Source organism: Phyllobates terribilis, unplaced genomic scaffold, assembly GCF_046119375.1.
Source record: "Phyllobates terribilis strain yellow unplaced genomic scaffold, ASM4611937v1 Scaffold_4__5_contigs__length_816908805, whole genome shotgun sequence".
NCBI classification, from domain to species: domain Eukaryota; kingdom Metazoa; phylum Chordata; class Amphibia; order Anura; family Dendrobatidae; genus Phyllobates; species Phyllobates terribilis.
This window is the reverse complement of record NW_027362764.1, coordinates 395,772,863-395,917,041: the sequence shown is the minus strand read 5'-3', so window position 1 is coordinate 395,917,041 and position 144,179 is coordinate 395,772,863.

Below are 144,179 nucleotides of genomic sequence, written 5' to 3'. Positions count from 1 at the left end.
ATTTTTCTTTTATTTCAGGAGATCGTTGGCTTCAGCTGGAATGGGCGTGATGGTAAGTATGGTTTAATTTAGAACAATAAAGAATTGTGTGTTTATTTCAATTAAAGGACTTTTTTCTGGGTGTTGTGTTTTTTTTAAATACTTTACTAGAAATTCATGGTGGTCATGTCTAATATTGGCGTGACCCCATGAATTTCGGGCTTAGGGCCAGCTGATAATGCCAAGCTGGCCCTAACCCCTTTATTACCCAGTGAGCCACCGCATCAGGGCCCTGGATGAGTTGGGTACAGCGCCAGAAGATGGCGCTTCTATGAACGCGCCATTTTCCGGGGTGGCTGCGGACTGCAATTTGCAGCGGGGGTGGCCCAGAAAGCTTGGGCCTCCCTGCGCTGCGGATTCCAGCCCCCAGCTGCCTAGTTGTACCTGGCTGGACACAAAAACAGGGCGAAGCCCCACGTCAATTTTCTTTAAATTATTTCATGAAATAATTAAGAAAAAAAGGGCTTCCCTATATTGTTGTGTCCGGCCAGGTACAAATAGGCAGCTGGTGGTTGGGGGCAGCCCGTTCCTGCCTGCTGTACCTGGCTGGACACAAATATAGTGCGAAGCCCCACGTCAATTTTTTTTAAATTATTTCATGAATTTCCTGAAATAATTTAAAAAAATTGAAGTGGGGCTTCGCACTATATTTGTGTCCAGCCAGGTACAGCAGGCAGGAACGGGCTGCCCCCATCCACCAGTTGCCTATTTGTACCTGGCCGGACACAACAATATAGGGAAGCCCTTTTTTTCTTAATTATTTCATGAATTTCATGAAATATTTAAAAAAAATTGAAGTGGGGCTTCGCACTATATTTGTGTCCAGCCAGGTACAGCAGGCAGGAACGGGCTGCCCCCAACCACCAGCTGCCTATTTGTACCTGGCCGGACACAACAATATAGGGAAGGCCTTTTTTTCTTAATTATTTCATGAATTTCATGAAATAATTAAAAAAAAAGTACGTGGGGCTTCGCCCTATTTTTGTGTCCAGCCAGGTACAACTAGGCAGCTGGGGGCTGGAATCTGCAGCGCAGGGAGGCCCAAGCTTTCTGGGCCCCCCCCCGCTACAAATTGCAGTCCGCAGCCACCCCGGAAAATGGCGCGTTCATAGAAGCGCCATCTTCTGGCGCTGTACCCAACTCATCCAGGGCCCTGGTGCGGTGGCTCACTGGGTAATAAAGGGGTTAGGGCCAGCTTGGTATTATCAGCTGGCCCCAAGCCCAAAATTCATGGGGTCACGCCAGTATTAGACATGACCGCCATGAATTTCTAGTAAAGTATTTAAAAAAAACACAACACCCAGAATAAAGTCCTTTAATTGAAAAAAAGACACAATTCTTTATTGTTCTAAATTAAACCATACTTACCATCACACCCATTCCAGCTGAAGCCAACGATCTCCTGCAATAAAAGAAAAATAATAAACCAACCTCATCCTTACCTTTCCATGGTTCCCACGACAGCTTCAGCTCTGCTACATCGAGATGACAGGCTGGACCGCAGCAGAACGCTGCCATCCAGTCTGTCATCCCGCAGACACTGAGAAGCGCAGGCATGCTTGCGCTCCTCACTGTCTCGCTGTGACGGCATCCAGATGAGCCGAGGTCATGTCCAATGAACTCGGCTCACCTCATGCACGTCACTGACAGCGTGGGAAAATTCTCACGCTGAAGTGCTGAGTGCAGGAGAATTCTCCCACGCTGTCAGTGATGTGCATGAGGTGAGCTCATGTCCAATGAACTCAGCTCACCTCCTGCACGTCACTGACAGCGTGGGAAAATTCTCCTGCAATCAGCGCTTCAGCGTGAGAATTTTCCCACGCTGTCAGTGACGTGCATGAGGTGAGCCGAGTTCATTGGACATGAACTCGGCTCATCTGGATGTCGTCACAGAGAGACGCTGAGCAGCGCAAGCAAGCCTGCGCTTCTCAGTGTCTGCGGGATGAGAGGCTGGATGGCAGCGTTCTGCTGCGGTCCAGCCTGTCATCTCGATGTAGCAGAGCTGAAGCTGTCGTGGGAACCATGGAAAGGTAAGGATGAGGTTGCTTTATTATTTTTCTTTTATTGCAGGAGATCGTTGGCTTCAGCTGGAATGGGCGTGATGGTAAGTATGGTTTAATTTAGAACAATAAAGGATTGTGTCTTTATTTCAATTAAAGGACTTTATTCTGGGTGTTTGTGTTTTTTTTAACTTTTACTATGGGGTTAGTAATGGGGGTGTCTTATAGACGCCTCTCCATTACTAACCTGGGCTTGATGTCAGCTGGCATTATAAGCTGACATCAACCCCAACCCTATTACCCCCTGCCACCGCACCAGGGCAGCGTGGAAGAGCGAGGCTAAGTGCCAGAATTGGCGCATCCTATGAATGCGCCATTTCTGGGGCGGCTGACGGCTGGTGTTTCTAGCCTGGGAGGGGGCCAATATTCATGGCTCCCTTCCTGGGCTATTAATATCAGCCCCCAGCTGTCTGCCTAGCCTTTGCTAGCTATTAAATTAGAGGGGACCCCACGTCATTTTTTTGGGGGGGTCCCCCATTTTAATAGCTAGTAAAGGCTATGTATTCAGCTGGGGGCTGATATTAGTAGCCTGGGAAGCTCCGTGGGTATTACCCCCTTCCCAGGCTTCAAACATCTGCCCCAGCCGTCTGCTTAACCTCCGCTAGAGACTAAAATTAAGGGGAACCCCACGCCAATTTTTTTAATAATAAATCCTTTATTTTAATACTAAATGACAAGTACAGTAACCAACACTATCACTGTACTTCATATATATGTGACTGACATGTTTCTATCTATCTAATCTATGTGTGATGCTCTATCTTTCTGTTCTAAATTGTCGGGTACCGCTGCTGAATTGCCGGCCGGCTTTTTTAAAGAGACAGTGCATGAAAACACTATTATTTTTTTAAATAAATCCTTTACACTAAATGACAAGTACAGTAAGCAACACTATCACTGTACTTATTATATATGTGACTGACATGTTTCTATCTATCTAATCTATGTGTGAAGCTCTATTCTTTCTGTTCTAAATTGTCGGGTACAGATGCTGAATTGCCGGCCGGCTTTTTTAAAGAGACGGTGCATGAAAACACTAATATTTTTTTTAATAAATCCTTTACACTAAATGACAAGTGCAGTAACCAACACTGTCACTGTGCTTCTTATATGTGTGACTGACATGTTTCTATGTATCTAATCTATGTGTGATGCTCTATTCCTTCTTGTCTAAATTGTCGGGTACCGGTGTATGCCGCTGATGAATTTGCCGGCCGGCTTTTTTAAAGAGAGTGTCTTCTGAGCAGTTTGTCAGCTTTTGGACACCTTTGCAGGTGTTTTCTATGTGTTACTATGTGTTTTTGTTTGCCTGCCATTGGTTTTAACGGTGTTCGACGGTGTTCTAAGGTGTTCGACGAACAGTTCGACGAACAGTTCCTCGAACATCCCGGTGTTCGACGAACCGAACCGAACCCGAACACTACGGGGGTGGCTCAACACTACTCTTCACCACCGTTCAGAAGTCCTGTTAGCACTTACATCCATACCCCTCGCAAATCGGGATTTGGGCGCATGTGCCGACGGGGCCATTGGCCATAATGGTGCAGACGGAGTAACTGTGTGCTCTATCGTGCATCATATTCTGGCGTATATGCCTACTGGAGATGGACACCTAGACCCAGTCTACTACTTCTGAGTTATCACCTCCAGTAGTCAGAGACAGAGCACAGGGTGACTCCATCTGTGCCATTATAGTCAATGGCCCTGTCGGCACATACACCTGAATCCCATTTTACGGGAAGTTGGGACATAAACCCCAACGGGACCACTGACGTGGTTAAGAGCACAGTGTGAAAGCACCCTAACTCTGATATCACAGGTCTTTCATGTTTACATTAAGTTAGTTTTAACATCCTTTATATAGAAAGCCTGATGAAGAACCTGAAAGGCTAGCTGTCATCAGTTTGACATTAAAATTATATACTGCATGTATTTTTCAATATATATTTAAGACCTGATGAGGGCAGTGTACTTGCTTTGTCAATCAATGTCAGACTGACTATACAATAATTTAAGAAAGTTCCCATACCTAATGTTAAAATGAACATTTATAAGTCCAGTCAGTGATGGACTCATTAAATGTTTAAATGTAGATTAAGCTTATACAGCCATTCTGACATGGATTTTCAAAGTTAGTGCACAAGCATCAGGTCTATGGAATCTATGTAATAATGCATGTAGTTTGCATTATGAAATCTGGTGACAGATCCGCTTTAACTAAAGTTGAGCGGATCTTTTGAAATTTCCCGGCTTTGCCGAACTTCCCTAATAAATTTGATTTGCTGTGGACAAAGTACTGTGAATCTTAATCTCTTCTTTAAAAAAACATCAATTATTCCATTGCTTTTTTACATTTTAAATTCTTACACTATCAATTGTGCTGCAAAAATGAAGTGTTATCTTCATTCTATAGGTAAGTACAATTAAAGCTATATCAAATTTATATAATTTTATTTAGGATTTATAACTTTTGTGAATTAAATACACTACTACATCTGAGTGTCTGCCTCCAGTAGGCGTACATGCCCGAAAATGATGCACGGCAAAGCACACATTCGCTCTGTCAGCACCATTATAGCCTATGTCCCTGTCGGTGCACACATCCGAATCCCATTTTGCGGGGTGTTTGGGCGTAAGCCCGACGTGGGCCACTGAACGGGTGCCTAAACGCAATATGAAAGCACCCTAATACATTTTTTTTACAATATTCCGGACTTGAGCATGTGATCTTTTGATCACTTTTATGATATAGTACACTATTTATGAAGTGGTTCATTATCCCATCCTATCAGTGTTTGACTGTCAGGTAGCCTATCAGACCTCAGTACTGTAGGATAAGATAGGGTGAGGTGTATGGCAGATATGAAGGCCATTCTAAAGCCTTCAGCTTCCATGGTAACAAATCAGCACCCTGCGACTGCGCTGTGGTGGTGCTGATGGACTTACAGAAGGACTGCTCTCTCTGTCAAACTCTTTACTTGTGCAGTCAGCGGTGACTATGGCATGTAAAAAGTTAAATGACTGCAGCTGTGGCTGTTGCATTGGGAGCCCAGCTGTACTTAGCCGGATTCCACCCTGGATGGCCCAGATACAGTTCCTGTGTCCACTCCATCCTTGTGCTGCACATACACGGCATAATACTGCAAATAACACTTCACCGTGACATAAATGTATGACAAGGAACGTGACAGGACTAATATGTCCAAAATGTGGACTATCAGCTAGATACGGATTTCATCATCTGCATTGCATTCACTGTTCTTTTTTGAATATTAAAAATATCTGTGAAGACTTTTCACATTATGTTAGACAGTGGATCCATGAATGTTCCCCACAAAAATGTGCAATGGGTGAGTGCTGTGTTCAGTTTATTGTTGTTCTTTATGATATAAGTGTTCTGAAAAGTTGTGAAAGTCATCTTTTAAATTCTTGTAAATAAGTCAAACTACATCAATTGTTTTCTCTCCATCCTTTTTAGTTGCTTCAGCAGAAAAATTGTGAAGGTGCCTTGAGCTTTAAGGACAGTATGTTTTCCCTGGTGCTTTAAAGAAAACAAAGGCAAGACGCATTGTATATGTGTATTTTTCCAGCAAGATGACTGCCACTGTTTATCAAGACAAAGTAAATCAAATTAGCCTGTGGCCTGTCTCCCAACCCTATTAACCTGCTCAGCTGTGAGAAACTGAATGGCCCCTGCCAATATCTCATTTCTCTACCAGCTGATAAGATCACTTCAAGATATTCAATGGGTTTCACTTCAGTTTCATCATAGTTTCTGGCATCTTAACTGCAGTGGTCGGATCCTATTTTCCTCTCATTTGCTGAGAAAAATAGGATGGCAACTCCAGGACCCATACAGCTCGTCGCAGCAAACACTGATCAGGGCTTCACAGTGTTTGACAGGGTGGACTGATTTTTCTTATCACGGCCTATCCACAAAGGCCTAGGCCAGGCCTGGATTATTAGCATTCCTCGGAGAGATGCGTCAGGGCTATTTCTGTCACACAGGCAGATTGAGCCTTTCACTCAGCCTAGCGAATGAGTGACACATGGTCTGACTGGGAGGACAACATTGTTATTTGAGTTAAGAAATCAATTTGTATCAAATGTACACTGTAATTTATTTGTTGGCTTTGAAGGGAACCTGGCTGAGATAAATAGGAATGGGCTTCTTTTTTTCCTTTTACACTTAGCTGATAAAGTTCTTGTGAAGCTCCAGATAGTTCCAGTCAGAGCCAAAGTGACAAACATGTTTAAAGTTGCACAGTGATCTTTAAATCTCAAAAAGAACACCTTGTCGGACATGATAGAACATATTTTACCTTTTCCATCTATCTGTCAGAAAGCTGCTGTGACACATTGCTTTAGTATTTTTGCTGACATTTTCTTTATCAAGCACATCTGTTTGTGGTCGAAAGATGCTTATTCCCATTTTCTTCATTGCATAGCAGGCTATGTAACTCAGGAAGGGAAATATGGGATAAAGGCTTTATAGGCTTGATAGCAAGTTATTTGTTTGAATTAGACATACTATTAGCTACTTACAAATAAATATTTAGAATTAATAAACAGGTATATGTATACATATGTCTATAGATATAGACATATCTATAGACATGTATATATAGACATATATATGTGTGTATACATGTGTATATACATATATATATATATATATATATATGTGTGTGTGTATGTGTATATATATTAAGTTATGATTCTAGTTCAATACAAATTAGAAATATGAATCCATTAATCCAAATTGAATTATATATTGTTAATTTATATGTAAAAATATATTCTATAAATGTCCATAAGTACCTTAACAGGTAACACATCACAAGCTGAGGATTCCTTGCTTTGTTAACATTTTACTTATTTCATTTTTTTTTGCAGTCAAAATATATTTATACAAAAACTGGAGGAAACTGAGTACATGGCATCAAATAGAAAAAACTTTATTAAGAATAGAAGAGTCACATTAAAAGGATACATGTCTCAAGTACATGTGAGTTGCAGAACATGTCAAGGTAGAAAGGCATATGAAAAAATGGCCATAGTCATGCTTAAGCCAGAAGAAAGTACCTATACAAATAAGTGCTCATGAAAAAATCCTGATACAAACATCAAGTAAAAAGGTTTTCCCAAAGCACAAGGCTAGCCAAGTCTCTATAAATAGTAAGACATTGGGGTGGGAGCAAAGAGTATATTACTCTAAGAGTCAATAGCAATCTGGAAATACAATGTGGATATATATATATAAACAGCTACAAGCATCAAGCATTAGGAGCGATATCCCAGATATGTATTGCCTCAGAAATGAGTAACTCACCAGTATAGATATCAATAATTGTTCAAGAAGAGGGGAAGAGAGAGATGAGGGAGTGGACCAATGGAGCAGGAGCAAGCAGGTGTGGGGCCCGCAAGCCTCGACGCGCGTTTCACGTGATATCCTTTCTCTAGAGGCGTCTCACATGCAACTCACATGTACTTGAAACATGTATCCTTTTAATGTGACTCTTCTATTCTTAATAAAGTTTTTTCTATTTGATGCCATGTACTCAGTTTCCTCCAGTTTTTGTATTTACTTTTGAGTAGGCAACTTTCCATGGTTTTGGAGTATAAGCTGTATCTCTTCTATACCTCCTATCCATGATGTTATGTATGTTGGTCGATGTGTGTTTAAAAATATATTTATAGTATTGTACAAAAGTTTTATGCAGGTGTGGAAAACATGTTTTCTAAAATAGAAGTGTTAATAGTTTACTTTTAGAAATCAACAAACTGGAAAGTGAATAAGCAAAAGAGAAAGAGAAATCTTAATCAAATCAATATTTTGTGTGTCAATCCTTTGCCTTCAAAATTCAACTTTCTATGTACACTTGCACATAGATTTTACAGAAAAATCGGCAGGGAGGTACTTACATATATCTTGTAGAACTAACCAAAGATCTTTTGTGGATGTAGGTTTGTGCAAATCATTTTGTCTCTTCATGTACTCCTAGACAAACTCAATGATGTCGGTATCAGGGCTCTGTGGGGCCACTTCCAAAACTCCTTTTTCTTCTTTATGCTAATGGTAGTTCTTATTGATATTGACTATATGTTTATGGTGGTTGTCCTGTTCGTGAAAGAATTTGGAGCTAATTGTGTGCTGAAATACAGCCCCAAACTGGCAAGCAACCTCCACCATGCTTCACTGTAGCCTGCAGACATTTGTACTGTACCACTCTCAAGCACTTCAATGAACAAACTGTCTTCTCTTTCAGTCAAATATTTCAAATTTTGACTCATCAGTCCAGAGCATCTGCTGCCATATTTCCGAACCCCTTTTCTTTTGTTTTTGTGAATAGTTAAGTCGCTTGGCCTTTTTTCCATGCTGAAGGTTTGAATCTTTAGCCGCAGTTCTTGAATGAAGACAACTTATGGCCAGACTTCTTCAAACAGTATTTTAGTGTAGCTGTTTTCCACTGGATGCTGTGAGTTCTGAGCTGATGGCACTGCTGGACATATTCATTTCTTGAAGGCAAGCAAGAACGATGAATCATTTATTTTCTACACTAAGTTTCCTTGGCCAACCATTACATCAGTGGTCCTAAACTTTGTCCATTTCTTGGTGTTTGCCTGGGTGAGACATTCCTGATGCAGTATAACTATTTTGTATCTTGTTGATGTGCTCTGTCTTGCCATGGTGTATGTCATGTGAAATGAAACTGTCTACTACAATGTCACCTTTGTAGCAGACTTTGGCTATTCTTTGACATTTTTAAGCCTCCTATACAGCTGTTTGTATTTCAATTACTAATTGTGTTTCAACCTACATATGAAAATTATGATCATTTTCACCTGTTGGTATAATTGGTTATTCATACGCCTGACTGTAACTCTACAAAATTCCTACCTTTGTGCAAGTGCACCTAGAAGAACTGAAGCTGTTTTAAACACAAATGGTGGTCTTCCAAATATTATTTTGATTTCTTTGATTTAGATTCCTCTTTTGTTCATCACTTTGGGGTTTGTTCATTAAAAAAAATAAACAAAATAAACTATTAACACTTACATTCTTGAAAACATTGTTACCATATTTTGCAGATTATAAGACTCACTACATTATAAAAAGCACCCCAAATTGTGGGGATAAAAATAGGAAAACATATTTTTAAATTAAATCATGGTGCATCTTATAATCTGCTTTCACAATAGCTTACCTGGCTGTGGAGGAGTGGGGTCCCAGGTAGCAGGGTTGCCGCTACAGGAAGCTGACAGTGGTGGAGATGCTGCAGACTAGAGATGAGCGGTGTTCGACTAGAACTGTTCGCCAATCTCAAATTCGAGCTGTTTTGGGCGGTGTTCGAGTTGTTCGACGAACCCGAACGATTTGCAAAAAATTCGGCTGTTCGAGGTTATGTTCGATAACTGTTCGTAAACCAAAAGCGTGTCCTGCATGTCTGGCGCTATTTTGAGCACCAATCATGCAGGGATTGCCTGCCACTCACTGTAATGCCACAGCCATGGTGGTTGTGGCATTACAGTGATTGCCCAAATCGATGGGAACAGTGCTAACAGTGAAACATGAAAAGCGGCAATTCAGCAGCGGCATAGACCGGTACCCGACAATTTAGAACAGAAAGAATAGAGCATCACACATAGATTAGATAGATAGAAACAAGTCAGCCACATATATACGAAGTACAGTGACAGTGTTGCTTACTGTACTTGTCATTTAGTGTAAAGGATTTATCAAAAAAAATAATAGTGTTTTCATGCACCGTCTCTTTAAAAAAGCCGGCCGGCAATTCAGCAGCGGTACCCGACAATTTAGAATAGAAAGAATAGAGAATCACACATAGATTAGATAGATAGAAACATGTCAGTCACATATATGAAGTACAGTGACAGTGTTGCTTACTGTACTTGTCATTTAGTGTAAAGGATTTATTAAAAAAAATAATAGAGTTTTCATGCACTGTCTCTTTAAAAAAGCCGGCCGGCAATTCAGCAGCGGTACCCGACAATTTAGAATAGAAGGAATAGAGAATCACACATAGATTAGATAGATAGAAACATGTCAGTCACATATATATGAAGTACAGTGACAGTGTTGCTTACTGTACTTGTCATTTAGTGTTAAAATAAAGGATTTATTTAAAAAAAAATTGGCGTGGGGGTCCCCATAATTTTAGGCTCTAGCAGAGGTTAAGCAGACGACTGGGGCAGATGTTTGAAGCCTGGGAGGGGGGTAATACCCATGGAGCTTCCCAGGCTACTAATATGAGCCCCCAGCTGAATACCTAGCCTTTACTAGCTATTAAAATGGGGGACCCCCCCAAAAAAAATGACGTGGGGTCCCCCCTATTTTAATAGCTAGCAAAGGCTAGGCAGACAGCTGGGGGCTGATATTAATAGCCCAGGAAGGGTGCCATGAATATTGGGCCCCTCCCAGGCTAGAAACACCAGCCGTCAGCCGCCCCAGAACTGGCGCATCCATAGGATGCGCCAATTCTGGCACTTAGCCTCGCTCTTCCCACTGCCCTGTAGCGGTGGCAGTGGGGTAATAGGGCTGGGGTTGATGTCAGCTTATAATGCCAGCTGACATCAAGCCCAGGTTAGTAATGGAGAGGCGTCTATAAGACATCCCCATTACTAACCCCATAGTCAAAGTTAAAAGAAAACACAAACACCCAGAATAAACTCCTTTAATTGAAATAAAGACACATTCCTTTATTGTTCTAAATTAAACCATACTTACCACCACGCCCATTCCAGCTGAAGCCAACGATCTGCTGTAATAAAAGTAAAATAATAAAGCAACATCATCCTTACCTTTCCATGGTTCCCACGACAGCTTCAGCTCTGCTACATCGAGATGACAGGCTGGACCGCAGCAGAACGCTGCCATCCAGCTTGCCATGCCGCGGACACTGAGAAGCGCAGGCATGCTTGCGCTCCTCAGTGTCTCGCTGTGACGGCATAAAGATGAGGCGAGTTCATGTCCAATGAACTCAGCTCACCTCATGCACGTCACTGACAGCGTGGGAGAATTCTCCTGCACTCAGCGCTACAGCAGGAGAATTTTCTCACGCTGTCAGTGACGTGCATGAGGTGAGCTGAGATCATTGGACATGAACTCGTCTCATCTTTATGCCGTCACAGCAAGACACTGAGGAGCGCAAGCATGCCTGCCCTTCTCAGTGTCTGCGGGATGACAGGCTGGATGGCAGTGTTCTGCTGCGGTCCAGCCTGTCATCTCGATGTAGCAGAGCTGAAGCTGTCGTGGGAACCATGGAAAGGTAAGGATGAGGTTGCTTTATTATTTTACTTTTATTGCAGAAGACATTGGCTTCAGATGGAATGGGCGTGACTGTAAGTATGGTTTAATTTAGAACAATAAAGAATTGTGTGTTTATTTCAATTAAAGGACTTTATTCTGGGTGTTGTGTTTTTTTTAAATACTTTACTAGAAATTCATGGCGGTCATGTCTAATATTGGCGTGACCCCATGAATTTCGGGCTTAGGGCCAGCTGATAATGCCAAGCTGGCCCTAACCCCTTTATTACCCAGTGAGCCACCGCACCAGGGCCCTGGATGAGTTGGGTACAGCGCCAGAAGATGGCGCTTCTATGAACGCGCCATTTTCCGGGGTGGCTGCGGACTGCATTTTGCAGCGGGGGGGACCCAGAAAGCTTGGGCCTCCCTGCGCTGCAGATTCCAGCCCCCAGCTGCCTAGTTGTACCTGGCTGGACACAAAAATAGGGCGAAGCCCCACGTATTTTTTTTTTTAATTATTTCATGAAATTCATGAAATAATTAAGAAAAAAAGGGCTTCCCTATATTGTTGTGTCCAACCAGGTACAAATAGGCAGCTGGTGGTTGGGGGCAGCCCGTTCCTGCCTGCTGTACCTGGCTGGACACAAATATAGTGCGAAGCCCCACATCAATTTTTTTTTTAATTATTTCATGAAACTAGATGGTGGCCCGATTCTAACGCATCGGGTATTCTAGAATATGTATGCGGCAGACCCGGCGCAATCAGCAGAGCGGTGTTTAAATTTGGCGCCAAAGTCGCTGACTGTTCGCGGCCAGCAACCGCGACCAATTAGCAAAGCGGTGTTGAAATTTGGCGACTATATCGCTGATTGGTCACGGCCGGCGGTTGCGACTAATCAGCAGAGCGGGGTTTAAATTTTGCGCCAATAATGCTAATTGGTCGCGGTCGCGACAAATCAGCAAAGCGGTGTTTAAATTTTGCGCCAATAATGCTGATTGGTTGCGGTTGCGACCAATCAGCAAAGCGGTGTTTAAATTTGGCGCCAATAACGGTGATTGGTCACGACCGCGACCATTCAGCAGGGTGGTGTTTATATTTGGCGGCAACAATGTTGATTAGTCGCGGCCGGCGGTCGCGACCAATCAGCAGAGCGGGGTTTAAATTTGGCGCCAATAATGCTGATTGGTCGCAATCGCCGGCCGCGACCAATCAGCAGATCGGTGTTTCAATTTGGCGCCAAAATCGCTGATTGGTCGCGGCCGGCAACCGTGACCCATCAGCAGAGCGGGGTTTAAATTTGGCGCCAATACTGCTGATTGGTCGCGGCCGGCAACCGTGACCAATCAGCCGAGCAGGGTTTAAATTTGGCGCCAATACTGCTGATTGGTTGCGGACGGCGACCGCGATCAATCAGCAGAGCGGTGTTTAAATTTGGCGCCAATAATGCTGATTAGTCGCGGCCGGCATCCGCGACCAATTAGCAGAGCGGGGTTTAAATTTGGCGCCAATCTCGCTGATTGGTCGCGTGCGGAGAGCGCGACCAATCAGCGAATCGTATTGGTGAGGACCGGGGAGCGCCGCTGCCTGGTCGGATACTTCCGCTGCGAGAAGCCGGGAGATGAGTGACTGCTCGCAGCAGATGTATCCGACCCGCAGCTCCGCTCCCCGGTCCTCCCTTGACACCCTAGCCGCTGATCTCCCCACAGTATCCGCATGGTGTTACAAAGATCTGGACATTTGTGTTAAAAATCGCTGATTGGTCGCAGGCGCTGCCCGCGACCAATCACCGATTTGGGCGCCAAATTTAAATATCGGCCGCAACCAATCACCGATCTTGGCTCCACATTTAAACACCGCTGTGCTGATTGGTCGCCGACGCTGGACGCGACCAATCACCGATTTTGGCGCCACATTTAAATAGCGTCCGCGACCAATCAGTACAGCGGTGTTTAAATGTGGAGCCAAGATGGGTGATTGGTCGCGGCCGATATTTAAATTTGGCGCCCAAATCAGTGATTGGTCGCGGGCAGCGCCAGCGACCAATCAGCGATTTTTAACACAAATGTCCGGACCTTTGTAACACCATGCGGATACTGTGGGGACATCAGCGGCTAGGGTGTGAAGGGAGGACCGGGGAGCGGCGCTGCGGGTCGGGATACTTCTGCTCCGAGCGCCCGCTCATGTCCCGGGTTCTCGCAGCGAAAGTATCCGCACAGGCAGCGCCGCTGACATCCATGCGGCTAGGGCGTGAAGGGAGGACCGGGGAGCGGCGTTGACATCCAATTGGTCGCGGCCGCTATTTAAATGTGCCGCACAAATCGGTGATTGGTCACCGTCTTGACCGCGACCAATCACTGATCTTGCCGCCAAAGTTAAACACTACTGTGCTGATTGGTCGCGGACGCTGCCCGCGACCAATCACCGATTTGTGCGCCAAATTTAAATATCAGCCTCATGCACGTCACTGACAGCGTGGGAAAATTCTCCTGCACTCAGAGCTTCAGCGTGAGAATTCTCCCACGCTGTCAGTGACGTGCATGAGGTGAGCCGAGCTCATTGGACATGACCTCGGCTCATCTTTATGCCGTCACAGCCAGACACTGAGGAGCGCAAGCAAGCCTGCGCTTCTCAGTGTCTGCGGGATGACAGGCTGGATGGCAGCGTTCTGCTGTGGTCCAGCCTGTCTTGTCAATGTAGCAGAGCTGAAGCCGTCATGGGAACCATGGAAAGGTAAGGATGATGTTGGTTTATTATTTTACTTTTATTGCAGGAGATCGTTGGCTTCAGCTGGAATGGGCGTGATGGTAAGTATGGTTTAATTTAGAACAATAAAGAATTGTGTGTTTATTTCAATTAAAGGACTTTATTCTGGGTGTTTGTGTTTTCTTTTAACTTTGACTATCGGGTTAGTAATGGGGGTGTCTTATAGATGCCTCTCCATTACTAACCTGGGCTTGATGTCAGCTGTCATTATAAGCTGACATCAACCCCAGCCCTATTACCCCACTGCCACCGCTACAGGGCAGTGGGAAGAGCGAGGCTAAGTGCCAGAATTGGCGCATCCTATGGATGCGCCATTTCTGGGGCGGGTGACGGCTGGTGTTTCTAGCCTGGGAGGGGGCCAATATTCATGGCACCCTTCCTGGGCTATTAATATCAGCCCCCAGCTGTCTGCTTAGCCTTTGCTAGCTATTTAAATAGGGGGGACCCCACGTCATTTTTTTTGGGGGGTCCCCCATTTTAATAGCTAGTAAAGGCTAGGTATTCAGCTGGGGGCTGATATTAGTAGCCTGGGGAGCTCCGTGGGTATTACCCCCTTCCCAGGCTTCAAACATCTGCCCCAGCCGTCTGCTTAACCTCCGCTAGAGACTAAAATTACGGGGAACCCCACGCCAATTTTTTTTTTAATAAATCCATTATTTTAACACTAAATGACAAGTACAGTGATCAACACTATCACTGTACTTCTTATATATCTGACTGACATGTTTCTATCTATCTAATCTATGTGTGATGCTCTATCTTTCTGTTCTAAATTGTCGGGTACCGAAGCTGAATTGCCGGCCGGCTTTTTTAAAGAGACGGTGCATGAAAACACTATTGTTTTTTTAAATAAATCCTTTACACTAAATGACAAGTACAGTAACCAACACTGTCACTGTACTTATTATATATGTGATCGGCATGTTTATATCTATCTATGTGTGATGCTCTATTCTTTCTGTTATAAATTGTCGGGTACCGCTGCTGAATTGCCGGCCGGCTTTTTTAAAGAGACGGTGCACGAAAACACTATTATTTTTTTTAATAAATCCTTTACACTAAATGACAAGTACAGTAAGCAACACTGTCACTGTGCTTCTTATATGTGTGACTGACATGTTTCTATCTATCTAATCTATGTGTGATGCTCTATTCCTTCTTGTCTAAATTGTCGGGTACCGGTGTATGCCGCTGCTGAATTGCCGGCCGGCTTTTTTAAAGAGAGCGTCTTCTGAGCAGTTTGTCAGCTTTTGGACACATTTGAAGGTGTTTTCTATGTGTTTCTATGTGTTTTTGTTTGCCTGCCATTGGTTTTAACGGTGTTCGACGGTGTTCTAAGGTGTTCGACGAACAGTTCGACGAACAGTTCCTTGAACATCCCGGTGTTCGACGAACCGAACCGAACCCGAACACTACGGGGGTGGCTCAACACTACTGCAGACCCCAGGCTGTTAGGAGGTTGTGTTCAGTGAAGGTAGGAATAGGGTGATGCTGTAGGCCTCAGGCTGGTGGAAGGTGGTGTTCGGCGGAGCGGGGGCTCCGGCAAAATATTGTGAAAGCCCGGAGCCCTTGCACTTTCCATGCTTTTCAATGTGGTGGACTCTGGGAAAATAGCCCTGGAGGCAGCACATGCACAATTGAGATCTCTGGAGCCAAGATCTTGGAAGACAAGACAAGATCTCAGTGCAGAGATCTCAATCTGCGCATGTTCCACCTCCTGCGGCCATTTTCCCAGAGTCCACAACATTGAAAGTGAAATGAAAAGTGTAGGATCTCAGGGTTTCACAAAATGTCGACGGGGGCCCCACACCACCGAACCAGCCTGGGACCAGCAGCATTGCCCCACTCTTGCTGCTGCCACCAGAAGCTTCCTGCAGCAGCGATGATAGGACCCCGCTACACCGTAGCCGGTAAACTACATTCGAATTTTAAGACGCACCTCCATTTTTCTCCCAAATTTGGGGGGAAAAAGTGTGTCTTATAATCCAAAAAATACAATACTTTGCATCATTTATTTCACAACTTATATTTAATAATAATGATATTAAATAATCCTTAGAAGTCACTGTACAGTCTAGATAATAATTTTATAAGTGTTATTCTTTTTATATGAACTTTATAACTTTTGAATAATATTATAATCTGTATTCAGTTACTGAAGAATTCTAGGAATATTTATAATACAAGGTTTCTTCATTAAGTACTGACTGATGATGTGATCCACTTTAACATGGCTTTGATTATGTACTTGAAGAAACATTAATTCTATAATTTATAATTAAAGCCTATGGGTTTTGTGCTCTTTACTAGCTCTTTTCACTTGTAGGCTGTCCTCTCCATTTTCATAAATAGAAGGATTTAATTACTGCAGTCCTTGTTTACTTCTGCTAAAACATAGAGGGGTAAGAGAAGTGCCCCCAATCCTGGTATGCATGGCCCCCTCATCACCAATCCTGGTATGCGTGGTCCTCTCATCCCCAATCCTGATATGAATGGCTCCTTCATCCCCAATTCTGGTTTGCATTGCCCCCATCACTGCACACATGAAAAAAAAAAAAAACACTTCTACTCACCTTCCTTCCCTCTGCTCCAGCGCTGCATCCTGTTCTGTCAGCAGCTGATCTCAGCATCTGAGCAGCGCATGACATCACTGCCATGCGCCCTCAGATTCTGAGGTGAGCTGTGTGGATATTCACTCCTCTCCATGCCGGGACTGGAGAGGAGTGAATATTCATTTTCTTTAATAGCACATACTGTCAGTCGCAGCCTCTGGCTTCCGGCTGCTGCTCGTCGATCCTGGGTGCCCACTACTAAAGAGAATGAATATTCACTCCTCTCCGTGCCCATAGGAGTGGGAAGGAGTGAATTACTAGCCCTCTCCGCCACAGGAAGAGAAATGGAAAGTTCTGCTTGTAGCGTGGGTCAAGAAGGGTGAACAACCAGTAATCAGTCTTGGCCAAAATGTGTATAACGCAAGGATCACAGGAAAGTCAGCGTGACATAAAGTCATCCATGTCTGCCAGACTCCTAACAGGCAAGACTTCCCTGTCCTCACCAGGAGGACGACTCTCCATCTCCTCTCTGCCTAATCCCTCTCCTCCTCCTCTTCAGTCAATCCATGCTGAACAAACAGGATGAAGCTTTTGTGGGTAGTGCCATATATAGCGCAGGCAACCATCTCTTCTTCCTCCTTATTATCACCCAATCTGCACTGAGAAGATGAGATGAGGCTGGGCTGGTAGTATTACCCTGTGTAATTGCTTTCCACATCTCAACCTGGTTCACATGCAAAACTTCCTCTTTAATTGTGAGAAGCAAGCATTTGAGTAAACACAGAAGCGGGATGAATACGCTGATTATGGAATCATCACCGCTCACCATCTGTTAGGCATCGGTCTGGTGCTGGATTCGAAATGGGTCCAGGACCTTATGTGGTCTCCCATTTCAGTCCAGCCAGGGATGATGCTGCTCAGCATCACCATCAGCCCCAAAGCCTAGCTGGTCCGCGAGCACTGTTTGTCTCCCAGGTAGTTGTGCCTAGCAGTGTTAAGCCTGGGTTGCAGAGGGAGACAGGGCTTGTGGAATCTAAGTCCAGGATTTGCCGCACTGAGCATGTCCGTGACTTGGGGAATCATGATTGGTGGGTTGGCACCCACCTGACCCGGTGACCTGGCACCACCTGATTGGTCCACGGGTAATGTCACCAATGGCGCGTCGGTGGGCAGAGCTTAGTCTTTAAAAGGCCCACCCACAAAGATGGCAACGCGCTCAGATCATTTGAGCTGGCTGTTTGTGGTGTGCACGCTTACTCTTGGGCTCCTCGTAGAGTCATAGCTTTTGTTAGGCAGGTCAGAAAAAATCTGTTCCACCTGTGATCTATATAGAGCGGGTTTGCTCAGTCCAGTAGCACGCCGGCTGAGAGCTCGAATACCCGGCGGGAATCACACCCGCATGCTAGCGCCTACTCCTATAGCATAGCGCCTGTATCAAAGACAGGGCTACTGCTTCTTCCACGGTCACATGTCTCCCTGCGGTTCTTGGAGATTGTGCGAACCGTCTTACCCTTCCGTGTACATTAACAGAAAGGGCTAAGATAGTTGATAGGTGCGTCGCCGGTCGCTCTCCCTCCATGCAGTTAATGGAGATAGAGCGTACCGCTTTACCCGTTCCTGTGTGAAGAAATAGGGAAGGGTTTAACATTTAAGTTGCCGCTTGCCTTTCCACCCGGAAAGTGTTCGGCAGCAGTCCTCCAGGCTGCATCTCGGACCCCGGGGTCGGTTGCGTTCCATTAAAATAAAGTTGTCGGGAACCGCCCTCCTAACACCATCTTAGTTGATTCCTCAAAGTCTTGGAGAACATCACAAATGTCAGACATCTATGCCCACTCATCAGTTTTTATGTGCAAAGGCTGACCGGATTACCAAGGGGCATGTTGTAGCTGTTATTCAACTACTGCCCTCTGCTGCTTAAAAAACCTTGCCATCATGTGTAATGTAGAGTTCCAGCGCATGGTCACGTTGCACATCAGTTGGCAAGCTGGCACTTGCAAGCGATGCTGCAGCACTACCAGGCTGCCGGCAGCTGTAGCTGTCTTGCGGAAAGGGGCGAACACGCGGCGTACCTTCACAAGTAACTCATGCAAATCTGGTTAGGTTTTCAGAAACTTCTGAACCACTAAGTTGAGCATGTGGGCCAGGCATGGCATGGGTGCAAACTTGCCAAGCCTTAAAGCCACCACCAGGTTAGGGCCATTATCACACACGACCATCCTGGTTGTATGTTCAGCAGCAAGAGCTACAGATCTGTCTGGTCTGTTATACCTTTCAACAACTCTGTGGCTTTGTGCTGTTTGTCACCTAAACAAATTTGTTTTAGCAGAGCCTGTTGCCGCTTCGCCGAGGCAGAGCTGCAGTGCTTCCAGCTTACAGCTGATATGGACGACTTGCTTCGAGATAACAATTTGGAGATGGAGGTTGTGGTGCAGGAGGTGGAGGAAACCCTGATGGGACTAGGGCCCGCAATCCTCTTCATCGGTAGCACGTGTGCCGTTCCAGGGCTCGACTCTGTCCTAGCCTCCACAAGGTTCACCCAGTGTGCCATCAGGGAAATGTAGCAACCCTGGCCATAAGCACTTGTCCACGTGTTGATCGTTAAGTGGACCTTCCCAATAACTATGTTAGTTAGGGCATGGGGGATGTTATGGTAATAGGGGTGAACTACTAATCAATTTTAAGTGAATAAAACAGGGTGCTACATCATTTAGACGTCAATATATGTAGAGAAAAAAAGCAAACTACTGTACACTACATAGATATGTGCACACAGACATATAAACAACATGAGACAATAATAAAAACATTTGAAAACCAACCAATGGTGCAAACAACATCCATGAGCAACAAAATGCCCATTCAATATTCAGCAGATTAAGTAGACCAATGTTAGAGGAATAATGTCCCCAAATAGTAAACGAGGTCTGAATATATAAGGACCTTAGAAAAGAGGAGAAGGCCTGGTAATGGAATCCAGAATAGGTTCCTCTGATGGAATACATAAAGTTTATATCTCATTAACAGTTCATAGTTTAACTGATGGTAGTCCTAATGATCACATATATACAAAAAGGTCTATTGATATTATGTGCATACCCTTTTGGTATAAACCATAGTGTGTAAAGCCAAATATTTACATTGTGCCAGTCCTAAAATTGCCATTCAGTAATCTCTACCCAGTGCATCAAAATAGATATCATGAGTTGTATCAAATATAGAATGGAACGAATGGGAAATATAAATATAATGGTAATAAAACAATGAAAAAAAGGTAATGATGGGAGCACAGAGAGCAACAAATGGTCAGGAAAAAAGGATAAGAGTATATCTGCTGGCACCTACACAGGATAGAGCAAGAGGGGTACTGTGAGGATGAGGGGATGCTGGGAGAACCCCACGCGTATCGCTGTGACACACAGTTTTGTCAGGGGAATATGGTCTCCAAGTGATACAACAAACATATACAGCTCTGGCAAAAATTAAGAGACCACTGCAAAATTTTCATTTTCTCTGATTTTTATCTTTATAGTTATATTTTTGGGTAAAATTTACATTGTTGTTTTATTCTATAAACTACTGACAACATGTCTCCGAAATTCAAAGCTAAAAATTTTGTATTTACTTGCAGCAAATGAGAAATCGTCAAAATAATAAAAAAGAAGCAGTGTTTTCAGACTTCAAATATGCAAAGAAAACAAGTTCTTATTCATTTAGAAACAACAATACTCATGTTTTAACTCAGAAAGAGTTCAGAAATCAATATTTGGTGGAATAACAATGATTTTTAATCACAGCTTTCATGCGTCTTGGCATGCTTCCCACCAGTCTTTCACACTGCTTTTGGGTGACAAAAATGTAAGCAGTTCTTCTTTGCTTGATGGCTTGTGACTATCCATCTTCTTCTTGATTACATTCCAGAGGTTTTCAATGGGGTTCAGGTCTGGAGATTGGGCTGGCCATGACAGGGTCTTGATGTGGTGCTCCTTCATCCACACATTGATTGACCTAGCTGTGTGGCATGGGGCATTGTCCTGATGGGAAAAACAGTCCTCAGAGTTGGGGAACATTACCTCAGCAGAAGGAAGCAAGTGTTTTTCAAGGATAACCTTTTATGCGGCTTGATTCATACGTCCTTCCCAAAGATTAACCTGCCCAATTCCAGCCTTGCTGAAGCATCCCCAGATCATCACCGATCCTCCACAAATTTTCACAGTGGGTGCAAGAAACTGTGGCTTCTATGCCTCTCCAGGTCTCCGTCTAACCATTAGACAACCAGGTGTTGGTCAAAGCTGAAAATTAGACTCATCAGAGAAGATTACCTTACTCCACTCCTCTATGGTCCAATCCTTATGGTGTTTGGCCAACTTCAGCCTGGCTCTCTTTTGCTTCTCATTGATGAAAGGCTTTTTTCTAGCTTTACATGACTTGAGGCCTGCCTCTAGGAGCTTGTTACGAACTGTTCTTGTCGTGCACTTCACCCCAGATGCCATTTGCCATTCCTTTTGTAGGTCACTTGATATCATCCTGCGGTTGCTGAGTGACATTCGAATAAGATGACGGTCATCCCGGTCAGTGGAGAGTCGCTTTCGCCCTCTGCTGGTCTGTAGCTTTGTTGTCCATAATGTCTTCTGCTTGACCATGTTGTAATGGACTACCGTATTTGAAATTTTAAGGATGGAGGCAACATGATGCTCACTGTATCCCTCTGCTAGTAAAGCCAGAATTGAGCCCTTCTTTTCCTCACTCAAGATTTTTCTTTTCAACTCCTTTGGCATGGTTAAAAGTTACTTTTTCATTCAAATTACTTTTGGGCTATTACTAGCACTTGTTTTGCCATCCAGCTTGTCCTATTGCAAGAGGATTGTGAAGACCACAGTAGTGTTTTTTATACTTTCCCTCGTTACATGACATTTGGTTCAGGTGATCACTAGTGTTGAGCATTCTGATACTGAAATATCGGGTATCGGCCGATATTCGCGGTATCGGAATTCCGATACTTAATTCCGATACTTTTACAATATCGAATACTGGAATCGGAAGTTCCCATAATGCCTGCGCTCTGCAGTGTCTCTGAAGGATGACAAGCTGGATGGCAGCGCTCAGCTGCGATCCAGCCTGTCATCAGAATGCCATCCCAGCTTGAAAGAATTCTCCTGATTGTTTAAAAGCCGGCGGGCGGTAAAAAGCCACCGGCTTTTAAACAATCACACAGCTCCATACTGCTTCCCCGCAGCCTCCCACCCCGATCCTCCGCTCCCCCCATCCTGATCATAAGTTAGGACCGGGCGGGGAGCACAGCACCAAGGAGCGGGGAGCACAGCACCAAGGAGCGGGGAGCGATGGACCCGGGCGGGGAAGCCGGCAGTGAAAAGACTTCACCGCCGGCCTTCCCGTTCTGTGCTGTGCTTTCCCGCCGGTTATTTCAAATGAACAGCTGAGGTATCAGGTGATGCCGATCAGCTGTTCATTTGAAGTAGCCGCGGTGCCCTCAGAGGGTTCATGTGAGTTCACGCTTGACTGCATGAACTCACATGAACTTTCCCACGGCCGCACAGGTCAGCCACACCTCCCAGACCATCAGACCCGTCATGATTAGTGTGTGCGCGGTGTCTGTGTGATGTCTGTGGGTGTGTGCGCGGTGTCTGTGCGATGTCTGCGAGTGTGTGCGGGTGTGCGCGGTGTCTGTGCGATGTCTGTGGGTGTGTGTGCGGTGTCTGTGCGATGTCTGTGGGTGTGTGCGCGGTGTCTGTGCGATGTCTGCGAGTGTGTGCGGGTGTGTGCGTGCAGGCAGACATAGGCCGATGTGACACTACTACTCCCATCGGCCTATGTCTGTCCCCCGTCCACTCGTGCCAGCAGGATCAGCTCGATGGGAGCAGTAGTTCCCTTCAGCCTGATCCTATTTAAATTGCCCTACTGGGTCCCCAATAAATTTTAAATACATTTCATTGGTGGCCAGTGGTTACCTAAAATAAATTAGTTTTTACATTACCTGTCCCCGCCGATCGCCACCTAAAATAAAGTAAAAAATAAAAAAGTACACCTATACTCACCTAGACACCTAATTCGCCGAAGCCATCGATCTACTGTAATAAAATGTAAAATAATAAACCACAACCTTATCCTTACCCCTCTGTAGTAGTCCACGAGTGTCCCACGATGATCTCCAGTTTAGAGCAGCCACATAGAATGTGACCGCTCTGAACCGCTGCCGCCGCTAGAATGACGGGGCCGTAAAGCAGCCCCGTCATTGCATAAGTGGGTTCGCCGGAGTTCAGGCAGCGCTGCTCCGGTTAGCTCCTTTACGGCCCTGCTGTACCGTGAGAAATTCCCACGGTACAGCAGTGCCGTAAAGGAGGTCTCCGGAGCAGCGCTGACTGAATGCACTCCAGTGACCTCAGTCAGTGGCTCCCGCTGCCGGGAGCGGACGTGTTCCCGGCAGCGTGAGCTTACAGCAGCCATGCACAGCTGTCACCATCTCCAGATGTGACAGCTGTGCATGGGAGATCAGCGCAGGAACGTGGACAGGTAACTACTTTTTTTTAGTAAACTAAGAATTAAATAAAATGGTGTGTTTTATTTCAAATAAATTATTTTTTTCTGGGTGTAGTGTGTGTTTTCTTTTTAACACTTTGTAGGTTAGTAATGGGGGTGTCTTATAGACGTCCATCATTACTAACCTGGGCTTCATGGCAGCTGGCGCTGACATGAACCCCACCACTATTACCCCCTGCCACCGCTACAGGGCAGCGTGGAAGAGCGAGGCTAAGTGCCAGAATTGGCGCATCCTATGGATGCGCCATTTCTGGGGCGACTGACGGCTTGTGTTTCTAGCCTGGGAGGGGGCCAATATTCATGGCACGCTTCCTGGGCTATTAATATCAGCCCCCAGCTGTCTGCCTAGCCTTTGCTAGCTATTAAAATAGGGGGGACCCCACGTCATTTCTTTGGGGGGATCCCCCATTTTAATAGCTGGTAAAGGCTAGGTATTCAGCTGGGGGCTGATATTAGTAGCCTGGGAAGCTCCTGTGGGTATTACCCCCTTCCCAGGCTTCAAACATCTGCCCCAGCCGTCTGCTTAACCTCTGCTAGAGACTAAAATTATGGGGGATCCCACGCCAATTTTTTTTTTTAATAAATCGTTTATTTTAACACTAAATTACACTTGAGGAGTTAATAAAGATGCAGTCCCTAAATTATTATTTATTTTTTAATTAATTTTTCCCAAAAATTTTGACGTGGGCTTTGCCATATTTTTGTATGCCAGCCAGGTACAGCATCCAGGAATGGGCTGCCCCCAACTCCCAGCTGCCTAATTGTACCTTGCCGGACACAACAATATAGGGAAGCCCTTTTTTTATTATTATTTCATGAATTTCATGAAATCAGTAAAAAAAAAAAACTACGTGGGGCTTCGCCCTATTTTTGTGTCCAGCCAGGTACAACTAAGCAGCTGGGGGCTGGAATCCACAGCGCAGGGAGGCCCAAGCTTTGTGGGCCCCCCCTGCTGCGAACTGCAGTCCGTAGCTACCCCAGAAAATGGCGCGTTCATAGAAGCGCCATCTTCTGGCGCTGTATCCAACTCATCCAGGGCCCTGGTGCGGTGGCTCACTGGGTAATAAAAGGGTTAGGGCCAGCTTTGCATTATCCGCTGGCCCTAAGCCCGAAATTCATAGGGTCACGCCAATATTAGACATGACCGCCATGAATTTCTAAATTAAACCATACTTACCATCAAGCCCATACCAGCTGAAGCCAACGATCTCCTGCAATAAACGTAAAATAATAAAGCAACATCATCCTTACCTTTCCATGGTTCCCAGAACAGTTTCAGCTCTGCTACATCGACATGACAGGCTGGACCGCTGCAGAACGCTGCCATCCAGCCTGTCATCCCGCAGACACTGAGAAGCACAGGCATGCTTGCGCTCCTCACTGTCAGGCTGTGAGGGCATCCAGATGAGCCGAGTCTCTAACGCTCACCGCATGCGCAGGAGAATTCTCCCACGCTGTCAGTGACGTGCATGAGGTGAGCTGAGTTCATTGTCGGCTCATCTGGATGCCGTCACAGCTAGACACTGAGGAGCGCAAGCATGCCTGCGCTTCTCAGTGTCTGCGGGATGACAGGCTGGATGGCAGCTTTCTGCTGTGGTCCAGCCTGTCATCTCGATTTAGCAGAGCTGAAGCTGTCCTGGGAACCATGGGAAGGTAAGGATGATATTGCTTTATTATTTTTCTTTTATTGCAGGAGATCGTTGGCTTCAGCTGGAATGGGCGTGATGGTAAGTATGGTTTAATTTAGAACAATAAAGAATTGTGTGTTTATTTCAATTAAAGGACTTTATTCTGGGTGTTTTTGTTTTTTTTTAACTTTGACTATGGGGTTAGTAATGGGGGTGTCTTATAGACGCCTCTCCATTACTAACCTGGGCTTGATGTCAGCTGGCATTATAAGCTGACATCAACCCCAACCCTTTTACCCCACTGCCACCGCTACAGGGCAGTGGGAAGAGCGAGGCTAAGTGCCAGAATTGGCTCATCCTATGGATGCGCCATTTCTGGGGCGGCTGACGGCTGGTTTTTCTAGCCTGGGAAGGGGCCAATATTCATGGCGCCAATCCTGGGCTTTTAATTTCAGCCCCAGCTGGCTGCCTAGCCTTTGCTAGCTATTAAAATAGGGGGGACCCCACGTCATTTTTTGGGGGGGTCCCCCATTTTAATAGCTAGTAAAGGCTAGGTATTCAGATGGGGGCTGATATTAGTAGCCTGGGGAGCTCTGTGGGTATTACCCCCTTCCCAGGCTTCAAACATCTGCCCCAGCCGTCTGCTTAACCTCCGCTAGAGACTAAAATTACGGGGAACCCCACGACAATTTTTTTTTAAATAAATCCTTTATTTTAACACTAAATGACAAGTACAGTAATCAACACTATCACTGTACTTAATATATATGTGACTGACAGGTTTCTATCTATCTAATCTATTTGTGATTCTCTATTCTTTCTGTTATAAATTGTCGGGTATCGATGCTGAATTGCCGGCCGGCTTTTTTAAAGAGACGGTGCATGAAAACACTAATATTTTTTTAATAAATCCTTTACACTAAATGACAAGTACAGTAAGCACACTGTCACTGTACTTCATATATATGTGACTGACATGTTTCTATCTATCTAATCTATGTGTGAAGCTCTATTCCTTCTGTTATAAATTGTCGGGTACCGGTGTATGCCGCTGCTGAATTGCTGGCTTTTCATGTTTCACTGTGAGCACTGTTCCCATCGATTTGGGCAACCACCTCCCCCAATACATTCTACATTATTGTTAGTTGTTTTCCTTCATGTAGAATTAACCTACAAGGAAAGAAAGGGTTTATTTTCATTCCGATATTTGTGTCCCATTGACTTGCATTGGTTTCCGGTATCGGAATCGGCGATATCCGATACTTTTTGGGTATCGGCACGATCCAATCCGATCCGATATTTCCTGATATCGGAAGGTATCGCTCAACACTAGTGATCACATAATCAGAAGCACATTAAGTAGTATGAGGTGAGTTGTACTTTGATTGGAATTCAACTGACCCTGGAATGCAATGCAATGGCTGTCAGACATGTAGAGATGGTGATTTTTAGAAAACTGTGAAGTGGTCTCTTAATTTTTGCCAGAGCTGTATACAGTTGAAACCAGAAGTTTACATACACTATATAAAATGACATATATACATGTTTTTCACAATATCTGGCATGAAATCAGAATAAACCTTTCCCATTTTAGGTCAAATAGAATTGCCATAATTTTTAATATTTGTCAAATGCCAGAATAATGAGAGAGAGAGAGAGAGAGAGAGAGAATGTTTTAAGGCATTTTTGTTTCTTACTGCACAGTCAAAAGTTTACATACATTTCATTAGTATTTGGTACCATTGCCCTTAAACTGAATGACTTGGGTCAAACGTTTGGGATATCCTTCCACAAGCTTCTCACAATAGTTGGTCGGAATTTGGGCCCATTGCTCCTGACAAAACTGGTGTAACTGATCCAGGCTTGTAGGTCACCTTGCTCGCACCTTCCTTTTCAGTTTTGCCCATAAATTTTCAATAGGATTGAGATCAGGGCTTTGTGATGGCCACTCCAAAACATTGACTTTGTTATCCTTAAGCCACTTTATTACCATTTTGGCAGTATGCTTCGGGTCATTGTCCATTTGCAAGACCCATTTCTGCCCAAGCTTTAACTTCCTGGCTGATGTCTTGAGTAGAGATGAGCGGTGTTCGACTAGAACTGTTCGCCAATCTCAAATTCGAGCTGTTTTGGGCGGTGTTCGAGTTGTTCGACGAACCCGAACGATTTGCAAAAAATTCGGCTGTTCGAGGTTATGTTCGATAACTGTTCGTGCACCAAAAGCGTGTCCTGCATGTCTGGCGCTATTTAGAGCACCAATCATGCAGGGATTGTCTGCCACTCACTGTAATGCCACAGCCATGGTGGTTGTGGCATTACAGTGATTGCCCAAATCGATGGGAACAGTGCCAACAGTGAAACATGAAAAGCCGGCAATTCAGCAGCGGCATACACCTGTACCCGACAATTTAGAACCGAAAGAATAGAGCTTCACACATAGATTAGATAGATAGAAACATGTCAGCCACATATATACGAAGTACAGTGAAAGTGCTGCTTACTGTACTTGTCATTTAGCGTAAAGGATTTATCAAAAAAAATAATAGTGTTTTCATGCACCGTCTCTTTAAAAAAGCCGGCCGGCAATTCAGCATCTGTACCCGACAATTTATAACAGACAGAATAGAGCTTCACACATAGATTAGATAGATAGAAACATGTCAGTCACATATATATGAAGTACAGTGACAGTGTTGCTTACTGTACTTGTCATTTAGCGTAAAGGATTTATCAAAAAAAATAATAGTGTTTTCATGCACTGTCTCTTTAAAAAAGCCGGCCGGCAATTCAGCAGCGGTACCCGACAATTTATAACAGACAGAATAGAGCTTCACACATAGATTAGATAGATAGAAACATGTCAGTCACATATATATGAAGTACAGTGATAGTGTTGGTTACTGTACTTGTCATTTAGTATTAAAATAAAGGATTTATTATTAAAAAAATTGTTGTGGGGTTCCCCTTAATTTTAGGCTCTAGCGGAGGTTAAGCAGACGGCTGGGGCAGATGTTTGAAGCCTGGGAAGGGGGTAAAACCCACGGAGCTTCCCAGGCTACTAATAACAGCCCCCAGCTGAATACATAGCCTTTACTAGCTATTAAAATGGGGGACCCCCCAAAAAAAATGACGTGGGGTCCCCCCTAATTTAATAGCTAGCAAAGGCTAGGCAGACAGCTGGGGGCTGATATTAATAGCCCAGGAAGGGAGCCATGAATATTGGCCCCCTCCCAGGCTAGAAACACCAGCCGTCAGCCGCCCCAGAAATGGCGCATTCATAGGATGCGCCAATTCTGGCACTTAGCCTCGCTCTTCCACGCTGCCCTGGTGCGGTGGCAGGGGGTAATAGGGTTGGGGTTGATGTCAGCTTATAATGCCAGCTGACATCAAGCCCAGGTTAGTAATGGAGAGGCGTCTATAAGACACCCCCATTACTAACCCCATAGTCAAAGTTAAAAAAAACACAAACACCCAGAATAAAGTCCTTTAATTGAAATAAAGACACAATCCTTTATTGTTCTAAATTAAACCATACTTACCGTCACGCCCATTCCAGCTGAAGCCAACGATCTCCTGCAATAAAAGAAAAATAACAAAGCAACCTCATCCTTACCTTTCCATGGTTCCCACGACAGCGTCAGCTCCGCTACATCGAGATGACAGGCTGGACCGCAGCAGAACGCTGCCATCCAGTCTGTCATCCCGCAGACACTGAGAAGCGCAGGCATGCTTGCGCTCCTCACTGTCTCGCTGTGACGGCATCCAGATGAGCCGAGGTCATGTCCAATGAACTCGGCTCACCTCATGCACGTCACTGACAGCGTGGGAAAATTCTCACGCTGAAGTGCTGAGTGCAGGAGAATTCTCCCACGCTGTCAGTGATGTGCATGAGGTGAGCTCATGTCCAATGAACTCAGCTCACCTCCTGCACGTCACTGACAGCGTGGGAAAATTCTCCTGCAATCAGCGCTTCAGCGTGAGAATTTTCCCACGCTGTCAGTGACGTGCATGAGGTGAGCCGAGTTCATTGGACATGAACTCGGCTCATCTGGATGTCGTCACAGAGAGACGCTGAGCAGCGCAAGCAAGCCTGCGCTTCTCAGTGTCTGCGGGATGACAGGCTGGATGGCAGCGTTCTGCTGCGGTCCAGCCTGTCATCTCGATGTAGCAGAGCTGAAGCTGTCGTGGGAACCATGGAAAGGTAAGGATGAGGTTGCATTATTATTTTTCTTTTATTGCAGGAGATCGTTGGCTTCAGCTGGAATGGGCGTGATGGTAAGTATGGTTTAATTTAGAACAATAAAGGATTGTGTCTTTATTTCAATTAAAGGACTTTATTCTGGGTGTTTGTGTTTTTTTTAACTTTGACTATGGGGTTAGTAATGGGGGTGTCTTATAGACGCCTCTCCATTACTAACCTGGGCTTGATGTCAGCTGTCATTATAAGCTGACATCAACCCCAACCCTATTACCCCCTGCCACCGCACCAGGGCAGCGTGGAAGAGCGAGGCTAAGTGCCAGAATTGGCGCATCCTATGAATGCGCCATTTCTGGGGCGGCTGACGGCTGGTGTTTCTAGCCTGGGAGGGGGCCAATATTCATGGCTCCCTTCCTGGGCTATTAATATCAGCCACCAGCTGTCTGCCTAGCCTTTGCTAGCTATTAAATTAGGGGGGACCCCACATCATTTTTTTTGGGGGGTCCCCCATTTTAATAGCTAGTAAAGGCTATGTATTCAGCTGGGGGCTGATATTAGTAGCCTGGGAAGCTCCGTGGGTATTACCCCCTTCCCAGGCTTCAAACATCTGCCCCAGCTGTCTGCTTAACCTCCGCTAGAGCCTAAAATTAAGGGGAACCCCACGCAAATTTTTTTAATAATAAATCCTTTATTTTAATACTAAATGACAAGTACAGTAACCAACACTATCACTGTACTTCATATATATGTGACTGACATGTTTCTATCTATCTAATCTATGTGTGATGCTCTATCTTTCTGTTCTAAATTGTCGGGTACCACTGCTGAATTGCCGGCCGGCTTTTTTAAAGAGACAGTGCATGAAAACACTATTATTTTTTTAAATAAATCCTTTACACTAAATGACAAGTACAGTAAGCAACACTCTCACTGTACTTATTATATATGTGACTGACATGTTTCTATCTATCTAATCTATGTGTGAAGCTCTATTCTTTCTGTTCTAAATTGTCGGGTACAGATGCTGAATTGCCGGCCGGCTTTTTTAAAGAGACGGTGCATGAAAACACTAATATTTTTTTTAATAAATCCTTTACACTAAATGACAAGTGCAGTAACCAACACTGTCACTGTGCTTCTTATATGTGTGACTGACATGTTTCTATCTATCTAATCTATGTGTGATGCTCTATTCCTTCTTGTCTAAATTTTCGGGTACCGGTGTATGCCGCTGCTGAATTTGCCGGCCGGCTTTTTTAAAGAGAGTGTCTTCTGAGCAGTTTGTCAGCTTTTGGACACCTTTGCAGGTGTTTTCTATGTGTTTCTGTGTGTTTTTGTTTGCCTGCCATTGGTTTTAACGGTGTTCGACGGTGTTCTAAGGTGTTCGACGAACAGTTCGACGAACAGTTCCTCGAACATCCCGGTGTTCGACGAACCGAACCGAACCCGAACACTACGGGGGTGGCTCAACACTAGTCTTGAGATGTTGCTTCAGTATTGCCACATAATCTTCTTTTCTCATGATGCCATCTAGTTTGTGAAGTGCACCAGTCCCTCCTGCAGCAAAACAACCCCAAAACATGATGCCGTCACCCCCATGTTTCACAGTTGGGATGGTGTTCTTAGGCTTCCAAGCTTCTCCCTTTTTCCTCTAAACTTAACAATGGTAATTATGTCCAAAAAGTTTAATTTTAGTTTCATCAGACCACAGGATATTTCTCCAAAAATTATGGTCTTTGTTTCTGTGTGCATTTGCAAACATTAATTTGGCTTTTTTATGTTTCTTTTGGAGTAATGGCTTCTTCCTGGCAGAGTGGCATCTCAGCCTATGTTGATACAGTACTCGTTTTACTGTGGATACACAATCTTACCAGCTTCCGCCATCATCTTCACAAGGTCTTTTGCTTTTGTCATTGAGTTGATATGCACATATCGGACCAAAGCACCTTCATCTCTGGGACACAGAGCCAGTCTCCTTCCTGAGCGGTATGATAGCTGGACATTCCTATCTTGTTTGTACTAGCGTATAATTGTTTGTACAGATGAACCAGATGAGCCAGACTTGTGCAAGTCCACAATTCTCTTCCTGATATCTTGGCTGATTTATTTAGATTTTCCTATAATGCTACACAAAGAAGCAGTGTGTTTCAGGTGTGTATTAAAATACATCCACAGGTGTGTTTCTAATTAACTCAGATGTTGCCAAAAAACTGTCAGAAGTTTTCAAACACATGACATCATTATATGGGCAGTCCAGAATTGTTTAAAGGCATAGTAATCTTAGTGTGTGTAAACTTTTGACTTTGTGTGGCGCCCTGCTGCGCACTGGTGCCACAGATCCCAGAGCGGTGCATGGATGGAATTCTCCCCAGTGGCCTCACTACATGCAGACATCTCCACCCAAGTCCACTAGATAGAGCCCTGTCAGGTATATAAATACTGGGGGGTGGAGTTCAGGAAGTCAGTCAGTGCGAAGCAGACAGTGTGACACCATGCTGCAGCTCCAGACAAGCTGAAGTCTGTGTGGCTGAAGGCAAGGCGAGGCCCAAGCTGTGGGCTAGTCTGGCCAGTGAGAGCCTGGAGCGAGCTAGAAGGCAAGTGAGAGTTCCTGTCAGGCACAGACAGGAACAGAACTCAGAGAGTCTGCTCAGGGAGTCTGCATGAGAGAGTCTGCAGACTGAGGAGAAGAAGGAGAAACACATAGGGGGCAGAGGAGCATAACAGGCTCACCCCAAACCATATACTGGACACCGGGTCCGCGCCTACAGGGATCTTTGTGACCAGTAGGAACAACCAGAATCCCTGGAGAACTACAAGTCCCAGGTTAACCAACCACTGACCACAGCAACAGGGTTAGGTACCACTAAGGCTCCAGCGACCAGGAATAGTGGGAACCAGGAGAAAACCCTACCACCAGGTCAGTAGGTACAAGAAGGAAGCAGTAAGCAAGCCAGGCCTAGCTCCAGGCAGGCCTGAAGCATAGAGAGTAAAAGACACAGATCAGGAGGCCTTACACCCGCTCACTGGGGAGAGTCCAGAAATGTACCCTTCGCCCTGAGTGCCCTGGACCGTACCTGCATCACCACCAGTAAAGGTATTGAAGTTTACCCTTGTGTGTGTGCCTGTACTTCCTCTGGAACCGTCCTGCCGTCTCCCTCCTGCTTCCACCATCTTTCTACACCTCTACACTGCCCTGAGGCCTGCTCCACCTGTGGGGAGCCATCCCATCATAGTTACCCCTAACATCAGCCTCAGTGGACTGTCGCAGCGCTGGTAACCTCTTACCAGAATCCACAGGTGGCGTCACGAATTATTCTAAAACCCCTATGAATATAATTATCCCCCATTTCGCTGACCGCCCTGGGTCACGGACCGGGCCAGCCACCGTGATATCCCCCGGCAACAAGAGGCCCGGCTGCCAAATACTCCCACGGCCCAGGGGGCGCGTCATTTGCAGTAAGTAATAAAAATTCTTTAAAACATTCTCTCTTTCAATATTCTGGCATTTGGAAAATATTAAAAATTATGGTAATCCTAATTGACCTAAAACGGGAAAGGTTTATTCTGGTTTCATGTCATATATTGAGAAAAACATGCATATGTGTCTTTTTATATAGTGTATGTAAACTTCTGGTTTCAACTGTATACATTTTCTAAATTAGCTGAATAGTGAGATATGTAGCAAAAAGCCCAGTGGACCGGAAAAAGTCATGATAAGTGTCTCATTAGGGCAATATTCACCTGTGCATATTGGATGTATCACGTGCACATAGTCATGTACGTGTAAGGGGCGGACCACTGAGTCACAGATCGTACCTCAAACAAGTAGGCAAAGCAGACTGCTTTGCCCACACTTTCAATTGCACTTGCACAGCATGGGGGATGACGATAACTCCCCATATAACCAGAGCATGCGTGCGTGGTGAGAGGTAAATTGTATAATATAAGCAAAATTCATTTGGCGCATGCGCTACTCAGAAGGAGAGCATAAACCCCTCCTGTTGTCATACTAGGTTAGAGCAGCCATTGCATTGAATGAAGGCGCATTTATCACTACCAGAAGGATACGCATTATGTGCTGTACCAAAAAAATATAATAATATGTGAATATGCTAAAAGATGAATCAGATGTATAAAAACATTATGGGGTCTATTGCCTGGTGTCTATGGACGTTATTATAGACACTAGGTATGTAGCAAAAACAAGTTTGTAAACATCAAGAATGATAGAGATAATGCTATCAACCACACAGATATATTGTGCGCGTACCCTGTATTCAATAAAGGCTAAAAAAAGAAGTCTCAGTATAAGTTCAGCAGGTAAAGCTAAGAAGTAGTAATGTTTGGTACATAGACTGGCACTTATGAGAAGGCAATGGATGATATATTGTGGTCAAGTAATTATCATCACTTAAGCGAGGGAGGCCCAAGGAAAGTTTCAATAATATTTGAAAATGAGGGCTAGGTGAAGAGTCCACCTAAAAACATATCTTAGCCGACCTATGAAGAGACCATATGGTGCGTTGTCAAACAGTCAAGAGTAGTTCAGATATTAATAAAGTAGGCAAGCCATGTCATACTCATTTTGCAAAAATCCTTAGACCATTTCCATACCAAATTGTCATAGATGCCTCACAGATAAAAAAGCCAATGAAATATGATCATAATATTCAAAAGCCAATTCTGTGCATCAAATAGGGGAGTTTATTGCTAAAGACCTAGATATTGTAAATGCTGTTATCATACATCTAGAAATACAATGTCCACTCAGGATGAGGATAAAGTATATGTGCCAGCAGGTAGACATTATGGGGGTAATGTGACTCGCCCCCTGGGCCGTGGGGCATTCGGATCCGGGCAATAGGCGGAACGATGGGAGTAGTAGCGGCGACCCGGTTCCGTGGCTCAGGGTGGTCAGGCCAGTGGTAGTCCGTTATGTGCTATTGATTATGTCCGACTACGCCACCCGTGGATTTGCGGTTATTAGGAACCGCCGCTGCATGCAGACCGCTGGGGCTGATGAAGTGTGCAGCTAGGGTAGTGTGACTCCCCACGGGAAGGGTGCGGCTCCAGGGCAGTATAAGTGGATGGTGGGAGTGATGGTAGTGAGAGTCCCAATGCTGATAGTGCTGGAGGAACAAGGAGCACACAGACAACAGGTTGCAGTCCAGGGTCTTTACTAAACAGGAAAACTGACCCACAAACAGTCCCAGCTAGGAGGGGACCTGGATGTCTGAGAGCAACGGGGAAATTGGCCCTGGTCAGGATGAGGGTGTAGGCCTACCGTGCTTTCTGCGCTCCTTCTGGCTATCTCCTCTTTATAGGGTAACAGCCCACGTTTCCAAGCTTTCCGTGTATTCTCGCCTGTATGGCCTGCGACGTGGGTTCCTTTCTGCTCCCAGCCTTGTATGGCTTTACTGGTCCCTTCGGTTGTGGCAGGGCCTCCAGGCTTCTTAGGCCAAGGAATGTACAGTCCCTTGCGAACTGGTTCTCTGCTGGGGGATGTAGAATCCTCCCAGCCTCAGACACCAAAGTCTGGTAAAGTAAGTCTTTTCTCTGCCAAGACAGGCTCTCTTCGCCTCTTGTCTCTGGCTTGTGGCTCTCCTCCTGCCACACTTCCTCTTAGGTGCAATCAACTTTCTGTCCCTGCTCCACTCTGGGACACGTCTCAGTGCTGAGACAGGCTTTCCAGTTCTCTCTAACCCTGCCCTCAGTACCAGCTTTTATAGGGGCAGCCAGCTCCCCCTACTGGCCTGAGACAGGAGGCATTGCATGCTAACGTTCCCCTGACTAGAGTACCTCCCCCTTGCTCTCAGACACAGCTTTAATTACACTTGTGGCATCCAGGCAGGGTGACACATTCCCCCCTAGTAAAATTTAGTACTCCGGGACTAAACGATAAACAAAGACAATATGCATGACAATAAAACATTAATGGACAAACGACGCACAAATTGAGTTCTTTAGGTCACAGTGTGGTCTGTGACCGGGTGTCCATATCACCAGCACAACGGGGAGCCTTAGCCAGGTGGGGGTCTGTCCTACCCCAAGTACTTTACAGTCTTAGTTCATTCCTGGGCTAGGCTCAGAATGCAGTCCATACCAGGTCCCGGTTATAAAAAGTCCATAACCTGTGAGTCTTTACGGTAGCTGCAAGAAACTGAAACACAGTATTACCAAACATGCATGTAACTTTGCAAACGATTCAACATTTGGCAACAGGGTCATTTACAATTTAGCACACTCTATATTCTCCAGCGAGCGGGTATGTGTCCCTTTGTGCTCCTGGTTGACCTCCTTATCCCACTGTCTGGTGGTGGACCAACCTGGTTTTCCCCACTAGCGTTAGGGGTACAGCTACCAGCTGGGTGTACAGGTAGGGCAGGCAGCTGTCTGCGGGTCCTTTGGCTTACCGCAGGCATGGCAGGCTCACTGTCAGCAGAGGGTTGACTCTCCTGGGCTGCTGGAACAGGCTCTTCTGCCTCTGGAACCGCTTGCTCCTCTTCACCTTCTGGCTCTGGTGTTGGTTGTTGCTGTGCCGGTTGCAGGAAATGCAGGACGGGTACCACTATGGCATCATTTATGCGAGTCCAGGACTGAGGGAACTCTCCGAGAACGGTGCTAATCATTTCTTCCTTGTCCTCTGCGGGTTCAAGGTCACTCTGATCCTCTTCTGCACTACGGAGTTGCTCGCGGCATCTTTTGAGGTGGTCTCTGGAGACGACACTAGTGGTTTCTCCTCCGTCCTTGGTGATTACGCACACCTTTGGGTTGTCGTGGTCAGACTGCAGTACGGTGTAGGGTTCCCTTTCCCACTGGTCGTCCAACTTATGTAGCCTTCTTTTTCGCTTTAGGACTTGCTCACCAGGTTCTAGGGGACCAGCAGGGGCGTGTTGGTTGAAGAGTCTTTCTTGCTTCTCTCTCACCTGGGCCAGGCTCTTCTCCACACTCTCCTGTACCTTCTTGTACTGCAGTTGCCTTTCCGTATCCCAGTCCGCATCCGGGGAGGTGTCCTCAGGTATTAGGACTCCCATCTCCAGGTCTACGGGCAGCTTATCCGGTCTGGCTCGCATCAGGTAAGCCGGGGTGAAGTTTGTAGCATTCACCGGGATATTGTTGTACATGTGTACCAGGTCCGGCAATTTTTCTGGCCACAGGCTGCGTTCCTCCAGGAGCAACGTCTTCAGGAGATCAATGACTATATTGTTCATCTTCTCACACATCCCGTTGGTTTGTGGATGGTAAGGCGTTGTACGAATCTTCTTACAGCCATAGAGGTTGCAGAACTCCTGGAAGATTTCAGCTTCGAACGCTGGACCCTGGTCTGTCAGGACCTGTTCCGGATACCCGTGTGGACGGCAGAAGTATTGCTGGAAGGCTCTGGCCGCTGTTTGGGCTGTCAAGTCCTTTACCGGGACCACCACTAGAAAACGGGAATAGTGGTCCATGATTGTCAGGGCATAAATGTATCCAGACCGGCTTGGAGCCAATTTGACGTGGTCCAGAGCTACCAGCTCAAGAGGCTGCGTGGTGACGATGGGCCTCAAGGGTGTCTTCTGGCTGGTACGGTCCTTCCTCCTTAGGTGACAAGGGCCACAGTCTCTGCACCATTTTTCCACAGCTCCTCTCATGCCGACCCAAAAGAACCTTCCTCTTAGTAGGAACTCCAGTTTCTTCCAACCGAAGTGTCCCGCTCTGTCATGGTAAGCCCCCAGGACCATAGCTGCATCTCGCCTTGGGACCACGACTTGCCAGGTCAGCTCGTGCGTCCGGTGGTTAACAATCCTTCTGCACAACTTGCCTTTGTAGAGAAACAGCTTGCTCTTCTCCTTCCACAGCTGCTTGGCTTCCTCTGGGGCATCTGGATCTAGACGGGCGTCTTCCCGGGGCAGCAGATCTTTCACCAGGCGGACTGCAGGGTCACTATCTTGGGTCTCGGCCCAGCTGTGGTGAGGTAGGGAATTCATCATCACAGTTGTTAGATCCTCCTCCTTCACGCGGTGAGAGTGTTGAGCGGCTCCATACCGGTGAAACGCGGGGAGTTCTACCTCCTCCAGCTCTTCTGGGTCTTCGTCACCTTCAGGTAAGTGAGGCATCCTTGATAGGGCGTCCGCATTGGCATTGCTTTTGCCGGCCCGGTACTTGATCACGAAGTCATAGTTGGAGAGACGGGCCATCCACCGCTGTTCTAGGGCACCCAGTCTTGCATTGTCCAGGTGTGTCGACGGGTTATTGTCCGTGTACACGGTGAACTTTGCGAAGGCCAGGTAATGCTTGAAGCGTTCCGTCACGGCCCACACCACTGCCAAGAATTCTAGCTTGAAGGAGCTGTAATTCTCCGGGTTCCTCTCAGTGGGCCTCAGCTTCCGGCTGGCGTATGCGATCACCCATTCTCTGCCCTGTTGGTTTTGGGACAGTACGGCTCCCAGTCCCACATTACTGGCATCTGTGTGGAGAATGAAAGGCTGGCCGTAATCAGGGTAGGCCAGGATCTCATCCCCCGTGAGGGCCATCTTTAGCTGGCGGAAGGACTCCTCTTCCGGTTTATCCCACTTGAAGGGCGGCTTTTGGCTCCTGGACTTAGACTGTCCGATCAGGAGGTCCTGCATAGGAGCTGCCATCTTGGTGAACCCGGGGATGAATCTTCGGTAGTAGCCTACCAACCCGAGAAACTGTCTCACCTCTTTGATGTTCGAGGGGCTTGGCCAGCTCTTGATTGCCGTGACCTTGTCAGGGTCGGGGGCCACTCCTTCCGCGCTTAAAACGTGCCCTAGGTACTGGACCTTTGGTTTCAGCAGGTGGCACTTCGATGGTTTCACCTTCAGGCCATAGCCTGCCAGGGCTTCGAACACCTCGGCCAGGTGCTTAAGATGGTCCTCATAGGTCTTCGAATAGACGATCACGTCGTCCAGGTAAAGGAGGACCGTCTCGAAGTTTCGGTGCCCTAGACAGCATTCCATCAGCCGCTGGAAGGTCCCTGGTGCGTTGCAGAGCCCGAAAGGCATACAGTTGAATTCGCTCAGTCCCATCGGGGTGGTGAAGATGGTCTTCTCCTTGTCAGCCTCTGCCACAGGAACCTGCCAGTACCCGCTAGTAAGGTCCAAAGTAGAAAAGAAGTTAGCAGATTTTAGTGCGGCTAAAGACTCTTCTATTCTAGGCAGCGGATATGCGTCTTTGTGGGTGATACGGTTGATTTGTCTATAGTCCACGCACATTCTCATGGTGCCGTCTTTCTTTTTGACCAGAACCAAGGGGGCTGCCCAGGGGCTACAGCTGTCTCTAATGACCCCAGCTTCCTTCATCTCTCTTAGCATGCCCTTTGCGTTCTGATAATGTGCAGGGGGTACAGGTCGGTGTCTTTCCTTTATCGGTGGGTGGCTCCCTGTGGGGATGTGGTGTTCTATCCCTTTTACTCTGCCGAAGTCTAGCGGGTGCTTACTAAAGACTCTCTCGTACTCCTGTACCACCCGGTAGACTCCTTGTTTTTGGTGCAAGGGAGTGGAGTCAGCACCCACATGGAGTTTCTGGCACCAGTCCTCCTTTTGTTTCTGGGAGCCATTACCCTCTGCCTGAGGAGATGGAGGCAAGGGTTCCACGGCCCTGATAGCTTGGTGTTCGACAACAAACAGTTTGGCGAGTGTAGCGTACCTGGGTAAGTGTACTTCCCTCTCCCCAATGTTGAGGATGCGGACGGGCACCCTCCCATGACGGACATCAACCACCCCCCGGGCTGTCAAAATGGTGGGCCTGCTGTCTGAGTACACGGGTTCTACCATGGCTTGGTAGTCTCTACCTCTCAACCCGATTGCAGTCCGACACCAGATCATCATTTCACTTTTGGGAGGCATGGAAATGGGGAATGGATCACTGAGTCTTACGCTACCGATCTCACCACCAGACAGTTCTACCTGCTGCCGTCTCATCAGGGCTTTTATCTCCTTGTTGAGGACTCTCTGTTGGCTGGAACTAGCATTCACCGCCACCTGTTGTAGAATTACAATTACCTCTGAAAGACAATTTTCAATTATGTTAGTACCCACAGTTATTTTAGGGTGACTTTCATGACGGTCAATGTCCATAATAATCACTCCCTGTGCCGGCAGTTCAACTTTACCAATTTTAATGGTCATCTCCTTGAACCCCATCTGCGGCACGGGTAAGCCATTACTGGCGATGATGCTCAAGTTACTGTCTGGATACCGTGTGATATCAGCATCAGTCCAATACTGCTTAAAAAGTACATAAGGGATTGTGGTTACTTGCGACCCAGTATCCAGCAAGGCGCTCATGGGGATACCGTCCAGCACCACGGGTAAAACCGGGCGACCCCCAATGTACTTATCACGCCAATTATAAGGGCCTGGTGATCTTATGCCTGGGGGTCGGCCCTCTGCCCCAGGTTGGACCCGTTTAAATTACAGTACCTGGAAATGTGTCCGGGCTGGTTGCAACGACGGCAAATGGGCTGTCCATCCTCTGCGCAGCGGTCTGTGGGCCTCCCTCGGAACGACGGGATCCTCCTCTGTCGACGCCACGGGACATCCTCCGGACTTGAAGCCAGCTCGATGGGTCTTGACGGGTCCACTTGCAACGCCTGGACGGTCCTGGTCAACGCCGCGACGCTCCTGGTCAGCTCTTGGACTTGGTGGTGCAGGCCTTTCGTCGGGGCTTGGTTCAGGGCCTGTGCATCAGCCTCCATGGAGTCCATAGAGGAGGGCGCCGCCTCCTGGTGGTAGGTGATAGCAGGGCGCCGGGGGTTTATAGCGCCACTGGTTGCAGATTCACGGAGCACCCTTATGGCCCTGTCCTTAAATTGGGCAAAGGTCAGGTCGGGGTTCTGAAAGAACATGAGGCGCAGTTGGGCCCTGTGGGCGCTAGACAGCAGACCCTCTATGAATTGTTCTGTTAGCAGTTTATCCGTTTCCTGCACACTGCCAGGGTCAGTTTGTTGAATAGCCCTCAAGGCTTCCTGCAGATTTAGGGCATAGTCTCTGATGCTGTCCTGTGCCCGCTGCCTACATCCATAGAACCTCATTTTAATCTCAGCGGAGGTACGTGTATCAAAGGTACCCCGCAGCCGGGCCAGAATACCCTTCACAGTCCTTTTCTCCTCAGTGGGCCATGACTTTACCTCCCTTTGGGCTGCGCCAGTTAACTGCCCTGTCAATATGCTGACCTTCTGCTCCTCTGTCAGGGGGTAAACCTGGAACAAACTGTACAGCCTTTCTTTAAAGTCAGTTAGGGCATGGGGCTCCCCTGAGTATTTGGGCAGCCAGGCCGCTCCAGGGATGTAGGGCAGGGAAAAGGGCATCACCGCTGCTGCAGCTGCGTTGGTGGTAGTGGGCGCCTCTGTGTCCGACATCTTCCTCCCCCCTAGTTAAGCGTGGCCTACCTTCCGGCGATCCTCTTCTGTAGGCTGCGGCTCCGCTGCTGCTGCTATGGACGAGGACCTGGCGTCGCGTCCTGATGACGTCAGCGTCGCTCTCTCACCCTTCCAGGACCTTGCGCAGCGTCGGAGCGTGGGGCGGAGCTTCGGATCTCGCGTGGTTTTGACGTCCACGCCCCTCTTCTTCCCGCGCGGTGTCCTGAAGATGGCGTCCGATGGCGGGAAGCAGCTGCGGATGGCGGGAAGAAGGCAGAAGACGGCGGGAATCGGCTCCGGATGGCGGGAAATTTTGCCACAGGTAAGTTACAAAAGTCTTTTTCAGGCACGCAGTACCCGGTGGTTGCGGGCACGAAATCCTGCCGACTATGCCAAAGCTGACTCGCCCCCTGGGCCGTGGGGCACTCGGATCCGGGCAATAGGGGGAACGATGGGAGTAGTAGTGGCGACCCGGTTCCGTGGCTCAGGGTGGTCAGGCCAGTGGTAGTCCATTATGTGCTATTGATTATGTCCGACTACGCCACCCGTGGATTTGCGGTTATTAGGAACCGCCGCTGCATGCAGACCGCTGGGGCTGATGAAGTGTGCAGCTAGGGTAGTGTGACTCCCAACGGGAAGAGTGCGGCCCCAGGGCAGTATAGTGGATGGTGGGAGTGATGGTAGTGAGAGTCCCAATGCTGATAGTGCTGGAGGAGCAAGGAGCACACAGACAACAGGTTGCAGTCCAGGGTCTTTACTAAACAGGAAAACTGACCCACAAAAAGTCCCAGCTAGGAGGGGACCTAGATGTCTGAGAGCAACGGGGAAATTGGCCCTGGTCAGGATGAGGGTGTAGGCCTACCGTGCTTTCTGCGCTCCTTCTGGCTATCTCCTCTTTATAGGGTAACAGCCCACGTTTCCAAGCTTTTCGTGTATTCTCGCCTGTATGGCCTGCGACGTGGGTTCCTTTCTGCTCCCAGCCTTGTATGGCTTTACTGGTCCCTTCGGTTGTGGCAGGGCCTCCAGGCTTCTTAGGCCAAGGAATGAACAGTCCCTTGCGAACTGGTTCTCTGCTGGGGGATGTACAATCTAGTGTTGAGCCACCCCCGTAGTGTTCGAGTTCGGTTCGGTTCGTCGAACACCCGTTTGTTCGCCGAACTGTTCGTCGAACTGTTCGTCGAACACCTTCGAACACCGTTAAAACCAATGGCAGGCAAACAAAAACACATAGAAACACATAGAAAACACCTTCAAAGGTGTCCAAAAGCTGACAAACTGCTCAGAAGACATAACTAACACATGGAAAAGTGACAAGTACATATAGTCATGCGAAAATAAAAGAGGTGGAGGAGTTAAAGGAGGGGGAGACACAGATATAGGCATGTCATGCCCTTCTAAAATCCAAAAAGTGAGAAGCCGACACGGCCAGTCCGCTCCTGCCCGTGCCACCTCCGTGTCGCCGGGTTTGTGCCAGAGCCGCAGTGAACCCTGACGGCCAGCCCCCCTCTCCCAATACTGGTGCCTGTCCGCTGGTGGGTCGAGCGAGCCCCCCTGTGGTGGAGGCAGCTCTAAGCTTTTTAATTTAAATTGTCTCTCTAATTTGAATGAATACACTTTAAATCCATTTACAAGGATCTATTGGAGGGCAAGTCTCATGCCAGCAGCCGCGGTAATTCCAGCTCCAGTAGCGTCCACTAAAGCTGCTGCAGTTAAAAAGCTTTTATAAGGATCGAGCTCGGCTGTCCACCGCAAGGCATCCTACTGCCAGTCCCAGCCCCTATGCCTTGGGGTGCCTCCTGATGCTCTTCACTAAATATCTCATGGTCCCGAAGCATTTCCTTTGAAAAAATTAAGTGTCTAAACTACAGGTGGTGTAGCTTGCTTAACAGCCGGGATAATCCGCTGACTAGCAGACACTGCTACTAGGCACAAAGTATTTCCTGGGCTAGATGCAGTTAAAAATTTGTAATTAGATACTCTCGTTGGATGCTGAGAAAGCATTCCATAGAGTCTCCTGGCACGCCATATATGATTCTCTTAAAAAGCTTGGGGTAGGGGTCTAGGGGACCCTTTTATAGCCAAAATCACGGCCCTGTATCGCAATACGTCACCTAGGCTGAAGATAAATGGAACTGTAGCACCCTGAGGGCTCGGTTGCTACAGACGTATTGCACCTCACCCAGAGGTGTGATATCTCACTCTCAGGTAAGGATGGAGTGTGGATCAGGACCCGACACCTGCATGCATTACACCACATTGTCGTGGGGCTGGGCGACCAATATGCCCCTGAGATGGGCACGACAGTCCCTGTCCCTGGCTGGAGTGGGGGGAGGGAACACTGAGGAAGGGGAACCCTGTAGTGCAGGAGAAGGGAGGAAGCAGTTCCTGGGTGCATTGAGAAGGGAGTATAAAAGGTGGGCACCATCTTAGTTCAGTGCAGAGAAGTCTGAGCAGAAATGGCAGGGAGCAGGGGCTCTGCATGAGCTCTGCTCCGGAGGCGGGCCTAGTAATAGAGGCCCAGGCCTGGAAGAGGGAGAAGGAAGGAAGAGGAGCGGAGAAGGCTCCAGGAACGAGGAATGAAGGGATCCCAGGGGTGCGGACGGGCGAGTCGCCACCGCACGCCCGAATCCACCTGCGTGGAGGGGTCAGGCCAAAGGGGGAGACCGGTCCCCGAACTAGTGGAGGCAGGAAACGACCCTCAGCTAGAAACCGGAGGCTCTGACATTTTATGTGGCGCAGCCCCTCGCTACACCCGCTAGGAAGGCACCACATAGGGTCAGGGAAACTGGCGCCAAGTTTACCAAGAGGAGGCCCGAGGCAGCAGGACAGAAGTGTTAGTAAGAAAGGCCAGACAAAGGACACACAAAGGGGGTCCTGTGAAGTGCTCCAAAGTTATCTGGGAGTTGTCTGAGCCCCTCACCTGGTGAGCACAGTACGACGTGGGCAGCCGTTACCTGCAGACGTGGTCTGGATAATAAGAACTGTGAGTAAAGGCCCTGGACTGCATCACTGACTCCGTGTCGTTACTGCTGCTGCCCTGCACCATCACCCCCATCCTCCGCATACACTGCCCTGAGGCTATACTCCTCCCGTGGGGAGTTATGCTACGCTCTGCTGCACCCACAACACCAGCCTCAGCGGTCTGCCCTGTAGCGGCGGTTCACTCTGACCGCAATCCACGGGTGGCGTAGTCGGACATTTAAACATCAAAGCCACATAAATAGTTCCGCCACTGGTTTGACCGCCCTGAGCCACGGAACCGGGTCGCCGCCACGAAGACTACAACCACCAGCATCCACCAAAAAGGGTCCGGCTCCGGGTGTCCCAAGGCCCAGGGGGTGCGTCAGAACATTTTCATCACCTTTCACAATCACCAATGGGACAAGGCAGGGATGTCCTCTGTCCCCTCTCTTATACATCCTAGTGACGGAGCACCTGCTCTCATCAATTTGCCATAACCCCAATATTAGGTGGATTGAGGTGGGAGGCACCGAGTACAAGTGCTCTCTATTTGCTGATGATGTCCTAGTATATATCACTCAATCACATATATCCATCCCTGCTGTTATGGCTGAAATAGATCACTTTGTTACATGGTAAAATTTTAAAATCAATGCAGCGAAGTCTGAGGCCCTCGATGTCTCCCTCCCCAAATCCATATAGGATTCCATCCAGTCCAACTTTCCCTTTGCCTGGCCCTCACAGGGTATCAAATACTTAGGAATTCCTATTCATAGAGACCTCTCCCATCTATGTTATCTTAATTTTGGGCCCTTTATTGAACAATTCCATACAGACCACGGTTGGCAAGTTAGAACTGTAAGATTCACTACGTGAACCACTGGTGTTTTGTGGAAAAGCACATGTACACTGCGTTCCAAATTATTATGCAAAAAGTGTTTAGGAGTGATAAGGGAAGAATTTGTTTGTTTGTCAGTTAAACTCATTGATGGTGATGTGTGTCAGGGCTCTTTATATCACTGTAAGCAATTGCAGACACCTGTGCTAATTAGTTTGGCAGGTGTGTCCAATGAAAGGCAAGACTACTTAAGAAGGCTCTCTCACATTATTAAGCAGCCTACATTTTCTGCCAAAATGGGAAAGAAAAAGGATGTGTCGGCTGCTGAGAAGCAACAAATTGTGGAGTGTTTAGGTCAAGGCATGACTACAATCAACATTGTGCGATGATCAGGATGAAGTGTCTTGGCAATCAAGAAGTATGTAGCTGATTCACAGTACACACGTGTGCGTGCTGATAAGCGCAAATTGAGGACTCTTTCCTACAGGCAATTACGTCAGGTTAAAAGAGCAGCGGCAAGAAAGCCTTGTCATAGCAGCAGACAAGTTTTTGAAGCTGCTGGTGCCTCCAACGTCCCCCGAACAACAAGATGCAGGGTCCTTCAGAGGTTTGCAGCTGTGCATACGCCATCCTGTCGACCTCCTCTATCCACTTCACACAAGCAGAAACGGCTCCAGTGGGCCAAACATTACATGAAGACTGATTTCAAAACTGTTTTGTTCACGGATGAGTGCCGTGCAGCGCTCGATGGTCCAGATGGATGGAGTGGAGGATGGCTGGTTGATGGACACCCCACGCAAACACGGCTACAGCGCCAACAAGGAGGAGGTGGAGTAATGTTTTGGGCTGGAATCATGGGGAGAGAGATTGTCGGCCCCTTTAGGATCCCTGAAGGCGCTAAAGATGAACTCCATAATGTATGTGGATTTTCTCAAACAGCACTTCCTGCCATGGTTCAAGAAGAAGAACCGTGTATTTCACAGCAAGATCATTTTTCTGCATGATAATGCACCATCTCATGCTGCACATAAAACATCTGCATCTCTGGCTGATATGGGCATAAAAGGGGAAAAACTTATGGTGTGACCCCCATGCTCCCCTGACCTCTACCCCATTCAGAACCTTTGGAGCATCATTAAAAGGAGTGTCTATGATGGCGGGAGGCAGTTCACATCTAAGCAACAGCTCTGGGAGGGTATTCTGTCCTCATGCAAAACAATTGAAGAAGAAACCATCCAAAACCTGACAAATTCAATGGACGAGAGAGTTCAGAAGCTCCTTTCGAACAAGGGGTCCTATGTGAAAATGTAACATCACCTAGAATAAAGTTTTGAGTTGAAAACTGTTTGATTTCAGTTTCTAACAAACTGCTAATGCTTATAATTTCAAAAATGACCATTTTTTTTGTCTTTATTAAAATGAAAAGGTTGATCGAAAAGTTTGGGGGATCTAAGAGTGTGGCAACCCAGTAGTCATGATTACTTCGAATTCTGACAATATGAGGGTCATGCTGCAGGTAGTGCAGCAAGAAGGCACTTATGTGTCTTGCGCATCTCGGAGCCCCAAAATTATTTTCCGGCCTAGATGCAGCTAAAAATTATTTTTAATTTTAAATCTGGTGGAGCTTATTATAGATGGCCTAATAGGATCAGTGCTGCACACTGCTACAAAGCCCAAATTATTTTCCAGTCAAGATACAGATAAACATGATTAGTAATTTGAAAGCTTAATGCGGTTGGTAGGGTGATTTTAACCAATCATCAAGCTTTTACTCTCCCCAGGATGACACAGGGGTAGAAAAGTCGTTTCGGATCCATGATTTGTTCATCTTTATGAACGTGAGTCTGTCTACATTATCAGTGGAGAGCCGCGTGCGCTTATCTGTCAGCACACCACCAGCAGCGCTGAACACACGTTCAGACAGAACGCTGGCTGCGGGGCATGACAAGATCTCCAAGGCGTAAGTGGCTAGCTCCGGCCATTTATCCAGATTGGAAGCCCAGAAAGAGCAAGTGTCCAGTGACACAGTCGTGGCTTCAATGTTTACTTGGAGATACTCCTGTACCATCGTCTCTAGGCGTTGACTATGTGTCAGACTTCTTGTCTCCTGTGGCCTTGCAAAGGATGGGCTAAAAAAGTGGTGAAATGATTCCGCAAAATTGATGTTACCAGCAGATACTGTGGTTCTGTTACGGTTTGAGTGCTGAACACTTGACGGTCCCACGGTTGGCAAGTTGGAACTGTGAGATTCACTACGTGCACCACTGGTATTTTGTGGAAAAGCACATGTAAGATTCTGCAACAGTCTCTGCTGATACTCCTGCATGCGTGCATCCCTTTCTATGGCAGGAATAATTTCTGCAAATTTACTTTTGTACCGGGGATCTAACAGTGTGGCAACCCAGTAGTCAGGATTATTTCTAATACTCACAATTCGAGGGTCATGTTGTAGGTAGTGCAGCAAGAAGGCACTCATGTGTGTTGCGCATCCAGGAGCACCAAGTCCCTGTTGTGTTGGTGGCGAGGTAACAATCATGCTTCCTTCCTCTGTCCTCTCCCCCCAACCACGCACAACAGAAATGTGATCAAGGTCTCCCTCATCTGATGAGTCTTCCATCAGTTCGTCCTCCACTTCTTCCTGGGCTCCTGCACCTTCCTCACTAGTTTGGCTGCTACCATGCGCCCTGGTAAAACCATCTCCCCCACCCTCACATGCCTGCCGCCTTGGTGCTGCCGACCGTCTGGTCCTTGCAGATGTTAGCCCTTCCGCATACAACTCCTCCTCCTCTACTTCCTCCACCTCCTCTTGTGCCACCACCTGACTTCGAATTCTGTTTAACATGTGCTCCAGCATGTAAATCACCGGAATAGTCATGCTGATAATGGCATCGTCAGCACTAAACATCTTCGTCGCCATTTCAAAACTGTGCAGAAGGGTGCCTAGGTCTCTGATCTGAGACCACTCCTCCAGCGTGATTTGCCCCACCTCTGAATCTCGTTGGCCCAGGCTATACGTCAGAACGTATTGCACCAGGGCTTGTCGGTGCTGCCACAGTCGCTGCAACATGTGCAGAGTTGAATTCCACCGGGTAGGCACATCGCATTTTAGCCGGTGAAGTGGCAGGCCCAACGACTTCTGTAGAGATGTAAGTCGCTGAGCTGCGGGATGCGAACGGCGGAAGTGAGCACACAGCGACCGTGCCCTCTGCAGAAGGCCATCTAGTCTGGGATAGTGGGCTAAAAATTGCTGGACAACCAGGTTCAACACGTGAGCCATACAAGGCACGTGTGTGACATTGCCCCGGCGAAGGGCCGCACCCAGGTTTGCAGCATTGTCGCACACGGCCTTCCCTGGTTTCAGGTCCAGTGGAGACAACCATTCATGAAATTGGTTCTCCAGAGCTGACCACAACTCCTCAGCTGTGTGACTCACATTTCCCAGACATTTCAAAGTAAAAACCGCCTGATGACGTTGAGCCCTACTGCCAGCATAGTAAGGAGGTGTGCAGGATCCCTTCTGCGCAGTTAGAAAGCTTGTGGCATGACAAGACAGGCTTTGGGTGCAGGTGGAAGACCGAGAGGAGGTTGAGGAGGCAGAAGCAGTGGAGGAACTTTGACATAAAGAGGATTGACGCACAACTCGTGGGGACGGCAAGACTTGGACAGCAGCCCCTTGTCCTGCTGTCACCATAGTTACCCAGTGCCCAGTCAGCGACATGTAATGCCCCTGTCCATGCTTACTCGTCCAAGTGTCTGTGGTGAAATGCACCCTGTCACACACAGAGTTTCTCAAAGAAGCGGTGATGTTGTGTGCGACATGCTGGTGGAGCGCAGGCACACCTTTCTTTGAGAAGTAGTGCCGACTGGGCATCTGGTACTGGGGCACTGCGACGGACATAAGGTCTCGAAAATCCTCTGTGTCCACCAGGCGGAAAGGCAGCATTTCTGTAGCCAAGAGCTTGCAGATGGTGAAATTCAACCTCTTAGCTTTCTCATGGCTAGGAGGAAATGGTCTTTTACTTGTCCACATCTGAGGGACCGAGGGCTGGCTATTGTGCTTAGACGGGGTTGATAAGGGTGTCCCCGGCAAACTGCCGGTCTGTGAGGAAGATGCAGGCGGACATGTTAGGTTGCCTTGATCCAAAGGTGGTGCTATCGATGTCGGACAGCGCTCAACACCAGCTGGTGTTACCACCTCCAAAGAAAATGATGACCTGCCAATCACGCTGGCTGTTGCGGGTAAAGAGGTGGCAGGTCTGCGCCCCAAAACAGGTGTGACTGCTGTCCCCCCAGTCACAGAGGATGAAGAGGCCGCGGATGCACAAGATATGGCAGACGGTGATGGCCCGGCCGGCTAGGCCGCATTGTAGCACACTGAGCTTCCCACTGCAACTTATGCTTCATGTCCATGTGCCGGTTCATGCATGAAGTACTCAAACTATGTATTTTTTGGCCTCTACTTAGCTTTTGCTGACAAATGTTACAGATAACACGAGTTGGGTCATCTTTATCGATTTGAAAAAATGCCCAGGCTATGCTAGGCTTAGCACCCATGCGACCTGAAGAGCCACCACGACTTGTGGTGAGAGGCAGAGTTGTGTTTGAGGATGCAGTTGTTGACTTGCTTCCAGTACTACGTCTCTGTCCAGGAAGGCGCAACCTGACCTCGTCGTCACTAGCATCTTCCTCCACCTCCTCTGCTGACCTCATCTCTTGGCTGACTGTGGGTTGACAGTAAGTGGGATCTCCAACCTCATCATCATCACCCTGTGTGTTATCACACCCGTCGTCCTCAGAGCCAACCTGTTCCTGCCCTGACAAAAAACTAAAGTTGTCGCTCCAATCAGGTATTTGAGTCTTATCATCATCTTCCTCATTGTCTCCACCAACAGGAGTTACAGTTTGGGAATGAGGGTCTACATTATGGTCAGAACCTTCTGCGTCTGGTCCTGGATCCGACTCATAAAGATTCTGGGCATCAGTGCAGATCATTTCCTCGTCTGGATTCACAGAAGCGCTGGAGTCGACCTCTGATTCCCAGGCTATAGTATGAGTAAACAGATCTGCAGACTCAACCATCTGTTCTACCTCATACTCAGACGGGCAGCTGGAGATTTGGGAGCTGTGAGGAAGCAAGTGCGATTTGGGTGACACCTTTGAGGACTGGAGTATTTGTGATGTTGAAGTTGATGTGGAGGAGAGCCCACTTAAAGGAGCACTTGATATCCGTTGAAGCACCTGCTGTTTTTGTGCCTCATCTGGAATTTGTAGCGATTGGCGTGGCCGTAAGAAAGGGATCTTATCACATTGTCCGCTAAAAGAAGTAGACATTTTAGTTTGGCTGGAAGATGGTCTTTCTTCTGCAGATGTTACTGTTGCTTTAACACCTACCCCACGGACACAACCTTTTTTCCCCTTCCCAACACGCCTATTCCCCTTTCCACCAGCAGCAGGCCTTTTTCCACTCATTTTGGTGGTTAACTAATTCACAACTCTGGAGTTGTTTGCACAAAAAAACAATGGATGGTAACCGAGCAGAGCAGAGTGGCCAAATTGTGGCATTAGGCCAAAACTATTGGCTGGGTTAGATGCAGAAAAAAATTATATTCAATTTGCAACCTGATGGAGGTCAGTATAGATGGACTAATACAAGTCCCACACACAGCTAGAAGCCCAATATTTTTTCAGAGGTAGATGCAGAAAAAAATATATTCAGTTTGCAACCTGATGGAGGTCAGTATAGATGGACTAATACAACAAGTCCCACACACAGCTAGAAGCCCAAATATTTTTTCAGAGGTACTGTAGATGCAGATAAAAATTATTTTTAATTTGCAACCTGATGGACGTCAGTATAGATGGACTAATAGAGAAAGTCCGACACACTGCTAGAAGGCCAAATATTTTTTCAGAGATAGATGCAGAAAAAAATTAGATTCAGTTTGCAACCTGATGGAGGTCAGTATAGATGGATTAATAGAACAAGACCCACACACAGCTAGAAGCCCAATATTTTTTCAGAGGTAGATGCAGAAAAAAATATATTCAGTTTGCAACCTGATGGAGGTCAGTATAGATGGACTAATACAACAAGTCCCACACACAGCTAGAAGCCCAATATTTTTTCAGAGGTAGATGCAGAAAAAAATATATTCAGTTTGCAACCTGATGGAGGTCAGTATAGATGGACTAATAGAGAAAGTCCCACACACTACTAGAAGGCCAAATATTTTTTCAGAGCTAGATGCAGAAAAAAATTATATTCAGTTTGCAACCTGATGGAGGTCAGTATAGATGGTTTAATAGAACAAGACCCACACACAGCTAGAAGCCCAATATTTTTTCAGAGGTAGATGCAGAAAAAAATATATTCAGTTTGCAACCTGATGGAGGTCAGTATAGATGGACTAATACAACAAGTCCCACACACAGCTAGAAGCCCAAATATTTTTCAGAGGTACTGTAGATGCAGATAAAAATTATTTTGAATTTGCAACCTGATGGAGGTCAGTATAGATGGACTAATAGAGAAAGTCCGACACACTGCTAGAAGGCCAAATATTTTTTCAGAGCTAGATACAGAAAAAAATTATATTCAGTTTGCAACCTGATAGAGGTCTGTTTAGATGGATTAATAGAACAAGACCCACACACAGCTAGAAGCCCAATATTTTTTCAGAGGTAGATGCAGAAAAAAATATATTCAGTTTGCAACCTGATGGAGGTCAGTATAGATGGACTAATACAACAAGTCCCACACACAGCTAGAAGCCCAAATATTTTTTCAGAGGTACTGTAGATGCAGATAAAAATTATTTTGAATTTGCAACCTGATGGAGGTCAGTATAGATGGACTAATAGAGAAAGTCCGACACACTGCTAGAAGGCCAAATATTTTTTCAGAGGTACTGTAGATGCAGATAAAAATTATTTTTAATTTGCAACCTGATGGAGGTCAGTATAGATGGACTAATAGAGAAAGTCCGACACACTACTAGAAGGCCAAATATTTTTTCAGAGCTAGATGCAGAAAAAAATTATCTTCAGTTTGCAACCTGATGGAGGTCAGTATAGATGGACTAATACAACAAGTCCCACACACAGCTAGAAGCCCAATATTTTTTCAGAGGTAGATGCAGAAAAAAATATATTCAGTTTGCAACCTGATGGAGGTCAGTATAGATGGACTAATACAACAAGTCCCACACACAGCTAGAAGCCCAATATTTTTTCAGAGGTAGATGCAGAAAAAAATATATTCAGTTTGCAACCTGATGGAGGTCAGTATAGATGGACTAATACAACAAGTCCCACACACAGCTTGAAGTCCAAATATTTTTTCAGAGGTACTGTAGATGCAGATAAAAATTATTTTGAATTTGCAACCTGATGGAGGTCAGTATAGATGGACTAATAGAGAAAGTCCGACACACTGCTAGAAGGCCAAATATTTTTTCAGAGCTAGATGCAGAAAAAAATTAGATTCAGTTTGCAACCTGATGGAGGTCAGTATAGATGGACTAATAGAATGATGCTATGCCCAAAAGATTTTACTTCACTAGGTGCAGTAAAAAAATTGGTATTCTATACACTGGTGGTATATCTTGCAACACAGATAGGCTACTCCACTGACTAACACACTCTGCAATAGGCCAAAAAGGATTAGCTTTGCTAGATTCAGCCAAATGCTGTGAAAAAAACTTGCACAGCACTGGCACAGACCTGCCTGGCAAAAACTGATAGAAACTGATGTAACCTAGTCCTGAAAAGGACTCCAATTACAATTAGTCTTTCCTCCCACAACCTATCTATTTAAGAGCACAGACCTGCCTGATAAAAGTCGTAGGAAATGCTGTAACCTAGTCCTTAAAAGGACTGCAATCACAACTATTCCCTACTCCCAAGCTATCTGTATATTTGTGCGAAAATTGGCTTGAAATTAACAAGGTATAGCGCACACAGCAACAGCGGTGCCGTCTAACACGCAGCTGCAGCAGTGAGAAAATTATGGCGACGGGGAAAATGGCTTGGTCTTATAGGGCAAGGACATGTGACATACACTGCCAATGACACATGCCCTTGCTTGTGTGAAAAAAAGCACTTCGCTCCGTGTGTGCGCTGCTGATAGGCTGACAGATTGCACCTCCCCACTGTAAATGCGGGAAAGAGAAAAAAAAATGGAGATCTTCATTGTTCCTGCAGAGATCCATCCCCTGCCCCTCCCCCCACCCCGCTGTACACTCAAACTGCGTATTAACATTAATTTTCATCATTACTGAGAAAAAATCCAGTTATGATTTTGGTGCACGAACAGTTATCGAACATAACCTCGAACAGCCGAATTTTTCTCAAATTGTTCGTGTTCGCCGAACGGCTCGAACACCGCCCAAAACAGCTCGAATTTGAGATTGGCGAACAGTTCAAGTAGAACAACGCTCATCTCTAGTAGAATCCTCCCAGCCTCAGACACCAAAGTCTGGTAAAGTTAGTCTTTTCTCTGCCAAGACAGGCCCTCTTCGCCTCTTGTCTCTGGCTTGTGGCTCTCCTCCTGCCACACTTCCTCTTAGGTGCAATCAACTTTCTGTCCCTGCTCCACTCTGGGACACGTCTCAGTGCTGAGACAGGCTTTCCAGTTCTCTCTAACCCTGCCCTCAGTACCAGCTTTTATAGGGGCAGCCAGCTCCCCCTACTGGCCTGAGACAGGAGGCATTGCATGCTAACGTTCCCCTGACTAGAGAACCTCCCCCTTGCTCTCAGACACAGCTTTAATTACACTTGAGGCATCCAGGCAGGGTGACACAAATGCATGCATAGATATAACTATATATTGCTAGATATGTGAATATACATCATAAGGTCCCAATAGGGAGTCCACAAACCGAATTTTGTATTTTGTCAGAAGTAAAGAGTAAGATCGTGTCCAGGAAAGCCAAAAATGTACAAGAGGGAAAAGAGAAGTAAATAGTCATACTATGTGATGACTAAGGTCATAGCATTGTCTGGACATCAATATGATGTATTGTCCCATCAAAGTGGGTATGTCTCATCAAGACATGCCATGGTAGTGTACTCCTAATGCTATATATTGGGACAGTAAAACTCGTAGTATAGTATAATAATGGTTTATATTGGTCTTTCTATGGAGATCCAGTACCACATAGACTGCAGGCTAATAGGCCATGTGAAACGTTAGAATATGCATAAGAGTCCATATAGAAAAAAGTCCATAAACTTCCCTCTGGAGGAACAATGTGCATCCAGATTCCTAGAAGGTAAGTATATATATTTCCAAATAGCAACATCAAATGTATTCCAGACAGAAATAGGGAGATTTCATCGGGTCTTTATGGTGCTCCTCCGGTGCGTAATTGATTTATAAAAAGGTTGGCTTCCAGGGGGTCTCTCTAAAGAAGGAAGCCATAAAGAGGCCGGGTAAATAGATGGAACTTATGCAAACGAAAGACATTAGCCCAACATTTCTGTAAATAGAAATTCCTCATTGGGGCCAAAGGGTGCAACCAAGTGGAGCTGGAATATCCATCTGGATTCAGTTTGTAGAAGTTTCTTATTGAGACTTCCGCACCTGCCTGCCCCCATGACTTTCTGTAGGTGAATTATCTGAGATGTTCCAGTGATTTTGTAAGATATCTATTACCTGACTCCACTGATCAACGTAGTTCGTAATGTACCGAAGTTTTGAGTTCTGATGTTTATGTCTTGGTGTAAGAAGGGATTACTGAGTTTGAGATTTGGCCCACTGATAGGCTGTAGAAATGACCCTTCTTAGATATCCTCTCATCCTGAGTCTGTCGGTAAGATTTGCAGTTTGTCGATGGAAGTCTTCACCCCGAGTACAATTACGTCTTGTTCTAAGGAACAGTCCTGTTGGGACGGACCCCTTTTCTTGTATGTAGCGGATGGGAGAGATGTTATGGTAATAGGGGGAGGGGAGCACTACTAATCAAGTGTAAATGATTATGGGCTTGGGTAAGATGAGGACAGCACACCGGAAAAATAGTGGCGGCTGGGGACCGAGTACCGAGGGAGGGCCACCTGTCAAGCAAGGTATGGGAAAGATGTAGTGCAACAGAAAGGGAAGAGGGAAAGGGAGGCCAGACTCTAGGGAAAGGGGGGGAGTGGAGACCTCCTAGGCTGATCTAATATCACCCTGTCTCCACTAACGTCCCTATATTGGTTCCTCACCAATCGCTGCACATGAACCTCGCAATGTCTTTCCCTGAAGTTTGACCCTGGCTAGGGAAGGGAGGGGGATGAGCGCTAGTCGATCCCCCTGACAACTAAACACAACAAGGGGGAACAAGTAAGGGAAGATAGCTTATCTTTTAGTCAACTTCAGAGAGATGAACACCCGTCCTCATAGCTCCAGAGAGGAAGAAGTAATGTACTTGCTCCGAGCCTTTACAAGGGGTAATGTGAGTATCGCTTGCCAAACGAAGAGATCTCCTGCAACCAACTTCACTTCGGACACAACCGTGACACCGCCGCCATAAAAGCCTCACTGTTCACAAGCCTGAATGGCAACATTTCCAGGTCAAGCAGTCTCTAGGCCTGTGGGTGGATGGATTGGTATTTTCATTTGCTTTCCAAGACCTGGGATAGGGACAGCTGAATGCCACGTTGGGACAAAGAATAGGACATGGTTGCTCATGGTGCTTGCGAATGTGCCATGACAGGTGCAGGGTAGGAGGCATCCATGCCTGAGTTCTGGACAAGGGATTGGCAAACACGTAGCACAGGGGAAAAGGCAGTGGTGTTACCCCCAGTCACTGATTGTGGATCCAGGCATTCAGCCCACCTAGTCGGGTGCTTTGAATACATGTGCCTGAGCATGCTTGTGGTGATCATGATCAGGCTATTAGTGGTCGGGCTCCTGCTGATCTTGGTAGTTCACAACTTGCAAAAGACCGTTCTTTTATTGTCCGCGCATTCTTTAAAAAAGTGACCTTGCAACTTGCTGCATGTGGGTGTTTGGGGAACAGTTGACTGCCTTCTCCCTCTGACCACCCGACTGCCTCTTCCTGCCAGTTTTGGTGCTGCGGATCTCTCCCCCTATGCGCTACTGTCCTTGCTCTGCATGGCACATTCTCAGGTAGGGTCAGTGACTTCATCTTCCACCACCTCGTCTTCCACTTCCACACTCTGGTCCTTTTGACTTTTTGACTTTACAACATCACTTGTTGGCAACTGTGTCACATCATCATCTACCTTTTTGTAGTAGTAGAGTGCACGGCACTCCTAACAGCAGGTGCACAAGTGGGAGCCCAATCCTTAGTATAATATCTATGTCGAAAAAAGATGATTTATTTGCAATCTACATTGAACATAAAGTCGGGTGCTTTGAATACGTGTGCCTGAGCATGCTTGTGGTGATCAGGCTGTTAGTGGTCGGGCCCCTGCTGATCTTGGTAGTTCACAACTTGCAAAAGACTGTTCTTTTATTGTCCGCGCATTCTTTAAAAAAGTGACCTTGCAACTTGCTGCATGTGGGTGTCTGGGGAACAGTTGACTGCCTTCTCTCTCTGACCACCCGACTGCCTCTTCCTGCCAGTTTTGGTGCTGCGGATCTCTCCCCCTATGCGTTACTGTCCTTGCTCTGCATGGCACATTCTCAGGTAGGGTCAGTGACTTCATCTTCCACCACCTCGTCTTCCACTTCCACACTCTGGTCCTTTTGACTTTTTGACTTTACAACATCACTTGTTGGCAACTGTGTCACATCATCATCTACCTTTTTGTAGTAGTAGCGTGCACGGCACTCCTAACAGCAGGTGCACAAGTGGGAGCCCAATCCTTAGTATAATATATATGTAGTATAAAGATGATTTATTTGCAATCTACATTGAACATATATGACTTTTCGGTCACAGTTTAGACCTTCTTCAGATACACGGATTGCCATAGAAGAATATAAGAATCCATGCTGAAACTATTCTGGAAACAGTGCATGAGGAAAGTGGGAATACCACTAAAGGTATGGCACCCATTGAAGTCAGCATCTAACTCTTGAGACACTAATTGCCACTCCCCACTGTCGTCTTCTTCTGACCGTGGCTGCTCAAATATTTGACATGATCTCCTCATGTCTCTCTTGAAGAGTGCTGGGTGAGAGGCCAGAATAAATTAATGGAAATGTAAAGAGCTCCTCGGTGTGTCCAAGTGTGGGATCACTTGTTTCCTTGGACTCGCCATAGTGGGAAGAAGGAGGATCAGGGTGAGGATTATGTGGTCCAGATTCTTGGCTATTGAGACTGCACCATGTGGATGTCAGGGTGGTGCTGAGAAGCATGCTGAAGTGTAGCACCCTGAGGATTCGGCTGCTACAGGGGTATTGCACCTCAACCCAGAGGTGTGATATTCCACTCCCGGGTAAGGATGGAGTGTGGAACTGAGCTCAGTTAGCTGCATGCACTACACACATCCCATTTCCGAGGAACAGACCAACGGTACTCCCACTTAGAAATGTGCAGGTACGACCAAGTCTGTTCCTGGCTGGAGTGGGAGGGGGTGGTACATCCCAGTAGTGTAGGGGCAGATAGGGGGAGCAGCCTGGGTAAAGATAGGAGCTCATTGGGTGCTGGTCACCTGAGCTCACACATAGAGGGAGTATTTAAGGTGGGCACCATCTAAGATCAGGGTCAGTCAGTCTGTGAGAAGTCAGAGGAGCAGAGCAGAAGAGCAGAGCAGCCCCAGAGCAAGAGTGAGAGAGGAGAGCCAGAAAGACCCAGAGGGGGAGACAGAAAGGAACTCTGAGAACCCAAATACAATCGCAGGGTGAAGAGTTGGCAAAAGGGTACCGGATCCCAAACTGGTGGGGGCTAAAGCATACCTCAGCCAGAGACCGGAGGCCGTGGGCAGGATCTGCCACGGCCACCCACCACATCCACCCTGAAGGCAAACCACGTGTAGGGTCAGGGAACCCAAGGCCAAGGGTCTCCCAACAGAAGGCCCGAGGGAGCTGGACCTAGGTGGATCCCTGGTGGGGACGGCCAGAAGAAAGGACAAGAAGGAGGGCTCAGGGACACGCTCCGGACTTGCTTGGGGGTTGGCTGAATCCAGGACCTGGTGGACGCAGCACGGCTCGGGTGGTCACTGAAGGCCGGAGTGACCGGAATATCTGCAGTAAGTAAACACCCTGAACTGCACAACCCGACTCTGTCTTTACTTATCATCAACGCTGCACCACCACAACCCCCATCCTCTGCACCTGACCCCCTGAGGCCATACCCCTCCCGTTGGGGGTTATACTATCTAAAGCTGCACCAACACCATCAGCCTCAGTGGACCCTGCTGCAGCGGCGGCCGTAGTGACCGCAATCCAACGGGTGGCGTAGTCGACATAACGAACTTTGTAACATCTGTAGGACTGCCACATACTCTGAGCTTGACACCCTGGGCACGGACCGGGTCACAGCCACTCGGAGACTACAACCCCCATCTGATCCGGCTCCGGGTATTCCCCTAAAGAATATGGCCCAGGGGGCGCGTCAACTTTGGCGTAGTCGGCAGGATTACGTGCCCGCAACACCCGGGTACTGCGTGCCTGAAGAAAAGAACAAGTTTACCTCAAAAAGAAGTCTCCTGCCGGTTCCGGAGGGTCCCCGCCATCGGACCTCATCACAGATCGATTCCCGCCGGTTGTCCGCCATTAACAGCTTTTTCCCGCCATCTGCAGAGTTTCCCGCCACTAGGAGACGATTCCCGCCATTTCCAAAGGTTTCCCGCCTTGTCAGGGCGGACGCCATTATGGGCGTGCCAGAGGATGGCAAGAGGCCGCCTCCCATCGTGGGCCAGGACCGAAAATGGCGCCAAAAGTGGAAACCGCCCCCACCAACAGAGACTGTGATGCTAGAGGTGTCTGTCAGCGTGAAAGAACTGCCCCTGGAGCTGACAATCACCAAGTGGCCCCGGGACCGCCCTCGAAGTGGGAGGACTGAGAAGAAGAGAGCAAAGATGGGTGTCGCCTGGAGCAGTCTGGAGAGAGCGCACCCGGAGACAAGAAGCCTAGAGCTGAGTCCAGAAGAAGCTTACCCGGAGATGGGAGAAGAGCAGAGCAGCACCGGCCCGCTGGCCAGGAGCCTGCTGGAGACAACGGAAGGAGAGCAGAGCAGCACCGACCCATTGGTCAGGAGCCTGCTAGAAGCAACGACCCCACTAGGCTTAGTGGAGGTCCTGGCACAGCTCCCCCGAGATCGGGAGTGTGCACAGACTGCGCTGGAGAGCCTCGCACGGAGGATGGCCCGGGTGCAGCGAGAGACGTTGGCGGAGTGGAGCCGTGAGATGGCCCAGCAGACAAGAACCCGTCCGCGGAGCACGCCACCCGAGACGAGGAGACAGACCGCCTCTGAGGATGGCGCAGGAGGACTCAAGGCCGGAGACGGCGCCGAGAAGGGAGCCGAACGAAGGGAGGCAGGTAAAGGGGACGTCTCTACCCCAAACCGGGAAACCGCGTACCTGCCCCAGCTCCCCGTCGCAGAGCCCGAAGTACCCCCTGCCGTGCCCGTAACCGCAACGTCACCGCCGCCGACTAGGCCTCAAACGGAAGCCGCGACCCCTGTGACGTCACACGCCTCGACCCCGAGCGTGACCAAGCAGGAAGTACCATCGGCCTGGTCGCAAGGCCTAGTACCCCCGGGCGCCGCAATACCAACAGCGCCCCCTACCTCCGCGGAGCCACCGGCCTGGTCGCAGGGCCAAGTAGCCCAGGGCGCCGCCGTCCTTACGGTGCCCTTCACTTTTCAGGTGCCCCAGGCCTGGCCGCAAGGCCTGGGCAACCCGGGCGCCACCACCACCGCGCCCATAAAACCAAGAGTGCCGCATCTGGGAGAAGATTTGTTCGCCCAACATACGTGCCCGGATGGGCAGCCCTTTATATGGCCACCGGAGTTTAACCATCCCCGACTCCGGAAAGAGAGACCCCTAGATGAACCCCTGATCCCGGCTCCAAAGCCCGTAAAGAGGATCTCGCCCCCGCTAGCAGAAGCGCAGTTTGAGTGGGACCCCACCGGAGAAGACCTCATGGGGTTCACTCAGGAGACTCGGGCAGCCGCAGCGGAGCGTGCAGAGTGCTGCCGCCAGCAGCTCGAGGTCTTCGAGAGGGAGCGGAGAGAGAGGCGGGTCCGAGAACAACAAGCCCAAATAAGGAGCGCGGAGCAGAAGAGCCGGGCCAGGAGGAGTCCCCGTGCAGCTCATGGTCCCCCTTCCACCGGGACTGTGATCAAGTTCAATATGCAGCACAGGTGGGGCTTCATCCGAGATCACCGCACCCCAGGCGACGTCTTCGTGACCAGGAGAGACGTTGAGTCCCACCTACCGGAGGGACACAGAGGACGTGACCTGTATATAGGGGACGAGGTCACCTTCACCCGGCACAAGTGTGCCAAAGGACCCTACGCCCTCCATGTGCATCGCCTGACGGAGGAGGAGCTGCGGTGTGAGGAGGAGCAAGAGGACCCGGACGGGTCTGAAGTTAAAGGTAACCACAAAGAAAGAGCAGGAGGACGTCGTCGTTGAGTACAGCGGAGTAGAAGCTGTATATAGTTGCCCGTCGGGGCACAGTGAACCGTTGCTGCTAATATAGTCCCCGTTGGGACCAGAGAACTAAACTGTTAACCCCGTGTGTCCCTATTCCCACTGACCGAGGACTGAGAGCGGTCATTCCTCCCTAATACCTGGCCGAGGACTGAGAGCGGCCACCTTCCCTTGTATATAGTTGCGCTTCCTAAAGCGCCCCCTTCCGGTTTTATAGGAAGACCATTTTTCTAGAGAAACTGTTGCACTTTTCCCGGGCACACGTTGCACAGTGTCCGGAGGAGGAGTTAGAAGCAAGAAACGACTACGAGAATGTTATTTATGAAAAAAAAAGTTTTTATTGCTGATATATATGTTTTATATGTTTTATTATGTTGTTTATGCAAAAATTGTATGTTTTGGTGTTGTTTTATAGCTTACAGCCCGAGGACGTGCTGTGATTTACCAGGGGGGAATGTAGCACCCTGAGGATTCGGCTGCTACAGGGGTATTGCACCTCAACCCAGAGGTGTGATATTCCACTCCCGGGTAAGGATGGAGTGTGGAACTGAGCTCAGTTAGCTGCATGCACTACACACATCCCATTTCCGAGGAACAGACCAACGGTACTCCCACTTAGAAATGTGCAGGTACGACCGAGTCTGTTCCTGGCTGGAGTGGGAGGGGGGTGGTACATCCCAGTAGTGTAGGGGCAGATAGGGGGAGCAGCCTGGGTAAAGATAGGAGCTCATTGGGTGCTGGTCACCTGAGCTCACACATAGAGGGAGTATTTAAGGTGGGCACCATCTAAGATCAGGGTCAGTCAGTCTGTGAGAAGTCAGAGGAGCAGAGCAGAAGAGCAGAGCAGCCCCAGAGCAAGAGTGAGAGAGGAGAGCCAGAAAGACCCAGAGGGGGAGACAGAAAGGAACTCTGAGAACCCAAATACAATCGCAGGGTGAAGAGTTGGCAAAAGGGTACCGGATCCCAAACTGGTGGGGGCTAAAGCATACCTCAGCCAGAGACCGGAGGCCGTGGGCAGGATCTGCCACGGCCACCCACCACATCCACCCTGAAGGCAAACCACGTGTAGGGTCAGGGAACCCAAGGCCAAGGGTCTCCCAACAGAAGGCCCGAGGGAGCTGGACCTAGGTGGATCCCTGGTGGGGACGGCCAGAAGAAAGGACAAGAAGGAGGGCTCAAGGACACGCTCCGGACTTGCTTGGGGGTTGGCTGAATCCAGGACCTGGTGGACGCAGCACGGCTCGGGTGGTCACTGAAGGCCGGAGTGACCGGAATATCTGCAGTAAGTAAACACCCTGAACTGCACAACCCGACTCTGTCTTTACTTATCATCAACGCTGCACCACCACAACCCCCATCCTCTGCACCTGACCCCCTGAGGCCATACCCCTCCCGTTGGGGGTTATACTATCTAAAGCTGCACCAACACCATCAGCCTCAGCGGACCCTGCTGCAGCGGCGGCCGTAGTGACCGCAATCCAACGGGTGGCGTAGTCGACATAACGAACTTTGTAACATCTGTAGGACTGCCACATACTCTGAGCTTGACACCCTGGGCACGGACCGGGTCACAGCCACTCGGAGACTACAACCCCCATCTGATCCGGCTCCGGGTATTCCCCTAAAGAATATGGCCCAGGGGGCACGTCAGAAGCATTATGTGCCATCCAACCGACCACCTGATCGCACTGTTCTGGTTTCAAGAGTGGTGCCCCTGCAAAGTGAGACAGGAAGCTAGGTCTCGTGGATGAGAGTGTTTGTTGTACTCCTGCAGCAGGCAGTTTCACCTGGCCCACGGCCTCGGCCTCTGCATGCACCATCAGCATCACGTCCACTTTCCCATCCCTTACCACATGCCTTGTGCATTTTAAATTATGTATAAAATATATACATGCAAATTTTATTGTATTTTATAGTATTAACAGGGAAAAGAAAATATGTAGCCATGAAAATGACTTTAGTTTTTAGGTTGCAGTAGCAGTATACCTATAGAAGGACTGTTAGGCAATAAACCCTGCCTATATGTCTCTAATACAAAACTATCCCTCCTCCACCAGCTATCCCTACACTGAATGCAGGAAGCAGCGGTTTTACTAGAAAAAGAACAGCATTTATCTCTTAAAAGGACTTTTGATTTTAGTTTGTGGCAGCAGTATACCTATAGAAGGATTATAAGGCAACAAACCCCGCCTATATGCCTCTAATCCAAAACAACCACTCCTCCACTAGTTATCCCTGCACTGAATGGAGGTAACAGTAATTTTACTAGAGAAAGGACAATATGTGGCCCTAAAAAGGACTTTTGTTTTCATGGTGTAGCAGCAGTATACAAGTATTGCAATAGCAATATTAAACACTGCCTATATTACTGCTCTAAAATACTTTCTCTCTGATAACAGCTCTCCCTAAACTGCTTCCATAGGAGAGAGTGCTGAACATCACGTCACCGGGTCTTATATAAGACCCGATGATGCTCTGCGGCAGGCCAATCACAGTAATGCCATGGCTACAGCATTACCATGTAAGAAAGGCAATCCCCCCATGTTTATTAGCTGTTTAACAGGCGCAAAACATACAGTACGTGGACTCTAGCATGGCGCTCGAGCACCTCCAATACTCGATCAAGTAACGAGCGTTTCCGAGCACCCCGAGCATTAAGTATTGGGCAGTGCTGAGCACGTTCATGACATTTTCTATTGATTCTATCAGTTACTGTGTGCTTACTTTTGAATTAGCTGAGCACTACAACATAAGAAAAGGTGTTTAACCCCTTGAAGCATATGGTTGTAACTGTACATCCATTGCAGGGTCCGCATGTATGGATACAGCTGTTTAACCATTTATATGCAGCTGCCATTCACTGACAGCAGCATTTAAATAGTGCAATCACCGTTGTGAGCAAGCATTGTCCTCTGTTGACCTCCCGTTACATGATTGCATGGGAACCTAATAAAGACCTCCTTAGCTGCCATCTTGGTACCCTTGTGAAGCTCAGCTTTTGTCTGGGCTTCATAGTACACCATCATTTATACTGTGTAATGTTGTACTTTAGTATCAGAGTATATAGAACAAGCAATCAAAGGATCGCAGGTTAAACTCTACTAAAAAGACTGAAAAACAAAGTAGCAAATAAAAATAAAGAAACATAAAAATATAACAATTTGAATCACCCCCTATTTTCCCAGTTTAAAATTACAGAAATAAAAGAAAAAGAAACTCATTTAATATCACCACGTTCCTAAAAGTCAAAATATCAAATTAATTTACCTATGTGCTAAATGCCATAAATAAAGGAAAAAAGTGTCCCATTCTGTGGAAGCTGCATCTTTGTGAAAAAATGAAATAAAAAGCTCTCAAAACTTCCTATTTACTCTAAAATGGTATTGATACAAACGTCAGCTCAACACGCAAAAAATGAGCTCTCACTTTATTCCATTGCCTGATAACTAAAAAAGTTATGCGAGATGTACTGTTCCTTTGTTCAGTAGATTAAGGGACTTGAGCCATTGTTTCATGTGAGACTATCCTTTGATCCTTGTTTCATTTTAATTTGTGGAATGCCTGCTGATTATGTATTGCATCAGCTTTCTGCAATGTATTAGTCTGCACAACTTGGAGGACAAATATGCCGTCTAATTGAACAATCGCACAATGAGGAATTATCTCCCCTCACCTTCCCCCAATCTTGTGGGATATAGAAGGTGCCTACCCCTGTCACTGGTGTGATTCTACAGAATGTCAGCCCAGGAACCATGGCTCCACCTTGTGGAATACAGATCTGCTCCACTGCCCATAACTGAACCCACAAAAATGTTTGTAGAACCCAGGTTGGGACAATCAGGTCACCTGGTCACATACCTTGTTGTGGTCTGTCAGCTTCCTAAGCTTGCCGCTACCTCTTCGCTGTGGGTGCCCATCAAAAGTGGGGTGCTACTGGTTGGGGCAGTTGGACCTTGATGCCCCGAAATTGAGGAGGACCTAATCCCCTGAGTGCCAGCGGAAGGGTGAGACTCTGTCATTTTCACCATTTTGTGCACTTGCTGGGAATGTACTATATGTTGTTGACTGTTGGTGATCCAATAAAGTCTTACCTGAGTGTGGTACCCTCACCCTGTGTTGTCTGACTTGTGTTTTGCCCGCGGGGAAGGAGTAAAGGCTTTCAGTGAGATACACCCTGGTCCATGTGTTCTTTCTAAAGACATCAAGGCCAGTGGTTTGCAGCACCCACTGATCCACACAATGGCCACAAATTTTTTTTGTAAACAATAAAATAAAACTATACAAGTTTGATATATCCAGAAATCAATGTATATTACTATTGAATGATATGTACAAAGCTACTATTTTTTTCAGCTATACTGACATGGTATTTGCCAATTAAATAGAATACTTGAATGCCAGGAACAGTAAGCTCTCAAACAACTTAAATAGAGCACTAAATGTCATACTGTTTAATTTATACAGTACAGACCAAAAGTTTGGACACACCTTCTCATTTAAAGATTTTTCTGTATTTTCATGACTATGAAAATTGTACATTTACACTGAAGGCATCAAAACTATGAATTAACACAGGTGGAATTATATACTTAACAAAAAAGTGTGAAAAAACTGAAAATATGTCTTATATTCTAGGTTCTTCAAAGTAGCCACCTTTTGCTTTGATGACTCCTTTGCAAATTCTGCTTTGCACACTCTTGGCATTCTCTTGATGAGCTTCAAGAGGTAGTCACCGGAAATGGTCTTCCAACAATCTTGAAGGAGTTACCAGAGATGCTTAGCACTTGTTGGCCCTTTTGCCTTCACTCTGCCGTCCAGCTCACCCCAAACCATCTCGATTGGGTTCAGGTCTGGTGACTGTGGAGGCCAGGTCATCTGGCGTAGCACCCCATCACTCTCCTTCTTGGTCAAATAGCCCTTACACAGCCTGGAGATGTGTTTGGGGTCATTGTCCTGTTGAAAAATAAATGATGGTCCAGCTAAACGCAAACCAGATGGAATAGCATGCCGCTGCAAGATGCTGTGTTAGCCATGCTGGTTCAGTATGCTTTCAATTTTGAATAAATCCCCAACAGTGTCACCAGCAAAGCACCCCCACACCATCACACCTCCTCCTCCATGCTTCACGGAGGGAACCAGGCATGTAGAGTCCATCCGTTCACCTTTTCTGTGTCGCACAAAGACACGGTGGTTGGAACCAAAGATCGCAAGTTTGGACTCATCAGACCAAAGCACAGATTTCCACTGGTCTAATGTCCATTCCTTGTGTTCTTTAGCCCAAACAAGTCTCTTCTGCTTGTTGCCTGTCCTTAGCAGTGGTTTCCTAGCAGCTATTTTACCATGAAGGCCTGCTGCACAAAGTCTCCTCTTAACAGTTGTTGAAGTGATGTGTCTGCTGCTAGAACTCTGTGTGGCATTGACCTGGTCTCTAATTTGAGCTGCTGTTAACCTGCGAATTCTGAGGCTGGTGACTCAGATAAACTTATCCTCAGAAGCAGAGGTGACTCTTGGTCTTCCTTTCCTGGGGCGGTGCTCATGTGAGCCAGTTTCTTTGTAGCGCTTGATGGTTTTTGCAACTGCACTTGGGGATACTTTCAAAGTTTTCCCAATTTTTCGGACTGACTGACCTTCATTTCTTAAAGTAATGATGGCCACTCGTTTTTCTTTACTTAGCTGCTTTTTTCTTGCCATAATACAAATTCTAACAGTCTATTCAGTAGGACTATCAGCTGTGTATCCACCAGACTTCTGCACAGCACAACTGATGGTCCCAACCCCATTTATAAGGCAAGAAACCCCACTTATTAAACCTGACAGGGCACACCTGTGAAGTGAAAACCATTTCCGGTGACTACCTCTTGAAGCTCATCAGGAGAATCCCAAGAGTGTGCAAAGCAGTCATCAAAGCAAAAGGTGGCTACTTTGAAGAACCTAGAATATAAGACATATTTTCAGTTGTTTCACACTTTTTTGCTAAGTATATAATTCCACATGTGTTAATTCATAGTTTTGATGCCTTCAGTGTGAATGTACAATTTTCATAGTCATGAAAATACAGAAAAATCTTTAAATGAGAAGGTGTGTCCAAACTTTTGGTCTGTACTGTATATATATATAAAAAAATCAGTATAGTATTGCAGAACTGGAACAGATTGAAGGGTCCCATATCCAAGAGATAGCTGTCAGCCTATATCAGCGGGTTCAGTTAACGTTAGACTAATTTAAGGGCCTTAAAGAAGCACTTCTTCTCCCATCAAATTTTTTATCCTGTTAATATATTGCAATCATCATATTATATGGCACTGTGTACTTACAATTGCTCATTTTGCCCTTCTACCCAGCTAATTCTTCTTTTTCATTAGGTCTATGACATCACATGATTAAACACTGACTAGCTGAATTCTTCTAAGCTCTATGTAGAAACAGGAGATCAATTTTCCTTGTATGAGTCATAAGTCACTGCAAAGGTCCCTGGTAGAGGGGAGGAGGAACATCTGGGTCAAGAGTTGAAGAGGGGAATGATACATGCAAGAACAAGAGACTTCTTGTATCTACATAGAGCAGAGAGAAGAATTAGCTGGATAGAAAGTCAAAATGAGCAATTGTAAGTACACAGTGCAATATAATATGATGACTGCAATATATTATGAGGATAAAAATTTTGATGGGAGTGCTTCTTTAAGTGTGTAAGAGGTGGGATTTCATGGTACTTATAATTCACCACCCTGAATATATGCATTATAAAGGTTTATTTTGCACTGATAATTACTATAATTATTATGCATTTATAATTACAATAATTACTATGCAAAAACGTAAGCTTTTATCACCTACATTTGTGCGTAAAAGTAAAAATCCAATGAAATCTGTAGTTTGTGACACAATAATCTTTAATGAAAAGATTGTTTTATTCTTTTTGACATTTTGTGGTAGCTCATCTTAGCTTAAAAAAGCTAATTAAAGATTTTACATTCTATCATACACAATAAAGAATTCCTAACAGGCATTGTTATATTAAGAAGTCATTCAATCTTCAGTAAGGTTTAATTTAAACCAACAACACAGCACAATAAAAGAAAGAGGAATAAAACAAATGAAATGTTGCAAGCATGCTGTTTGAACCTCATGGGACCTTTTCTTGATATACTTGGTGAAAGCAATGTGAGCTCTTTGTGTCTTGGGAACAATATTTTTGCTGAAACTGTTTAACGCTGAAATGTTTATAGAAGTTGCTAATATGGTCTGAAATGTGTGTATGGTGGTTATATAGCATCTCATGATAGAATGTGCTTAAAAGGTAAGATTGTTAAGGTTTTCTCCTTGGGCAAATAATCCAAGTATATTTTTCATTTGATATTAAATAATCTTGTGTTTATATACCTATTTTCTTCCCTTAAGAAATGTCTTTAAATAGATAGCTTCATGTCATTTTTCACCTGTCACGTGTTAGAAAAATATATGATTTTAATGGATTGCTTGCTTTTCACAATTTCCTTTTGATAGATCCCCTGGAAAGAAGGTGATCACAAGGTATCCAACTGCTACAATCCCCAGCTATCGGCTTAAGGTCTCGTTCAGATGAGTGTATAATACAGACATGTGCTGTTTGAGTACAAATCGGACAGCATAAGGACCAGTGTAACTCAATAATGCTCTTTAGATAACAGATTTTTTACACAGACCAAGTGTCTGTGTAAAAAAAATTGAAGCATGCACTCTTTTCTTCCAAGTTTCAGATGAGACTCACCCATTCCAGTCTATGGGTTCATAAAAAAAAAATTAGATCCTACACAAAACATCTATGTCGTATCTGATTTTTATGAACAGATTTCCATTATTAAACTAGGAAACTATTTGATCCTGTAGATTTTTGAATGTAGATGTGTGAAAACACTGAATTCCTCTTGGCAGCCTTCGGGATTCCGTCACGGAGGCAGAGCTGGCTTGGGTTTAGTCACCGCCCTGTGTATAGAGAGCAGCGGCTGTAATCACGCCCCTGGCACTGACTGACAGCTCGCTCATCATCAGGTCCTACTGTCAGTCAGTGTCGGTGGCACAGTTACAACCTATGCTCTCTTTTCACGGAGCTCAAACCATACCAGCACCACCCCCATGACTTAAACCCGAACGCTTCCAGGAGGAATAAAATTCATTTCCTACTGGCAGTGGGGCTCTAAGTGCGGGACAGGGTAGCATAATGCTCTTAACCTGCAAATTAACCCCATATCTGCAGTTAATAGTGTTTTTTCATGTGACAGGTTCCCTTTAAGGTTTTGCATACCAATCCAATTGTGTCACAACAATACTGGTGGTTGTTGCAGCAACCTCCTTTCTGTTCATGTATCTACCTAGCAACATATTTTTATATAATTTTTAATAATGGCGAAGCATTTAAACCAGAAAATATTTATAAAAAATCCCAAAAAAGGTCATTTATTTTGCATAACTATTTTATTAGTGAAATTTGACAAGATATTGCGCCACAACAATATTACTGTCTGTTGCAACAAGTTCCATTGAATGCGCATAAGTAACACAACATAGCATTCTAGGTTGTTACAAAAAAATAAGAAACATTTTGACACCAGCACTTTGTGTATGCTAAGATGTATGCAAACATTGAATGTATGAAATTAAGTGCATTATTGTTATATAGAACATACTTAGTGCATACATTGGCCAATTCATGCGTGCCCACCAACCATGACAAGGTGACCATTCTTTAAGGTGACCCTATTATTAGTATTTATCAAATGTGCCTCTCCTGGGCTAAAAGCCTACAAATTTAAAGGGCAAATAGGGTCCAGCGCTAATTATGAACACCCCTAGACTGATGGGGGGAGTGCTCAGTTAAATAAGGAGGCAGTCACCACCTCCAATAGTATATTACAAAAAATAAAAAACTGACTAGCACCTCCTTACAGAATAAAGCAAGTGTGAATCGGTGCAAGCTGCTAGGACTGCATAATTGTTTAAAAAAAATGCTACAGCACTGTGTAAGTGGTAATATATTAAATTTACACTGCATTACTGTCATATGAATTAACTTATGAATTGAAGGCATTAAGTGCACAAATTGGCCAATACATGTAAACAGCAGCATAGCTTTTAGCTACTTTTTATTAAGGTGGGGCCAGGGGGGGCATTTAAACCAAAATATACAGTGCCAAATAGTATTCAACCCCCTGCAGATTTAGCTGGCTTGATAAGATGCAAATAAGTTAGAGCCTTCAAACTGCAAACGAGAGTAGGATTTATGAACAGAAGCATAAATCTTACAAACCAAAAAGTTATGTTGCTCAGTTGAATTTTATTATATTTTAAACATAAAAGTGTGGGTCAATTATTATACAACCCCTATGTTTAATATTTTGTGGAATAACCCTTGTTTGCAATTACAGCTAATAATCGTCTTTTAAAAGACCTGATCAGGCCGGCACAGGTCTGTGGAGTTATCTTGGCCCACTCCTCCATGCAGATCTTCTCCAAGTTATCTAGGTTCTTTGGGTGTCTCATGTGGACTTTATTCTTGAGCTCCTTCCACAAGTTTTCAATTGGGTTAAGGTCAGGAGACTGACTAGGCCACTCCAACACCTTGACTTTTTCCCTCTTGAACCAGGCCTTGGTTTTCTTGGCTGTGTGCTTTGGGTCGTTGTCTTGTTGGAAGATGAAATTACGACCCATCTTAAGATCCTTGATGGAGGAGCGGAGATTCTTGGCCAAAATCTCCAGGTAGGCCGTGCTATCCATCTTCCCATGGATGCGGACCAGATGGCCAGGCCCCTTGGCTGAGAAACAGCCCCACAGCATGATGCTGCCACCACCATGCTTGACTGTAGGGATTGTATTCTTGGGGTCGTATGCAGTGCCATCCAGTCTCCAAACGTCACGTGTGTGGTTGGCACCAAAGATCTCGATCTTGGTCTCATCAGACCATAGAACCTTGAACCAGTCTGTTTCAGAGTCCTCCAAGTGATCATGAGCAAACTGTAGACGAGCCTTGACATGACGCTTTGAAAGTAAAGGTACCTTACGGGCTCGTCTGGAACGGAGACCATTGTGGTGGAGTACGTTACTTATGGTATTGACTGAAACCAATGTCCCCACTACCATGAGATCTTCCCGGAGCTCCTTCCTTGTAGTCCTTGGGTTAGCCTTGACTCTTCGGACAAGCCTGGCCTCGGCACGGGAGGACACTTTCAAAGGCTGTCCAGGCCGTGGAAGGCTAACAGTAGTTCCATAAGCCTTCCACTTACGGATGATGCTCCCAACAGTGGAGACAGGTAGGCCCAACTCTTTGGAAAGGGTTTTGTACCCCTTGCCAGCCTTGTGACCCTCCACGATCTTGTCTCTGATGGCCTTGGAATGCTCCTTTGTCTTTCCCATGTTGACCATGTCTGAGTGCTGTTCACAAGTTTGGGGAGGGTCTTAAATAGTCAGAAAAGGCTGGCAAAAGAGATCTTTAATCCACACATGTGAAGCTCATTATTCTTGGTGCCTGAACTACTTCTTAATACTTTAGGGGGACCAAACAGAATTCTTGTGGTTTGAGGGGTTGAATAATAAATGACACTCTGAATTAACTTTTAACGTTTTAAAAAAAAAAAAAAAAAAAATATTTGCTGCAGTGCATTTCCCACTTCCAGGCTGATCTACAGTACAAATGTCACAATGCCAAGTTAATTCCGCATGTGTCAACCAGCTAAATCTGCAGGGGGTTGAATACTACTTGTAGGCACTGTATATAAAAATATATTTATTTCATTTTGCTTAACTGTTTTTTCTAGTACAATTTAACAAGCATTCGCCCAAAAACAATATTTTCCACATATGTACCCACCAACTAACATAGCATTCTAGGTAATAATTTTTAGTCGGGGGGATAATAGTGTTTTAAAAATAAATTGAAAACATTATTCACTATTTTACTTTTTGCACACCTATTTTAATATTCCAATTCAGCAACCAAACACACAGCAACTATTTGCCAACCATATACCCTATAACCACTGGAATGTGTTGTTATATCGTCATTTTTGAGTAGAAAGAAAAAATCTGATTTAAGCAAAAATCTGAAACATTATTACACTAAATTGAGACATTTAACTGTGCAGGTCTGTTTTTACACACCTGTTTAATTGTCAAATTGGAAACACATACATGCCATACACCGATATCACAGGCAGGCTGATGTTGCATTAGCCCTTTTGGCTATCATGTGATGATTTGGCTAAGTGTGGTATATTTTTTTGTAAATGATATAAACATTATACTTGTGTTCAAAATGTATTTTAAACAAAATGGTGACTCTGGCAAGAGACATGATAGAAAGGAAAAAAAACATGCCACAACTAAAAATGTGGGAGCCACGAGCAGCAGCACCATTGTCACTGCTGACATCAACCATTCAAGCAGTAGTAGTACAAAATGCTGGTCACACTCAGCTAGCCGTGAGATTTGCAAAGGTTTGATAGTAATGGCAGAGTCCTGCACCACAGCTGGCCCTTTGGGCATGCGCAGTGCGCTGACGGTAGGCACACCACAAAAATTTGCTCCTGCAACAGTGTGGTGGGTAGTAAAATTTGACTAATAAAACAAGTGTGTAAAAAAAACAAGCAAAACACTGTAACACACACACTTTGTGAGGTAGACAGTTGCATTTATTTGTCTGGATTCTCTGGAACTTTCTTTTGTCTTTTTTAAAAAATTCACGGATCAAAGTAAGACGTCTCATTTTTTATTTGTGGACAATCATTCTGAAAAGGCACATTAATCCACAAAAATAACAAGGACAAGTACCAAAAAACTGATGTGTGAATTAGATTAAAAATGAATGTATTTTTTTTATTTTAGACATTGGATGACAGCCTCTCCCATAATTAAATTTGTATTATTTCCCCATAGAAACTTCAAGAACATAGATTGAGAAGCCTTTTCTTCAAATATTTAGTATTTTAGCAAAGCTTTCTGTAACCTACACCAACTGTTGAGACTTACAGAAAAATTAAGTAATGAAGTCCCCTATGCTAGTTCAGAGCTCTGTAATTCATCTGGAAGTGATAATTATGACTGCTTTCTGTAGTGAATTATTTCACTGTGTACATAATTAATTTAGAAATGTGATAAAATGTGTTTTGAAGTGGCACACTTTAGATCTTGTCTGTTCTTGTTCAATTGTTTTGACATTTTCCCTATGAATCTCTATTTCAGCTTGGCAGGGGATGACTTTGTATAAGAACTTTGTGACCTTCTAATACCAAACCTCATGGTGAAGCCATTGCCATGGCAACCTAATGTAATGATTTACTCTCTGAAGTTTAGGAACTGTGTCATTTTGTTTTTATTCTTGGGCTCCATTAGCAAGGTACATAACTAAAAGGCAAAAATATTCAAAAATATTTATATTGTGGGCAAAGTTGAGGTATATAGAGGATATTTGCTAAAATTTGTGGCTTAAAATTCTATTTACAAGAATCATGTTCAACTGTGGGGCCCACTTTTTGGTGTTGCCTCTCGCAAAAGAGAAAAAATTGGGGCTAAACCAACATTTTAGAGGTAAAACTTAATAATTTTTTTTTATTCCACATTGCATTAATTCCTGTTCAGCATGTGAAAGGTTAAAACATTTCCTGACAACAGTTTTGAACTATTTGAGGGGTATGGTTTTTAAAATGGCATCACTTTGGGGAACTTACCAATACATAGGCCCCTCAAAGTCCATTGAAATCTGAATAGGTCCCTAAATAAACAGGTTTTGTAAATTTGTTGAGAAAATTAGAAATTGCTATTAAAGTTTGAAAATTACGATTTGTTTTCAAAATTTTCTCCAAAATTGCGATATTTTCACAAATAAATGCAAGTCATATCAAACAAATTTTACCACTATCATGAAGTACAAGATGTCACGAAAAATCAGTCTCAGAATCACTGGGAACCGTTGAAGCGTTCCAGAGTAATTACCTCATAAAGTGACAGTGGTCAGAATTAAAAAATTTGGCCCGGCATTAAGGTTAAAATTAGCTCAGTCGCTAAGGGGCTAAATTCTCCAAGTTGTAAGAACTTTGGTAAGTTGGATCTCTGCATCATTTTCTTGGAATAGGTAGGATTTTAGACCAAAATTTAACTTAGATTGCTTTTAAATAAAGAATTGCTCTTTGGAGTACTAAATTATTCTATATTGTATATGAAATGAACTAAAACCCTTCTTTATGTATTACCCAACCACTTATAGTGACATATTGCCATTATTTGTCCACTCTCTTTGAATGGGTTTTTACTGGGACCTTAATGAAATATATACATCTCAACACAATCTAGTGCTGGCTCTCCCTACTATCTGCCACAATGAGTCTTTTGCTCGGTCAAGCAGAGATGTGCAAAATTCAAGGCTGCAAATCTCAAGGCTTCTGGACCAGGCAAAGTTATAGGCACTCAATTTAAAGGGAATCTGTCACCCTCTAAAACTCAATTTAAACTACTCAGATAGTCATATAGCCCTTTTAAAAATCATGGGTGCATGTTTAGTTTTCTTAGCCTTGATTATTCTGAAAAGGATGTGTAATCCCTATACAAATGTAGGTGATTGGTGCACCATTAGTATGGCCAAAACTCTGAGTGCACCATTTCTCTAACTTTGCTGATTGACAGCTCTATCTGAACTGAAAACAGCTGTGCACACAAACATTGAACCTGCAGGAGCAGAGTGTGCACATTATCAGTGCAGGAGCTGAGCAGGTTGAAATTATAATTATTCTACAGTTTCATATGTTTTTCCCCTGACAAAGCTATTGCATTACCTGTATTGAAAATTTGGCTCTGCCACACCACTGTGAATTAACTTGGGGATGTCTAATCAGAAGTTAAGAGGTTCCTCGAATTGTATTGCCCTACTGCGTGCACAAGTGACCCCTCACAGTGACCCCAACTAACAGCTATGTCAAATGGTCACTATTCCCTGCTGATTCTCATGGATCTCTCTGCAGCATACCCCACTGTGGATCACCAGCTTCTCCTAACTGTGTTCTGCTCTATCCGTCTCAAGGACACTGCTCTCTCCTGGTTCTCATTCTACTTCTCTGACTACTCCTTGACTGTATCTTTTAATGGATCCTCTTCCTCTCCTCTTTCCCTTACTGTTTGAGCTTCTTAGAGTTCAATCCTAGGCCCCCACACTTCTCATTATATACTGTCCCTAGTGGACAAATCATCAGTAGATTCGGTTTTCAGTACCATCTCTATGCTGATGACACCCAATTGTACACATTGTTTCCAGAGATCACCCCTGCATTACCACAAAATACCAGTGATCGTCTTTCCACTGTCCCCAACATTATGTCCTCTGTCTATCTAAAACTGAATCTTTCAAAAACTGATCTCCTTATGTTTCCTCCCTCCACTAACCTACAGGTGCATCTCACTAAATTAGAATATAATCAAAAAGTTAATTTACTTCAGTTCTTCAATACAAAAAAGTGAAACTTATATATTATATAGAGTCAATACAAACAGAGTGATCTATTTCAAGTGTTTATTTCTGTTAATGTTGATGATTATGGCTTACAGCCAATGAAAGCACAAAAGTCATTATCTCAGTAAATTAAAATAATTAACGAAAAACAACACCTGCAAAGGCTTCCTCAGCTTTTAAAAACGGTCCCTTAGTCTATTTCAGTAGGCTCCACAATCATGGGGAAGACTGCTGACTTGACAGATGTCCAGAAGGCAGTCATTGACACACTCCACAAGGTCCCAGAATTCCAATTTTCATTTGGAAATCAAGGTCCCAGAGTCTGGAGGAAGAGTGGAGAGGCACACAATCCAAGCTGCTTGAGGTCTAGTGTGAAGTTTCCACAATCAGTGATGGTTTGGGGAGCCATGTCATCTGTTGGTGTAGGTCTACTGTGTTTTATCAAGACCAAAGCCGTCTACCAGGACATTTTAGAGCACTTCATGCTTCCCTCTGCTGACAAGCTTTTTGGAGATGGAAATTTCATTCTCCAGCAGGACTTGGCATCTGTCCACACTGACAAAAGTACTAATACGTGGTTTAAAAAAAAATATCACTGTGCTTGATTGGCCAGCAAACTCGCCTGACCTTTACCCCATAGAGAATCTATGGAGTATTGTCAAGAGGAAGATGAGAGATACCAGACCCAACAATACAGATGAGCTGAAGGCTGCTATCAAAGCAACTTGGGCTTCCATAACACCTCAGCAGTGTCACAGGCTGATCGCCTCCATGCCACGCAGCAGTGATGCCGTAATTGATGCAAAAGGAACCCCGACCAAGTATTGAGTGCATTTACTGAACATACATTTCAGTAGGCTAACATTTTGGATTTTAAAAACATTTTTCAAGCTGTTGTTATAAAGTATTGTAATTTATTGAGATAATGACTTTTGTGTTTTTATTGGCTGTAAGCCATAATGATCAACATTAACAGATATAAACACTTGAAATAGATCACTCTGCAATGACTCTATATAATATACGAGTTTCACTTTTTGTATTGAAGAACTGAAATAAATTAACTTTTTAATGAAATTCTAATTTAGTGAGATGCACCTGTATGTCTGATATTGCCATTTATGTGGTTCTACCATAACTCCCCAGCAACATGCCCAATGTCTTGAAGTCATATTCGATTCAGATTTTTCATTCACCCCCTACATCCTTGCTCACTCATGTCACCTTCATCTTAAAAGCATCTCTAGAATTCGGCCTTTTCTTAACTTTGACTCTGCAAAAACTCTTAGTGTAGCTCTTATTCATACTCGTCTGGACTATTGCAACTCTCTACTAATCGGTCTCCCTCTTACTAAACTCTCCCCTCTCCAATCTGTCCTGGATGCAGCAGCCAGGATCATATTCCTTATCAACCGGTACAACGATGCCTCTACCCTGTGTCAGTCATTGCACTGGTTGCCCATCAGCTACAGAGACCTATATAAACTTTTCACTCTCACTCACAAAGTGCTCCATGTGTCAGCACCACCCTACAGCTCTTCCCTCGTCTTAGTTTACCACCCTACCCATGCCCTCCATTCTGCTAATGACCTAAGACTGACATCCTCAATATTCTGAACCTCCTGTCTCCAAGACTTCTCACTTGCTGCGCCAATTCTATGGAATATACTACTCAAGGACAAATTGATTAATTCCCAATACCCACAGTTTTAAGCATGGCCTAAAATTGTATTTCTTTACACTGGTCTAGCGCCTTACCTCACTCAACCACTCAACTAACTATTCCCATTTTTCCCTTACAAAATTTTCTTCTAAATCAGGACCTTCATAGCAACTGTTCACACATGCTCCATGCACTTAATAGCACTCTGTGCATGTACTTGTACACATACTGGCTGGTGACAGTATCATGTAGCGTTATTTGAATATCTTATTTATTATATTGATGGCTGGCCATACAATGCAAGCACTTTTCACCATTTACCTTTACTGTCTACCCTACTTCCTCATAGGCTATAAGGTTGCAAGCAGGGCCCTCAGTCATTTTGGTATCTGTTGAGTTATGAATTATTCTGTAATATCTTATTCTCTGTACCTTCTAAAATGTAAAGTGATGCAGAATATGTTGGTGCTATAGAAATAATTTATTTTTGTCATTATTATTATTATTCTCATTCTCAAGTTTACTATCAATATGGCATGCTAGCTCTGCTACCTCATCATTACAAATTCATGGATTACCAGTAGTGATGAGCGAGCATGCTCGCCACTGCTCGGTACTCGCCCGAGCATCTCAGTACTCGAGATGCTCGGAGCTCACTGAGTACTTTCGAGATGCTCGGGGGGAGCTCGGGTCCCCGTCCGGCATGTTTGGCGCACTTTAGAGCACCAATCATGCAGGGATTGTCTGCCATTCACTGTAATGTCACAGCCATGGTGGTTGTGGCATTACAGTGATTGCCCAAATCGATGGGAACAGTGCTCACAGTGAAACATGAAAATCTGGCAATCCAGCTGTGGCATAAAACGGTACCCGACAATTTAGAACAGAAAGAATAGAGCATCACACATAGATTAGATAGACAGAAACATGTCAGTCACATATATAATAAGTACAGTGACAGTGTTGGTTACTATACTTGTTATTTAGTGTTAAAATAAAGGATTTATTAAAAAAAAAAATAATAGTGTTTCATACCTTCGTCTCTTTAAAAAAGCCGGCCGGCAATTCGTCAGCGCCATACCTCGGTACCCGACTATTTAGAACAGAAAGAATGGAGCATCACACATAGATTAGATAGATATAAACATGTCAGTCACATATATAATAAGTACAGTGACAGTATTGGTTACTGTACTTGTCATTTAGTGTTAAAATAAAGGATTTATTAAGAAAAAAATTTGCGTGGGGTTCCCCCGTAATTTTAGTCTCTAGCGGAGGTTAAGCAGACGGCAGGGGCAGATGATTGAATCCTGGGAAGGGGGTAATACCCACGGAGCTTTCCAGGCTACTAATATCAGCCCCCAGCTGAATACCTAGCCTTTACTAGCTATTAAAATGGGGGACCAAAAAAAAAAATGAAGTGGGGTCCCCCCCTATTTTAATAGCTAGCAAAGGCTAGGCAGACAGCTGGGAGCTGATATTAATAGCCCAGGAAGGGTGCCATGAATATTGTCCCCCTACCAGGCTAGACACACCAGCCAGCCGCCCCAGAATGGATGGGCCATTTCTAGGGCGGCTGACGGCTGGTGTTTCTAGCCTGGGAGGGGGCCAATATTCATGGCACCCTTTCTGTGCTATTAATATCAGCCCCCAGCTGTCTGCCTAGCCTTTTCTAGCTATTAAAATAGGGGGGACTCTACGTCATTTTTTTGGGGGGTCCCCCATTTTAATAGCTAGTAAAGGCTAGGTATCCAGCTGGGGGCTGATATTAGTAGCATGGGAAGCTCCTTGGCTATTACCCCCTTCCCAGGCTTCAAACATCTGCCCCAGCTGTCTGCTTAACCTCCGCTAGAGACTAAAATTACGGGGGAACACCACGCCAATTTTTTTTTTAATAAATCCTTTATTTTAACACTAAATGACAAGTACATAACCAACACGGTCACTGTACTTATTATATATGTGGCTGACATGTTTCTATCTATCTAATCTATGTGTGATGCTCTATTCTTTCTGTTCTAACTTGTCGGGTACCGATTTATGCAGCTGATGAATTGCCGGCTGGCTTTTTTAAAGAGACAAAAACATTATATTTTTTTAAATAAATCCTTTATTTTAACACTAAATAACAAGTACAGTAACCAACACTGTCACTGTACTTAGAAACATGTCAGTCAGATATATAATATCTATCTAATCTATGTGTTATACTTTTTTCTTTCTGTTATAAATTGTCGGGTACCGGTGTATGCCGCTGAAGAATTGCCGGCCGGCTTTTTTAAGGAGATGGGTGCATGAAAATCGGAGGGCACTAGTGTGCTCCACGTGCCCTGCTATGTTTTTCATGCACCCTCCTATATACCTTGCCTGCCTGTCTGCCTATTTATTCTGCCTGCCTGACGTTTAATTGAGCACTGTTCCCATCGATTTGGGCAATTTTTTGACCTTTTGCAGACTGCTGGGGGTGACCGCCAGAAAAATGCTCAAGTTTCCCATAGACTTACATTAGGCTCGTTGCTCGGGTCGAGCATCAGAGTATTCCAACGTGCTCGACCCGAGTTTCGAGAACCCGATCATTTTAGTGCTCGCTCATCACTAATTACCAGTCAACTCTCCTTACCAAATTCCCAGCTCTATTCCTCCACCATCAGTAAACTGTGAACTTATTAAAGGGAATCTTTCAGCTCAATCTACTACCCCAAACTTTTTATATGGTCACGTTGCTCTCTGAAAGATTAATGCCTTTGTTTATGCAATCCTGGGCTCCTTCACTGAAAAAAATTACTGTTTTATATCATATGTAAATGATGCTAAAGTGCTTCCTGAGCCTCCGCCTCCCTGGCACTATTCCCTACCTAGCGTCACCTTGTTCTGCTTGACTCTGCTTGACAGCTCCCTGGCTGTGTAGTCAAGCCTTACAGTGTGGAGGCAGAGGCACTGCAAAGACTTTGGCTAATCGAAAGCACTTCAGCCTCATTTGAATATGAATTTTCTTGCATTATCTTCCAGAGACATAATCACATATACGGTTTGGTACAATGAATAATGCTGACAGATTCCTTTAATCTCTTCTACATAATTTTTATGCCGCTTGGTAACATCCCAGTTATTTTAGTGGTATTAGAATTATGTGGTCTTGAGATCCATATACCGCTGTTTAGAGAATCAATCACCAAGTTTTTTTTTTGTAGAATTAGTTTGCTGGTTCTCATTTTGCAACGTATTGAGTTGATTCCCTCCTTGGAGAATAAATAAAGCAGTATTTTTAAAAATTTGGTCATCTTTAGTTACTAGTATGCACTGCTTGTAACTACAGGAAAGCATGTAACAGCACAGTAGACACTCATTCTAACAAATGTAAATACACAGAAGAATATGGCTTACTTAGGAAATTCTTAGGTGTCCATGTTTTCTAAAGAATGTTAAGAAAAGTTAATCAAGAATAACCCATAAGTATAAATAGGATTTTCAGTCCATTTTCTGGAACTAACGGTATTTGCATTTTTCATTTAGAGGATTTAGAACTCTTTGCTTTTGAATATAAACATTATATACAGTAAGATCATTATGGTAACTAAACATGATAGGTGGTCTCGCAAGCCCCACTAATCTGCTCAAATCGCATAGCAGGAAATTACTAACCCTTGATGATTTGGGCTAAATTCTGTCTAATTCAATAATACTTGGAATCAAGCAACAACTGCAGTACAATAGAGCTAAAACTTATCTCCGCTTTATAATAATCCTGTAAATGCATATAATATGTTCTGCAGTCATTTCAGATAATCGTTTCTACAACAAAACTTTAAACATGTTAGTGTAGTCTGCATTTACCATAAATACAAGGTCATGTCCAAAAGTATATTCTAGGTTGTGTTTGCTGAATAATTCTTTCACACGACCTTCTTAGAACAACTATAAAATAATTTATATGTAATTAAATTGTAAGCAATACATGCAGTCTGAATTAGCAATGAAAGAAGAACATTTTTCAACATAGCAATTGTTTGTCACAGTCTATTACGCCTTTTAATTAGAGCAGCACCATTCCCAGTTGTGAGAGTATTTCTATTATAAACTTCTATTTGCGGAGGTTTATGTGATTCAACCATAACAATTCACAGCAGGGTAAAATGTGGAATAGAAAGTATCGACCTAAAGGTAATTTTTTAACCAATTCAGAGAGAGGATAAAGGTGAATTGGATGGCTTAGCTCTTTTTGTGATACTTTTTTTTTATTATTGACGTTAACAAAAGACGCTGAGAAAACACAATCCTATTGGGAAATCCCCTAGAGATACATATTTCAATAGAAGTACTGTTCAGAGATCCACGGACAACTGTACAATTCGCTTACTGCCTTGCAAAGCTGAAAATACAATGGTATATAGGGATGACAATATAAATCTATGTTTCAAGGGCAACTTATCCACAAAATATATTTGAACAAACCCAACAAAGTAGCATCTAAATTTAAACAATGCTGTGCCATCTTTGAGAAATTGAATAGCTACTTAAATGTGAAATTAATTTGACGGCATGTTGTGGTAATCAAAATCAAAGGCATATAGAAATTAGCTGGACCAAACAATTTTCAATGTTTTTTTTAAAGGTTACTCATGGGTATTGCAGCTATTGACTGAAACAGTGAAACTGACGGAGAGAGCCCTTAGGCTATGTGCCCACGTAGCATTTTTGTAGCGTTTTTTGCGGCGTTTTTACGACCGTGAAAAAAAAGCGAAAATGCTTGTAAAACCGTCTGCCATGCAAAAAGCAATGTGAATTCGGATGTGCTGTGCACATGATGCGCTAATTAGCACGCCAAATTCGCATTGCGTTGCAAAACGCAGCATGACCATTTCTACCGCGATTACGCTGCAAATTCGCAGCCATTGAGGAACAGCAAACCCGCAGGTATATGTCGATTTGCTGCGTTTCAATTAAATTCAATGGCCACGAATTTGCAGCGTAATCGCTGTGTGTGTGGTACCTGGGATGAAGAGGAGACTACAACTTCTCTTCATCCTGGCTACCACGCGGTGAAAAAAAGAAATAAAAAAGTTAAAAATAAAAAAAAACCTGTATACTCACCTCCCCGGTCTCCTCCCGGCCGCGTCCTCTCTCTTTGGCGTCCCGCGGTGTACTTGCAGGACCTGCGGTGACGTCATTCAGTCAGCTGATGGTCACGCGATCGCTGATGTCAGCGGTCAGGTGATGGTCGCGTGACCATCAGCTGACTAAATGACGTCACCACCGAGGCGAGAGGTTCGCAGTCGTCGGTAGGAGACCGGAGAGGTGAGTATACAGGTTTTTTTTATTTTTAACGTTTTAATTCTTTGTTTTACTATTGATGCTGCATTTAAAGCAGCATAAGTTGGTCACACAATATAAATCCATGCCAGTTGCATGGATTTATATTGTGTGACCAACTTGTCAAGCACTTTTCCAAGTGATGCTCAAAATCGCTTGGAAAAGTGCTTGAAAAAACGCATGCAAAAAGGCATGTAAAACGCTGAAAAAACGCTTCTCTCTGGCAGAAAAAACGCATGTAAATCTGCAAGCATTTTTATCTGCCAGAGAGAGGCAAAAACGCTCAGCATCAAATCTGCTACATGGGCACATAGCCTCAGTATTACCAGTTTTTCATGCTGAGTGAACTCAGTGGGCAGAAAGAGTGGAAAGCATGTGTGGTGCTGGGTCAGGCAAAAATGGCAGAGCAGGAAGTGATGTCAGAAGGACGAGCATCATTTGTACAACTTCTGATGTAGAAACCACAAACATACAGTTATACTTGTTAAGCACCTATAAGACAACTATGAACAAATTAATAGAAAATAAAGTCATATTGCTTGTCATATTTGAATAATCTTATAAGCTAATGTTAATCTGTTCTGTAAATATGTTCAATCAATGTTTAATGATTAGAGATGGCGGGCTCTTTTGAAATTGGAATATGCCGACTTTATAGAATTCTCTCCAAAAATTTGTATTAGCAGCAAACAGAGTTGCGCTAATCTCAATACTGGAAAGCTTGTAATTGCTGGGAACTTACACTTTACAGGAGAGAGAAAAATAGGACCTTGCTGATCATAAAAGTTTATTCTCTGCATCAGAGAAAGACTTGAACAGTAACTCTGTAAATGGAAAATGACTCTGCCATAAAAACTGTGCTCCTCTGGGAACTGCTGATCGATCCAGGTGATACAGCAGCTTGTGAAAGTACTCACCTACCTTGGCTTTTTACCTAATTTGTTATTTTACAACCTGTGCTTAAATATTTTGGTAATCCGATTTGTATGTGATGCATCAGCACTAAACGTCTAAGTTAGTGAAGTGAATTGAGAAAAATGTAAGCATAAATTAAATATATGGGATCAAATAACTAAAAATTGACATGTGCATATGTATTCACTCCTTTTGTTATGAAGCCCCAAAAAATTTCTGATGTAAGCAATTACTTTCATAAGTCACATGCTTAGTAAAAAGAAGTCCACCTGTGTGCAATCTAATTGTCACATGGCCTGTCAATATATACACACCTTTTTTGAAAGGCCACAGAGGCTGCAACACCATTAAGAAAGAGGTACCACTAACCAAAAAACACCATGAAGACCAAGGAGATCTCCAAACAAGTCAGGGATAAAGTTGTTGAGAAGTACAAGTCAGGGTTGGGTGATGACCCGGAGCACCATTAAATCCATTACCATCAAATGGAAAGGACATGGTACCACAACAAACCTGCCAAGAGAGGTCCGCCAACCAAAACTCTAAGCCCTGGCAAGGAGAACATTCATCAGAGAGGCAGCACAGAGACCAAAGGTAACCCTGAAGGAGCTGCAGAGTTTCCAAGCAGATTATGGAGTATCTGTCTATATGACCACAATAAGCCATGCACACCATAGAGGTGGTCTTTATGGAAGAGTCAGAAGAAAAAAGCCTTTACTTACACACAAAAATTGTAAGGCTCGTTTTCTGTTTGCCAAAACACATGTGAGACACTCTCCAAATGTGTAGAGGAAGGCAGATGAGACCAAAATTGTACTTTTTGGCCACCAAGATAAATGTCTGATACCAAACAATGCAGCTCATCACACCAAGAACACCATCCCCAAAGTGAAACATGGTGGTGGCAGCATCATGCTGTGAGGATGTTTTTCAGCAGAAGGGACTGGAAAAAAGGACCGGGTCAAGGGGAAGAAGGATTATGCGAAATACAGAGACATTCTTGAGCAAAACTTGTTTCAGTCTGTCAGTGATTTGAGACAGGAATGGAGGTTCACCTTCCAGCAAGACAATGACCCAAAGCATACTAATAAAACAACACTTGTGTGGTTTAAGGGCAAATGTGTAAATGTTTTGGAGTGGCCCACTCAAAGTCCAGACCTTAATCCAAATGAGAACATGTGGTCAGACTTCAAGTTTGTTGTTCACCAGAGGAAACCATCTAATTTGAAAGAGCTGGAGCAGTTTTGCATTGAGGAATGGGTAAAAATCCCAGTGGCAAAATGTGGAAAGCTCATAAAGTCTTATTCAAAGTGACTTACAACTGTAATTGTTAAAAGGAGGCTCTACAAAGTACTGACTTTAAGGGGGTGAATAGTTATACGCATTGAAATTTTCAGTTGTTTTGTCCTATTTGTTGTTTTCTTCTCAAAAAAAAGAAAACCAAATGTTCAGAGTTCTAGGCTTGTTCTTTACTTAAACTAATGCAGACCTTAAAAAAAACTGTGAAATTCAAGGATGTTAGGTAGCAAAACACAAAAAATGCCAAGGGGGTGAATATTTTAACAAGCCACTGTAGATTATATAATCAACATTATATTATCAATGGCTAAAATTACAATAAGTTATTGAATAATTTGGGCATCTGTTATTTATGTATTTATTGTTGGTCAATAAAGAAATGAACACAGGTTATATTGGCTTTCATTCATTCTAGAAAGTGAAGGAAGTTACTAGAGATGGGAGAATCGATTCACAGGACTCCGGTCCATTAGCCAGGTCAGTAGTCTGTGACCGCTGGATGGTAGGTCGGCAAATCTCCTTATCTCCTAGATCACCATCTTTTCCTTTGACTAGCAGGGTTGGTGTGATATCACACAACATGATGTGAGTCCAGCTAATCAAAAGACTAGCCAGGAATGCCAAGAGGTAAGGAGATCTATAAACCTCTCATTCAGTGAATTACAAATTACTAACAAAGCCAATGCTCCGGAGTCCTGTGAATCGATTCTCCCATCCATAGTAGTTACCTTAAATCTAGTATGAAGGTGAGGAGGAAAGGTAATGGTATGTCAGGACAGGTAGCTTGGTAGTTTATTGATGCTTATTAGGGCGGTGGTAGGCATTTATCTATGGTATCTAATGGGGTAGGTAAATATACTTTATGAATATTCGCAGTAGTAAGAATATCTAATTGTCACTGGTTAGGAATGGCTGGCTTCCTACAATACTAATGGTGAGGGAGGGTATTTAGTTTAGCCATTAAAAATGCTATAAACTAATTTCCTAACATTTAGTCAAATAAGTATTTTAAAAAGCTTTTTCTTTATTTGCTGGATCTAACTGATCAATATATCACTGGCAAGAAATAAAATAGGTCTATATACTTTGTGATATTGAATAGTCACAACTGACCGTGATGTTGCTGCTGACCTCTTGGTTGTGCTGTACTTTACAGATCATTTGCATTAGGGAGCTGTAAACATAACTTACTGTTCCTTTAGTCGGGTGCCTTTTGACACCATATTTTATTGTCTGGTTTTCTCTACTCCCTCCATTGTACCAGCAATCCATTTTGTTTTTATTCAAATCCCTTGATACAATCTGTGGCCCATAGTTTGCAATTATTTTCCATGGTATCCCAAAGTCTCAAACTTGTGGTGACTTTTAGGACTGTAGTGGAAATTTCAGTCTATTTTTTGAATCCAGAACATGTGTTATTAATAAGTAACTTAATTTTGTGGTGCAATTTCTCCTCACACATCCAATTGCATTGCATTCCATGGCTTTTGTGGCCAAAATGTAGCCCACATAGGAGCAGCTAATTTCTTTACACTTTGCCACAAAACAAATGTTGCTGACAATCCCCAAGTAAACTTCTGTTTGACTTACTATGCCGGGTCATCACATCCGCATCTTCTGCCGCTTCACTCTTTCTATCTGTGTATATTTTTTCTTTGGCCAAATTAACAACACATGCTGCCCTAGGCACTAAAGCTAAAATTGGGACTTTTGAAGAGAATCTCCTGTTTTAACATGTTCAGTGCTGTCACCTGAACTAATGAGACCTTCCACAGTCCATAGTAAGGCTGCGTGCCCACGATGCATTTTTCATGCGTTTCCGCTGTGGAATTTCCGCAGCAGAAACGCATCAAAAACGCTTGGCAATCCGCACCCCATGGTCCCCAATGGCATTCTGCAATGTCAATGCACATGCAGTGGATTTTTCCGCAGCGCTTCTGCAGCGCTCATAAATCCGCAGCATGTTCATTAATTTTGCAGAAGCGCTGCGGAATTGCTGCCATTGACTTGCGGATTATATGCGTTTCAATGTGCGGATGGTACCCAGTTCGGGAGGAGAGAAGACTCTCATCCAGACCTGGGTACCATTGTACCTGTAAAAAAAGAATAAAATAATAAATAAAGTTTATATTCACCTGTCCGGCGGCTTCTCTCTGCTTGCCGGCAGCGCTTCTGTTCCAGGACCTGAGATGATGTCGCGGTCATCTGACCGCAGGCTGTCTCGCGAGAGCCCGGCAACCAGGAAGAAGCCCGGACGAGCGCGACAGCACATGAGGCGGGGCATCGGAGGTAAGTATAGCTTTATTTTTTTTATTTTTTTGGTCACACTGTATATATCCATGCTGTTTGCATAGATTTATACAGTGTGACCTAGTTGTCAAGCACTTTCCAAGTGATGCTATCGCCTGGAAAGTGCTTGTCAGTCCGCATGCGGAAACACATGCGTTAACGCATGTGGATACGCATGTGAATCCGCATGTATTCCGCATGTATTCTGCAGGAAAAACGCATGCACAATCTGCATGCGCTTTTTCTGCCAGGGAGATGCAGAAATGCTGCAGAAATTTTCTGCTTCATTTCTGCATCGTGGGCACATAGCCTAAATGTGACTATGAAGTTATAATGCATAGCCACTATGCCTAATATGATTCTTACTGCTTCTGTATCTTCATCTGCAAAATGGTCATTACAGAGACATAGGGAGCTTTTTGGCAAGTTATAACTATATTTTCCCTGTCTGTTCTATGAAATGGCATGGAGGCATCACCATCCCTGTTCCAGCCCACACCTATAAAAAAGCAGATAAGGTATGGCTCAGACTAGAAACAGCATTACCCATGGCTCTAAAGCAGCCTTTATGGAGATGTAGTAGAGTGTAGAGGAAAAACAAGGAACCAGGAAAAGATGACAGCTCATAGGTAGAAGTATGGACACTTTATTGAGGCTATGCATTTCAGACCCGAATAGGAGCCTTCATCAGGCCAATAAAGTGACTGCGCTTCTGCCTATGGGACATCATTTTTTCCTGCAGCTACCAATGGTTCCTTGTTTTAACTCTGCACTCCATTGTTTATCACTGGCACAAGAAATGGCAGCAACTAGTCCACTTTGTACGAGCTTTTAGACACAGTTCTTCCAATTTTAAGTACAACTTGCTTAGGTGCGCAGTTCTGCTTACTCTCAATCACTTTATTTACACAAAATGAGTATAGTATGGAGCAGGGTCAGACAGGGGTGTCTTGGGCCCACAGTGGGAATGGACCCTGATGGCCCACACCTTACAGGCATATGCAAATGCTTGTTAGCCATTAACCCTGTTATAGTGGAGTATCGACTGTAAAACACAGGCGGATAACTGGGATGTACAATTATGGTAGTTTGCATTAAAGGGTTCATTGATGAAAACAAGTTATCACCAATCCACAGGTTAGAGAGGTGATAACTTATTGTTCGGTGAAATCCGAGCATTGGAAACTGCATCTATCAGAAGAATGGGGAAGTTTTATCCCTGACAGGGCACTTGTCCCCATTTTAAAATGGAGCAGCAGGTGGGATGTCTGACTGCAGCTCCATTCATCCTCTTTGGGGGCTTCCAGAAAAAAACAAGTGCAGCACTCACAGCCACTGAGGGAATGAATGGATCAGTGGTCGAGTTGTACATGCCGCTCCATACTAATGGGGATAAAAGTTGCACATTCTGCAGATTGGTGCAGGTCCCAGCAGTCGGACCCCCACCAATTAATATCTTATCACTTATCCTTTGGCCACGTTCACGCGTTCAGTATTTGGTCAGTACTTTACATTAGTATGTGTAAGCCATAACCAGGAGTGGAACAATCAGAGGAAAAGTATAATAGAAACACGTCACCAATTCTGCATTTATCACCCACTTCTGGTTTTGGCTTACAAATACTGATGTAAAATACTGACCACAAACTGAACGTGTGCATTATGATAGGTGATTACTAGTTTTCACCATAGAACACATGTAAGTGCATATTTGCTACTGTGTAATAGTCACAGGACAGGGAGGGGTTAAACAAGTATTTAATCTCTATTGGAAATCAAGAATCTTCCCCTTATTGATATCAGAGAGAACAAATGGCCACCATACACAACACAATCCACTATACCAAGATTAATAATACCACATACAAGGAACAAATACCGCCACACCGTGACTAGACTACATATTATCACCACACAGTGACCAGATAATACCACATACAAGGAACAAATACCGCAACACCATGACCAGACCACATATTACCACCATATAGTGTCCGGATAATACCACATACAGGCGATTAATGCTGTCACACCATGATCAGACTAGGTATTACCACCACATAGTAACCGAATAATACCACATACAAGGAACAAATACCACCATGCCATGATCAGATCATATATTATCACCTCATAGTGACCGAACAATACAATACTGATCATTAATAAAAAACACAATACTAATAACACTAATATTACCACTGGTGACATTATACACTGGAGCTTTGTATATAGTTTAAGTGTACAAGTAATACAGTGATCACCAGTGACAGTAAACACAGGAACTCTGTATATAGTGTCAGTGCACAGAAAATACAGTGATCACCGGTGACATTATACATAGGAGCTCTGTATATAGTGTCAGTGTACAGGTAATACAGTGATCACCAGTGACATTACAGCATATACAGAGCTCCAGTCTATATGGTATACAGGTAATACAGTGACCACCGGTGATATTATACACAGGAGCTCTGTATATAGTGTACAGACAATACAGTGATCACTGGTGACACTATACACAGGAGCTCTGTACATAGTGTACAGGTAATACAGTGACCACCAGTGACATTATACACAGCCGGCGGCAATTTAACTTAACTGCTATGTGACGTCAGAGCGTGGACTGTCACAGAGCAGATCGCCCTGTCACAGCTGCAGCCCAGCATTCATCTTGATGTGCATCGTCGCCAGGGCCAGCTCCAGGTTTTCCGGTTCCCTGGACGAAAGTGTCTCAGTGGACCCCTTTAACACATACCACGATTCATGATGCACAGATAAGACAGAGAAATTTGGGTAGAGTACAATGCAAATATTTAATATACTTCTTTCATTACATGAATGATATCTATTGTAAATTCTACAATAGCTCAGAAACTGGCGAATCCTCACAGTGCACAGTGCATGCCCTAGGAAGAATTAAAATTTTTCATTTTAGACCGGACCGTATAGTCTTCCATACAGTATTATGGGCACCACATAGTCCTCCATACAGAATTATGGGCACCACATAGTCCTCAATACAGAATTATTGTCACCACATAGTCCTCAATATAGAATTATGAGTACCACATAGACCTCCATACACTATAATGGGCCACATATATTGCTCCATACAGTATAATGGGCTCCACATAGTGCTCCATACAGTATAATGGGCCCCATATATTGCTCCATACAGTATTATGGGCCCCATAAATTGCTCCATACAGTATTATGGACCCCATATATTGTTCCATACAGTATTATAGGCCCCATATATTGCTCTATACAATATTATGGGCCCTATATAATGCTCCATACAGAATAATTGGCCCCATATATTGCTCCATACAGTATCATAGACCCCATATTATGCTCCATACAGTATTATGGGCCCCATATATTGCTCCATACAGTGTAATGTGCCCCATATAATGCTCCATACAGTGTAATGGGCCCCACACAGTGGACCATACCGTGTAATGGGCCCCACACAGTGCACCATACAGTGTAATGGGCCCCATATAATGCACCATACGGTAAAATGGGCCAAACATAGTGCTCCATACAGTATAATGGCCCCACACAGTGCTCCATACAGTATATAATGATGTCCATATAATGCACTATACAGAATAATGGGCCCCATATATTGCACTATACATTATATAATGGGCACCATAAATTGCTCCATACAGTATATAATGTGCCCCATATAATGTTCCATACAAGATATAATGGGACCCTTATAATGCTCCCTACAGTATATTTTGGGCCCCATATAATGTTCCATACAGTATATAATGGGCCCCATAAAATTCTGCATACAGTATATAATGGGCCCCATATAATGCTGCATATAGTATATAATGGGACCCATATAATGCTGCATGCAATATATTAGGCCCTATATAATGCTGCATAAAGTATACTGTATAATGGGCCCCATATAATGCTGCATACAGTATATAATGGGCCCTATATAATGCTGCATACATAATATAATGGGCCCCATATAGTGCTGCAAATAGTATATAATGGGCCTCATATAATGCTGCATACATAAAAAAAAATCAAATACTCACGTGAAGACACTGGAGCTGCGGGGAATGAGGAGAGGTGAGTATTTGAGGAGGCATAGTGGGGTGTGATCCCCACTACTCACGGGACCCATAGCATGCCGGTGGCCCTGCGCAGGGCCCCAGCACTTGCTTGACTGCACCGGGTGGTGACGCCGGCCATGTTCATTGAGACGGGTCAGGTCTGCATGCATGTGCCACGCTCCCATGCCTCCTGCTCTTTTAAAGAGCCTGTGCCCTTAAAACTATTTTTTTCCTTCTTTTCCTTTTCTTCTTCTTTCTCTGGGGCCCACCAGGCATTTCACCGGTATCCAGCCAGGCCTCTCCGACCCTGGTATGGAATTTATTGTCTTCTTCCTTTTGATTTTTGAAGATGAAAACACTGCACTGATCTCAAAAATAGAAGCAGCAGAATTATAAAATGAATAGTACACATGAAAAAACAACTTTGTAATATATCTTATCAGAGAAACCAGCTTCTTTCTCCCCCTGGGCTGATTATTCATTCTCAAAATTCTCAATTCCTGTGTAAAATATGTTTTCAGTGAAGACAGATTTTTATATTACTGAGATAGGAGATGGCAGATGTTACTGATAAGATTATATGTATATGGAAGGGTGAGAAAGGGGAAGGAAGAGAAAGGAGCTAGACACAGAGCTCAACCATCCTCACCCCTTCTGTCCACATAGAATCTCATCAGTTACAACTGTCATGTCCTATCTCAGTAACATAAAAATCTGTTTACACTGAATAGATTTTTACCTTGAATTGAGAATTTTGAGAATTAATGATAAGTCCAGGAGGAGAAAAAAGCTGATTTCCCTGATAAGATATATATCAAAGTTGTTAATTTTCATGTGTACTATTGATTTATGAGCTAAAAATTAAAGCGACAGTTACAATTTATGTCAAGGAGCCGGATCCATCAAGACTGGCATTGTTCAATGCCAGTCTTGCCAGTCTTGATGAGGGAGCATGCTGGAGTCAGACGCTCCTTGTTGATGAAGAGGTGCATGCCTCTTCATGAATCTGGAGCTTCTAATGAGTGGCTTGAGCCTCAATGCACTACGCTTGAAATGTAACACCAGTCAGTTACTGGAGTGAGATTTCTGGCACATAAAACATTACAGCTCGTCATGAATACAACAAACTGTGGTATCATTCTTCCACCACACCCTCGTCCTGCTCCAGCTCCACTCATTTCAGTGGAGCTGGGAGAAAGTGGCGTGAAGATGTCAAAAGTCAATAAATGTATGCACAACTCCAAGTTGCGCCTAAGTTTTGAGACATTTCATAGTATTTGTGCCAAAATTCTGGGGTGAAATCTTTCATGAGATGGGCCAAATTTGCTTGTTAGTGTTCAACTTAAATGATACTGAACAATGTTCAGAGAATTATGTCATGCAATGCACACATGCATCGCGAATAAATATACTGTACATACAAACAATTTAATTCAGACTGCAGACTTAAGACCCTAAAATGAATTCAGACCTTAGCCACAAACCCCTAAAATTAATTTAGAACACAGAAGATACCTCAAAAAGAATTCAGACCTCAAATGAGACCTTAATCTTATTACATACTGTACCCATGACCAGACCATCAAGATCAATTAAAAACTCAGATTAGGACCACCAAATTTAATTTAAGCCCCAGAACACAGCATCATATATTTCAGATCCAAGACCCTGTGTTCTTAAAATGAATTCCAGAAACAGGCCTCCAAAATTAAATCAGAATTCAGATTTAGTCTGAGAATCATTCATATCAAACACAGTTTTTCTAATTTGCAGCTCCTCAAAAAATTACCAAAACAAAGTAATGGGAGACAAGCACTGGTGTCTGGCTCAGCAGTATCAGTGTGTCATGATATCTCCTGAACAGGAGCCCACTATTGTAATGATACTCTGCTCTGGGAACCACCAGAGTCCTCCTAATTTAGGTGGGCAAGATAATAACGATGATGGCTACGCTGTTAGCAGCCACCAAAACAGGGGTTAAAAGCAGCACTTTTCAATGGGAAAGTGCCAGGCTGCAATGCTGGCCCCAAGACAGTGAAAAAAGGTGGGACTGTCATATAAAAGCCTTGGGAGTCACACCTACCACAACATTTAGCTGCCACATGACCAGATTATACATATACCATTATCATGTTCTTCAATCCCTAAAATTGAGTTGCAGGAGTTGTACCTTTGGTTATGTAGTAAAGGGCCGGGATCAGAATGTATTGAACAGGTCCCAGCCAGCATTAGATTGGGGACAGAAATAATCAGTGGGGTCAGGACTTTGCCGATAAGTGGGTGGGGTTTAAGGACCTGCTACTACAGATCTATGCAGGTAAGTATTACAATGTGATCTAGTAATGTCTATGATGTATTCAGCTGTTTGCAAAATATGACATGTTTGCTGTGTGTCTGATATATAAGTGGTATGTGTTAATGCTGTATTTGCTGTTTTTGTCTAATATGTAAGCAGTGCTGTATGTGAAAGGCTAAGCTGACATGTCTGTTAAAGAGTTGTGTTCAAAGAAAAAACAGGAGGATAGAGGTTTTCTGAGCCGCCAAGGACACCAATGCATAACATGCAGGAATCGTCAGTGGATGGAACCAGGAGACCAGAAAGGATTAATGATGTTTATTGTCAACGCGTTTCAAAGTTAACCAAGTTAATCTTCTTCCTCAAGACAAATCATAACTGTAAGGCAAAGTCCATGTGTATACTGAAATAGATTGTCAAGCACAGTGGAGGAAAGACAAAATGCGACACGAAGGGATAAGGGGAAGGGAGCCCAGACACTATTGAAAGGGGGAAGTGGAGACCTCCTAGGCAGATCTGCAATCACCCTGTCTCCCCTAGCATCCCTATATTCGTTCCTCACCAATCGCCGCAGAGGAACCTATCCCTGTATTTCCTTAGCACTTGGCCGTGGATAAGGAAGGGGGGGCATGAGCGTTAATCGATCCCCACTGACAACTAAAGTCAGCAAGGGGAGACAGACACGAGGGAAGTAGCTTAGCTTGAGACGACTTCAGAGAGATGGCACACACGTCCTCTTAGCACCAAAGAGGAAGTAAGAACTGCACATGCTCCATGCCTTCACAAGGGGTCATGTGAATATCACTGGCACCTCTGTGTAGCAACCAGGAAGTATTTAAACACCCAAGTCTGATTGTCAATTAGAGCAGGAGGGAGGTAGCCACTAGGTCCTAGAGCCAATTCTTAGAGTGAGACAGCTAAGAAGGTGTCTGTAATACTAAACAAAGGTATCTCCTGAAACGAACTGCTGGGCGACTGTCTGTCACAACTGACATAGATAGTATTTTCAAATAAATGTGCTTATGAAGGCACATGGAGTGTCAGTTGACCCATCATCAATTGTCAATTTGAATAAAGTTAGTGAAGATGAAGAACGGAAAAAAAGGGGAAAAACTGTAGACAAAGAAATCACAATATATTAATGAAACTATTGTAGTAACAATTATGATGATAATGTGGAAAAATCGAGAAAAGAAACTTATATATCTGAAAAACAATTTTTTTTATTAAGAACCTATAAATAAATAATACATAGATGAAAAAGGGAATTAAACTGATTTCTGTGTGATCTAGAAGGAAATAGAAACAACATGTTAGTGTGTACAAGAAGAGTAAGACACAGAAATTAAGGTAGTGAGAGATATAAAATGAATATGTAAAAGATCAAAAGACCAATATTAACCATGGAAATATAGAGGAAAAAATGATAATATAGTAAATGTATTTCCTTACAAAGCAATGGGAAAGGACAAAGGAATTAATTGATTTTAGTTAGAACCTAAAAGAATCTTGTGTGCACTGTGTTAGTGGAAAAAAGAATAGAAACGGTGCCTGGGACATTTCTATTCCCTTTTCTATTGTGTCCAGTCAGTTTCTCAGATGCTCAGCCACGCAAACAGAGACTTAGCAGTATTATACAGTGGTGAATCATTCCACTTCCCTTAGCCATGCATTCCTTCCCTTTCCTCTCTAACCAGCTCGTATAGGTGGAGCAGCTTCACCTATCAGCACTAAATGGTCATGCAGCGCTGGTCATATGCTCCATTGCCCCCTCCCCCAAAAAGTTATTGGATTTCATCGGAGTACTAACCTGGGGCTCTAAGGAAGGTTTAAAAAAACATATAAGAGAAATGATACAAAATGGAGATGATTTTTTTGTCAAATTTTCTTTTGTAATTGCGTATTTTTTTTCTATAATTTGGTTAGAAAATCCCCCCCCTATTATGAGGCAACTGCCTCATGCTAGTTCTTTGAAGCAATGTTTTAGAATTATAGGTACAATTTGAAGGTCCTGTGCCTTAAGCAGCCTTATCATTTATGTTATTATGTTATTATTGTACTTTCCTTTACAGTAGTTAAAGGGAATCTGTCACCCCATTTTTAGCCGTTATACTGGCCCCAGTGTGCTGTTGGTGATGCAATGTGCATCACTAACAAGTTTTTGCCAAAGAAAAGCTCCTAATATTAGGTTTAAAAAACACTTTATACCATTAGGGGATCCCCTCACATACTTTTATCTTTTAGTCCTAGGGGTGGTAACCTTATCTTTTCAGTCAAGAACTTTTGAAATTAGGCACACCCACACCATTGCATTTGATTGCTCTGGCATTTGATTGCCATGACTGGCCCGACGTCACGGCAAGCACGTAGTATATCCCGCACCTGCGCATTGCCCATCTGCTCACCGGGCATGTGCACTAACTCTGGGTGTACATACAGCCCAAGCTTCATGACATATTCGTGCATACGCCGGAGCGCAGAGTGGAGGAGGAACACAGGTACGCGCATAGCGTGCACGCTGACACGTCATGTAGCCTCTGACTCAGAGCGGCTCCGGCGCATGCGCCAAGCTGATATGAAGCAGGGGCTGTACACCCAGAGTCAGTGCGCATGCCCTGGAAGCAGATGGGCAGTGCACATGCACGGAATATACTACGTGGTTGCCGTGACATCGGGCCAGTTACGGCAATCAAATGCAATGCTGTGGGTGTGCCTAATTTCAAACGTCCATGACTAAAAAGATAAAGTTGCCACCCTCATGACTAAAATATAAAGGTATGTGAGGGGATCTCCTAATGATATAAAGTGTTTTTTTAAACCTAATACTGGGAACTTTTCTTTGGAAAAAACTTGTTAATGATGCTCACTGCATCACTAACAGCACACTGGGGCCAGTATAATGGCTAAAAACGGGGTGACAGGTTCCCTTTACATGTTATATGTGGATAGAGCGAGTATTGAGAAAGACAGATTAAATCACTTCTCCACTTCTCAAGTCAATCCTTCAATGAAAAGATCTTTGCCATTTGCAGTTTTTTTTGTTTTTTATACTAGTGGCCATTAATACTTTCTCAAAGTGGCTCACTGTAAGCAGTGCATGACTGCTAACTTTTTTTTTGTTGAAAAAGAAATAGCAGCCATAATGTGTAAATGTGATGACAAATCATTAATATCTGACTAACAATATACCGTAAATTTCTTCTCTGGTCCTTGCTTTAGCAGCATACTGTATATGCAAAAACGCAAAAAAATATAAAACAGATAAGCATGACCTCTACACAACGACATTCAAATTCATGATGCATTCCATGTTCTTGTGTTTCTCTAATAACCTAACAGTTAGGTATGTTTAATACAGCATGGAAACGGTATGCCCTATACAAATATACAGTATATATTCTCTGGCAATGCTATCTAAATTATTGTTAGTAAGAATCATAATAGAAACGTGTACATGTATAGCACTTGCAAAAAGTCATCTTCCTATAATTATTATTATTATTATTATTATTTATTTATTCATTTATAAAGCGCCATTGATTCCATGGTGCTGTACATAAGAAGGGATTACATACCAAAAACAGATATCAATGATAGTAAACAAATTAATAAAGATAGACTGGTACAGAGGGAAGAGGACCCTGCCCTTGCAGGCTTACATTCTACAGGAATGGGGAAGGAGACTGTAGGTTGGGGGGTTGTGGTAGCTCCGGTGTTGTTGAGGTAGCAGCAGGCAAGGTTATGGCAGGCTGTAAGCTTGTTTGAAGAGATGGATTTTCAGGTTCCTTCTGAAGGATCCAAATGTGGAGGCTAATTGTATGTGTTGAGGCACAGAATTCCATAGGATGGGGGATATTTGGGAGAAATTTTGGAGGCGATTGGGTGAGGAGCGAATAAGAGTGGAGGAGAGAAGGAGGTCTTGGGAGGATCGGAGATTACGTATGGGAATATATAAGGAGATTAGTTCAGAGATGTATGGAGGAGAGAGGTTATGTATCGCTTTGTAGGTCAGTGTTAGTAGTTTGAACTGGATACATTGGGCAATTGGGAGCCAGTGAAGGGATTTGCAAAGGGGGGTAGCAGAGGAGTAGTGAGGTGAGAGATGAACTAGTCGTGCAGCAGAGTTATGGATGGACTGGAGGGATGCAAGAGCGTTAGCAGGTAGGCCACAGAGGAGGATGTTGCAGTAGTCGAGGCGGGAGATGATGAGGGCGTGCACAAGCAGTTTAGTATATTGAGGGTTGAAGAAAGCACGGATTCAGGAAATATTTTTGAGCTGGAGGCGAGAGGAGGTGGTGAGAGTTTGGATGTGGGGTTTGAAGGACAGGGCAGAGTCAAAGGTTACTCTGAGGCAGCGGATTGCCAGTACAGGGGAAAGTGTTATGTAATTTATTGTCATAGAAAGATCAGGTGGGGAAGATACGTGAGATGGGGGAAAGATGATGAGTTCAGTTTTGTCCACATTGAGCTTGAGGAAGCGGGAGGAGAAGAAGGAGGATAGGGCTGCTAGACATGCTGGGATTCTGGACAGCAGAGAGGTGACATCTGGGCCAGAGAGGTAGATCTGGGTGTCATCAGCGTACAGATGGTACTGGAAGCCTTGGGATTTTATGAGCTGTCCCAAGCCAAGGGTATAGATTGAGAAGAGTAGGGGTCCTAGGACAGAGCCTTGAGGGACTCCAACAGAGAGGGGGTGGGGTGAGGAGGTAGTGTGGGAGTGGGACATGCTAAAAATGCGGTTGGAAAGGTATGAGGAGATCCTGGATAGGGCAAGGTTTTTGATGCCAAATGAAGAAAGGATCCATAGTAGGAGACAGTGGTCAACTGTGTCAAAAGCTGAGGACAGGTCAAGAAGAAGGAGTACAGATAATTGTCTGTTAGCTTTGGCTGTAAGTAAGTCATTGGTGATTTTGGTAAGGGCAGTTTCAGTGGAATGGTGGGGGTGGAAGCCAGATTGTCGGTTGTCAAAGAGAGAGTTAGATGAGAAGTGAGAGGAAAGTTCAGCATGAACGAGTTGCTCGAGGAGTTTGGAGGCAAATGGGAGCAGCGAAATGGGACGGTAGCTGGACAAGGCGGTTGGGTCGAGGGATGGCTTTTTAAGGATGGGAGTGATTGTGGCATGTTTGAAGGCAGCAGGGAAGGTACCTGAAGTTAGTGATAGGTTGAAGAGATGGGTTAGGGATGGGATGAGTTTGAGGGTGAGGTTGGGGAGGAGGTGGAATGGGATGGGGTCTAGTGCACAAGTGGTGAGGTGTGATTTGGAGAGGAGATGAGTAAGGTCTCCTTCCGTGATGTTGGGAAGGGAGGTTATGGGGGAAGGGCAATGATCTGGAAAACAAACGGGTTGTGGTGGTTGGACAGTAAAGACTTGCCTTGTTTGGTCAATCTTGTTTTTGAAGTGTGTGGCGAATTCCTCAGCAGAGATGATGGAGGTCAGAGGGGGCAGTGGAGGGTGGAGGAGAGAGTTAAAGTGTTGAATAGCTGTTTGGGGTTGTAAGATAGGGAAGATATGAGGGTTGTGAAGTAGGCTTGTTTAGCAGAGGTGAGGGCTGATTTGAATGCGAGTGTTGTTTGTTTGAATGCAGTGAAGTCATCTTTTGAATGTGTTTTCTTCCAATGACGCTCGGCAACCCTGTACGCTTGTCGAAGCTGTTTAGTGAGGTTGTTGTGCCAGGGTTATTTATTGACTCGTCATGCTCTGCCATGCATAAGAGGGGAGACCAAGTCAATAGCTGATGAGAGAGTGGCATTGTAGAAAGCAGTAGCGCTGTATGTGTTGTGGGGTGAAGATATGGATGTCAGTGGTAGAATAGAGTCAGAGAGTGTGTGAGTGTCTAGATGTGCAAGGTTTCTGTGGGGGTGAGCTAGTTGCTGGACATGGGTGACAGGTGAGTAGGACAGGGATGAGAACATGAGTAGATGGTGGTCAGATAGGGGTAGGGGGAAGGTTGTGAGGTTATATAGGTAGCAGAGTCGGGTGAAGATGAGGACTGTGTGGGTGGCTGAGGAGGACCACTGAATAAGTCCAAAGAATGAAGTAAGCGACATGAGTTTGGATGCTGCTGACTGGTGAGTGTCAGTGGGGATGTTGAAATCACCCATGATGAATGTGGGAATGTCAGCAGAGAGAAAGTAAAGAAGCCAGGTGGAGAATTGGTCAATAAAGGCAGTGACCGGGCCTGGAGGTCGGTATATGACAGCCACTTGGAGGTTGGAGAGAGAGTAGATGTGGACAGAGTGCACTTCAAAAGAAGGGATAATAAGGAAGGGCAGAGGTGGGATAGGGCTAAAGGTGCAGTTGGTAGAAAGGAGAAGACCCACTCCTCCACCATGTCTGTTACCAGGGCGAGTAATGTGAGTGAAGTGGAGACCACCGTAACACAGCGCAGCAGGGGAGGCAGTGTCGGAGGGTGCCAGCCATGTCTCTGTGATGCCCAAGAAGGAGAGATTGTGAGAGGTAGAGAGGTCGTGGACAAATTAGAGCTTGTTGAATACAGAGCGGTCGTTCCAGAGTGCTCCAAAGTGAGGGAGCAGGGGGGAGGGCATCAGGGGCACGGGTTTTATGTAGGAGAGGTTGCGGTAGTTTGCAGTTAGTTGGGAGCGATAGGAGGGGGAATTGGTGGAGGGTGTAAGCTGTGGGGGTCCAGAATTGAGAAATATGTTGCCAGTAGTGAGGAGAAGCAGAGAGAGGGAGAGCAGGTGGAAAAAGGAGAGTGTCTGGTTTGTTTTATGTTTTGGTAGGATAGATCTGAGGTTGAGGAGCAGGTCTGCAGATGAGGTCAGGTGGGGGGGTAAGAGGGAAGGAGAGATGATGATTTGGTTAGAGGGTGCTGGGGTTTGGGGATAGCGAAGGAGAGTGAGGATTAATGGAGCAAAAATAGTAAGGGCATATGTAAGGATAAGGAATAATAAGTGTGAGAAAGAGAAACTATGTACAATTAGTAAATAGTTCTGGTCACTTCTGGCCCATTTCTGGCATATTTCTATTAGACCCTTAAGAACGACCCTTAAGAGCCAGACCCACGGTCTTAGCCAGACCTTGCTTGCTAGATTTATGGAGCTCTTAACAGCACATGAGGTGGGTCAGGTGTGTGCAGGAGGGGAGGAGCTGCAGGAAGACTGCTGACAAAAGCATGGGTGGAGGGGGGAAGTAATTAGGAGACAGGCTAAATGTTTTCAGGAAATAGACGGATGGGGAGGGAGCGCGTATTGAGATCAAAGGATTGAGGCGATAAGCTTGCAGATGGGATCAAACATACCCAGGATAGATAGAATAAAATTAGCAGGGATCAGTGGATACAGCAGGGATTAGATGCAGGAACATCAGCATTGAGTCCTTAAGGAACGGTGTTTCTTAGCGTTAAACATCTGAGCATTGCAGCACTGCGGTTTTCCTAAATTCTATTTTTGTAAAACTTCAGGTTCCTTCAAAGTTCCACAAAAGTAAATAGCTATTTTAAGCAAACCGACAAATTCACACTCAAGCACACTCAATCTGTACTTGGCCCTTTCTGAGCATTAGTATTGGTATTTACTGTATTATCTGTAGTATCCTTCTTTAGCTTTGACTTTGTGAATGTTGTTTTTCATTTGATCTGTAGTTCTCTTGCACACTGCAGCAAGTTTTTACTCCAGAGTTTCCTAGATTTTACCAATACTTTCCTGTTAGGAGGGCGGTTGCAAACAACTTTAATATAATGGAATGCAACCGACCCCGGGGTCCGCGATGCAGCCTGGTGGACTGCAGCCGAACACTTTCCGGGTGGAAAGGAAAGCAAGCAACTTAAATGTTAAACCCTTCCGTGTTTCTGCACACTGGAACGGGTATAGCAATTTGCACTATCTCCATTGGCAGCACGAGAGATAGGCGGATAAAAACTATCTGTGGTCCTGTTACAGCACAGGGACTAAAGTGGCGGCGCTAGGATGCGTGTGTGACTATGCTGACGGGTACATGTGTCTCCAGCCGGCGTGATACCGGACTGCAGGGTATTACTCCACGTGGCTGACAGGCGATAGCTGTGGACTGGACATCTGCAGGCTGCTCGGGGTGTTAATCGACCCCTTTGGCAGAGCCAGACTGCAAGACGGAGCTACCTGCCTATTTCCACTAAACCTGCCTATGGAAACTACGTGGAACACAGTCGTCCACACATCAGCATCACTGCTCAATGATCAGAGCATGCCGCCATGTTTGTGGGCGGGCCTTTTAAAGATTAAGCCCTGCCCACCGACGCGCCATTGGTGACGCCACCCGTGGACCAATCAGGCGGTGCCAGGTCACCGGGTAAGGTGGGTACCAAACCACCAATCACGATCCGCCAGGTCACGGGCATGCTCAGTTTGGCGAATCCTGGACTTAGACTCCAAAAGCCCTGTCTCCCTCCGCAACCTATGCTTAACATTGCTAGGCACAAATACCCAGGAGACAATCTGTACTTCTTGTGGACCAGCTAGGCGTTGGGGCTGACAATGATGCTGAGCAGTATCAGCCCCTGTTGGACCAAAATGGGAAACTGCAGAAGGCTCTGGACCCATTTCAAATCCAGCAACAGACTGATGCCTAACACTTTCTTATATTTACTTTACCTGCTACCTGAGGCTGACAAAGCCATATTTTATGACTGTGACTGTGTGTTTTAGAAAGCATGCAAATTTTTTAATAACCGTTAACTTAATGATGGAGTCACAATATTCCCTTTTCAGATCATACAACTTTTTTCACTCTTCAACATGGCTTTTTAATAATAATTTTATCCACCCTCTAAGTAGTAGGCTAGCACTATACAAACCTTATCATGGAGTTATTTGTGGTGGTACATTGCATTCATGGTTTAATAGGAGCAGTTGATTCTTACAGGTACAGGTCCAGATATAGTAAAATGATAGACATCGGTTTGGTGCTGGATTTGAAATGGGTCCAGGACCTTCTGTGGTCTCCCATTTCAGTCCAGCCAGGGTTGATGCAGCTCAGCATCACCATCAGCCTCAACACCTAGCTGGTCCGCGAGCACTGTTTATCTCCCAGGTAGTTGTGCCTAGCAATGTTAAGCCTGGGTTGCAGAGGGAGACAAGGCTTGTGGAATCTAAGTCCAGGATTTGCCGCACTGAGCATGTCCGTGACCTGGCGGATCATGATTGGTGGGTTGGCACCCACCTGACCCAGTGACCTGGCACTGCCTGATTGGTTCACGGGTAACGTCACCAATGGCGTGTCGGTGGGCAGGGCTTAGTCTTTAAAAGGCCCGCCCACAAACATGGCGACGCGCTCAGATCATTTGAGCTTATGATGCTGTTGTGTGGACGCCTGTGCGCCACATGTAGATTCTGCTAGGCAGGTTAGCTCCATAGAGGCAGGCTAGTGAAAGTAGGCAGGTAGCTTCGCCTTGCAGACTGGCTCTGTCAGTGGGGGTCACCTTACACCCCGAGCAGCCTGCAGGACCACGTGGAGAAACACTCCTCTGTCCGGTAGCACGCCGGCAGCACGCCGGCAGAGGGCACTTACCCGTTGGTGTGAGTCACACGCATCTTCGCACCAATCCCTACAGCGTAGCGCCTGTATCGAAGACAGGGCTACTGCTTTCCCTCCGGTCGCACGTCTCCCTGCGGTTCTTAGAGATTGTGTGAACCGCTGAAGCCCACTCCATGTGCATTAACACGGAGTGGTTCTTCAGTTATGTAGGTGCTATCCCGGTCACTCTTCTCCCGTGCAGTTAACGGAGATAGAGCGAACCGCTATACCCATTCCTGTGTGCTGAAACACGGAAGGGTTTAACATTTAAGTTGGTTACTTTACTTTCCACCCGGAAAGTGTTCGGCAGCAGTCCTCCAGGCTGCATCGCGGACCCCGGGGTCGGTTGTGTTCCATTTTAATAAAGTTGTCTGCAACCACCCTCCTAACAGTAAAATCTATTAGAACAACTACATTTTCCAGGTTACTTTAATTTTTTCCTAAATCCCATGAAAATATGAGACTTTGAAAATATGAGCTTTTTCATGTGTATTGTTGATTTATGAGATACATATTAAAAAACAGTTACTCTTTAATATCAGATTTGATTGTGATTCTATCCATTTTTAGATGTTTCCTAATGATATGTAGAACGCTGTGAAATCACCTACACATAGAGAACGTTATATTCTCCTATGAATGTCCAACATAAAACCTGACTGTGTGGCCCATGGCAACCAATGAGAGCATCCAATTATCTTCATAACTTGTTCTGGAAAAATGGAAGGTGCAGTATGGATAACAAGGGTAGTTTTTCTCTTAGTTCTATTGTATATATTGTGGCTTCTTAACTTATTGCATTTGAGGGTATTTTCCAGACATATTCTGAATCTTTAAAAACTGTACATGTGTGTGATCTGTGTTTCCAATTTGAATGTAAAGAAGTCTTAAAGAAATGGCTTACTTGAATACTTTGAAAAGTACAGTTAAAAATTTTGCATTAAACTGCTTAATCATGGTAAAACCCCCAAACATCTCAAAGAAATATATAAGTATATATATATTTATTTATTCGCTACTAAATGTTATTTACAGGGCTTTCTCAGAAAGATAGCCCATGTTCAGATTCTCTGCTTTGGCAAACACCTCTTTCGGTCATAACGGAGAAGCTGTTCTGGGAGACTTGAGCCATACATGCACTACTACAAAATATTGATCGATACTTCATGATTTTTTACATCTTTTTTAAAAAATTTTGTTTCAAATTTTTTCACCTTTTGCAAAGTGCAGCCGGGCCCTTTAATGTGGCTGAGGGGACATTGGGTGACGTTCCCTGTGGGATGCACTTATATCATGCTGGACAGCCAACCTGATCTGATAGCATGGGTGTGACCAATAGGCTGTAAGCTAGACACTGTGCATCACACGTAGAGTACTGGTGTGACTGATGCCCTATCCATGTGCATTTACAATGCTAGACACCTTACCTCTACATGATTAGTAGGCGTATGAGTGGTTGTATCATCAGTATTTTACACTCTGCCTTTATCATGGGGGTCTGCTCCATCCTGTAGTGTAATAGTGTTGTGATCTGATGTTAGTAAATATGGCTGCCTTATTTCTGTGATTTTTTTTAGTTTGTATCCTTTTCTATGAGTTACACTTTTTGTGTAGTGTATGTTAGAAATGCTTGAATGTTTTGAAATTCAAATTATTCAGGTTCAGCATATTTTTCAAAAAAATATGTTATTTTTCATGTAGAAATTTGTCACTAATTGCAGATTCTCTAATTGTCCTAAAAAGATGTGCATAAAACTCTTAAGTCTGGGAGGTCTTGGGAGCATATATACCATTGGTGAAATCTGTGCAGCTGCACAGGGGCCCAAGAGGTATGGGGGCCCACTTCAATTTCCAAAGCAGCTGTTCTCACAGCATAAAGAGGGGCCAATATAATGTTCATGCACAGGGGCACTCTCCTGTTTATGTCCGCAACTGGATCGTATCAAACCCCTCTTTAATTCAAATGCAGCCTTAGTAATGTGAAAGTGAATTCATCATAAAAAAGAACACAGTAGTAACAAACAGACCATTTATTTATGCAAACTTTTCATGTTTTTTAAAATGAAAAAAATGTAACTATTTTATTGATTTGTGGTCAGACAGGCCCTGTTGTGTGCAAAATACTGACTGTAACGGGTCTGGGAGGCGGAACCTCTGAGCTACTATACAAGGGGGCAGTCCTTGTAAGGGAGCGGGTGGCGACCAGGGAAGACGGGCAGGAGGTCACAGCAGGTGACCAGGACAGTCTCTGAGTGAACGGGCTGGAGGTCACGGCAAGTGACCGGGGCAGTCTCTGGATGAACGGGCTGATGGTCACGGCAAGTGACCGGGGCAGTCTCTGAATGAACGGGCAGATGGTCACGGCAAGTGACCGGGGCAGTCTCTGGATGAACGGGCAGATGGTCACGGCAAGTGACCGGGGCAGTCTCTAGGTAAAGGGTTGGTACGACCTGTGGCGGCTGATGATAGACGTGAGCTCCAGGTGAGCAGGCGAGAGTCTCTGGATGAACGGGTGGTCACACCATGTGACGGCGGAGCCTCCAGGAAGACCAACAGACAGGCGGCAGATGAGCGCTCCCAGGTGAGCGGGCAGAAGTCTCTGGACAGGCGGGTGGTCACAGCACGTGACGGCAGAGCCTCCAGGTAGGCTAGCAGACAGGCAGCAGATGAGCGCTCCCAGGTGAGCGAGCAGGAGTCACTGGACAGGCAGGTGGTCACAGCACGTGACGGCGGAGCCTCCAGGTAGACTAGCAGGAAGGTAGCAGGTGAGTGCTCCCAGGTGAGCGGGCAAGCTGGTCCATAGACAGACTGACAGGAGTTGGAAGGCAGACCGTCGGACCTCGGGCAAGCAGGCAGGTGGCTGATGTGCGCTCCCAGGTGAGCGGGCAGGCTGGTCCTTAGACAGACTGACAGGAGTAGTAAGGCAGACCGTCGGACCTCAGACTAGCAGGCAGGTAGCAGATAATCAGGCAGGAATCTGGCAGGTAACTGGCAGGTAACTGGCAACGGGACCTGAGGGCTGAAGCAGAGTAGTGAACAGTGCAACATTGCTCGGGCACCTCCATTTTGGAGGAGGTGCCTTATATATGGTGAAGTCCTCCGGCCATTGGCCGGGGACTCCTTAGGACGGCGCGCGCAGCCCCTTTAAGAGGGAGGGAGAGCGCGCGCGCCCTAAGCACAGTGGCCGGGAAGGAGCGCGCGCTGCCAGCAGAGCGGGAGGAGGACGCCGGGCACGGAGCAGGGAGGTGAGGGGAACAGCTACAGTACCCCCCCCTTTAGGCCCCCCCTTTTTTAGGCCAGACAGAAATTTAGCTAGGATAAGAGGGGCATGGATGTTCTCCCGGGGCTCCCACGTTCTCTCCTCAGGACCAAACCCCCTCCAATCTACTAGAAAAAAGGTCTTTCCTCTTACCCTTTTGGTGGCAAGAATGTTCTCTACCTCAAACTCGTCCTCAGCAGAAACCGGAGCAGGAGGCGTACCTGTAGACTTGGAAAAAGAGTTAAGTACCACAGGTTTGATGAGAGATACATGGAAGGAGTTAGGGATCCGTAAGTTGGCCGGGAGTTTTAATTTATAGGCCACCGGGTTGATCTGACTGATGACCTCCAGAGGACCGATGAACCGAGGCCCTAACTTGTAAGAAGGTATCTTGAGTCGGACATATTTAGACGAGAGCCAGACTTTATCTCCAGGACGAAATTGTGGAGGATCCAGGCGTTTTTTGTCAGCGTGTCTTTTCATCCGTTCGGACGACTGAAGGAGTGCGGATCGGGTACTCTCCCAAATGGAGGAAAATTTGCTAACGAGAGATTCCGCAGCCGGGTTGTCCACAGAGGTGGAGACAGGAAAAGGAATCCGAGGATGCTGACCGAAGACTACAAAAAACGGGGATTTGGAGGAGGATTCGCTCTCGTGATTGTTATAGGAGAACTCGGCCCATGGTAGGAGATCCACCCAGTCAGAATGATGGGCATTAACGAAGTGCCGGAGGTAACTGGTCAGGTTCTGATTGATCCGCTCCACTTGACCATTGGACTGTGGGTGGTAAGCGGAAGAGAAGTCCAGGGTGACGTCTAGCAGTTTACAAGTGGCTCTCCAGAAACGTGAGGTGAACTGTACCCCACGATCCGACACGATGTGGAGGGGCAGGCCATGAAGACGGAAGATGTGGCGGATAAAGTCTTTAGCCAGCTCGGGTGCAGACGGGAGGCCAGGCAGGGGAATAAAGTGAGCCATCTTGGAAAAGCGGTCAGCGACCACCCAAATGACCGTACAACCGGCAGAGATGGGGAGATCAGTTATGAAGTCCATAGCAATATGCTGCCAGGGGGCAGCAGGCACAGGAAGCGGAAGAAGGCGACCGGCTGGCAGGTGTCTCGGGACTTTGTTGCGGGCGCAGGACACACAGGCAGAAACAAAGTCTATTACGTCCTTGTGCAGGGTAGGCCACCAGTAGTGCCGGGCAATAAGCTGGAGGGTCTATTTCTGACCGGCGTGGCCAGCTAGTTTAGACGAGTGACCCCAGTGTAGGATCTTCTCCCGATCAGGTACTGATACGAACGTCTTACCGGGAGGGAGACGATTTAGGCTCACGGGAGCCACCTGCATTACTCTGGCGGGATCGATGATATGTTTAGGTTCTTCCTCGAGATCGGACACTAGAAAGGATCGGGACAAGGCATCTGCTTTGACATTTTTGTCAGCTGGGCGAAAATGAAGAACAAAATCAAAGCGAGCAAAAAACAAGGACCACCGGGCTTGGCGCGGGTTAAGTCTCTGGGCATGCTGGAGGTAAGCCAAGTTCTTGTGGTCAGTGTAAATTATTACCGGGTGAAGAGCCCCCTCGAGTAGGTAACGCCACTCCTCCAATGCCAGTTTGATGGCCAATAACTCTCGGTCTCCTATGGAATAGTTGCGCTCAGAAGAGGAGAAGAGTTTGGAGAAGAAGCCACAAGTTACCATTCTCCCGGAAGATGATTTTTGAGTAAGTACCGCTCCGGCTCCAGAGGAGGAGGCGTCAACTTCCAGGAAGAACTGCTTGTTGCCGTCCGGGCGATGCAGCACCGGGGCGGAAGAGAAGGCCTGTTTTAGGGAAAGAAAGGCCTTCTCTGCTTCGGGCGGCCACTCTTTGGGATTAGTACCCTTACGGGTGAGCGCGGAAATTGGGGCAGTCCGGGAAGAGAAGTGCGGTATGAAGAGGCGGTAGTAGTTGGCGAAGCCCAGGAATCGCTGAATGGCCTTCAACCCCTCCGGTCGAGGCCATTTCTCGATGGCAGACAGTTTCTCTGGATCCATTCGTAGGCCGGTCTGAGAAATAATGTAGCCCAAAAACGGAAGCGAGGTCTGCTCAAAGAGGCACTTCTCGTATTTAGCGAAGAGGTGATTCTGCCTGAGCCTGAGCAGGACCTGACGAACGTCCCTCCGGTGAGTCTGGAGATCCGGAGAGAAGACCAAGATGTCGTCCAGGTACACCACTACGCAGGAGTAGAGAAGGTCCCGGAAGATGTCATTGACCAACTCTTGAAAGACGGCAGGAGCATTACAGAGACCAAAGGGCATTACCAGATATTCATAGTGGCCGTCCCGGGTGTTGAATGCCGTCTTCCATTCATCCCCCTGACGGATACGAACCAGGTTGTACGCCCCACGGAGGTCCAGTTTGGTGAAGATTCTAGCCCCCCTCAGACGATCAAATAACTCCGGAATGAGCGGAAGGGGGTACTTATTCTTCACCGTGATCTGGTTAAGGCCTCTATAGTCTATACAGGGACGGAGAGAGCCGTCCTTCTTTTTGACGAAGAAGAAGCCTGCTCCCGCCGGGGAGGTAGATTTCCGGATGAATCCCCTGGCCAGATTCTCCTCAATATATTCGGACATCGACCGGGTCTCAGCAGCGGATAAAGGATAAATACGCCCACGGGGAGGAGTAGTACCAGGTAACAGGTCGATAGGGCAGTCGTATGGTCTATGAGGAGGTAGTGTCTCTGCTTCCTTTTTATTAAAGACATCAGCATAAGACCAATAAGGAATCGGAAGTCCAGGTAGATTAGCTGGGGTAGGAGAAGGACGGACGGGATGGACGGGAACCAGACAGGTCTTATGGCAGTCCTGTCCCCAGCGAAGGACTTCTCTGGTCTGCCAGTCAAGCACGGGTGCATGTCTCTGGAGCCAAGGTAGACCTAGCAAGAGGGCGTGAGAGAGTCCAGGCAGAACATGAAAGGAGATACTCTCAGAATGCAGCATTCCCACCTGCAGAGTAATGGATTCAGTGATGTGTTGGATGGGGCATGGTAAGAGGCCCCCATCCACGGCAGCAACAGACAAGGGGACAGCCAGAGGTTTGGTGGGGATGCGGTATTTCTCTACCAGGGACTGTGAAATAAGATTCCCGGCTGCTCCAGAGTCAAGTTGGGCTAGTTCGAAATAACGGTTCTCCCCGCAGACGATTGAGACTGACAGCAGCAGAGATGGAGAGGATTTATTCTTGTCTAGGTTGACCTCTCTGAGCGAACCTAGACACAGGCGTTTCCCGACCTCTCCGGGCAGGCACGGATCCGGTGCTCCTTACTGCCACAGTAGAAGCAGCTCCCCTCGGCACGGCGTAAGTCCTGACGGGTTTTGACCATCTTGGTCTGGTCGACCTGCATAGACTCAGGAGAGTGTACCTGGGTAGAGATGGAGGGAGTGACGGGTTTCTGAAAAGTAGGAGCTAGACATGGTAACCTCCTCTCACGGGTGACCTCTTTGGCACGCTCCTGGAACCGTAGGTCAATCCGGGTGGCAAGAGTTATTAGGTCATCGAGAGTGGTAGGAATGTCCCGACCGGCAAGTTCATCTTTAATACGGCCGGACAGACCCTCCCAGAAGACGGATACCAGAGCGTCTTTATCCAAGGCCAGCTCCGAGGCAAGGGTACGGAACCGTATGGCATATTGGCCCACGGTGAGACTTCCCTGACGGAGGCGTAGCAGTGATGATGCGGATGAGGTCTTCCGTCCGGGTTCGTCGAAGACTTTCCGGAAAGCCGTGAGAAAAGCAGGCAAGTTGGACACCAGGGGGTCTCCTCTCTCCCATAGAGGATTTAGCCAGGCCAGGGCCTCCCCGGTGAGATGGGACATGATGAATGCAATTTTGGCCCGGTCGGAGTTAAACTGGTGGGACAATAGTTCAAAGTGCTGGGTGCACTGATTTATGAAGCCCCGAGCCTGGGCGGAGTCGCCTCCGAAGCGAGGAGGTGCAGAAACCCGGGGTCCGGGGTAGGATACCATGGTATTAGTGGGCAGCGGAGCTGCCGGATTGCGAGACATGGCACTGGCGGAGGTTGCTGGTGGAGCAGTCAGAGTGTCCAGGCGAGTATTGACATTCCGCAGGTGACCCAGGATGGACTCCTGTTGGGACCTTTGACGGGACAGTTCATGACACAGGTCCGAGAGCGAGGGAGCTTGGGTGCCACCGGGTTCCATGGCCTGAGCAAACTGTAACGGGTCTGGGAGGCGGAACCTCTGAGCTACTATACAAGGGGGCAGTCCTTGTAAGGGAGCGGGTGGCGACCAGGGAAGACGGGCAGGAGGTCACAGCAGGTGACCGGGACAGTCTCTGAGTGAACGGGCTGGAGGTCACGGCAAGTGACCGGGGCAGTCTCTGGATGAACGGGCTGATGGTAACGGCAAGTGACCGGGGCAGTCTCTGAATGAACGGGCAGATGGTCACGGCAAGTGACCGGGGCAGTCTCTGGATGAACGGGCAGATGGTCACGGCAAGTGACCGGGGCAGTCTCTAGGTAAAGGGTTGGTACGACCTGTGGCGGCTGATTATAGACGTGAGCTCCCAGGTGAGCAGGCGAGAGTCTCTGGATGAACGGGTGGTCACAGCATGTGACGGCGGAGCCTCCAGGAAGACCAACAGACAGGCGGCAGATGAGCACTCCCAGGTGAGCGGGCAGAAGTCTCTGGACAGGCGGGTGGTCACAGCACGTGACGACAGAGCCTCCAGGTAGGCTAGCAGACAGGCAGCAGATGAGCGCTCCCAGGTGAGCGAGCAGGAGTCACTGGACAGGCAGGTGGTCACAGCACGTGACGGCGGAGCCTCCAGTTAGACTAGCAGGCAGGTAGCACGTGAGTGCTCCCAGGTGAGCGGGCAAGCTGGTCCATAGACAGACTGACAGGAGTTGGAAGGCAGACCGTCGGACCTCAGACTAGCAGGCAGGTAGCAGATAATCAGGCAGGAATCTGGCAGGTAACTGGCAGGTAACTGGCAACGGGACCTGAGGGCTGAAGCAGAGTAGTGAACAGTGCAACAACATTGCTCGGGCACCTCCATTTTGGAGGAGGTGCCTTATATATGGTGAAGTCCTCCGGCCATTGGCCGGGGACTCCTTAGGACGGCGCGCGCGGCCCCTTTAAGAGGGAGGGAGAGCGCGCGCGCCCTAAGCACAGTGGCCGGGAAGGAGCGCGCGCTGCCAGCAGAGCGGGAGGAGGACGCCGGGCACGGAGCAGGGAGGTGAGGGGAACAGCGCCCCTGCCTAGGAGAGGGCAGGGACGCTGGCGCTACACTGACTCATACTGATGATGTCGCTATGAGAGGTCCCGTCATCCTGCTATGACTGAGACGAGCGATGTGCTGTTTATTCCATAATACCTTTCACTTCCTCTCCACTACCATGCTTGTGGGAGGCAAATGAGGACACTTGTGGCCCATGTTTGGTAGTTCTACTGCCTGGAAGACTGGTACCAGTGGTCATAGTGGTGGTTCGGCTGCTGCTAGTGGCTCTCACATTATTAGCCGCGGTATGTTTTTTTCTTTTACATTATGTCCATTATCATTGCCAGTTTTCTTTTTACCATACGTTTTCTCCAACACTATAATTAACTTTTGACAATCTTTTCAAACCTAATTATTCAACCCTTCCCAAAAAGCCATTATGAAAAAGCTGGCGCGGTTGCACCAAAGGTCATGTCTTCCTTTTGCGACTCATGCAATCTTATGCAACGTGTAAAAAAGGTAGTGGGATTTTTGGGGATGATTTGTGCAAATGAAATTGTAAATTGTTTGAATTCACCAGGAATGATACAATTCAAAACAAATTGACTCAGTTACTCATCCGAATGTCCACAATATACTGCTACATTTTCCGTGTAGTATATATAAATGCAAAATGCCTCTTTAACTACAACTTACCCCAGAAATATGTGTCTGAAGTTGAACAACCAAAAACACATACCAAAAAACATCATAATAATATTTAATTTACTGCCACCCTGTATCTACAGTATACAAATAAAGTTAAAGCATAACCAATCAAATATAGAGCTTTACATTGCAAACCATCAAGGGTAGAAGTAGGACCAACTTATAAAGCAGTAAAAATCATTTTATTTTAATTTGCAGCTGTGATGTCATGTGTTTAAGTGATTTTAGAGATCAGACATGAAAACAAAATGAATCCTGTTCACGTTACCATATCAGCTTATAAGGTATGCTTTTCGTTATTCAGTAATATGCTTATAAAACGTATGACTCACGCCATTGTTTAACCTCCCTAAACATCTGACTGTAATTTATTCCTTCTATGAATGGAGTGGTAGGAATTTCGAAAATTAGTCTCATGAAGTAAAACAAATGTAACATGTTAGATAATTAGTGCGAAACACGCTGTTTGCAAACACCCTATGCTTAGTTATGAATGTCTGGCCATCCGTAATAAAACCTATCTTGAATATGTAAAGGGTTACACCAACACTAGTTAATTAAATATGATGTGAACCTCACATAGCCCTGAAAGAATTTTAAAGGACAATGACTTTCTAAGTTACTCCAGTTAAGCATAAGCAATACCTTCTTTATCTACAAATGTTTGAAAGGCCATGATAGGTTGATCCTAAAAGCAGTTGTATTAATTTATGTATTGCCCAAGGCACTTGTGACCTCTTCCTATATTTGTGAAATAACATTAGCAGCAGGAATTTTTCCTGCTACTTGAATACGAGCAAGTTTTAGATCTGTAAAATAAAAAGAAAACAACCTAGTTCCAAACACTGAGGGACGCCTGGTATAGAGATTTATACTAAAGGTTACATAAATATTTTATTTAAAGAAAAAAGCATGTGGGTGGGTCAAATGATGAGTTTGTCGCCGCATGGCATTCTTCATAATCCCTTTTACAGGACACAAAGAGACAGATGAGAAATGAATAGGTTAGTGCACAAGACAAATTAGTTATCAAAAGGCTTAACGAAAATAGAATGCTCTTTGAATTTATTCATATCTTTTCACCAAACATCCTGTATTGTGCCAACACATGAATCAATTTCACCTATACCATCATCTTGTGAAGTGAAAAGCAGATAAAAATCCAATCCATTGCTTTGATATAGGCATAATATTATTATTATTAGGAGTAGTAATAGCAGTAGTATTAGTAGTAGTAGTAATAGTAGCAGTAGTGGTACCTTATTAATAATAATGATAATATTAAGAAGAAGTAGAAGAAGTAGATGACGTAGAAGTATAGTAGAATAGTCTATAATATTGTTTTTCATACCATTAAACTTCTTATTAGTTTGTTATTGTAAGTAATTTCATTTTATGTGTGGATTAGAAATTAAATGATCCTTCTAAATATAAATAAATAAATAAATTGAGATATATCTATATGTATATATACAGTATATATATTTTTTTTTTTCATGAGCCTTTTATGGAAAAAGGTGTAGGAAATATATCAAGTTTTAAAGTTTCTCAGCAATTCCTTTCACTTTATAATACCAAATTACTTTTAAATGTGCTGCCCACCTCAGAGAACATTTCTTTTCTTACTTATTTTTTTTCTTACTTAAGTCTGCGGCCTACAGAGTGGAGCTCTGGATGAGGTGAGGGCAGAATGGCGAGATGACGGTTAGGTCAGTATATTATGTTTTATTTTATTTAAAACTTGTGTTGATACTGTGGGGGCATTATAAAGTGTGTGCTATGAACTCATACAGTTTGGGTACTACGGTGAGGGCCCTCATATAATGTGGGGATTACTGTGGGGGATACTTATACACAGAGTGGAGGTTAGTGTGGCTGGCCCTCATTCAGTGTGGGGTTACTATAGGGGGCTCTCTACAGAGTGGGGGTTACTGTAGGTGGTCCTCATACAGTATGGGGGTACTGTGGGGTGGGAGCCTTCATATTGTGTGGATATTACTGTGGGTGGGGCCCTAATACAGTTTGGGGGTTACTGTGGAGGGCCTCAAACATTTTTGGTGGTTACTGTCGGGGATCCTCATAGTGTTGTGGGCCCTCTTACAGTTAGCATATTATTGTAGGTGGGTACACTAATACAGTGTGGGGGTTATTGATGGGGGCCTTATAAAGTGTAGGGGCATCATTAAGTTTTGGGGTCCTTCATATAGTGTTATTGTGTGAGGCCCTTAATCAGTGTAGGGGTTACTGTGGGTGATCCTCATAGCGTATTGTGGGTCATCATTCTGTCAGGGGGGTTCTGTGGGCGGCACTCATACAATGTGGGGGCTACTGTAGGGGGCGGTCATACAATGTGGGTGCATCATAAAGTATGTGGGAACATTATACAGTGTAGAGTCTACTGTGGGGTCATTATACAGTGTGGTGGGTACTATTGGGCCATCATATTGTGTGAGGATGACCGTGGAGGTTATTATACTGTGTTTTGGGAGAGCAGTGGGGACATGGGGACATTGTACTGTGTATAGGAGAGCTGTGGGCCCGTTATACTATGTATAGAGAAACTGTGGGAACATTATGCTGTGTATAGGGAAACTGTCTGGGTAACCATCAAAAATGCACACAAGACATCACTTTCTAAAGGGCAAAATATGGGCATTATTTTTAGGGCACTTGCACATGGCATTAATATTTTCTAGCAATTTTACGATCTAAGGGGTGCAGAGGAGGCATTTTACTTTGTAACCAGCATAGTGGTGGGCATTATTGTGTGGGGCATTAAGAGCAGCATTGTTTTTGTGGCAAACAGCAGGTCCAGTAATAGGGACAAATATGGCAGGAGCAGCTCAGCATTGGGGTGACATTAGGATGAGGAGTTTATGCATCGTGGGAATAGATCAGATGGTAATGGTGCTGAAAATGTGAGAAGTCAAATGTGTCTTTGTTGTAAACTCTGAAGATGACTTGCAGATTGAAGAAGTTGTCATGACAGTCTATGCCAGATGGAAAAAAATTGTAAAAGTGAACAACTTCATCAGAAAGAATGTCAGCTGTAAGTTACTAACTATAACTGTTCTTGTAATATCTTATATCTTCTGCAGGACTGGTATCTACCACTATATGGTCACTGTATGGTGGTAAAATCAGCGTTGGTCCTTGTATTGAGATTTAGTTTAAACAGAATGACTGTCCCAACCATATACAGGCATTTATTGGCATAAAACAGTTTATGCGAAAACTTGCAATCAAAAAACACTTTTTAAAAAAGGAACCAATTATAGAAAATCAGGCCATACGGGAACCTAACGATCCCTTTGTGCATACTAAATTGAAAAACAAATCCAATTTTAACCCCCTTAACGAATATTCGGAGGCCCTACTCAGTTTTCAGAAAAACACCATTACTGACATACGCCGCATAAGTGACAGAAAGTGTGTTAAATAGAGGAATAATCTCACAGCACCAGAACATAAAGCCATACGGCAACTACAGAAGAACAAGCAAATTGTCATAAGACCAGCTGATAAAGGAGGCGGAATTGTACTTTTGGACCTGCATCAATATGAAAACGAAGCCTCCAGAATTTTGAATGACACCCGTACGTACAAAATCTTAGACCACGACCCTACTGTTACGTACGGACTCGAATTGAAGGAACTCACATTAAAAGGCCTGCAATCTGGCTATATAAATAAAAAGGAATTTGAATATATTAATATTCCCTACCCAAAGACTGCTGTTTTCTACTATTTACCCAAGATTCATAAATCTCTTCTCAATCTCCCAGGTAGACCGATTATATCCGGCATACAATGCCTCACTTCCAATCTATCCAGATTCATCGACCACCACCTCCAAGAACTCATTCCTAAACTTCCATCTCATCTTAAGGACAGCAAGCATATATTACAACTACTTAATGAAATAGAATGGAAGGATACTTATATCCTAGGCACTTTAAATATAACTTCACTGTATACAGTTATACAGCATGACAAAGGCTGCGAAGCATCAGCATACTTTCTAAAGACTTTTAGCCAGACACCACCAGAACAAATCTCCTTTTTAAAAGAGTGTATGTATTTCATTCTGACCCACAATTTTTTTCTACACGAGGGACACTACTACACCCAGCAGTGGGGCACAGCTATGGGGACCAGGTTCGCACCCAGCTATGCAAACCTCTACTTGGGCAGGTGGGAACAATCCGCCATCTACCCCGGGGGTGCGCTGCAGATGAACCTGGTCCTTTGGCAAAGATTCATAGATGATGTTATATTCATTTGGTCAGGCGACCAGGACTCATTCAACCAATTTCTTGGGGAAATTAATAAAAACGAATTCACCTAGAATTTACATCCCACACTAGCTCTGAACAAATTAACTTCCTGGACTTAAATATATATATAGATCAAGGGTGCTTACATACCCGAACTTACTCGAAACCAATGGACGCAAACAGTATCATCCCATTGGACAGATGCCATCTACCTCAATGGTTATTAAACATACCTCGGAGCCAATATACCAGACTATACCGTAATTGCTCACACGCATATGACTTCGAAGTGGAAGCAGAGAGTCTGACAAAAAAATTTCTAGAAAAGGGATACCATGCACCATTCCTAGAATCAACCAAAACTAAAGTCCAGGAAATCCCTAGGAACCAATTATTGGTAGACAAAAATGCCAGACCACACTCCATGTGTAAGGAAACTAGCATAGACATCCCGATAATTTTGCAATTCAACTCTAACATTCATCTCATCCGAAAAATTGTAAAAAAACATTGGGACATCCTTAAAGATGATAAAATTCTGGGCGGTAAACTAACACCAGACCCGAGGTTTGTTTTTAGAAAGGCTCAAAATCTGGGCAATTTGATCGCTCCATCGGTAAGAAACCCACCGAATCACCTTAACGCTTCAAATGTGTTTACAAAAAATCTGAAGGGCTTTTTTCCCTGCAGAAAATGCAACGCATGTAAATATTTACTAACTTCCAAACAAAAAACAATTAAAACACAGCAGAAAGAATACCCCATCACTGAATTCATAATGTGCTCCACACCAGGTGTTATCTACTGTTTAAAATGCCCATGTGTAAAAATGTACGTAGGCCGCACTAAACGCCCCATGTTTAAACGCATCAATGAGCACCTACGTAATATTAAAAATCACTTTATTGGACACCCTTTGTCCGCACACTATTTGGAGAAACATGGGGGTAACACATTGGGCACCCAGATAATGGGGATACAAACTGTACCAAAGAGTTGGCGAAATGGTGACTACATAAAAAGTATGTCCCGTGTTGAAAGCTTCTGGATATTTGAAATGGACACACTTAAGCCAAAAGGTCTTAACAGCAAGATTGAGATCTTCACCTTTAACGAGTAACAAGGGCCTAACTATCAAACCATTAACAAGGACTGACCTACTAATTGAAACCATTGGACAACTACTATAAAAAGGACCATGGGCAGAAGCTACACCATCCCAGATGAAGAAAGCCTTGTAGATTGAAGATCATCAGTCCATCAGTCTATGCCAGATGGAAAAAAATTGTAAAAGTGAACAACTTCATCAGAAAGAATGTCAGCTGTAAGTTACTAACTATAACAGTACTGAAATTTCTTATATCTTCTGCAGGACTGGTATCTACCACTATATGGTCACTGTATGGTGGTAAAATCAGCGTTGGTCTTTGTATTGAGATTTAGTTTAAATGGACTCTGTCAGCACAGAATGACTGTCCCAACCATAAACAGGGGCTCGGTGCGTCACGGTGGGGCGAATCATTTAAATACACCTTCCCACCTGTTTTTTCCATCTATCTCCATCTTTTTCTGGCCCTATGAAGCCTGAACTATCAATCAAAGAATAGGGGGCTAGAGATGGAGGGAAAACAAGCAGGTGGGAAGGTGCATTTAAATCATTGGCTCTGCTGTGAAGAACCGAGCGGATGCACTTAGTTTGAACAGACATCCTGTGCTGACAGAATCCCTTTAAGTAACAGAATGGTCATCTGCTGAGGTTCTCCTATATTGATGATTAGGGTATACCACCTTAGTTGTAAACATGGTTACCTGGTTAATGACCCACTCAGATGTTTCACTCCCTCCCCTTTAATAGCGGAACCCCTAGGTATGCCTCCGAAACAAGAGCTTAAAAACAAAAGTAACTACCGTATTTTTCGAATGTTGGGGTGGGGTGTATATTTATGTGTGGTGTGGGGGGAGCAGTATCGGTGGAGGAGGGGGGCACAGGAGGCAGCAGCCACCCACTGCAGCCTACACTGTCCCCGCTGCTAAAGGAAATTAATATTCACTGCTCCTCACGCCCATGAGGCGTGGGGAGCACTGAATATTCATGCTCCTTAATAGCGGTATACAGTGTAGCCGCGCTGCGGCTGCTGCTGCCGGCTATCCCCTGTGCCCGCTGTTAAAGGGCATGAATATTCAACCTCTCTCCATGCCCATTGGCGTGGGGAGGGGGTGAATATTCATGCCCTTTAATGAGCAGGCACAGGAGATAGCCGGCAGCAGCAGCAGCCGTAGCGCGGCTCCGCTGTGTGCCGGCGATGAAGGAGAGTGAAGTCACTGCTTTCCGCGCACACAGACCCGGCGTGGGGACTTCCGGCAGCTGATCTGTCCTTGTGACCCGTGCATGGCAGTGACGTCATGCGCGGCTCACATGGAGAGATCAGTGCAGCCAGACCGGACGCAGCGCTGGAGGAGAGAGAAGAGAGGTGAGTATGAGTGTTTATTTTTTCTAACGTGCAGCCTGATGGGGATTAGGGGGACCATGCATACTAGGACAGGGATTAGGGGTGCCATGCATGCCAGGACAGGGATTAGGGGTGCCATGCATACCAGGACAGGGATTAGGGGTGCCATGCATACCAGGACAGGGATTAGGGGTGCCATGCATATCAGGACAGGGATGAGGGGTGACATGCATACCAGGACAGGGATGAGGCGTGCCATGCATACCAGGACAGGGATTAGGGGTGCCATGTATACCAGGATAGGGATGAGCGGTGTCATGCATACCAGGACAGGGATGAGATGTGCCAAGCATACCAGGACAGGGATTAGGGTTGCCATGCATACCAGGACAGGGATGAGGGGTGCCATGCATACCAGGACAGGGATGAGGGGTGCCATGCATACCAGGACAGGGATGAGGGGTGCCATGCATACCAGGATAGGGATTAGGGGTGCCTGCATACCAGGACAGGGATGAGGGGTGCCATGCATACCAGGACAGGGATTAGGGGTGCCATGCATACCAGGATAGGGATTAGGGGTGCCATGCATACCAGGACAGGGATTAGGGGTGCCATGCATACCAGGATAGAGATTAGGGGTGCCATGCATACCAGGACAGGGATGAGGGGTGCCATGCATACCAGGATAGGGATTAGGGGTGCCTGCATACCAGGACAGGGATGAGGGGTGCCATCTATACCAGGATAGGGATTAGGGGTGCCATGCATACCAGGATAGGGATTAGGGGTGCCATGCATACCAGGATAGGGATTAGGGGTGCCATGCATGCCAGGATAGGGATTAGGGGTGCCATGCATACCAGGATAGGGATGAGGGGTGCCATGCATACCAGGACAGGGATTAGGGGTGCCATGCATACCTGGATAGGGATTAGGGGTGCCATGCATAACAGGACAGGGATGATGGGTGTCATGCATACCAGGATTGGGAATGAGGGGTGCCATGCATACCAGGATAAGGATGAGGGAGCCATGCATATTAGGATATGTATGAGGGGTGCCATGCATACCAGGATAAGGATGAGGGGTGCAATGCACACCTGGATAGAGGGATGCCGGGCATTCCAGGATGGGGATGGGGACCACATATAAAAGGAAGGGGGGCGGCATATATACCAGGATGGGGGATATTGTCAGAATTGGGGGACATTACGCCTATACCAGTATCAGCAGAAGCCCCCCCCCCCCCCTTAAAAGTGCATCATGACCACATTTTTTGCTTAAATTTTTATTTTTTTATTTTCCTCCTCTAAAATCTTGGTGCGTCTTATGGTCCGGTGCGTCTTATAGTCCGAAAAATACGGTATTTCATGGTAATAACAAAATTAGAATTGTGAACTATATGATAAAATTTGATAGATGCACCAATTTGTTTGGTACAGTACCTTCTAACTATCTTATATTTAAGGAGTTGCACTGAGGACTTGCACTAATGCTCCCTAAGGCAAATTTAAGGGATGATTGGAGCTAGATGGATTTCAACATACTCAACCTGCTCCATTATTTATGCTAACAGGAAACCAGCCAGATTAAGAACTTCCTGTAACATCACTACCCTGATCTGCTCCAATGATGTCTGTGACGTGCCCACTGGGCCGTGGGGTACTCGGTAGCCGGGCCGGTCGTTGCTAGGGGAGATGTCACAGTGGCGGTGACCCGGTCCGTGACCCAGGGCGGTCAATGAAAGGGGATTTTATAGTTTTTGTATTTAATGTTCATTACGCCACCTGTGGTATGCGGCTATATGGAACCACCGCTGTGGAGCAGGTCCTCTGGAGCTGTTGTTAATGCAACAGAGTTGATTTAGCTCTCCACAGGTAGAGCTTAGCTCCAGGGCAGTGTAGTGGGGATGTCATAGATGTTGCTGTTACAGTGTAGTGCAGGCAGGTGATGGCACAGCAATTATTCACAGAGACAGTGGGGTGCAGTCTTCAGGGTTTTACTCACAGTTTGCCAAGAATCAAGGTTACAGTTACTGGTGTATAACCTCCCATGTCGTCCTGTGTCTACTCAGAGAGGGGTTCAGCAACTCTCACGTCTCTCAGGAGTACTTAAACGGGACCCCGTTCTGTGTGCCTTTTCTGGTCGACTTCCTGCGCTGGCTCTCACCCTCCTGCCCTGCGCCTCACACCCAGTGTTCCAAGCCAGTGACTGCGAACGTCTTCTCTGTCCCCTGGGTCCTCTATGGCCACCTTTTTGGCGATTTAGATGTGGCTGCTGGCTGCAGCACCTGAAATGCTGCACCCTCCAGTTATCTAGCTGAGACTGGAAGAACTCTGCTAGTTTAGGGCCCAGTCGCCTCTCTGCGGCCTGATCCTTCCACGTCCTGGTAGATTCGGGTGCACGGGTGGCATCCACACTGCCCGTGCCCCTGGGATCCTTTCTGTTCTGGAGCCTTCCTTCCTGTTCCTATCCTCTCTTCAGTCTGTCCTGGGCCTCTCTCACTAGGTCCTCTTCCCTGAGCAGAGCTCCTCCAGAGCTCCTGCTCCCAACTCTCTCTCTCAGACTGACCTCCACTCAACTGAACTCCCAAGATGGTTTCCCCTTTTTATCTCCTCCTTATCAAGTGCTCCCCTGCTCTGCTTCCTCTATCCACACCCACTACATGGTTCCCCCTCTCTTGGTTCCCCCCACTCCAGCCAGGGACAGGGCTCAGCAGCGCAGCAGTGCATCTTGCCCCTTCTGCCGGTCTGGAGTAGTGTAGTGTTGGATGCAGGTGTTTGGGTCCCGGGCAGTACTCCATCCTTACCTGAGAGTGAGATACCACACCTCTGGATGAGATGCAGTACCTCTGTGGTGACTGAACCCACAGGGGCGCCACATCTGCATTTGTCTACAGGCACTCGCTCTGTTCTTGACCTGGCTTGTTACCCTCACTATGTATGAATTTCTGTTCACGCTTGATCTGACCTTTGCTTGCTTAACCTTGCTTTTTGACTGATCGTCTGGCATCCAACATTGGTATTCCTTTGGTTTTGATATTGTCTTCTGATTCTGCTCTTGGTCCTGTTACTGACCTGCCTAGTTTGACCATTAATCTCTCAGGCTCACTCCTCAGGCCAGAAACTACTCTGTGGACACAATCCAGAAGTCTGATTGTGAGTCCAGATCCCTATATAGGTGTTAGAGAGTGAAAGCCAGGGTTCCTCTGGGTTTTGCTACATGGAGCTGCTGGCACCAAATCTGTTGAGAATGCCTTTTTAAGCTGACAGCCTCAGACAGATTTTACACAAGCCAATCATACATGTGTATGGAACACTGCTGTACAATGATGAAGGGCAAATACCTCAAAACAAGATGTCTGTACAAAATTTTCTAGCTTGAAATTTATCCCTGGTCATGTTGCAAAGCTTGTTAAAGGCATTGAACATTGACTTATAGGGAAGACACCTGTCCTACAGGGTAGTTTTTGCAAGGTGTGAAGACCCGGGGTCTTCCATGGGCGTAATGCTACTCAGACATTACAGGGTGAGGGTAAAACAGCATGGCAATACTTTATTGAACCACAAAGCGGACAATAAACATGTAGAACAGTCCCAGAAAATGCCCAAGATGGTACAGCATTACACAGTCTCACCCTTCCGCTCTTCCCGCCAGGGATAGGACAGACGCGATTATGAAGACTTCCAGGGCCGACTACCTCAACCTGTGGCCCCCCACAGACAGGAGGTAGTGGCAAGCTTAGAAAGCTTGCAGTCCATCGACGTACAAGACCAGGAGACCCAAGGGTTGCAAATCTGGCCTCTCCGAGAGTTTCCATGGGGCCAGGTGACCGGTGGGTCCCTCCTGGCAACTCCAAATGTCTCCATGGGTTCTAGGCGACTGGTGGGTCCCTCCTAGCAACCCCAAAACAACATATCCATGGGGCCAGGTGACTTCTTCGTCCTCTCCTGGACTCCCCAAAATGTATCCATGTTTCTCTGATGGTTAATGGAGCAGATCCGAATCTTTCCAGTCAGGGCCGGTACTCTTAGGCTAGAATAATATAGAATTTAAATCTGTGTCTTTTTGGTAATGCCATGCAATCCATCTGCTGTCCTGGAAGATGTCTTTTATTCTCCTTCCAAAGTATTTCTCAATCTCTGTCCCAAGACTCCCTCTGTCAAAGAAGCACATCTCCTTTCTGCATTTCTGTGCTCAAATCTGACTCTTACAAAAACACATGTCCCTTCTGCTTCTCTGGGCTCAGCCCCCTGAATGGCAGAACTGCTCTCACCCTCCTCCCCCACTTATTCTAGGTGGTACTTTGCGAGATATTCCTTTTGTTCTGCAAAATAATTAATTTGTTAATGTGAGAGATTGAGTGAAAAGCTATGGTTAGAATAAACATTCAATTAACATCTATTCAATGTATATATCCATTTTAACATTCTATAAACTAATTAGTCTAATGAGGTACTAGAATGTTTCAAAAGGCAATAGCAACATTGAAGCAGTTAAATGACATCTCTAGTTTGTGACTTATTTTTTTTCTGATGGTACCATGAGTGCTAATTCTTAGTATAAAAATTTAAGCTATCATGAATTATGCTCTGCAAAACATCTCAATAATAAAAATAATGTACTTTCAACATTGACATTGCAACACCAAGTAGAAAAAGTCCTGTAATTATGGAAATCAAAGGATTGATAGACATGGTAATATTATGTAAATGATGAAAAAATGAAAACAAAATTTTCCAAACAATTTTCTCAATTTATTCAGTATTACGTATGGGCACTATGTACAGATGGGCACCCACTTCCATGCTTTGGCATGCTATCAATGAGGTTATTAATGGTTGCCTAAAGAATGTTTTGGCATACTGAATGAACTTGGGCTTGCTAAATCATTAAGATACACAGCTGTCAGCTCCCTTTGCAATTGCAGACTAAAGACGTTACAGATGTGCTCAATAAGATATAAGTCTAGAGATGCTGCAGGCTGCGGTTCTATGTTAAGTCCATGCAGGCTGCTCACAGTATCACAAGAAACAAGCAGCCAAGCATTGTCATGTTGAAAAACGACTCTTGGGACACATTGGAGAAATGGCTATACCACTGCCTCCATGATTAAATCATGCTGTACTAAAAGTAATATTGGACATCAAGGCATCAAACAATATCTACACACACCAAAAGGCATTTGCCCAACATTGCACAAGCTATGAGATATTTGGTCCATTGACCTCATGCCACTGCTCTCAAAGACTATCATAGTGCAGGCGGCAATGGAGGTACGAATAGAGGTCTATTCTTTCCAGCAATGAGTCTCAATTTTATCTTAAAGATAACGATAACCAGAGATTGGTCTAGAGCCACATGGAAAATGCCATAAAGAGTCTTTCATTAGGGAATGTCTTACCTGTCCTATTCCCTATCATGTGGGGTTGCATAATGTACACCTTTGGTCTGGAACAGTTGCATATGGCATCCGATGTGAGAGCATCACATACGATGTGCTCTGCTGCGAGCTGCTTGAGCCGAGTGCTATGCCACTGTGCTCCGATTCTCTTGCTCCTGTGTGGAGGAGACGGAGAAAGTAATTACTCCATCTCCTCCTTTGCCTGTCTCGATGTATATCTCAATTTTCTGGGAGGACATCCGAGTGCAGTCCGATGTTTCACACGCACCTATAGACTTGCATGGATGCGAGTGAGCCGAGTCTCGCTGCCAATCTCAGCATCCTCCACTTGTTTTCTCATGATGAATCGGCATGATAAAATAATCGCTGATCTGCTCTGCCCCATAATATAACATTGGGCCGAGTGCTAGTTGATAAAACATCGGATAGCACTCGACCATGTTATGCGCTAATGTGACCCAGGCCTTAATCTTTATTCCAAGTACACCAACAACTCAACATTAATTGATTTAGTCATGGAACTAGTGGTATGGCCATTTCTCTAAAGTGTACTAAGAGCCATTTTTCAACAAGATAACACCAGGCTACATGTTGCAAGTACTACTTTGAGCAGCCTGTGTGGCCTAAATGTGCTACCATGACCTGCAGCGCCTCCGGACTTGTATCCCATTGAGCACATCTGTGACATCATTGGTTGGCAATTGCAAAGGGAGCTACCAGCAATGCATCTTGATGATTTCTGAGTCCATGTGCATTCAGCGTGGTAGAATTTTTTTCAGACAATCATCAAAAGCCTCATTAATAGTATGGCAAGGTGTGTAAATGTGTGTATTTTTCTGCATAGCGCTCATGCTCGATAAGAAATAAATCTAGATGTTCTGAAAAAATGGTTTCCATTTTTTCAATATTTGCATATCATTAATATGTCAATAGATCCTGTAATTTCTATAATACTGTGGCTTTTCCTTCTTGGTATTGCAATTTCAATATTGAGTCATGTAATTCAATAGCAAGATAACAACCGAGGCACCCTGCTGTGAAAATCAAAAAGTGCACATCAAGCTCAGTTGATCAATGGACTGGACATTCCAAATTTCAGACTTCAGCATCACTGAATCCTTTGTAATTACTTGTGGACTGTGGATTAAAAAAGATCTAGACATGAATTTTGAGCCATTTACGTAAAAACAGAAATTAATAAATACAATTTTTAATAGAGGCACATGATGGACATACTTAATACTGTAATTTTTGTTTTGTTCACAGGATCTCTAACAATGAACTGGTACCTATTATAACTGGAGAAAGAAGCTCACCTATCCTCATTTCACCTAATGCTGCATAACATAGCGTCCATATAATGTCACCCAGAAAGATAGCTGCTCTTTGCAATGATTTGCTGGCTAACAATTGGTAGACCCAAGAAAGGACGCCCCTTCTAAGCCTTATAGGGTTTTTGTTAAAAATAAACTGAAAGTGACCTCTGACTTTATACCATACAATAAAAGTCCTAGTGGTTAAGAATCATTCTTTTCAATAGACCATCACTGTGAACATGTAGATTTGAAAATATTGAAGTATTAATCAACACCAGTTCTGCACAGGGGATTAAGAAAGTTCAAGTACTTTCAAATTCATATCAAGAAACAACTTTGTGCTGTCTAGGTACTTTGCATATTGATGCCTTGTCTTCATTTTTCTGTTTTTATATAATTCGAGCTTCACTTTCATTGTTACATATTGTCATTGTAAGGTGAGGATAAAATCTGTCAAGTAAGGCTTCAAGGCAAATTCTTGTACAATACAAGGGAAGTAAGTCATTTTATAAATAGATGCTCTATTATCTTTTATAATTATACTTTCTGTAGCTTTACTAGCTGGAGGAATTAACATACCATAGATAAAATAAGTGATAATGAAAATATAATAAAACAGAAGGCTATTCATTCATATATTTTGTTCTTTGACAAGTCAACTTGTAATGAATTATACTGTAATGTAAAGAAAAAAATAAATACAACCAATTTCTGGTAATGATGTCAAATTTTACAATAGTATAGTTATAAATTCTCTATATGTCAGAGAGACATTTTACCAGTATTATGGATAGTGCCATGGCAAAATATTTATCTAAATAGGCTACAAATAATAAGACAAGTAAAAAAATATATACATTCCCCTTTCTTAGTAACAATGGAGTAGTCCACAAATTAGTTAGAATATTGAAGATTTACTGAATATTTAAATATATATATATTAGGGTTTTTTTTTCCTTGTTGTTATATTGGTAAAGTTGCATTGTAAGACTAAGGGCTCACTCACATTAGCGTATAAAACATAGGTCTCATGTTGCTCCTGAAACATTGGACGAGTGGAATTCGTATGTTTCAACTTATGTCATGTGAGTGCTATGCAAGTATGCGATTTTTTCCTCACCTAGCATTCTTATGACATCCATATGACATGCGTATGCATTGCACATGCAATGCGTTTTTAATATCTTTTACATACAGTAATTCTCTATGTCATTTTAAGGTCGTTTTCTAACTAATAAAACAATCTTATATACAGATTGTGAAGCAAATATATAATCGATAAGGGAAAAGTATAACAGCAGTAGAGTTACATTTAGTGATAAAAGGGTGAAACTGGATATACCAGTATTGTAAGCTCCTAGGGGCTTTTTGTTGTAGGTGTCAAACATGGCACCTGTTATGGAGACTAGAGATGAGCGTTGTTCTACTCGAACTGTTCGCCAATCTCAAATTCGAGCTGTTTTGGGCGGTGTTCGAGCCGTTCGGCGAACACGAACAATTTAAGAAAAATTCGGCTGTTCAAGGTTATGTTCGATAACTGTTCGTGCACCAAAATCATAACTGGATTTTTTCTCAGTAATGATGAAAATTAATGTTAATACGCAGTTTGAGTGTACTGCGGGGTGGGGGGAGGGGCAGGGGATGGATCTCTGCAGGAATAATGAAGAACTCCATTTTTTTTTTCTCTTTCCCGCATTTACAGTGGGGAGGTGCAATCTGTCAGCCTATCAGCAGCGCACACATGGAGAGAAGTGCTTTTTTTCACACAAGCAAGGGCATGTGTCATTGGCAGTGTATGTCACATGTCCTTGCCCTATAAGACCAAGCCATTTTCCCCGTCGCCACCATTTTCTCACTGCTGCAGCTGCGTGTTAGACGGCACCGCTGTTGCTGTGTGCGCTATACCTTGTTAATTTCAAGCCAATTTTCGCACAAATCTACAGATAGCTTGGGAGTAGGGAATAGTTGTGATTGCAGTCCTTTTAAGGACTAGGTTAAAGCATTTCCTACGACTTTTATCAGGCAGGTCTGTGCTCTTAAATAGATAGATTGTGGGAGTAAAGACTAATTGTAATTGGAGTCCTTTTCAGGACTAGGTTACATCAGTTCCTATCAGTTTTTGCCAGGCAGGTCTGTGCCAGTGCTGTGCAAGTTTTTTTCACAGCATTTGGCTGAATCTAGCAAAGCTAATCCTTTTTGGCCTATTGCAGAGTGTGTTAGTCAGTGGAGTAGCCTATCTGTGTTGCAAGATATACCACCTGTGTATAGAATACCAATTTTTTTACTGCACCTAGTGAAGTAAAATCTTTTGGGCATAGCATCATTCTATTAGTCCATCTATACTGACCTCCATCAGGTTGCAAATTGAATATATTTTTTTCTTCATCTACCTCTGAAAAAATGTTGGGCTTCTAGCTGTGTGTGGGACTTGTTGTATTAGTCCATCTATACTGACCTCCATCAGGTTGCAAACTGCATATATTTTTTTCCTCATCTACCTCTGAAAAAATATTGGGCTTCTAGCTGTGTGTGGGACTTGTTCTATTAATCCATCTATACAGACCTCCATCAGGTTGCAAACTGAATATATTTTTTCTGCATCTACCTCTGAAAAAATATTGGGCTTCTAGCTGTGTGTGGGACTTGTTGTATTAGTCCATCTATACTGACCTCCATCAGGTTGCAAACTGAATATATTTTTTTCTGCATCTACTTCTGAAAAAATATTGGGCTTCTAGCTGTGTGTGGGACTTGTTCTATTAATCCATCTATACAGACCTCCATCTGGTTGCAAATTGAATATATTTTTTTCTGCATCTACCTCTGAAAAAATATTGGGCTTCTAGCTGTGTGTGGGACTTGTTGTATTAGTCCATCTATACTGACCTCCATCAGGTTGCAAACTGAATATATTTTTTTCTGCATCTACCTCTGAAAAAATATTGGGCTTCTAGCTGTGTGTGGGACTTGTTCTATTAATCCATCTATACAGACCTCCATCAGGTTGCAAACTGAATATATTTTTTTCTGCATCTACCTCTGAAAAAATATTGGGCTTCTAGCTGTGTGTGGGACTTGTTGTATTAGTCCATCTATACTGACCTCCATCAGGTTGCAAACTGAATATATTTTTTTCTGCATCTACCTCTGAAAAAATATTGGGCTTCTAGCTGTGTGTGGGACTTGTTCTATTAATCCATCTATACAGACCTCCATCAGGTTGCAAACTGAATATATTTTTTTCTGCATCTACCTCTGAAAAAATATTTGGCCTTCTAGCAGTGTGTGGGACTTTCTCTATTAGTCCATCTATACTGACCTCCATCAGGTTGCAAATTAAAAATAATTTTTATCTGCATCTAGCTCTGAAAAAATATTTGGCCTTCTAGCAGTGTGTGGGACTTTCTCTATTAGTCCATCTATACTGACCTCCATCAGGTTGCAAATTGAATATAATTTTTTTCTGCATCTAACCCAGCCAATAGTTTTGGCCTAATACCACAGTTTGGCCACTCAGCTCTGCTCGGTTCCCATCCATTGTTTTTTTGTACAAACAACTCCAGAGTTGTTAATTAGTTAACCACCAAAATGAGTGGAAAAAGGCCTGCAGCTGGTGGAAAGGGGAATAGGCGTGTTGGGAAGGGGAAAAAAGGTTGTGTCCGTGGGGTAGGTGTTAAAGCAACAGTAACATCTGCAGAAGAAAGACCATCTTCCAGCCAAACTAAAATGTCTACTTCTTTTAGCGGACAATGTGATAAGATCCCTTTCTTACTGCCACGCCAATCGCTACAAATTCCAGATGAGGCACAAAAACAGCAGGTGCTTCAACGGATATCAAGTGCTCCTTTAAGTGGGCTCTCCTCCACATCAACTTCAACATCACAAATACTCCAGTCCTCAAAGGTGTCACCCAAATCGCACTTGCTTCCTCACAGCTCCCAAATCTCCAGCTGCCCGTCTGAGTATGAGGTAGAACAGATGGTTGAGTCTGCAGAGCTGTTTACTCATACTATAGCCTGGGAATCAGAGGTCGACTCCAGCGCTTCTGTGAATCCAGACGAGGAAATGATCTGCACTGATGCCCAGAATCTTTATGAGTCGGATCCAGGACCAGACGCAGAAGGTTCTGACCATAATGTAGACCCTCATTCCCAAACTGTAACTCCTGTTGGTGGAGACAATGAGGAAGACGATGATAAGACTCAAATACCTGATTGGAGCGACAACTTTAGTTTTTTGTCAGGGCAGGAACAGGTTGGCTCTGAGGACGACGGGTGTGATAACGCACAGGGTGATGATGATGAGGTTGGAGATCCCACTTACTGTCAACCCACAGTCAGCCAAGAGATGAGGTCAGCAGAGGAGGTGGAGGAAGATGCTAGTGACGACGAGGTCAGGTTGCGCCTTCCTGGACAGAGACGTAGTACTGGAAGCACGTCAACAACTGCATCCTCAAACACAACTCTGCCTCTCACCACAAGTCGTGGTGGCTCTTCAGGTCGCATGGGTGCTAAGCCTTGCATAGCCTGGGCATTTTTTCAGATCGATAAAGATGACCTAACTCGTGTTATCTGTAACATTTGTCAGCAAAAGCTAAGTAGAGGCCAAAAAATACATAGTTTGAGTACTTCATGCATGAACCGGCACATGGACATGAAGCATAAGTTGCAGTGGGAAGCTCAGTGTGCTACAATGCGGCCTAGCCGGCCGGGCCAACCACCGTCTGCCATATCTTGTGCATCCGCGGCCTCTTCATCCTCTGTGACTGGGGGGACAGCAGTCACACCTGTTTTGGGGCGCAGACCTGCCACCTCTTTACCCGCAACAGCCAGCGTGATTGGCAGGTCATCATTTTCTTTGGAGGTGGTAACACCAGCTGGTGTTGAGCGCTGTCCGACATCGATAGCACCACCTTTGGATCAAGGCAACCTAACATGTCCGCCTGCATCTTCCTCACAGACCGGCAGTTTGCCGGGGACACCCTTATCAACCCCGTCTAAGCACAATAGCCAGCCCTCGGTCCCTCAGATGTGGACAAGTAAAAGACCATTTCCTCCTAGCCATGAGAAAGCTAAGAGGTTGAATTTCACCATCTGCAAGTTCTTGGCTACAGAAATGCTGCCTTTCCGCCTGGTGGACACAGAGGATTTTCGAGACCTTATGTCCGTCGCAGTGCCCCAGTACCAGATGCCCAGTCGGCACTACTTCTCAAAGAAAGGTGTGCCTGCGCTCCACCAGCATGTCGCACACAACATCACCGCTTCTTTGAGAAACTCTGTGTGTGACAGGGTGCATTTCACCACAGACACTTGGACGAGTAGGCATGGACAGGGGCGTTACATGTCGCTGACTGGGCACTGGGTAACTATGGTGACAGCAGGACAAGGGGCTGCTGTCCAAGTCTTGCCGTCCCCACGAGTTGTGCGTCAATTCTCTTTATGTCAACGTTCCTCCACTGCTTCTGCCTCCTCAACCTCCTCTCGGTCTTCCACCTGCACCCAAAGCCTGTCTGGTCATGCCACAAGTTTTCTAACTGCGCAGAAGGGATCCTGCACACCTCCTTACTATGCTGGCAGTAGGGCTCAACGTCATCAGGCGGTTTTTACATTGAAATGTCTGGGAAATGTGAGTCACACAGCTGAGGAGTTGTGGTCAGCTCTGGAGAACCAATTTCATGAATGGTTGTCTCCACTGGACCTGAAACCAGGGAAGGCCGTGTGCGACAATGCTGCAGACCTGGGTGCGGCCCTTCGCCGGGGCAATGTCACACACGTGCCTTGTATGGCTCACGTGTTGAACCTGGTTGTCCAGCAATTTTTAGCCCACTATCCCAGACTAGATGGCCTTCTGCAGAGGGCACGGTCGCTGTGTGCTCACTTTCGCCGTTCGCATCCCGCAGCTCAGCGACTTACATCTCTACAGAAGTCGTTGGGCCTGCCACTTCACCGGCTAAAATGCGATGTGCCTACCCGGTGGAATTCAACTCTGCACATGTTGCAGCGACTGTGGCAGCACCGACAAGCCCTGGTGCAATACGTTCTGACGTATAGCCTGGGCCAACGAGATCCAGAGGTGGGGCAAATCACGCTGGAGGAGTGGTCTCAGATCAGGGACCTATGCACCCTTCTGCACAGTTTTGAAATGGCGACGAAGATGTTTAGTGCTGACGATGCCATTATCAGCATGACTATTCCGGTGATTTACATGCTGGAGCACATGTTAAACAGAATTCGGAGTCAGGTGGTGGCACAAGAGGAGGTGGAGGAAGTAGAGGAGGAGGAGTTGTATGCGGAAGGGCTAACATCTGCAAGGTCCAGACGGTCGGCAGCACCAAGGCGGCAGGCATGTGAGGGTGGGGGAGATGGTTTTACCAGGGCGCATGGTAGCAGCCAAACTAGTGAGGAAGGTGCAGGAGCCCAGGAAGAAGTGGAGGACGAACTGATGGAAGACTCATCAGATGAGGGAGACCTTGATCACATTTCTGTTGTGCGAGGTTGGGGGGAGAGGACAGAGGAAGGAAGCATGATTGTTACCTCGCCACCAACACAACAGGGACTTTGTGCTCCTGGATGCGCAACACACATGAGTGCCTTCTTGCTGCACTACCTGCAACATGACCCTCGAATTGTGAGAATTAGAAATAATCCTGATTACTGGGTTGCCACACTGTTAGATCCCCGGTACAAAAGTAAATTTGCAGAAATTATTCCTGCCATAGAAATGGATGCACGCATGCAGGAGTATCAGCAGAGACTGTTGCAGAATCTTACATGTGCTTTTCCACAAAATACCAGTGGTGCACGTAGTGAATCTCACAGTTCCAACTTGCCAACCGTGGGACCGTCAAGTGTTCAGCACTCAAACCGTAACAGAACCACAGTATCTGCTGGTAACATCAATTTTGCGGAATCATTTCACCACTTTTTTAGCCCATCCTTTGCAAGGCCACAGGAGACAAGAAGTCTGACACATAGTCAACGCCTAGAGACGATGGTACAGGAGTATCTCCAAGTAAACATTGAAGCCACGACTGTGTCACTGGACCCTTGCTCTTTTTGGGCTTCCAATCTGGATAAATGGCCAGAGCTAGCCACTTACGCCTTGGAGATCTTGTCATGCCCCGCAGCCAGCGTTCTGTCTGAACGTGTGTTCAGCGCTGCTGGTGGTGTGCTGACAGATAAGCGCACGCGGCTCTCCACTGATAATGTAGACAGACTCACGTTCATAAAGATGAACAAATCATGGATCCGAAACGACTTTTCTACCCCTGTGTCATCCTGGGGAGAGTAAAAGCTTGATGATTGGTTAAAATCACCCTACCAACCATTTTAAGCTTTCAAATTACTGATCATGTTTATCTGTATCTTGGCTGGAAAATAATTTGGGCTTTGTAGCAGTGTGCAGCACTGATTCTATTAGGCCATCTATAATAAGCTCCACCAGATTTAAAATTACTAATCATGTTTATCTGTATCTTGACTGGAAAATAATTTGGGCTTTGTAGCAGTGTGCAGCACTGATCCTATTAGGCCATCTATACTAAAGCTTCACCAGATTTAAAATTAATAATAATTTTTAGCTGCATCTAGCCAGGAAAATAATTTTGGGGCTCCGAGATGCGCAAGACACATAAGTGCCTTCTTGCTGCACTACCTGCAGCATGACCCTCATATTGTCAGAATTCGAAGTAATCATGACTACTGGGTTGCCACACTCTTAGATCCCCCAAACTTTTCGATCAACCTTTTCATTTTAATAAAGACCAAAAAAATTGTCATTTTTGAAATTATAAGCATTAGCAGGTTGTTAGAAACTGAAATCAAACAGTTTTCAACTCAAAACTTTATTCTAGGTGATGTTACATTTTCACATAGGACCCCTTGATCGAAAGGAGCTTCTGAACTCTCTCGTCCATTGAATTTGTCAGGTTTTGGATGGTTTCTGCTTCAATTGTTTTGCATGAGGACAGAATACCCTCCCAGAGCTGTTGCTTAGATGTGAACTGCCTCCCGCCATCATAGACACTCCTTTTAATGATGCTCCAAAGGTTCTGAATGGGGTAGAGGTCAGGGGAGCATGGGGGTCACACCATAAGTTTGTCCCCTTTTATGCCCATATCAGCCAGAGATGCAGATGTTTTATGTGCAGCATGAGATGGTGCATTATCATGCAGAAAAATGATCTTGCTGTGAAATACACGGTTCTTCTTCTTGAACCATGGCAGGAAGTGCTGTTTGAGAAAATCCACATACATTATGGAGTTCATCTTTAGCGCCTTCAGGGATCCTAAAGGGGCCGACAATCTCTCTCCCCATGATTCCAGCCCAAAACATTACTCCACCTCCTCCTTGTTGGCGCTGTAGCCGTGTTTGCGTGGGGTGTCCATCAACCAGCCATCCTCCACTCCATCCATCTGGACCATCGAGCGCTGCACGGCACTCATCCGTGAACAAAACAGTTTTGAAATCAGTCTTCATGTAATGTTTGGCCCACTGGAGCCGTTTCTGCTTGTGTGAAGTGGATAGAGGAGGTCGACAGGATGGCGTATGCACAGCTGCAAACCTCTGAAGGACCCTGCATCTTGTTGTTCGGGGGACATTGGAGGCACCAGCAGCTTCAAAAACTTGTCTGCTGCTATGACAAGGCTTTTTTGCCGCTGCTCTTTCAATCTGACGTAATTGCCTGTAGGAAAGAGTCCTCAATTTGCCCTTATCAGCACGCACACGTGTGTACTGTGAATCAGCTACATACTTCTTGATTGCCAAGACACTTCATCCTGATCATCGCACAATGTTGATTGTAGTCATGCCTTGACCTAAACACTCCACAATTTGTTGCTTCTCAGCAGCCGACACATCCTTTTTCTTTCCCATTTTGGCAGAAAATGTAGGCTGCTTAATAATGTGAGACAGCCTTCTTAAGTAGTCTTGCCTTTCATTGGACACACCTGCCATACTAATTAGCACAGGTGTCTGCAATTGCTTACAGTGATATAAAGAGCCCTGACACACATCACCATCAATGAGTTTAACTGACAAACAAACAAATTTTTCCCTTATCACTCCTAAACACTTTTTGCATAATAATTTGGAACACAGTGTACATGTGCTTTTCCACAAAACACCAGTGGTTCACGTAGTGAATCTTACAGTTCTAACTTGCCAACCGTGGTCTGTATGGAGTTGTTCAGTAAAGGGCCCAAAATTAAGATAACATAGATGGGAGAGGTCTCTATGAATAGGAATTCCTAAGTATTTGATACCCTGTGAGGGCCAGGCAAAGGGAAAGTTGGACTGGATGGAATCCTATTTGGATTTGGGGAGGGAGACATCGAGGGCCTCAGACTTCGCAGCATTGATTTTAAAATTTGACCATGTAACAAAGTGATCTATTTCAGCCATAACAGTATGGATGGATATATGTGATTGAGTGATATATACTAGGACATCATCAGCAAATAGAGAGCACTTGTACTCGGTGCCTCCCACCTCAATCCACCTAATATTGGGGTTATGGCGAATTGATGAGAGCAGGTGCTCCGTCACTAGGATGTATAAGAGAGGGGACAGAGAACATCCCTGCCTTGTCCCATTGGTGATTGTGAAAGGTGATGAAAATGTTCTGACGCGCCCCCTGGGCCTTGGGACACCCGGAGCCGGACCCTTTTTGGTGGATGCTGGTGGTTGTAGTCTCCGTGGCGGCAACCGGTTCCGTGGCTCAGGGCGGTCAAACCAGTGGCGGAACTATTTATGTGGTTTTGATGTTTAAATGTCCGACTACGCCACCCGTGGATTGCGGTCAGAGTGAACCGCCGCTCCAGGGCAGACCGCTGAGGCTGGTGTTGTGGGTGCAGCAGAGCGTAGCATAACTCCCCACGGGAGGAGTATAGCCTCAGGGCAGTGTATGCGGAGGATGGGGGTGATGGTGCAGGGCAGCAGCAGTAATGACACAGAGTCAGTGATGCAGTCCAGGGCCTTTACTCACAGTTCTTATTATCCAGAACACGTCTGCAGGTAACGGCTGCCCACGTCGTACTGTGCTCACCAGGTGAGGGGCTCAGACAACTCCCAGATAACTTTGGAGTGCTTCACAGGACCCCCTTTGTGTGTCCTTTGTCTGGCCTTTCTTACCAACCCTTCTGTCCGGCTGCCTCGGGCCTCCTCTTGGTAAACTTGGCGCCAGTTTCCCTGACCCTATGTGGTGCCTTCCTAGCGGGTGTAGCGAGGGGCTGCGCCACATAAAATGTCACAGCCTCCTGTTTCTACCTGAGGGTCGTTTCCTGCCTCCACTAGTTTCGGGGACCGGTCTCCCCCTTTGCCATGACCCCTCCACGCAGGTGAATTCGGGCGTGCGGTGGCGACTCGCCCGTCCGCACCCCTGAGATCCCTTCGTTCCTCGTTCCTGGAGCCTTCTCCGCTCCTCTTCCTTCCTTCTCCCTCTTCCAGGCCTGGGCCTCTGTTACTAGGCCCGCCTCCGGAGCAGAGCTCATGCAGAACCCCTGCTCCCTGCCACTTCTGCTCAGACTTCTCTGCACTGAACTAAGATGGTGCTCACCTTTTATACTCCCTTCTCAATGCACCCAGGAACTGCTTCCTCCCTGCTCCTGCACTACAGGGTTCCCCTTCCTCAGTGTTCCCTCCCCCCACTCCAGCCAGGGACAGGGACTGTCGTGCCCATCTCAGGGGCATATTGGTCGCCCTGCCCCACGGCAATGTGGTGTAATGCATGCAGGTGTCGGGTCCTGATCCACACTACATCCTTACCTGAGAGTGAGATATCACACCTCTGGGTGAGGTGCAATACCTCTGTAGCAACCGAGCCCTCAGGGTGCTACAGTTCCATTTATCTTCAGCCTAGGTGACGTATTGCGATACAGGGCCGTGATTTTGGCTATAAAAGGGTCCCCTAGACCCCTACCCCAATTATCCCGGCTGTTAAGCAAGCTACACCACCTGTAGTTTGGACACTTCATTTTTTCAAAGGAAATGCTTCGGGACCACGGGATACTCAGTGAAGAGCATCAGGAGGCACCCCAAGGCACAGGGGCTCGGACTGGCAGTAGGATGCCTTGCGGTGGACAGCCGAGCTCGATCCTTATAAAAGCTTTTTAACTGCAGCAGCTTTAGTGGACGCTACTGGAGCTGGAATTACGCGGCTGCTGGCATAAGACTTGCCCTCCAATAGATCCTTGTAAATGGATTTAAAGTGTATTTATTCAAATTAGAGAGACAATTTAAATTTAAAAGCTTAGAGCTGCCTCCACCACAGGGGGGCTCGCTCGACCCACCAGCGGACAGGTACCAGTATTGGGAGAGGGGGGCTGGCCGTCAGGGTTCACCGCGGCTCTGGCACAAACCCGGCGACACGGAGGTGGCACGGGCAGGAGCGGACTGAACGTGTCGGCTTCTCACTTTTTGGATTTTAGAAGGGCATGACATGCCTATATCTGTGTCTCCCCCTCCTTTTACTCCTCCACCTCTTTTCTTTTCGCATGACTATATGTACTTGTCACTTTTCCATGTGTTAGTTATGTCTTCTGAGCAGTTTGTCAGCTTTTGGACACCTTTGAAGGTGTTTTCTATGTGTTTCTATGTGTTTTTGTTTGCCTGCCATTGGTTTTAACGGTGTTCGAAGGTGTTCAACGAACCGAACCGAACTCGAACACTACGGGGGTGGCTCAACACTAATGGAGACCCTCTTTGGTTTAAGGAGAACTTTGGTTTAGACAGCAAAGGGTCTTCACATTGCCAGCGAGATTCAAATTAAGGTACTTCATCGATGAAGGAAGAGAGACAGAGTACATGTGACATGCATTGTCAGCAAGGAGAGTCTTCTGGTGTGGCAACCTAGACTCACCAATTTATTAGCTAGACAAAAAAGAGGAACTTCGTTTTTACATACAACTGAACAGACAACCAAAATAGCTTATCAGTAACAAACACATTTCCCTTGACCCAACGTAAAATCTTCTCAGAGACTTTCACAGGAAACCAGTATCTTAGTCAGACATTTCACAATGCATGTCTTAAAACACTCAAGCAGAGGCCTCATGAATCAGAATTGTTTTATCTAATTAATAATATCTAGGTATTAAAAATGAATCATAACAATTCCTCCGTTTTTATTATTTTAAAAAACAATTTATTCATCAGCTACTTCCCCATGCTATAAAAGCCTGGAGGGGACGAATCCCGTTCACCGACAAATATCTTGCTTGTAAATCTCATCATATATGTTTATAGGAGAAGTGGCATTATATTTCACAGGCCTGTGATGTTTAATCTTGTGTGTTTTCTTGCATAGTCTCTTAATAGCAAATATACTAATCCTGGCAACTATATACACTAGTAATATCAAAATTCCTATTTGTAGAATACCTTGTAGGATACCCATTAGCCATCCACCTATACCCTTGAACCAATTGACAGGATTAAGAAATGAGAAAGTGTCGCTGCACCAGGAATCTTTGTTGACATGATGTTCTTGGAGCCACGCATCCCTCATTTCTCTAACTATCTCTATCTTGGTCTTTACCTGGAAATTTCCTGCAGGGTCTATGTAGTGGCAACAGGTAGGACCTATTATCTGACACATCCCACCCTCTCTAGCAGTCAAGTAATCTAGCACTATGGTGTGTTGGTTAGTAACTGCAATTAGTTGTTTCTGTAAAATATTAAATGTATTGAGAATGTCAAGAATCTGGAAGATCTGGTCATCTAGATAATCAGTCGCCTCTACCAACTTATCCCACATTTGCATTATGAATGGGTAAATGAATAAAACACTAAAAAATTTGTTAGCCATCCCCATTTCTACAAGATGTGGTTTACCATTTGGTCTGGGTTTGTTGTCTGCAGCTCGTCTGTACAGTGTGTGAAGCGGGATTGCTTTAATATCTACTCTTGTGTGTGGTACTATAAAAGTAGAAGGTGTCAGAAAGGCCAGTGTGCAAACTCCTGTGAAATTGTTGGGTAACCACTTGTAAGCCTGATGTCCACATACAATATATAAACTCTCTGGTGATCCAACAACAGTGTTGCTGAACAAATTAGCAATCCATTTAGATAACAAGGTGGTGCTTAATTTTTCCAGAATTCTTTCCTGATGCTGAGTGTCATTTGAGGTAAAACCTGATATTAGATTTTTCAAGGTGACATTTACACAATGAAGCTTAGGATTGAGAGTGGCATCAACCACTATACACTGCGTAGTAGTGGTAGAAGATCCATTACACTCTGAATAGTAAGCTGTAGAGAAAGGAAACCCTCTGGATTTTATCTGAATACAGCTGCAAGAGGTAAAGTTCGGATAACAGGAGAGGTCGACGCGACTGGTCGCCCAAGGCATTTCAGTCTGACTTAGAGGTGGACCACTCCTTTTAAACAACAACCATGGCTCAGTCACCCAAGCAGCTACAGTTAGACTTACAGCCTTATTTTTCTTTGTTGTTCTTAATCTAATAGGAAAAGTGTGGTTACTTAAGTCAAACATTTCATTCAAAGTCACTGGAATAGCGAAATAAAGCATAGTATTGGAGGATATTGGACTATGGGTGCATATCCAGCAGTTCTTAGGACGGTCATTAGAGTTCATGTCTTGGAGTAAGACTTGGTGATGCTTTATCAGTTTGTTATCCCAGTTCTCTTTAATAACTTCATGGAGAGTTAGGGCAAGGGGTACGGTTGCTATCACCATAGTCCAAACAAACAGGGTCATCATCTTTGCTGCTGCTGGGGTTCAAAACCTTTTTACAATGGCTGGCGTGGATCCAAGTGTCCTTGCCTTGAAGCTTGACTGAAGTGGCCGTGGTTAACAGCACTTGGAATGGTTCACTGTATCTGGGCTCCAGTGGTCTCCTCATATGTCTCTTTACCACGACCCAGTCTCCTGGTACCAAAGTGTGAGTGCCGCTGAGGCAATTGGGGTCTGGGATAGAGGAAAGAACACGATTATGAATAACAGTTAAATGTTTATGCAACTCCAGAACATATTCAGTGAGAGAACCATATGAGGCCTGCAGCTGCTGTGGGAAATACAACCCTGTCTTGGGGACACTACCAAACAGTATTTCAAATGGGGACAGCTTCTCCCTCCCCCTTGGGGCGGTCCTCACTGTATACAATGCTATGGGCAAACAATCTACCCAGGACAAGTCTGTTTCTTCCATGCACTTTTGAATTTTTAGTTTCAAGGTACCATTGAGACGTTCCACCTTCCCACTACTTTGTGGATGATAGGGAACATGGAAAGCCTGTTCTATCCCAAGAGTGACCATGATTTGTTTCATTAGTTCCCCAGTAAAGTAGGTTCCTCTGTCACTTTCTATAGTTTCGGGCACCCCATATCTACAAACCACCTCACTGATCAATTTTTTAGCAGTAGTTTTTGTGTTTGCTTTAGTCACCGCCCAAGCTTCTGGCCACCCAGAGTAAAGGTCAATGCATTCCAGGGCATATTCATAATTACCCACCTTAGGTAGCTGTATGTAGTCCACCTGCAGTCTCTGAAATGGGTAATCTGGTTTTGGTGTGCATTTTCATGGGACTCGAATAGGCCTACCAGGGTTATGTTTTGCACAAACTAGACATTCTTGAACATACTTTGCAGCCGTATTCGGGAACCCTGGGGCACACCAGTTTTGTAGCACCACTGCACACATAACACCCTTTGAGTTATGCACCGGAGAATGTGCAAGGGCAGCCATCATGGGGAACAGGCAGTGTGAAAGGCAAATACGCTTGTTTACCTGCCATACCCCTGACACTGACTGTACGGCGCCCGCTTTGACCCATGCATTCTGCTCGTGAGGGGGAGCCTGGGTCTGGAAGACCTGCAGTAGTTCGAGGTCCACGGCCACTGGGACCGGTGCAGAGGATGTCTCCTTATTTGAAAGGGGTCTTCCTGCACTCCCTGACTCTGAGTCTCCTGGGGTTCCCGCACTTGCCATAGCCAGTATCTTTGTCAGATGTAATCGTGCTGCTTCCTTAGCCGCCTGGTCGGCCAAAGCATTCCCTACTGCAAGGGGAGTTTGTTCCCGAGTGTGTGCTGACACTTTGACTATGGCTGCCCTTCGGGGAAGGGTGAGTGCTGTGAGTAGCTGCTCTACCGCTTGTGCATTCCTTATAGGTTTGCCAGCAGAGGTCAAGAAATTACGGCTTCGCCAAATGGCGCCAAAGTCATGTGCAACACCATAAGCATATTGCGAGTCAGAAAATACATTAATTTCTTTACCTTTTCCCAGATTACACGCTGCAGCGAGTGCTTTAAGCTCTGCCTCTTGCGCAGAGCAGCTGGAGGGGAGTGGCTCTTGTATCACTGCCTTACCATTGTGGACTACTGCATACCCGGTGATGAATCGTCCTTGTTCACTGTCCCAAGCTCTGGAACCATCTATAAAATACTCAGCAGAGGGGTTAGTGAGTGGTACATCAGTAATATTTGCCAAGCCCTTTATTTCATCTTCCATCAATGCCTGACAATCATGTTCATGTGCCATATCAAACTGAGCTTCCTCATCTGCTAATTTGAAAAACAGGGACAAATCTTGGCTCATGGTCTCTCCCTCTTCCACATCCTGATACTTTCCTCCCTTTTCTAAATCCACTAGAAGTAGTGTAGCTGGATTTAGAACATTACAGCGTTTAATAGTTATATGGGGAGGTGTAAGGAGTGAGACTTCATATTTTGTCAACCTTGATGCTGAGAGGTGATGGGTCTGAGCCTGTTGAAGTATTTCATATACAGCATGAGGAACTTGAAGTGTGAGGGGGCTTCTTAACACTATGTCCTATGTCTTTTTAACAAGTTCTGAAGCAGCTGCCACAGCTCTAACACAAGTAGGAGAACCCATAATGACTGGATCAAGGGTTACAGAGTAATACCCTAGAGGGCGCTGCCTACCACCATGTTCGTGGGTAAGGACACCAGACGCATGTCCAGCCTGTTCGTGGCAGTACAAAGTAAAAAACTTGTCATAATTCGGTATACCTAGAGCTCGTGACGCAGAAAGAGTGAGCTTGAGGGTGTGAAATGCATCAATAGTAGAGATGAGCGTTGTTCTACTCGAACTGTTCGCCAATCTCAAATTCGAGCTGTTTTGGGCGGTGTTCGAGCCGGTCGGCGAACACGAAAAATTTGAGAAAAATTCGGCTGTTCGAGGTTATGTTCGATAACTGTTCGTGCACCAAAATCATAACTGGATTTTTTCTCAGTAATGATGAAAATTAATGTTAATACGCAGTTTGAGTGTACAGCGGGGCGGGGGGAGGGGCAGGGGATGGATCTCTGCAGGAACAATGAAGATCTCCATTTTTTTTTCTCTTTCCCGCATTTGCAGTGGGGAGGTGCAATCTGTCAGCCTATCAGCAGCGCACACACGGAGCAAAGTGCTTTTTTTCACACAAGCAAGGGCATGTGTGATTGGCAGTGTATGTCACATGTCCTTGCCCTATAAGACCAAGCCATTTTCCCCGTCGCCACCATTTTCTCACTGCTGCAGCTGCGTGTTAGACGGCACCGCTGTTGCTGTGTGTGCTATACCTTGTTAATTTCAAGCCAATTTTCGCACAAATATACAGATAGCTTGGGAGTAGGGAATAGTTGTGATTGCAGTCCTTTTAAGGACTAGGTTACAGCATTTCCTACGACTTTTATCAGGGAGGTCTGTGCTCTTAAATAGATAGGTTGTGGGAGTAAAGACTAATTGTAATTGGAGTCCTTTTCAGGACTAGGTTACATGAGTTCCTATCAGTTTTTGCCAGGCAGGTCTGTGCCAGTGCTGTGCAAGTTTTTTTCACAGCATTTGGCTGAATCTAGCAAAGCTAATCCTTTTTGGCCTATTGCAGAGTGTGTTAGTCAGTGGAGTAGCCTATCTGTGTTGCAAGATATACCACCTGTGTATAGAATACCAATTTTTTTACTGCACCTAGTGAAGTAAAATCTTTTGGGCATAGCATCATTCTATTAGTCCATCTATACTGACCTCCATCAGGTTGCAAACTGAATATAATTTTTTTCTGCATCTAGCTCTGAAAAAATATTTGGGCTTCTAGCGGTGTGTGGGACTTGGTCTATTAGTCCATCTATACTGACCTCCATCAGGTTGCAAATTAAAAATAATTTTTTTCTGCATCTACCTCTGAAAAAATATTTGGGCTTCTAGCAGTGTGTGGGACTTGGTCTATTAGTCCATCTATACTGACCTCCATCAGGTTGCAAATTAAAAATAATTTTTTTCTGCATCTAGCTCTGAAAAAATATTTGGGCTTCTAGCAGTGTGTGGGACTTGGTCTATTAGTCCATCTATACTGACCTACATCAGGTTGCAAATTAAAAATAATTTTTTTCTGCATCTAGCTCTGAAAAAATATTTGGGCTTCTAGCGGTGTGTGGGAATTGGTCTATTAGTCCATCTATACTGACCTCCATCAGGTTGCAAATTAAAAATTATTTTTTTCTGCATCTAGCTCTGAAAAAATATTTGGGCTTCTAGCAGTGTGTGGGACTTGGTCTATTAGTCCATCTATACTGACCTCCATCAGGTTGCAAATTAAAAATAATTTTTTTCTGCATCTAGCTCTGAAAAAATATTTGGGCTTCTAGCAGTGTGTGGGACTTGGTCTATTAGTCCATCTATACTGACCTCCATCAGGTTGCAAATTAAAAATAATTTTTTTCTTCATTTATCTCTGAAAAAATATTTGGGCTTCTAGCAGCGTGTGGGACTTGTTCTATTAGTCCATCTATACTGACCTCCATCAGGTTGCAAATTAAAAATAATTTTTTTCTGCATCTAGCTCTGAAAAAATATTTGGGCTTCTAGCAGTGTGTGGGACTTGGTCTATTAGTCCATCTATACTGACCTCCATCAGGTTGCAAATTAAAAATAATTTTTTTCTGCATCTAGCTCTGAAAAAATATTTGGGCTTCTAGCAGTGTGTGGGACTTGGTCTATTAGTCCATCTATACTGACCTCCATCAGGTTGCAAATTGAATAAAAAAATTTTCTGCATCTAGCTCTGAAAAAATATTTGGGCTTCTAGCGGTGTGTGGGACTTGGTCTATTAGTCCATCTATACTGACCTCCATCAGGTTGCAAATTAAAAATAATTTTTTTCTGCATCTAACCCAGCCAATAGTTTTGGCCTAATACCACAGTTTGGCCACTCAGCTCTGCTCGGTCACCATCCATTGTTTTTTTGTGCAAACAACTCCAGAGTTGTGAATTAGTTAACCACCAAAATGAGTGGAAAAAGGCCTGCTGCTGGTGGAAAGGGGAATAGGCGTGTTGGGAAGGGGAAAAATAGGCGTGGGGTAGGTGCAGAAGAAAGACCATCTTCCAGCCAAACTAAAATGTCTACTTCTTTTAGCGGACAATGTGATAAGATCCCTTTCTTACGGCCACGCCAATCGCTACAAATTCCAGATGAGGCACAAAAACAGCAGGTGCTTCAACGGATATCAAGTGCTCCTTTAAGTGGGCTCTCCTCCACATCAACTTCAACATCACAAATACTCCAGTCCTCAAAGGTGTCACCCAAATCGCACTTGCTTCCTCACAGCTCCCAAATCTCCAGCTGCCCGTCTGAGTGTGAGGTAGAATAGATGGTTGAGTCTGCAGAGCTGTTTACTCATACTATAGCCTGGGAATCAGAGGTCGACTCCAGCGCTTCTGTGAATCCAGACGAGGAAATGATCTGCACTGATGCCCAGAATCTTTATGAGTCGGATCCAGGACCAGACGCAGAAGGTTCTGACCATAATGTAGACCCTCATTCCCAAACTGTAACTCCTGTTGGTGGAGACAATGAGGAAGACGATGATAAGACTCAAATACCTGATTGGAGTGACAACTTTAGTTTTTTGTCAGGGCAGGAACAGGTTGGCTCTGAGGACGACGGGTGTGATAACGCACAGGGTGATGATGATGAGGTCGGAGATCCCACTTACTGTCAACCCACAGTCAGCCAAGAGATGAGGTCAGCAGAGGAGGTGGAGGAAGATGCTAGTGACGACGAGGTCAGGTTGCGCCTTCCTGGACAGAGACGTAGTACTGGAAGCACGTCAACAACTGCATCCTCAAACACAACTCTGCCTCTCACCACAAGTCGTGGTGGCTCTTCAGGTCGCATGGGTGCTAAGCCTTGCATAGCCTGGGCATTTTTTCAGATCGATAAAGATGACCCAACTCGTGTTATCTGTAACATTTGTCAGCAAAAGCTAAGTAGAGGCCAAAAAATACATAGTTTGAGTACTTCATGCATGAACCGGCACATGGACATGAAGCATAAGTTGCAGTGGGAAGCTCAGTGTGCTACAATGCGGCCTAGCCGGCCGGGCCAATCACCGTCTGCCATATCTTGTGCATCCGCGGCCTCTTCATCCTCTGTGACTGGGGGGACAGCAGTCACACCTGTTTTGGGGCGCAAACCTGCCACCTCTTTACCCGCAACAGCCAGCGTGATTGGCAGGTCATCATTTTCTTTGGAGGTGGTAACACCAGCTGGTGTTGAGCGCTGTCCGACATCGATAGCACCACCTTTGGATCAAGGCAACCTAACATGTCCGCCTGCATCTTCCTCACAGACCGGCAGTTTGCCGGGGACACCCTTATCAACCCCGTCTAAGCACAATAGCCAGCCCTCGGTCCCTCAGATGTGGACAAGTAAAAGACCATTTCCTCCTAGCCATGAGAAAGCTAAGAGGTTGAATTTCACCATCTGCAAGCTCTTGGCTACAGAAATGCTGCCTTTCCGCCTGGTGGACACAGAGGATTTTCGAGACCTTATGTCCGTCGCAGTGCCCCAGTACCAGATGCCCAGTCGGCACTACTTCTCAAAGAAAGGTGTGCCTGCGCTCCACCAGCATGTCGCACACAACATCACCGCTTCTTTCAGAAACTCTGTGTGTGACAGGGTGCATTTCACCACAG